We start from the raw sequence: 144179 nt of genomic DNA on the forward strand, positions 1-144179 counted from the left end.
GACCTATCACATATCCGCCTGGTGGCAGATTTAAACATCCACGTGGTTTTAAACAACATCCATGCGAACATCCACGTGGTTTAATCACCGACCTGCATGCAAATTACAAATAGACGTGGAGACCTATCACATATCCGCCTGGTGGCAGATTTAAACATCCACGTGGTTTTAAACAACATCCATGCGAACATCCACGTGGTTTAATCACCGACCTGCATGCAAATTACAAATAGACGTGGAGATCTATCACATATCCGCCTGGTGGCAGATTTAAACATCCACGTGGTTTTAAACAACATCCATGCGAACATCCACGTGGTTTAATCACCGACCTGTATGCAAATTACAGATGGCCGTGGAGACCTATCACATAGCCGCCTGGTGGCAGATTTAAACATCCACGTAGTTTTAAACAACATCCATGCGAACATCCACGTGGTTTAATCACCGACCTGCATGCAAATTACAAATAGACGTGGAGACCTATCACATATCCGCCTGGTGGCAGATTTAAACATCCACGTGGTTTTAAACAACATCCATGCGAATATCCACGTGGTTTAATCACCGACCTGCATGCAAATTACAAATAGACGTGGAGACCTATCACATATCCGCCTGGTGGCAGATTTAAACATCCACGTAGTTTTAAACAACATCCATGCGAACATCCACGTGGTTTAATCACCGACCTGCATGCAAATTACAAATAGACGTGGAGATCTATCACATATCCGCCTGGTGGCAGATTTAAACATCCACGTGGTTTTAAACAACATCCATGCGAATATCCACGTGGTTTAATCACCGACCTGCATGCAAATTACAAATAGACGTGGAGACCTATCACATATCCGCCTGGTGGCAGATTTAAACATCCACGTGGTTTTAAACAACATCCATGCGAACATCCACGTGGTTTAATCACCGACCTGCATGCAAATTACAAATAGACGTGGAGACCTATCACATATCCGCCTGGTGGCAGATTTAAACATCCACGTGGTTTTAAACAACATCCATGCGAACATCCACGTGGTTTAATCACCAACCTGTATGCAAATTACAGATGGACGTGGAGACCTATCACATATCCGCCTGGTGGCAGATTTAAACATCCACGTAGTTTTAAACAACATCCATGCGAACATCCACGTGGTTTAATCACCAACCTGTATGCAAATTACAAATAGACGTGGAGACCTATCACATATCTGCCTGGTGGCAGATTTAAACATCCACGTGGTTTTAAACAACATCCATGCGAACATCCACGTGGTTTAATCACCAACCTGTATGCAAATTACAAATAGACGTGGAGACCTATCACATATCTGCCTGGTGGCAGATTTAAACATCGACGTGGTTTTAAACAACATCCATGCGAACATCCACGTGGTTTAATCACTGACCTGCATGCAAATTACAAATAGACGTGGAGACCTATCACATATCCGCCTGGTGGCAGATTTAAACATCCACGTGGTTTTAAACAACATCCATGCGAATATCCACGTGGTTTAATCACTGACCTGCATGCAAACTACAAATAGACGTGGAGACCTATCACATATCCGCCTGGTGGCAGATTTAAACATCCACGTGGTTTTAAACAACATCCATGCGAACATCCACGTGGTTTAATCACCGACCTGCATGCAAACTACAAATAGACGTGGAGACCTATCACATATCCGCCTGGTGGCAGATTTAAACATCGACGTGGTTTTAAACATCCATGCGAATATCCACGTGGTTTAATCACCAACCTGCATGCAAACTACAAATAGACGTGGAGACCTATCACATATCCGCCTGGTGGCAGATTTAAACATCGACGTAGTTTTAAACAACATCCATGCGAATATCCACGTGGTTTAATCACCAACCTGCATGCAAATTACAGATGGACGTGGAGACCTATCACATATCCGCCTGGTGGCAGATTTAAACATCCACGTGGTTTTAAACAACATCCATGCAAACATCCACGTGGTTTAATCACCAACCTGCATGCAAATCACAGATGGACGTGGAGACCTATCACATATCCGCCTGGTGGCAGATTTAAACATTCACGTGGTTTTAAACAACATCCATGCAAACATCCACGTGGTTTAATCACCAACCTGCATGCAAATTACAAATAGACGTGGAGACCTATCACATATCCGCCTAGTGGCAGATTTAAACATCCACGTGGTTTTAAACAACATCCATGCGAACATCCACGTGGTTTAATCACCAACCTGCATGCAAACTACAAATAGACGTGGAGACCTATCACATATCCGCCTGGTGGCAGATTTAAACATCGACGTAGTTTTAAACAACATCCATGCGAATATCCACGTGGTTTAATCACCAACCTGCATGCAAATTACAGATGGACGTGGAGACCTATCACATATCTGCCTGGTGGCAGATTTAAACATCCACGTGGTTTTAAACAACATCCATGCGAATATCCACGTGGTTTAATCACCAACCTGCATGCAAATTACAAATAGACGTGGAGATCTATCACATATCCGCCTGGTGGCAGATTTAAACATCCACGTGGTTTTAAACAACATCCATGCGAACATCCACGTGGTTTAATCACCAACCTGCATGCAAATTACAAATAGACGTGGAGACCTATCACATATCCGCCTGGTGGCAGATTTAAACATTCACGTGGTTTTAAACAACATCCATGCAAACATCCACGTGGTTTAATCACCAACCTGTATGCAAATTACAGATGGACGTGGAGACCTATCACATATCCGCCTGGTGGCAGATTTAAACATCCACGTAGTTTTAAACAACATCCATGCGAACATCCACGTGGTTTAATCACCAACCTGTATGCAAATTACAAATAGACGTGGAGACCTATCACATATCTGCCTGGTGGCAGATTTAAACATCCACGTGGTTTTAAACAACATCCATGCGAACATCCACGTGGTTTAATCACCAACCTGTATGCAAATTACAAATAGACGTGGAGACCTATCACATATCTGCCTGGTGGCAGATTTAAACATCGACGTAGTTTTAAACAACATCCATGCGAACATCCACGGGGTTTAATCACCAACCTGCATGCAAATTACAAATAGACGTGGAGACCTATCACATATCTGCCTGGTGGCAGATTTAAACATCCACGTGGTTTTAAACAACATCCATGCGAACATCCACGTGGTTTAATCACCAACCTGTATGCAAATTACAAATAGATGTGGAGACCTATCACATATCTGCCTAGTGGCAGATTTAAACATCCACGTGGTTTTAAACAACATCCATGCGAACATCCACGTGGTTTAATCACCAACCTGCATGCAAATTACAAATAGACGTGGAGACCTATCACATATCTGCCTGGTGGCAGATTTAAACATCCACGTGGTTTTAAACAACATCCATGCGAATATCCACGTGGTTTAATCACCAACCTGCATGCAAATTACAAATAGACGTGGAGACCTATCACGTATCCGCCTGGTGGCAGATTTAAACATCCACGTGGTTTTAAACAACATCCATGCGAATATCCACGTGGTTTAATCACCAACCTGCATGCAAACTACAAATAGACGTGGAGACCTATCACATATCCGCCTGGTGGCAGATTTAAACATCCACGTGGTTTTAAACAACATCCATGCGAATATCCACGTGGTTTAATCACCGACCTGCATGCAAACTACAAATAGACGTGGAGACCTATCACGTATCCGCCTGGTGGCAGATTTAAACATCGACGTAGTTTTAAACAACATCCATGCGAATATCCACGTGGTTTAATCACCAACCTGTATGCAAATTACAAATAGACGTGGAGACCTATCACGTATCCGCCTGGTGGCAGATTTAAACATCCACGTGGTTTTAAACAACATCCATGCGAATATCCACGTGGTTTAATCACCAACCTGCATGCAAACTACAAATAGACGTGGAGACCTATCACATATCCGCCTGGTGGCAGATTTAAACATCCACGTGGTTTTAAACAACATCCATGCGAACATCCACGTGGTTTAATCACCAACCTGCATGCAAACTACAAATAGACGTGGAGACCTATCACATATCTGCCTGGTGGCAGATTTAAACATCGACGTAGTTTTAAATAACATCCATGCGAACATCCACGTGGTTTAATCACCGACCTGTATGCAAATCACAGATGGCCGTGGGGACCTATCACATATCTGCCTAGTGGCAGATTTAAACATCCACGTAGTTTTAAACAACATCCATGCGAACATCCACGTGGTTTAATCACCAACCTGCATGCAAACTACAAATAGACGTGGAGACCTATCACATATCTGCCTGGTGGCAGATTTAAACATCGACGTAGTTTTAAACAACATCCATGCGAACATCCACGTGGTTTAATCACCAACCTGTATGCAAATTACAAATAGATGTGGAGACCTATCACATATCCGCCTGGTGGCAGATTTAAACATCGACGTAGTTTTAAACAACATCCATGCGAACATCCACGTGGTTTAATCACCAACCTGCATGCAAACTACAAATAGACGTGGAGACCTATCACATATCTGCCTGGTGGCAGATTTAAACATCCACGTAGTTTTAAACAACATCCATGCGAACATCCACGTGGTTTAATCACCAACCTGCATGCAAACTACAAATAGACGTGGAGACCTATCACATATCTGCCTGGTGGCAGATTTAAACATCGACGTAGTTTTAAACAACATCCATGCGAACATCCACGTGGTTTAATCACCAACCTGTATGCAAATTACAAATAGACGTGGAGACCTATCACATATCTGCCTGGTGGCAGATTTAAACATCGACGTAGTTTTAAATAACATCCATGCGAACATCCACGTGGTTTAATCACCGACCTGTATGCAAATCACAGATGGCCGTGGGGACCTATCACATATCTGCCTAGTGGCAGATTTAAACATCCACGTAGTTTTAAACAACATCCATGCGAACATCCACGTGGTTTAATCACCAACCTGCATGCAAACTACAAATAGACGTGGAGACCTATCACATATCTGCCTAGTGGCAGATTTAAACATCCACGTAGTTTTAAACAACATCCATGCGAACATCCACGTGGTTTAATCACCAACCTGCATGCAAACTACAAATAGACGTGGAGACCTATCACATATCTGCCTGGTGGCAGATTTAAACATCGACGTAGTTTTAAACAACATCCATGCGAACATCCACGTGGTTTAATCACCGACCTGTATGCAAACCACAGATGGCCGTGGGGACCTATCACATATCTGCCTGGTGGCAGATTTAAACATCCATGTAGTTTTAAACAACATCCATGCGAATATCCACGTGGTTTAATCACCGACCTGTATGCAAATCACAGATGGCCGTGGGGACCTATCACTTGACATGCGAACATACAATATCCGCCTGACAAGTTCATGCATGTGATGAGAATTCTGCAACTGTACATCTTGGAACCCTTCTCTTTGCCACAAATGTCTTTTCTCTACACCATTTTTCTTCTTTTGAGGATATTAAAAATTTGGCATATGTTGACCTCAAAAATAGATGGTGGTTGAATTCAGTGACCATATATATAAATCCTCTTCTAATTTTAAGTCAATTGGATGAAAATTGAGGATTTTAGAAATTTGGCCTATGTTGACCTTTTGGCCTATGTTGACCTTTTGGCCTATGTTCACCTAAAATATAATTTGTGGTTGAATTCAGTGACTAGATATGCAAGTCCTCTTCAAATTTCAAGTCAATTTGATGAAAATTTAGGATTTTAGAAATTTGGCCCATGTTGACCTTTTGGCTGATGTTGACCTCAAGTATACTTGGTGGTTGAATTCAGTGACCAGATATGCAAGTCCTCTTCAAATTTCAAGTCAATTGGATGAAAATTGAGGATTTTAGAAATTTGGCCTATGTTGACCTTTTGGTCTGTGTTCACCTAAAATATAATTTGTGGTTGAATTCATTGACCAGATATGCAAGTCCTCTTCAAATTTCAAGTCAATCGGATGGAAATTGAGCATTTTAGAAATTTGGCCTATGTTGACCTTTTTGCCGATGTTGACCTCAATAATACTTGGTGGTTGAATTCAGTGACCAGATATGCAAGTCCTCTTCAAATTTCAAGTCAATCGGATGGAAATTGAGGATTTTTAAATTTAGCAAAGTTGGTGACCTTTGGCCTATGTTGACCTTTTGACCTATTGACCCCAAAAACAATAGGCTTCTTGCTTTTGACCAACTCTACCATTTCGTTAAGTTTCGTGAAGATTGGTTGAAAATTGTGACCTGTAGGCCGGTGACAAACAAACAAACAGACAGACAGACAGAACCACAAACACAACCGACCAATATACTTGAAAAATCTTCGATTTTGCAAGTAATAACTATTTTGGTTGGCAACTCTCTTCCTCCCCCAACCCCATAAACCTCCTAAGACCCCAATTTTTCTAATGCCTTGAACAAACATTGGTACATCATTGGTGATGAAGGTTGTGGTGAAGTTTCATCAAAATTGTGTCTGTAGTTTCAGAGAAGAAAACAAATACCTATTTTGGGGGGGACAAACCTGGACCCACTTTGACCCCCCCGTAGACCTCCTTAGACTTTGACGTTTTTAGTGCCGTGAACAAACATTGATACATCACAGGTGATGAAAGTTGTGGTCAAGTTTCATCGAAATAGTGCGTGTAGTTATAGAGGAAAAAGCAAATTCCTATTTTGGGGGGCAAACCTGGATCCACTTTGAGCCTGGTAACCCCCCTTAGATCCCGAATTTTTAAATGCAGTGAACAAACTTTAGTCACAACACAACAAATACGGAGGATGGACGGAATGACGAATTTCGTCCCAGGTGAGCTAAAATAGAGGAATGTGAAAAAGTATCCATCTCACCCTCTCTCTGTTCTATTCACCCTCTCTTTTGCTCAAGGTCATCTGCCAGCATCTTGGAAATCAGCAAACATTACCGCTTTACACAAAAAAGGTGCAAAAACAGATCCCAGCAACTACAGACCAATCAGCCTGCTCCCAATTATCAGCAAAGTCATGGAATCCATCATTGCTTCGGATATCAAATCCTTCCTCTTCTCCAATGGCTTGATCTCTGATCATCAATTTGGATTCAGACCAGGTCATTCTACTCTGGACATGTTGCCTCTGCTGTCTCAACAATGGATGGAGGTCCTCAATGCCAAACAGGTATCAGAGCTGTCTCACTTGACATATCACGTGCCTTCGATACGGTCTGGCACCCAGATCTGCTCACCAAACTCTCCTCCTATGATATCCATGGAAATCTCGACTCATGGTTTGCGGACTTCCTCTCTGGTCGTAGGCAACGTGTGGCCCTGAATGGATTTCTCTCATCTCCCCTTCCTGGTCTGGCTGGAGTTCCCCAAGGGTTCTGGGCCCTGTGCTATGTCTGGTCTTCATCAATGATCTCTCCGACTCTCTGGAAAATCCTCTCTATATCTTTGCTGATGACTCCACTCTCTGCCGCTCCATTCCTCATCCCTCAGATCGGCAGTCTGCAGCCGACTCTCTCTCTGCAGACCTGGACAAAATCACAGACTGGTCAAACAAGTGGAACATGTCTTTCAATCCTGACAAATCTCACACTCTTACAATGTCTCTCCGAAAAGACCGACTGGACAACCCTCCCATCCACTTTCTGAATAATACTCTCCAAGAAGCTCTGTCGCTCAAGCTTTTGGGTCTCACTATCTGCCATGATCTTTCTTGGGAAAACCACATTTCCAAGCTGGCCTCCAAAGCTAGTCGCCGACTGGGCATCCTCCGTCGTGCGAAGTCCTTCCTTGGCACACCTGAGCTCCTCACCACATACAAGGCTTTCATCCGCAGCTCAATGGAATACTGTTACCCCCTCTGGGCCGGTGCTTCTGCCTCACACCTAGCTCGTCTTCACGCTGTTGAAACCAAAGCTTTCAGAATCATTGGAATCTCCTGCGATGAAGCTAACTCCGAGGGCCTTTCACTCACCGCAGGCAGGTGGTCTTTCTGTCTTTCTGTCTTCTACCGACTCCTCTCCGGCCTTGCTCCCCCAGCTCTCTCTGTGCTCTGTCCCCGCAATATTCCTTCAGGTCGCACAAGATCTGCCTGCAACCCTCTTATGGTTAAACGGCCAAAATCAAGACTCTCTGCTAACCTTCACTCTTTCATTCCCCTTTTCTCCGGCCTCTGGAACAAACTCCCCCACTACCTTCAATCCCACTCCTCCCTCCAGGTCTTTAAAACAGCTGTTCACCACCATCTCTTATCTTTCCCCCATCCAAAACCTTGATCTTTTCTACCCCCGCTAATTCACCCCAGATACACTTTTTTTGAAATTCCATCTTCTTTCCTGGAAGTCCTTGCAGTGTTCATGTGTTTTATACCTCTCCCACCTCCCCCCACGCCGTCCCCCACCTCCCCCCAAGCCCTCCCCCTCCCACATTTCTCCCGATGTCCCTGCTCTCAAATGTTGTGTTTGTGCCCTTCCCCCTCTCTCCCCATCTTGTCTAACGCTCCCCTTATTTTTGTGTTTTATGTGTCGGTTTGACTTTTTGTGTGATTAATGTTATTTTTTTTCACGAGCCTTGATCTTGTATACAAAAAAGTAAATTAAAAAACCCCCCATGAACTCCCTCAAAACCGTCCATACTCCTTCCCACATTTCTATTTAGGTCTCCTCCTACCACAACAACTTCACCTCTCACGTTTTCCATCAGCTTCTCTATCGCACACCAGAACTTGTCCTTCTCTTCATCGCTCCGACCAACCTGCGGAGCATATCCCGAGATGACAATGTCCTATAACCGAAAATAATAACGTGTTAATTAAGTTTTTTCATTTAATACACATACAACTAGAACGCCACTCAGTAGCGCGCATACTCCCGCCGTGGGTCAAGTTGGAGCCCTATCTTCCAATGGTAAAAAATTCCTGGATCCGGAATAATATCCTGAGCTTCACCAAAAACTAATCAATTCTTCCTTATCCCAAGGGCAATCATCCCACCAACTTTCATCCAAATCCATTCAGAACTTTTCCAGATATCTTGTTCACAAACACACGAACACACACACACACACAGACGGACACGATCGAATGCATTACTCCCTGGCGGGAGTAATAATCATTTATATTAATATTATACACATATACATAGATACACACATATACATAGATACACACACACACACACACACACACACACGCACACGCACACGCACACACACACACATATGCATTACCACACATTAATAAAAAAACTCACCAACATGGTTAAGTGTTGAATCTATTTCATACATTTGAAAATATATCTCATTAAAGCAGCCATTATGTGTCAACTCTAATTCAAAATCATCCCATTCCAACTCGAGGTCTGGATAGTTGTTCATTGCTGCGTGTAATATTAAAGGCTTGAGAGAAAATGGCTTGGTGCGTGCAAAGAAATGATGCAATCTTGAGTCAGACGAGCCCACTTCCTGTACTTCCTGTTTTATAAGTGCATTCCTGTATTAGAGATAATTTCACCACATCAAAGTAACATTTCAACTAGGTTGACATAAAAATGGATTAATATTCAATTTTCAAGCAGTGTTTAAAAACAACGTCAATTAAAAAAAAAAAATACTAATTGGAAACATGTCACCTCATATCAACCACTGATCTCTACATTAACTGGATTGGAGGCTCGACGCCAAATCAACGCTAATCGGTCCATTCGCTGTGAAGTCACCGGAAGTAGATTCGTCGCCATATTGGTTCCCCCAGAAAATCTGCGTCCGTTCATTGTCTTTATCAAAACACAATGCCTGCTATATTTTACTAGTACCCGACTGCAAAGCCGCAATGAGCCGGCGAAGCCAAAGCCTCTTGCCACTATTTTACCCATCACGATGGCATCAGTAGGTTAGGTAGTTGGTAGTAGGTAGGTGTAGTAGGTACCGTACCTGGTAAGACTTGGTAAAAGAGAAGCGCAGACAGTCCTCCCCAATACCTACATACAATAAATGTCACAAGAAGCTTAAGGAAGTAACGATACGATGTGCTAACTTAGGGCCTATTTTTAAAAAATTTAACTGGGCTTAATATACGTTTTCACAGTATGTGTGTAGTCTTCTAACGTCAGTCGCTGTCAGGACTGGTTCTCTCTGGCCACTGCGGCTTCCTCCACCAGAAGAAGTTAGCTTGCCGTAAGATCAGTGCCGACAGATCAGACGATAGCGCCGTTTCAACGGCAATGTGTGAGTGTGTGACTGTCGTTAATCAAACCGTGTCGATGGCACTGATTGGCTGACCTAAGCTGATCGCTGATTGGTCAGCTCACAAAATTTCGCAAATTCAGACCTAAAATGACACCATTTGCATTCTGGATGATATTAAAATTGATAAAATTTACTTCTTGATTAATTTGGTGAATTCCGTCTCAACTTCAGATATTTCCGGCCGTGAAAAACTATGCCCTACGGCCGCCAGATTTCTAAAAAATAATTCTTCGTCAATTTTAGAATATTTGACGCCGTTTTCACCCACCGAAACGCGCAATAAGCTTTTTTGAAATAATTTTTGAAATGCTCGAATCTCATTGGTTCCGGTGTTTGGTGACGATTTTGGTTGAAGATAACGAGGTTGGTCTTAAAGTATTTTAATTACACATTAGAGGTGCATCAGATTGTGAATCAAACAAAGACGGGTGAAACAAACTCCTATTGAACTTTTTTCAATTTGTTATGCATACTTCCGCATGCGCAAGATGGAGGCCTCCATTGAGCGATTTGGTGCGTCAAAGCTTCGAAATTCTCAAGCCAAGGGATCCAGCATAATCTGGTTTTCCACATAATACGTACGCATTTATTCACAACACCGGCTTCGCCGGCTATAAAAGAATTTAATCGAAATTTCAACAAAACATTCGATTCAAATTGACTTTAGACAGCGAGTTGCTGTGAGGAAAGATGCCGTCCTGTAGGCTACAGCGTATGGATGTACGACGTAGCTACAAATTCAGTCAAGACCATCTGGAACTTTTCTTCGCAGCGGTACGTTCATGTGGAGGATTTAACAACAATCCTACGGCTCGTCAATTTCAGTCGACCTCCAAGTGTCTCCTTATGCGACATCATGTAAAAAATGGTACTGGAAGCTGTTTTCTCTCAGATCATCACACTGACATTCTTCCAGTTCAGAACATTACACAATCGACAATCAAGATTGCACGTAAATATGACATCATCGACAGACAACCATCACAAGATGACCATGACTACACTGACACGCCAAACTTCGAAACAGTTTCACAATACAAAGAGGCGGCTGTGAGCTACATCACTGGCTATGTAGTTCGCATGATGAAGAAGAGAATCGACTGCATGTCTTGTGCGATAGCACTTACTACTTCAGATGGTAGTTGCCATAATTTATTGAGGATGAAAGACCATGGGGCCTCCAGACAGCATCATCAAGCGTCATTGCTACATGCTTGGAAACAGAGAAATGTTTTCAACGACTACTGAAGCCGACAAATGGGAATCTTCCTCAAGGACCCGGAATTTCAGCTGCAGTATCCATGGCTGTTATGAGCAATACTGTTCATATGGACTTATTTCCTGAACTGCACTCACACCAGTTTGAAACTGCAGTGGAAGATAATCATATTGTTATGTCTGGGAGTAAAGCAATATCTAGAGCCAGGCAGATCTGTATAGGTAGGTATTCGACTGTCGTGATAGGGAATCTATCTGTAATAAGTTCTTCATGTTTAGGCGTTTGTCGGGTTAAGATGTATGATTGTGGATCTACCAGGAGATTCGAGTGTTAAGTAGATAGGGATTAAAGATAACGCCCCTGTGAGTCTCACCTATGAGTCAAACCTTTGTTCATTATGGCACTGCAAACCACATAAACATTAGTTAGGTCCCTAGCGCAGCATTAAATAATTCCTTTCCCTGACAATGACTTCGGAACAAACGGACAGGAAACCAGGCCAAAAACCCCGCCACAATTGGCCGCCACCATTTACACCTCTGCAAGGCCTACCAACCTCGAATAGCACGTGCTATGAAGAAGAAGCAGGAGTAGAGAGAGTAGCAGTGACACAGAGGGCATGACCTGGACGAGCCGGCGAGTCGTGGGAGGCTCTTATTGGCAGAGCAGTGCGCCAATGTGACGTCATCGGCCGGAGATATTATCGAGGGTCAGACGCCATTTTCGGCAGTGCAGTTCGGAGGTGCGCTGAACCGAGTTGAGTTGAGGCGAGTCCGGAGTGAGAGTTGATACGAGTGCAGTTCGGAGGTGCGCTGAACCGAACTGAGTTGAGTTGAGTGGAGTCCGGAGTGAGAGTTGATATGAGTGAGGTTCGGAGGTGTGCTGAACCGAGTTGATTTGAGTGGAGTCCGGAGTGAGAGTTGATACGAGTGCAGTTCGGAGGTGTGCTGAACCGAGTTGAGCTGAGTGGAGTCCCGAGTGAGAGTTGATACGAGTGCAGTTCATACGAGCAGTTGACGAGTGCCATAATCAAGTTCAGGCAGTTCAGATCGGAGATCCTGAAGACGAGTTCAGGGCGCAAGTGGAGCTTGCTGTCCTGCTTTTGGGGCCTCGTGTGCGAACGGAGTGGGTGTTGGCTCGGGCCTTTGCGTTGCTGTGGTGCTCGGAGGCGGTCGGAGAAGGCCTGGTGGCGGCCGAGCGGGGCCGTTACAATAAGACGACAGAGACAGATAAGCCCGAGCTCCGCGTACACTGTACACGACGTGACGTGTTTCTTTTGTAATTCATAATCCCCCGTTTTGTATTTGAGGTCTGGAGTGCGGGATCCCGATTTAGAATAGCTTATTACCTGCGCGTATTTTCCTGTCCTTGCTTTTCATTTAATAAATCGTTGTATTATTTTCTGTATATACCTGAACGCAGTTTCCTGGTCGATTTTAATAGCTAAGGCTGCGGGGCTCTCGTCGTTCCACTCCATCCTGCGCGCTTTGATTTGGAATCTGCTATTGAGTTTTCGCCTCGGGAGTTTAAAGCCTCGTAATCGGCCTCCGCAACTCTGATGATAATCGCAGTTGTGTGACATTTGGTGTCAGAAGTGTCGGATTCGAATCAGTCGGACAAATTTTTTTGTCCGCGGCGAGACATCGACACGGTCGGGCGTACATTGTACGCCCAACGTTCGAACGCAAAATTTTTATCGGCGAGGCGGAGAAATTTAATACTAATAGTCAATTGGGCATACGGAGCGCGATATCGTGTCTTCGTCAAATTTAAATTGTGTTTTTGGAATTAAAATAAATACATGCGTGGGAAACAATCTTCCGGAAGGCGGATGTCGGAGATTGACGAAATGGAGGTGCGTAGCGAGGCTTCCGTCAGCGTAGGGAGTGAGCCGGAAATAGGGGAACTAGATGTTGAGGTGAGCCTTGGAACCTCCCCCGTCCCAAGCACCAACTTATCCCCCTCCCCTACCGGGGAGCCGGGAACAAGTGGGACGGCCCCGATACCCGAGCAGCGATGGGATCGACTCTTTAGAGTGTTGGAGGAGCACAGTAAGCAAATTCGGGGAATAAATGGAAAAATTGGTGGGTTGGAAAATAAAATGGATGCTCAGAGTAATAAAATTGATGGGCTGGAAAACAGAATGAGTAAGGAGATGGGAGAAATGAGGGCCGATAGTGAGCGAATGGAAAATAAAATGGAGTCGCAGGGGAATGAATGTAGGGAAGGAATGAAGGGAATGAGACAGTTTGAAGGAACAAACGAGTAAATTGAAGGAAGGACGAACGAATGGAGCCGACGGAGCACAGGAGAAGCCAAAGGTGGCAAAAATTGAATCTGAACGAGGGGAAGGCAAATTGGGAATTGCACCGGGAATGGCAAATGAAGAGGCTAATGGGGAATGCCTACAGGTAAACGGGGAGTGCTCACAGGTGAGTGTGGAGTGCCAAAATTGTAATGGGGAATGTTTCCCATCTAGTCCAAGCCATTTAGCATTTGACGGGGAAAAAACTGCAACTCTACCGATCTCATTAGTATTGATTACCCTCAAGGTACCTTTATAACATACTAAAAGTATAAAGGTCTAAAAATATGGGGTCAAATAATGCAATCAAGTTTTCTCCATTTAGCCCCATGTTAAAAGACGTACATATGCCGCATGCTATGATTATTGTCGCTCTCTGAACTTCTATTGCTTATTTTATACACTGGACCTAATCACTAGCACGATATAATAAATAAAGGATATCATACTGTACAATATTGTATATATAAGTGAAGTTTTTACTGTTTTAGTGTCTTATTTAACCACACCCCGTTTTACAAAGACTGCTCACTCCACAGCAAGCGACGGTACATCATTATTTGTTTGTGAACCATATATATCTTAGTTTTTAATCCCATCAATGACATGTATTTAGTATGTTTAGGTCTATTGGCAATAACATACAGTAATAGTATATTCAACTTTTCTATATTTGCAGGTAATCCAACCCTGAAGAATGGCGGCCAATTCGTGTGTGTTCTGCAATGAATCCACCAACAACGATAATCCAGTAGTGACACTTCGTGAAAAGGGAAGTCGGACTATTAATGTTGTTAGTGACCAGCGCAGTGACCCAATACAGACTGTTCCAGGTCAAGTTGTTCATCAAGAATGCCGACGTGTATACTGCAATCCAATAAAGGTAGCACAGAGTATCAGAGATACACACAGACCAGGCCCAAGTGTATCGCTCCGATCAGCAGAGGAAGCCTTCAACTTCAAAGCAGATTGCCTCTTCTGTGGTACAAAGGTGAACTTTGATAACAGGAAACAACAAGGAGATGTCCACTCTATCACATTTACAGAATGTAAAGATAGTCTTCTGCAAAAGTGCTCAACAAGGAACGATGCATGGGCCGATACTGTTCGGGCTCGACTGCTCATTGTGTGTGACCTTCCAGCGGCAGATGCCGTGTATCACCAGGTATGCAGTTCAAATTTCCGGACAGGGAAACTGATCCCTCTGAATTTTGTACATAATGAAACAGTACAGAAGAAACAGAAATTGGGTAGACGATACAAATCACCACACGAAGGCGGTCGTCCTGCTCTGGATGACAGATGTCAGGCATTTATAGAGGTGACTGAATTCCTTGAGGAAAATGACGACGAACAAAACACAATCTCTGATCTGGTGGACAAAATGGCCGAGTATCTTGCTGACTCAAATGCCGAGTTCTATTCTCAAAGATATATGAAAGACAGACTGATTGAACACTTTGGCGACAGAGTCATTGTCACAACAGTTAATGGCAAATCGAATGTTGCAACGATGAGGCAAACAGCTGACAGTGTACTTTTGGAGTTTCATGCAAACCAGTCTAAGGATCCTATGATTCAGAAGAAAATAATCCTGGAAGCTGCCGCTAAATTCATACTGGATGACATAAAGCAAGTGGAAACAGGGAATGAAACATACCCAACATCGGAAGACTTTGAGTTCAAAGACGCCAGCCTCAACTTTCTTCCTGATACTCTGAAGATTTTTCTTGGAAAGATCTTGAAGGCAAAAGATGTAGAGCTGAAGATAGCTTCAATTGGTCAGGCTATAATGCAAGCTGCTCGACCACGTGTCCTGATTGCTCCACTGCAAATTGCACTAGGGGTGCAGCTGCAGCACCATTTCGCCTCTCGTTTCCTTATTGATTCACTGCATGCACATGGGTACTGCAGCTCATACAAGGAAGTCACACGTTTCAACCAAAATGCAGCTGTATACCAGGCTACGGACATACCCAACCACAAGGGAGAATTTGTTCAATATGCAGCTGACAACGTCGACCACAACATTAGAACCTTAGACGGACACAACACCTTCCATGGCATGGGGATAATAGCCATGATTACCCCTGGAACAACACAAGGACATCCGATTCCTAGAGCTCAGGTCACTGCCAGCGACATAGAAACAACTGGAAGAATCCAGATACAGTACCATAGAGCTGACGACCAGGCACTTGCAACCTTGACTTATGGGAGCGTGCCTATCATGAGAGCCCATGATCCCACAGCCAACCTTGATGTACTGTGGAAGACGTCACTGCTGTTCAAGATACCAAGACCTGCATGGTCCGGGATTATGCAACTCTTACATCGTGGTGTCCAGCATTCAAAATCGTCTGTCCTGTTTCTCCCAATGATTGATTTGAGCTCGAGCGACACTACATGCATCTACTCCACTCTCAACTACATTGCGCAACATGCTAAACAACATGATGTACCTACCATCATCACCTTTGATCAGCCACTATGGTGGAAGGCATTGTCGATCATTCTCTCAGAGCCAGATGGAAGCCCCATGCGACGTATTGTGGTAAGGCTAGGTGCCTTTCATATGGAAATGAGCTTCCTTGGCAGCATAGGGCACCTCATGGGTGGTTCTGGGTTGAAGGAGCTGCTAGAACTCATATACGCACCAAATGCAGTGGATCACATCCTAACAGGAAAAGCAATTTCCAGGGCTGTACGGGCACACATCCTCCTGGATGCTGTCCTGAATGCACTCCTCCTGTCTGATCCTCTTGGTAGTAAATGATGATTAGGTAGTGGACTGTTGTTATAGACTGTTACATGCAGATGAATTAGTTAATTGTGGACATTTTTTTACTTTTAAGCGAATCCTTGACTTCCGACAGTGTTTTATGAGTCAGTTGAAGGAGCTGGGGCTCCCACGTCGATCGGAAAAATGGACGCGACAAAAAGCTGGAATTCATCCGAGTTGCTTTAATCAAACCAAACACTCAGGCACTCTGAAAAGCCCGTTTATCGGGCAGCAATATATATACATATTATCCCGGAGCGTTTGCCCAGGAAAGGCGAGAGGGGGCGTGGCCCAGCGTCCTGGCTGTGGCCTGGCAAGTTGAGGGCGAGCCTGCCCAGGCATGCCCGGGCATGCCCGGGCGTCCCGACCGAGGCCTGGCAAGTTGAGCGCGGGCCTGCCCGGGTGTCCTGGACGAGCCCGGCATGGTGATCGCTCCGCGTCCTTGATAGGTGCAAGGCGATTGTGAAAACCCAGCGGTAGCCGCTACACACGTCCCCCCAGAATCGACTTGCACCGGCAGGGTCAATTTGAGGGGGGTCCTGATGACCCCGCCGAAGCGACCCCTGGCGGGTCGTGGGAGGGGGTCCGGTGTGGTGGTGGGCGGTCGAGTGGGGGGCACCATGGACGGGGGGCGGCCTCGCCACGGCGGAAGGGCCACCCGTGGTGGGTGGTCGACGTCCACGTGCGCCGGCTTGAGGCGGTCCACCGCAATCCGGTCCGACCTGCCGCCGATGTCGATGACGAATGACTTGTCGTCCCGCCGCAGCACCCGGAAGGGCCCGTCGTACGGCGGCCGGAGTGGCCCCCGATGTGCATCGTGATGCACAAAAACATACTCCGCTGTGCGAAGTGCTGGGCGGACGTAGGACTGGGGGTCACCGTGGTGGGATGTTGGCACGGGGGCAAACTGTCGGGCGGCCTCCTGGAGGTCCGAGTGCTGGTGAGCTGCGGACCAGGGACTGGTAGCGTCGGGCACGAATTCGCCCGGGACGCGTTGCGCCTGGCCATAGACAAGCTCGGCGGTGGATGCCTGGAGGTCCTCCTTGGGGGCCGTGCGGAGGCCCAAAAGGACCCACGGCAGCCGGTCGGCCCAACCGCCGTCTTGAAGGCCGGCCATGAGCGCGGCCTTCATGGAGCGGTGGAATCGCTCGCACAACCCGTTTGCTTGGGGGTGGTAGGCCGTAGTACGGTGGAGCTTGACCCCCAGGTTGCGGGCGACTGCGCCCCACAGCTCGGAGGTGAACTGTGGTCCGCGGTCTGACGAGATGTCCGCCGGTGCGCCGAAGCGGGCGACCCAGGTGGCGATGAAAGCCTGCGCCACGTCGGCGGTGGTGGTGGAGACGAGGGGAACGGCCTCTGGCCACCTGGTGGTCCTGTCCACCATGGTGAGCAGGTGTGTGAACCCCCGTGACGGGGGGAGCGGGCCCACCAGATCTACGTTGACGTGGTCGAAATGTCGTTCGGGCACGGTGAAAGGTGCCAGCGGGGCCTGGGTGTGTCGGTGGACCTTGGCCCGTTGGCAGGCCGTGCAGGTGCTGGTCCAATCGCGGACATCCCGACGAAGGCCGTGCCAGACGAATCGCGCCGACACCAGCTTCTGGGAAGCTTTCCGGCCTGGGTGGTAAAGGCCGTGGAGGGAGGCGAAGATGCGGCGTTGCCAGGTGACGGGCACGATGGGGCGAGGCTGGCCTTGGGAGACGTCGCAGAGCAGGACAGTGTCCGTGAAGGGGATGTCGGCCAGGCGGAGGCCCGTGTCCGCCGCCCGGAGGGCTTGCACCGTGGTGTCGGTGGTTTGGTCCGCCGCCATAAGCACAAAGTCCACGCCCAGGTGGACCGCGTTCGCGCTGGCCCGGGAAAGACAGTCGGCCACGGCGTTGTTTTTGCCGGCGACGTGCCAGATGTCCGTGGTAAACTCCGACACGGCGGAGAGGTGGCGCTGTTGGCGGGCCGACCACGGCTCCGTGACCTTGGCCATTGCGTAAACCAACGGCTTGTGGTCGACGAACGCCGTGAAAGGTCGGCCCTCCAGGAGGTGGCGGAAATGGCGGACGGCCAGGTGTAGACCGAGGAGCTCCCGGTCAAACGTGCTGTATTTGAGCTCGTTCGGCCGGAGCTGCCGGCTGAAAAAGTGAGTGGCTGCCAAACCCCGTTCACCCATTGCTCATGTACGGCGCCCACCGCGTAGTCGGAGGCATCCGTGGTGAGGGCGATGGGAGCGTTGAGCACCGGGTGAGCGAGCAGTGTTGCGTCGGCGAGGGCCCACTTTGAGCTTTGGAAGGCCGCATCCATTGCTGCGGACCAGGCGATGTCGTGCTTGGCCGGCTTGCCCCGGAGGGCTTCGTAGAGGGGCCGCATGAGTTGAGCAGCGCGGGGCACGAAGCGGTGATAAAAATTCACCATTCCCAGGAATTCCTGCAGGGCCTTTATGGTGCGGGGACGCGGGAACGTGGTGATGGCCTCGACCTTGGTTGGCAGCGGCACGGCCCCGTTCTTGGTGATGTGGTGGCCCAAAAAATCAACGGCCGTCGTGCCGAAGTGGCATTTGGCCGGGTTGACGATGAGGCCGTGCTCGCTGAGGCGCCCGAACAGTGTTCGGAGGTGGAGGAGGTGCTCGGCCCGGGACGTGCTGGCGACGAGGATGTCGTCCAGGTAAACGAAAAGGAACGGCAGGTCACGCAGCACGCCGTCCATCAAGCGCTGGAATGCCTGAGCCGCGTTCTTGAGACCAAACGGCATCCGCAAGAATTCAAATAAGCCGAACGGCGTGATGACTGCCATTTTAGGGACGTCGGCCGCCCTGACAGGTACCTGGTGATATCCCCGTATGAGATCAATTTTCGAAAAAATGACCCGTCCCGCCAGACGGGCGGAGAAGTCTTGGATATGCGGGATCGGGTACCTGTCGGGGGTGGTAGCGTCATTGAGACGGCGGTAGTCGCCACACGGGCGCCATCCACCCCCCGGCTTTGGCACGATGTGCAGTGGCGAGGCCCACGCGCTATCGGAGCACCGCACGATGCCGAGGTGCCCCAACGCGTCGAATTCGGCCTTCGCCATGGCGAGCTTGGCTGGGTCGAGGCGGCGGGCCCTGGCGTAGACCGGCGGGCCTGTGGTTGGTATGTGGTGCTCGATCCCATGCCGTACTGCGACGGCCGAAAACGTCGGCCGCGTGAGGGCCGGGAACTCCGTGAGCAGGCGAGCAAACTCGTTCGCCGCCGGGACGGCGCATGCCAGCTCGGTCGGCGCGGAGCTGCTCAATGTGCATACCAGGGAGCTGAAGGTTTCGGCGTTGATTAAACGACGCCGTTGGACGTCCACCAGCAGTCCGTGTGCGTAGAGGAAGTTGGCGCCTAGCAGAGCCATGGGCACGTTTGCGGTTACAAACGTCCAAGCAAAGCGTTGGCCGCCGAAGCAGAGGGTGACGTTGCGCGGGCCGAAGGTGCGGATGGTCGATCCGTTGGCCGCAACCAAGGAGGGGCCGCAAACCGCGGATTGCCTGTCCTGGTCAGAGGCGGGTATGACGCTCAGTTGGGCGCCGGTGTCGCACAGGAAGCGCCGTCCGGACGCTTTATCCGTGATGAACAGTAAGTTGCCCGTGTGGCCGGCGCTCATGGCTGGTAATGAACGCCGGCCCGGCCGTTTCCCGGCCTGCCGAAGGTGCACGGGGGTCGGCATGTCCGGGCCTTCTGTCCGAACCTGGCATGATAGTAACACCACGCTTGGTCAGGTGGAGGCCCCGGTCGTCGTGCTGGAGGTGGTCGGCTCGGTGTAGCGGCCGCCAATTGCGTCGGCAGTTCGGTCGTCGACCGTGCCGGGTGCTCGGGCGCCATGGGTGTTGCGTCGGACGGCGGTGGGTCCCATGTCGCCGCTGCGATGCGCTGTCCTGCGGCGGAGATCTTGTCGGCTTCTCTGGCAAGGGCCCGGGGATCTGTGATCGTCGTGCTTGCCAGGGCGAGGCGTACCGGGTTAGGCAGCTGATGGAGGAACAGCTCCCGGAACAGGAATGCCGGAGAGTGCTCGCCGAGCAGTGAAAGCATGTAGTCCATTCGCTCGGAAGGGCGCGTGTCGCCGAGCTCGGGCAGGTCGAGCAGGCGCCGTGCGCGTTCCGCCGATGGGAGGGCGAAAGTGTCGAGGAGAAGCTTCTTAATCGCGCCGTATTTGTCAGCGGCTGGCGGGCTCTCGAGGAGGCTCAGGGCGCGGGCCGCGGTGGCCGAACCGAGCGCTGCTACCACATGGTGGAAGCGGGTGTCGTCGGCCATGATGCCTCGCAGGGCGAACAGGGAATCTGCCTGTGCGAACCAAACCGCTGCGTGAGCCTCCCAGAAGGTAGGCAGTTTAAGGGCGACTGCCGTGTCCATGTCGGTAGGTCACCAATGAAGGAGCTGGGGCTCCCACGTCGATCGGAAGAATGGACGCGACAAAAAGCTGGAATTCATCCGAGTTGCTTTAATCAAACCAAACACTCAAGCACTCTGAAAAGCCCGTTTATCGGGCAGAAATATATATACATATTATCCCGGAGCGTTTGCCCAGGAAAGGCGAGAGGGGGCGTGGCCCAGCGTCCTGGCTGCGGCCTGGCAAGTTGAGCGCGGGCCTGCCCGGCGTCCTGGACGAGCCCGGCATGGTGATCGCTCCGCGTCCTTGATAGGTGCAAGGCGATTGTGAAAACCCAGCGGTAGCCGCTACACAGTATTATTAGTTTCTCTATATGTGATTTTATTATGAGTTTGTGATTTTAATCAACAAAATGTGCCATAATTCTGAAACAGTCATGACAAGTGATTCATGTATTTGCATATCAGTGATCAGTATTTAGCTATTGGGAATTTTGTTTACGTGCTTATTTTTTTGTTCCGTACGGGCCGTACTGGGGCTGTAACATGCTGTAATTCCTGATATTAAAAGTATAATTATATACCATGTGCTCGGAATGTATCGCAAAATGTGAACAAATCGTACCGCAAAAGGAAGAAAAGGGGGGTCCATGTACCAGTGATTTTGACAGACACCCCATATTTTTAGAGCTTTAGACTTTTGATATGTTATCTGGTATATATTACTGCATACAATTTCGCACTGATATGTAGTGTTGCTGTTTTTTCCTATCTGGCCCCATATTTGGGCTAAATGGCTTGGACTAATCTGGCCTGGTTGTTTGTCGGGACCGGGTGGATGTCACAATACCCCCAACAAGGGGATGAATTGGAATCCTTGCAGCACCAGGGCGGTGGTGCGGAGCAAGAGGGGGTAGAGTTTTTGGGGGTCCATGCAATAGAGCCGGACCGGGTATTTATTGGGGATATTGATCAAAGCCTGGCGGGGCCAAAAATGATTTGTGGAAATGATGATGATGATGAGTATGATTTGACACAGCGACTGGGGACCTGGGACAGTCCCATGGAGGTAAAGGTTGACCAGGCCCAAAGGAGTCTGGGTAATGAGGTGAGTTGGTCCGAGGAGGTGGTTGGAATGACCGAGGGGACGCTCACCGAACACTACGATTTGGCAACGGAGGCTCCAAAATTGGACAACCAGTTGGGGGAGTGTGTTGGCTGCGGGCTGGATTCGGACATTGGAGGATCGGGAGATAGAGCCTCTGGAGATTTGTTCCCCTTAGGGAATTTGGATCAAGTGCAGGGAGGGGCAGAACAAGCGGTGGTAGAGGTTGTTACCTGCAGCTGCGGTTTGGCACAGGTGGTGAGAAATTTTAAAAGAAAAAAGAAAATTACATTTAAATGGGAAATTGATTTGGAGCAGCCTTGGTTGGAGTTGATCCCCGGGCTGCGGAATTTGGACATGGAGAGGTCGATGGTGATGGCTTCGGGCAAAAGTTGCCCCTTTCAAAATTTGGTTATGCCAGCCAGCTGGGGGGCTGTGCTGGCGAGATTTGGACATGGGGTCCAACCATGGGTGACATGGTACAACCTGGGTCCCACGGGGGGTCTGGCGGAGTGTGGCGTCCCTTGTCCGTCGGGGCGCCGTCCGAGCTGCTGGCTCGGGCTGACAGGGTCACCAGACCCTGGTGGGAGTTTAGACCTTCAGTGGGTCCGAGGTGGTCTCTCAAGCCTGGGATGGCATATATTGAGGACCACTAGGGGGAGGTGTTGTGGGTCGCGCTTTGGTGGTGGCACCGCGGACGGCCAGCTTGGGCCTGATGTAGTGACCACCCGGGCATGTGACCTGGCACCCTCTTCCTGAGATTCTGGGACAGCCAGCATGTGGTGACCTGGCATGGTGGTTGGTCTATGGACGCGGGTCGAACCGAATGGACAGGAATGAGAGCCTGCCGGACAACCATTGGGGCATCTGTGGAACGTGATGGTGTGAGGGTGACCTTCCACAGATGCTCCGTTATGATTTCTGGACTCTCGGGTTGGGAAGAGAGCCATGGGGTTGTTGAATTTGAGATGTGTAACGAGCCGAGCATATGGGCCATGCTCGGCTGGCATGTGTAATGTGTATGGCAAAGCATCTTTCTTTGTTGAGGTTAGTGAAATGTGGAAAAATGTTTGGCATGGGTAATCTGTGGGTTAGATGCAAATTTAAGGGTGAATTTTGTGAAGAGAAATGGTGGACACCATAATGACGCCATTATTGATCCAGGTGTGTTAGACCAAAGTGTTGGAGACTGTGATAAAATTAATAGGGTAGCAAGACACAGCTTTCAACTGGTTGCGGGGGCAACTGTGCTGATATTTGGGACGTGGGGTTGTAGGGATGTAGTTGTGTGGTCTGATGGTCAACGTGGTGCTATGGGTGTCCGAGGGGTGTGGACCATGTCTTCTGCGTGGGTCTCCTGGTGGAGCATGGCTGTTGACTGGACTTTGGTGTGGTCAAGTGTGGGTGAGCACTGGGAGGCTGCGGTTCTGTGGATTGGGGGACGAGAGGGCGGCGTAGGTGACGTGAGGGGAATGCCACGCACTGCGACCGTCTCCCCCGGGCCGAGGTTGTGTGTGCGGTTGTGTGTTTTTGGCAGCAAGTGCTCACCACATTGGCCAGCTGGGGCTGGTGCAGCCGTGTTCCTCGCAGGGGGGCCGAAGGATGGATGGTGGATCGCACCCTTGTGGACACCCATGGGCCATGTTGGCATTTTGACTGCTCACCTTGTCCCGATGACCCTTGCACGGTAGAGGTGCAGAGCTGTCGTGGCCTCTGGTAGTTGTGTAGTGATGATCACCGTTGGATGCGGATCCACATACCTGCCAGTGTAGTGGGGACAAAAAGAGAAATTTGGAGAGATTTGGTAGGCCCGATGTGAAATTTTGGGATTGTGAAGGGTGGATTGCACTTTGGACCTGACCAACCGGTAGTTACCTGCACATCAAAGTAGAGGTAAGGCCTTGATGAGTACTGTCCCAGGCTTCAGGACTTGCTTGTGGAAATTTTGGGGACATGTAATTTGGAGCTGGGAGGCGGGTGAGAGTGATGACATGGCCGGTGAGGGGATGGAATGGGGGCCACACAGTGTCTTGTGGGTGGCGTATGTTTTAGTGTTGTGGTTATGTGTTTTGATGTGGTCGTGAGAGTGGAAACTGGAGAGTCACTGATGATTATTGGAGGAAATGAGTAAGGGGTGATTATTGTGCTTTTGGAAATGTGTATTGGTGTATTGGTGAAATGTGAACTGGGGGATTTCACATGTGGCAGGCCATGGCAAAACTTTTGTAACATCTTTTGTACACCATCTATGGAATTGTGCTGAATTGTGCTGAGTTGTGTGGAGAATTGAATGGCAGCGGGGTAGGAAGTGTGTTTTGGGGTCTTGTGGATGGGGAAGGTGTGTGTGTCCGCAGGTACAGATCAAGCTCTGAGGAGCGATGCCTGCGCCCCCCCCCCCCCCCCCTCTGCGGCAATTACCCCTGGCAACCGGTGGTAACTGGAAATTGGAGCTCGTCGGTGGAGTGTCTGGTTGGGCGCCGCGGGGTGAGGAAGTCCCCCGGTGACCCGTGTTGCTGTGCTGAAGCAGGAGGCCGCGGAGGAGCCTGGTGTGCGTGGAGACCCTCACCGGCGAGGTAACGGCGGAAAGGGGCTGTTGGGCTGTCACGGGGCCAAGAGGTAAAGGGGGGGGAGGCAATGAACTTGTAAGTCGGTTGACTTGTTTTTGGGACTGCGGGCACCACAGCCTGAAGCGCCCCCACCATCTTTTTGTGCGGTACCTCCCCTCTGCCTAGTTGAGGAATGCACACACATGATATGACATCCATGCCATGGTCCTGCAAGGGGGTGTATTGAAGTAAGTGCTTTGTTGATTTTTGAAATGTAGTGATGATTTATGGAATGAGAATGAGTGGTTAAGGGGTTTGTGTTGAATGAATGTGGGCGAAATCCACCCAGCCATGTCACTCACCTGTAATGTCTGGACAGGGACCGCGGAAATTTAGGGGCGCATTGGGGATGGCCCCGCAGGTAAGGTTGTGTCTTGTGGCATCCACCGGGGGATGCGGTCTGTAGACCGGGATATGTAAAAATGTTTTGTAGAGTTTTTGGAATTTTCTGGTTAAGGTTAAGTTTTGTGGTTAAGTTAGTGTTGCATGTTGTTTGTTTCCTCCCTCCGCAGGAACAATGAAGACACATCATTGTAAATACATGACTGCATGATTGTTAAGGTTTTTAGCATGTTAAGGAAGTGTAGGTAGGTAGTCCGACTCACTTACCACAGCCCTTCCTGATTTATTTCATAGGTTAATTAAGTGTGTGACAGTAGTGGTGTTAAGGCTGGAATGGTAGCGCCTGCAGTGAACCTTGCAGGAGCTACGGTTCCAGGGGGAGGGGGGGGGGGGCTGTGCTATGTCTGGGGGTAAAGCAATATCTAGAGCCAGGTAGATCTGTATAGGTAGGTATTCGACTGTCGCGATAGGGAATCTAACTGTAATAAGTTCTTCATGTTTAGGCGTTTGTCGGGATAAGATGTATGATTGTGGATCTACCAGGAGATTCGAGTGTTAAGTAGTTAGGGATTAAAGATAACGCCCCTGTGAGTCTCACCTAGTAGTCAAACTTTTGTCCATTATGGCACTGCAAACCACAAACATTATGCAACATTAAATAATTCCTTTCCATGACAATGACTTCGGAACAAACGGACAGGAAACCAGGCCTAAAACCCCGCCACAATTGGCCGCTACCATTTACACCTCCGCAAGGCCTACCAACCTTGCATAGCACGTGCTATGAAGAAGAAGCAGGAGTAGAGAGAGTAGCAGTGAGGCAGAGGGCGTGACCTGGATGAGCCGGCGAGTCGTGGGAGGCTCTTATTGGCAGAGCAGTGCGCCAATGTGACGTCATCGCCCGGAGATATTATCGAGGGTCGGACGCCATTTTCGGCAGTTCAGTTCGGAGGTGCGCTGAACAGAGTTGAGTTGAGTGGAGTCCGGAGTGAGAGTTGATAGTTCGTACGAGCAGTTGACGAGTGCCATAATCAAGTTCAGGCAGTTCAGATCGGAGATCCTATAGACGAGTTCAGGGCGCAAGGGGAGCTTGCTGTCCTGCTTTTGGGGCCTCGTGTGCGAACGGAGTGGGCGTTGGCTCGGGCCTTTGCGTTGCTGTGGTGCTCGGAGGCGGTCGGAGAAGGCCTGGTGGCGGCCGAGCGGGGCCGTGTTACAAGGAGATGACAGAGACAGATAAGCCCGAGCTCCGCGTACACTGTACATGACGTGACATGTTTCTTTTGTAATTCATAATCCCCCGTTTTGTATTGGAGGTCTGGAGTGCGGGATCCCGATTTAGAATAGCTTATTACCGGCGCGTATTTTCCTGTCCTTGCTTTTCATTTAATAAATCGTTGTATTATTTTCTGTATATACCTGAACGCAGTTTCCTGGTTGATTTTAATAGCCAAGGCTGCGGGGCTCTCGTCGTTCCCCTCCATCCTCCGCGCTTTGATTTGGAATCCGCTATTGAGTTTTCGCCTCGGGAGTTTAAAGCCTCAATCGGCCTCCGCAACTCTGATGATAAATCGCAGTTGCGTGACAATATTCACAACCTCGTGAAGATAGCAGCTTCTTGTTATTGTCGAATCAAACTCTTTCATCTTGGGAAAAAGGAGACGGAAGCCATCACCGGAGAGAAAGTCAGGAAGCAGATGTCCAAACTGATTTTGTTCAAGCACCAGTGAGATTATAGAACACACATGATACAGTATACACATGTTGCTATTTTATATTCTGTAATTATAATATATCATAATTTGGCAATATCCTGACATGTCTTGGAGGAGAATAACAAAAATATTTACTATGACCATCATGTTTCTCTGCCCAGAAGTATAACTCAGAAGTTTGTTTTCACTATACTCTTCTGATTCTGATTCTTTGATAAATGGATGCAATTTTTTTTCAATGGCACTCATTTCAGTAAGAATATTGTGCCATGTGGAATGAAAAAACAAAACAAAACAAAACCAACACTTGACCACAAATATGGTACGTATACAAGTATTCACATACCAATTTATTTTGCAGATCCATGTTATATTATCAGCCATGAAAAAGTAAACGCAGTCCTATTTCCTATTCTTTAAATTTTTAAAGAATATTTAATTACTATTAATATGTAATATTAATATTATTTCATATTTAATTTATTTTATTTAATTATATTTAATATTTAATATTCTTATTTATTATTAGAATATCTAATTTATTTAATATTTAATTAGAGGGAATTTAAAATTTAATAATTATCAGCATATTTCCTACGAAAATTCCACCTTCCCACTTTATTTTATTCCATTCCGAATTGATTTTAATCCGTTCCAGGGTTGAAAAAGCATTATTTCAGGATTGATGAAATGCCATCGTTCGCTGCTTATGGTTATAAAAACCGCAGCGGTCGATTTGAATGAAGAAGAGGAATCACATTAAATCGGCAAATGACATTCGTTTTGGGGAATCGTGGGGGAGCAAAGATGGCGGACAAATGGCTTCAAAAAATGAGCTTCCCTTCCTATCCAGTTAGTATTGAGATCAGAGATATCAACTCAACAGCGCCATCTGGTGGATGTGACAAAGCACTTCAGTATATAATTGGGAAAATTGAAAATTGGGGAAATTATATAATTGGAAATTATATAATTGAAAAAATTGGAAATTGAATTGAAAATAAAAATTTTTGGAAAATTGAAAATTTGAAAATTAAATAATTTTTTTGGGGAAAATTAAAAAATGAACCATGCTGAACCATAGTGGACCATGTTGAACCATATTGGACCATGTTGAACCATCGTTGGGCACTGAGCCAGAAACAACAATACCATGACTCGTACAAGGAAGCAGTCTATATACAAGGAAGAGAAAATGACCAACAAATGACTCGTACACGGACGTTTATTTATTCAAATGAGAGCACAGAAAAGGGTGTCGTGGAAAGGAATCAATGTAACACCCAGCCAAGACTAGACTATCAGGGACGCCACTTCGTGGTGGTTGTAGCCCCCAAATCGAGCCGGGGACCAAATGTTCCCCATTCTTCCCTGCTGCTGGAATCGTCAGAGCAGCGCGGTCACGGTCCGAAATGACAATCTGGTCAAAGCAGTCACAGCCAGACCCTTTCACTCGTCTCTTTCTCGTTCTCCATCTTGTCTCTTTCTCTTATCTTTCTCTCGAACCCTATTGTGGCCCTGACTTCATCAAGGTGGGTTACACCATCCTGGATGTGGGGGTTTCTGGGTCGCTCCTACAAGATCGATCATGTGTCTGACGTGGGCTTGTTCGAGAGAATTTTCCAGGGCTATACAACAACAACAACAACAACAACTGCAAAGACTTAGACAAACGGATTTTTTCACTGAAGTCCTCCTATTTACACCAATGAGAGGATAACTAGATTGCCAAAAGAATAAAATTGGCAATTGTAAAATACACCAAGATTTAACAACAAAACTAAGCTGTTGTTTGGCAAAAAAAATGAAAAGACTGAATAGTTTTGCCTTGGGTAGGTGGGCCTGTGTTTTTAAATCTGAAACCAATTGCAGCCATTTTGTGTTTTAATATAACCTGATTTTATGTAGATTTATAATTTTAAAGAAATGTTTTCAGGTAAGACAAATCCACACAAGGTATAATGTACAAATTGGTCTGTAATCACAACCGCTGGCTTTTTCTCCTGGGTGACGGAAGCACCAGACGTGTTTGAAACACCGGAGCTGTTGGAAGCACCGGAAGTGTCGGAAGCACCGGAAGTGTTGGATTGAGGGAGCTGTACTGGCTCTCCATAACTTCAGACGCTTTTCCTGTCATATAGAACGGTTCCGTGGGCTTTGGTGAAAGCGAGTATGTCTGGTCTGTCTACGGGAGAGAATATGAGAATACATCAGCTGAAAATGCATGATTGTTCTGAAGTGTCAGTGTTGATCCCTGAATGAATCCTAATAATCACCAAGGTGACATGTATGTATCTTGTAGGAACCTGGTCCCGTGTTGAGGCAGAAAAAACGACTACGGACAACAAATTGTTCCTTTATCATTTGGAAGAGTTACCATATCCGAGATCTGATTAATCTTGAATATCGTTTGACAATAAAGTTCTGACCAAGGTCATGTTGTGAGAGGTCAACTTACATCACCCTGGGGTTTGCAATGGTCTGTGGAATCTGAGGACGGAAAATAGAAAGGAGGTTTCAGTTCTCCAACAGCAAATGTTTACATTCTGTATCAGTGACACGATATAACTCATCTCTAGAAACTAAAACCGGAAAAGGAAGAACGCACCCAGGATAGTGAAGCGTTTCAAATTGTAACAATTGCTAACTTGCCTCGTTGTAATTGGATGATCTTCACCACAAGGTAGATGCAGAAGAAGAAGAAAAATGCCATGATACCAGAGACGCACACAAAAGCAATGAAGTAGGGTTGTGGATAGTCCTGCGTATTGGTTGACCTTGTACTGGGAGGGATAGTTGAATAGATGGAGGACGTTGTTCCGTCTGAAGATAAAGACTTTGAATCATCTTGGCCTGAAAATACAAATGGCACCAAAATAGAAATTGAAATGAGGTGGAAACTTTCAATCCTAGTGTAAAGGATGATTAGCTTGATCTGTGACCCACCTGTTGTTACGTGCACCTGGAATCTGCTCGATATGTTCTCTTTTCCTGATTCCAGTTTAATGTTGCATTCGTACATTCCAGCATCTTCTGCAGCCACGTGATGCATCACCAAGGAGAAGGTTCTGGTTTGTTTCCTGCAGCATCTCACCACCTGTCCCACTGTCACCCCAAGTACCCAAACCAAGTACCCAAAGAATATCCCTGAATTCCCCCATAATGTCCCACTCCGTCCATGCTCTCTCCGGCCTAGCGGGTTCACTCCGAAACACCACCACGCTGACTCCAGCTTGCCAGCGCCATCGGCGGCGGCACAGGGCAGCACTACGGAAGAGTTCTCCGTCACATTCTTCTGTATTACTGGAATCTCCTTTGCGGAACAATCTGTGAGAGAAGAAAAGAGAATGATTATATCAAGCCTTCTTTTCCTCTGGCTGCTTGGATGCTCATTTTCTGGGGACACCGCTATGCTGCTGATGCAATGTCCCCTTGCCAGCCAGCTGGTACTCATTTTGCCAACTTCAGAAGAATGAGTGGCTGAATTTACCTGCCTGGGGTTAATTCAACAGAATGACAGGGACTTGAACTAAAGACCGTAGGATCTTAAGCCAGCCAGCCACCTTAATCTGTTGTTGATGCTTCCTGAACTGCACACCATATAAATCTCATACAATCAGAAGAATGCCCATAACTGTACAGTCCTTATGGGCTTCCTGTGAGGCTGTTTTCTTTCCAAAAGGTCCTATGGGAATCTGACAAGATGTCCTATAAAATGTAAAGAATTCTGAAGGATTCATATAATATGGAACATTGTAGTTTTGCTTGTTGCACATGCCGGCCATGTTGTGGTCTGTGTTGGCAGATAATGGTATTAAAATGGACGTTTTATCATTGGGAAGATGTTTTATTCCATGGTGGTACTTCTGTTTTTAACAAGAAATGGCAAAGGAAGAAAATATGTTTTTGTTTGATATAATCTAATGGACTGTACACTCTTGTTTATATTGTATGTTTTGTGTTTAATTTGAGTGTTTAAGCTCTAGATTACATTGTTTTGTGTTCAATTTAACAGTTAACACTTATTATGCATTTTTTATAGTTAATTGTTATATGTTCTGTGTGTAAGCTCTTATACGAGCCTCAACAGATATACCAAAAAAAATACACTTGTAATTACCCCCACACGCGAGGCGAAAACGGGGTTAAGCAATTGGTTCGTGTCGGTCCATCTCTCCGTCCGTCTACTAATGTCAGGTTGTGATGGAAGAGCAACCTGTTTTAATTGAACGTTTTATTTTGAACACGAATCGGAAAATGACCCTGTAGTTTAGCAGTACTTTGCCCCAGAATTCGGCCCGATCACACATGTACACAGAAAGGAATGAGGTAATATTTTTACTCTGTCTGCCTGGTAGCCAAGCAAAATTGAAAATCATTCCAAACGGGAAACGTACTGTTTTAAGGACGTCATCATGGACACAAACAACAGGCACGTAAAACTAATAGAACATATTAGATATAGGGTGATGTAATAGATGCTGTGTAAAACGGCGGTATACGAATGGAAAATAATGTATTTATACATTTAAAATCATTATTTTATTCGCCCTCGTTGGACTCAGTCCGAAACGGAGGCTTATGGATTGGGTCTAGTCCGTTTGTCCGTCCGTGCATGCGTGTGTCCGCAACCATATCTCGGACATGTACGTACCGATTTTGTCCATACTTCGCATAAAGACAATACATGATGGCATGCACGTGCTTCTCACTTTATTTTTCGATCACATCAAAGATGGCCGACTGGTAGTATGGCGGCCATTTTAATTTAAAAAACAACAACCCAGTATTGAACACGTCCTCAATCATTTCTTGGAAATGCATTTACAGATATTGTTAAAACTTGGCAAACAGATAATGAACAATGGGTTACATATCCATCGTTACATATCCAATGGGTTACAGGGCCTTCTCCATCGCTGCTCCCACCCTCTGGAACTCACTACCTCACACCATCAGAGACTCCTCCTCACTCACCACATTCAAAACATCACTAAAGACCCACCTGTTCAACGCTGCATTCAACATTCAACCCACAGCATTTAACCCCTGACTATCTCTTCTCCTTCTCCCTCCTTTTGCTTTAAATATTTCCCTATTGATTCTTGTCTTGTCTTTTTGATTCTTGTCTTATATATATGCCGTATATCGCTGCTGTTTGTTTTCTTGATTCTTGTCTTTTTGCAATTGTTGTTTTCATGTATTGTTATGCATTATGTTTTCCACTCTGTCAAAGCGCCTTTGGGCTTCTGGAAAAGCGCTATACAAAATAAATGAATTATTATTATTATTATTACATATGCACATCGTTTTGTCGAGGTATATCCAAGATGGCCACCGGGCGACCATTTTGTTACTTAAACCTGTCCCCAACTATTTCTCGGCCATGCAAGGACCGATTTTGTTCAAATTTGGCGCAAAAACAATGCACGAGAGTATACATATGCAGAAGATTTTGTTTTGCAATTCGACCAAAGATGGCCCACTGCCGGCTTTTAACTCCATACATCAAAATTAATAAAAACACAGGGGCTATGACTTTTTTTGTCTTTTTTTCTCCTTGTTTAATTTGAAGTATATAGCGGAACACTGCGTGTGTTAACGTGTTATGTGAACTCTTTAGTTTATGGTTTTTGCGTCCAGTTGTCTGTCCTACTCTCTGTGTGCCTGTCCATCTGTGATAGGTTTTCATTGCCACGATAACTTAAGAACAGCTGAAGGGAACTAAGTCAAACTTGGTTCAAGTATGTATAATGATGCAAAGAGGAACTGATTAGATTATGGGATCAAGAGGTCAAAGGTCCCGTCAGGTAAAACTTCTGTGACTGTGCGAACTTGTGAACAAGTGATGGGATTTTGACCACACTCGGTAGAACTATATAATATGATGCAAAGGTGAACTGATTAGATATTGGTGTCAAAGGACAACGGTCAGACGTCATGTCAGGTAAAAATGGGATACTTTAGAACAGCTGAAAGGACTCATATCAAAGTTGGTACAAGTAGGTATATATTATACACTATAATATTCTGCTTAGGTGAGTCTGTCTATGTCCGTCTGTGGGTGTTGCCTCTCCCGTTAAGGGAGTGGTTCCACCCATTCTAGGAGGGGCTTCAAAAACACATTTCTACCATTTTGTTTTCCTTGCATATATCTGTGGTTCCAGAGGCTTCTGATGTCCATTTTAAGACTGAATCAACGCATCTTCTATCATAAGTTACTTTTTGAAGAAACAGGTACATTTTGATTACAATTCATGTAAAGGATACAATGCAATGCATGTTTAGTTTGGAGTGATCGTGGCAGCTGTCTATTATACACCGCCCAAAAAGATGTTTTCACAATGCAAAGGAAATAAAATCATGAAGTCTTTAATAAAAAAAACTTTTGGTTTTCGCACGAGTTTTCAAGTGTGAATTGTGTGCAAGTACAAGAAAAATAAACAAACTGTATTTCATGTGTGCATGGACATGCAATACACATATGTGAAATAAATACATAAACACAGGGGAAATTGCCGAGATATATGTTTTAGTTCTTATTTTATAAGTTGTATGTACACGTAGACTATAAAGAAGTTTTTTTGAAATCTGTAATTGAAAAAATGTAATTTTGTATTCTGCAACAAAAAGAGAAATTTTGGTGTTCACCGGACAGAAGGGTGTAATCTAATTCCCGCATACACCACCCAGAATACTTTTTCCAGGGACTTTTCCATTTGAGCTGTATTCTTTATACAATGGTCACAATAAAATGTTTCATTCTTTAGACGTACTTACAATACAAAAGTTGTAATTCTTTGGAACTCTGCAAGTGGGGGGAGGGGCAGAGCTTCATTTACGTGTCACCTCTTACTCTTACTCTTACTCTTGGTAACTTACACGTTACGTTTGTAACTGCCATTTCCAATATGAATAAAAGAATGAGGGAACAGTACGGGACCGCCAATGAATGTCGTGATCCGCTCCCCCACTCCCCTGTGTGTGATCCTCTCCTCCTCCCTCCTGTGTGTGATCCTCTCCTCCTCCCTCCTGTGTGTGATCCTCTCCTCCTCCCTCCTGGGTGTGATCCTCTCCCCTCTCCCATGTTTGTGATCCCCTTCCCCTCTCCCATGTGCGATTCTCTGCTCCTCTCCCCTGTGTGATGCTCTCCCCCTCTCCCCTGTGTGATCCTCTGCCCCTCTCCCCTGTGTGATCCTCTCCCCTCTCCCCTCTCCCCTGTGTGCGATCCTCTCCCCGGTGTGTGATCCTCTCCTCCTCCACCCTGTGTGTGATCCTCTCCCCAGTGTGTGATCCTCTCCGCCTCCACCGTGTGTGATCCGCTTTTCTTCCCCCCTCTGTGTGATGCTCTCCTCCTCCCCCCCTGTGTTTGATCCTCTTCCATGTTTGTGATCCCCTTCCCCTCTCCCCTGTGTGATGCTCTCCCCCACTCCCATGTACGATCCTCTGCCCCTCTCCCCTGTGTGATCATCTCCCCTCTCCCCTGTGTGTGATCCTCTCCCCTGTGTGTGATCCTCTCCCCTGTGTGTGATCCTCTCCCCTGTGTGTGATCCTCTCCCCTGTGTGTGATCCTCTCCCCTGTGTGTGATCCTCTCCCCTGTGTGTGATCCTCTCCCCTCTGTGTGATCCTCTCCCCTCTGTGTGATCCTCTCCCCTCTGTGTGATGCTCTCCTCCTCCCCCCTGTGTTTGATGCTATGCCCCTCCCCCCCTCTCCCCTGTGTGATTATCTCCCCCTCTCCCCTGTGTGATCATCTCCTCCTCTCCGCTGTGTGATTCTCTCCCCCTCTCCCCTGTATGATCGTGATCCTCTCCCTGTGTGATCATCTCTTCAGTGTGATTATCTCCCGCTTTCCCCTGTCTGATCATCTCCTCCTCTCCCCCTTTTTTTTTTTTTTTTTTTTAATACAAGATCGAGGCCCATGAATGAGCTAACATTAATCACACAAAAAGTCAAACCGACACATAAAACATATAATAATGGGAGCGGTAGACAAGGTGGGGAGAGAGGGGGAAGGACACAAACACAACATTTGAGAGCAGGGACATCGAGAGATCTGTGGGAGGGAGAGAGCTTGGGGGGAGGTGGGAGAGGTATAAAACACATGGACACTCCAGGGACTTCCAGGAAAGAAGTTGGAATTTCAAAAAAGTGTATCTGGGGTGAATTAGCGGTGGTAGAAAATATCAAAGTTTTTGGATAGGGGAAGATAAGAGATGGTTGTGAACAGCTGTTTTAAAGACCTGGAGGGAGGAGTGGGATTGAAGAGAGTGGGGAAGTTTGTTCCATAGGCAGGAGAAAAGAGGAATGAAAGAGTGAAGGTGAGCAGAGAGTCTTGATTTTGGTAGTTTAACCATAAGAAGGTCGCTGGCAGATCTTGTGTGACCTGTAGGAATATTTGGGGGGCAGAGCACAGAGAGAGCTGGGGGAGCAAGGCCGGAGAGGAGTCGGTAGAAGACAGAAAGACCACCAACCTGCCTGCGGTGAGTGAGTGAAAGGCCCTCGGAGTTAGCTTCATCGTGGGAGATTCCAATGATTCTGAAGGCTTTGGTTTCAACAGCGTGAAGCCGAGTTAGGTGTGAGGCAGGATCACCGGCTCGGAGGGGAGAACAGTATTCCATTGAGCTGCGGATGAAAGCCTTGTATGTGTTGAGAAGCTCAGGTGTGCCAAGGAAGGACTTCACACGATGGAGGATGCCCAGTCGGCGACTGGCTTTGGAGGCCAGCTTGGAAATGTGGTTTTCCCAGGAAAGATCATGGCAGATAGTGAGACCGAAAAGCTTGAGCGACAGACCTTCTTGGAGAGGATTGTTGAGAAAGGAGATGGGAGGGTTGTCCAGTAAGTCTTTTCGGAGAGACATAGTGAGAGTGTGAGATTTGTCAGGATTGAAAGACATGTTCCACTTGTTTGACCAGTCTGTGATTTTGTCCAGGTCTGCAGAGAGTGAGGAGGCTGCAGATTGCCGATCTGAGGGATGAGGAATGGAGTGGCAGAGAGTGGAGTCATCAGCAAATAGATAGAGAGGATTTTCCAGAGAGTCGGAGAGATCATTGATGAAGACCAGAAAAAGCACAGGGCCCAGAACAACGCCTTGGGGAACTCCAGCCTGAACAGGAAGGGGAGATGAGAGAAATCCATTCATGGCCACGCGTTGACTACGACCAGAGAGGAAGTCCACAAGCCATCCGTGGAGATTTCGATGGAATACCATAGGAGCAGAGTTTGGTGAGCATATCTGGGTGCCAGACCGTATCGAAGGCACGTGATATGTCAAGGGAGACAGCTCTGATTTCCTGTTTGCCATTGAGGACCTCCATCCATTGTTGAGACAGCAGAAGCAGCATGTCCAGAGTAAAATTACCTGGTCTGAATCCAAATTGATGACCGGAGATCAAGCCATTGGAGAAGAGGAAGGATTTGATATCTGAAGCAATGATGGATTCCATGACTTTGCTGATAATTGGGAGCAGGCTGATTGGTCTATAGTTGCAAGGATCTGGTTTGGCACCTTTTTTGTGTAAAGCGGTAATGTTTGCTGATTTCCAAGATGATGGCAGATGACCTTGAGCAAAAGAGAAGGTGAAGAGAACAGAGAGAGGGTGAGAAAGAGCGGCAGAGCAGGATTTTAGGATCTGTGGGCTGATGCCGTCTGGTCCAGATGCAGATTCAGAGTCGTGGGTGACAAAAACTTCTCCACCTTGTCAGGAGAGAAGGACACAGCGTCCAGGAGCAGTTGGGTTCGACTGAGTAAGGTGGGAACAGAGAGGAATGGGTTTGGGACACAAGATTTTGAAGGAAACACAGAGTTGAGGCATTCGGCTTTGTCACGTGTGGTGTCAACTGTGTAGCCATTTGAGGTAAGGGAGGGGATTGAAGGGGAACAAACACCAGAAACGGATTTGTGATTATCTCCTGTGTGATTATCTCCCTTTCTGCCCTGTGTGATTATCTCCCCCTCTCCCCTGTGTGATCATCTCCCCCTCTCCCCTGTGTGATCCTCTCCATATTGTAAACAAATTGTGTAGATTACATAATTTCTGGATCTGATGAATTGCCAGTGACCATTTTGTAAAACTGAATGTGCAGCATCTAACTCAACATGTCCAAGTGTCACACACGTCCACGTCCGTGGGATTCCCATCGGTGGCCCACTAGTAACGATGTAATAATGTTGGTGTAGGCATATCTGGTCGATGTCGAAGAGTGCCCTGCTGTTTTATGCCTCTTCGTCGACAGAAGTTATCTGTTAATATCATCTGTTAATAATATCAGCAGAATGGCTGAATTTATTTAATTCAAACTTGGTACGGGTATGTATAATGATGTAAAGAATAACTGATTATATTTTTGGGGTAAAGGTCAAAGGTCAATGGTCAAGTCTCTAATATGTCTATCACTTGAGAACCGCTGAAGTGACCTAATTCAAACTTGGTACAGATATGTATAATGATGTAAAGACTATCTGATTATATTTTGGGGTCAATAGGTCAAAGGTCAAAGTGTGTAAGGTGTCTATAACTTGAGAATGGCGAAAGGGATGTAATTCAAACTTGGTACAGATGTGTATAATGATGTAAAGATTAACTGATTAGATTTTAGGGTCCCGAGGTCAAAGGCCAAATGTCAGAGGTCATGTCAGGTAAAAATGTGAGAACTTGTGAACAGCTCAAGGGATTTAAATTTAAACATGGTATCAGTGTGCATAATGATGTAAACATGAACCGATTAAATTTTGGGGTCAAGAGGTCAAAGGTCATGTCAGATAAAAATGTCATAACTTGAGAACAGCTGAATGGATTAAAATCAAACTTGGTACAAGTATTATAATGATGTAATAATGTGGGTGGAGGCATATCGGTTGATATCGTGACATCGAAGACTGTCGTTCTAGTTTCTTTTGTTTTTAATTTTACAGCATGTTAAGGTCGTTATTTTTATCATGTTTTTATAATGTGTAAACACCGTTGTTTTTATCGTTTTGTTTTAAATTTGACATGTTAACACCATTTTTTAAATCATGTTTTTTAAATTTCATAACATGTTAACACCAATGTTTTTATAATGTTTGTTTTTAATTTTACGTGCTAACAGCATTGTTTTTATGTTTTGTTTTATATTTTACATGTTAACAGCATTGTTATCACGTTTTTATTTTATTTTACATGTTAACACCATTGTTTTTATCGTTTTGTTTTTAATTTTACATGTTAACAGCATTGGTATCATGTTTTGTTTTTAATTTTACAACGTGTCAACACCATTGTTTTATCGTGTTTTGTTTTCATTTTACAACGTGTTAACAGCATTGTTTTTTTTAATCATGTTTTGTTTTTAATTTTATAACGTGGTAACACCATTGTTTTTATCATGTTTTGTTTTTAATTGTACATGTTAACAGCATTGTTTTTATGTTTTGTTTTTAATTTTACAATGTGTAAACACCATTGTTTTTGTCATGTTTTGTTTTTAATTTAATAACATGTTAACACCATTTTTAAAATCATGTTTTGTTTTTTATTTTACAATGTGTAAACACCATTGTTTTTGTCATGTTTTGTTTTTAATTTAATAACATGTTAACACCATTTTTAAAATCATGTTTTGTTTTTTATTTTACAATGTGTTAACACCATTGTTTTATCATGGTTTGTTTTTAATTTTACAATGTGTTAAAACCATTTTTTATCATGTTTTGTTTTAAATTTTACAATGTGTTAACACCATTGTTTTTAGCATGTTTTGTTTTATTTTTATAACGTGTTAACACCATTGTTGTTTATCATTTTTGTTTTATCATTAATGGTTTTAAGGTTTAAGGGGTTGAAAGAGACTTAAGGGGTGTAAAGGTTTAAAGTGTATAAAAAGTTGGAAGCTTGAAGGGATCTCAAGGTGTCTAAAGTATTGAAAAGATCTTAAAGGTAAAAGTGGTCTTAAGGGTCTTGGGGGTATTCAGGATATTGTGGTCTAAAGGGTCTTATGGGTCTTCAGGGTATTTTGTGGCTTTTGGGTCTTTGGATCTTTTGGATATTTTGGGTCTTCTGGCACTTTAGGGGTCTCAGTGTATTTTGTGTCTTTTGTGTCTTGGGTATTTTCGGGGTCTTTTGGCTATTTTGGGTATTTAGGCTCTTTGGGGTCGTTTGGGTATTCGTGGTCTTTTGGGTCTTTTAGGTCTTTGTGGTCTTTTTTGTCTTCAGGGTGTTTTGGGTCTTTAAGGGTCTTTTTCATATTTTGGGTCTATTGGGACTTTAACCCTTTGAGTATGGATTATGGACTTTGAGTATGGACTTTAACCCTTCCAGTGCCGCAACCCACGAAAAAGTTTTGTGTAAGGATGACGTTACTACACGTCATCGACTATACCTATAAATATATCGTCAGTATGTGGTTGCATTCCCGCACCAAAATGCCAAATTAATCCCGTACCGGAGGTATTTTTATCAAAAAAAATCCCGTACTCAAAGGGTTAAAGGTATTTTGTTTTGGGTATTTTGGGTCTTTGTGGTATTTTATGTCTTTAAGGATCTTCAGAATCTTTTGGGTCTACTCGTGTTTTGGGTATTTGGGGTCTTTTGCGCCTTTTGGGGTCTTCAGGTTATTTTGGTCCTTTTGGGTATTTTGGTCCTTTTGGGTATTTTGGATCGTCAGATTATTTTGTGTCTTTGGGGCCTTTGAGGTCTTTTGAGTCCTGTGGGTATTTAAGGTCTTTAAGGGTCTTTGAGGTATTTGTTTTTTTTTTGAGCCTTTGGGTCTTTGGGGTCTCTTTGGTCTTTAAGGTTATTTTGGGTCTTCATGGTCTTTTGGGTCTTTGGGATCTTTTGAGTCTTCAGAGTGTTTTGGGTCTTTGGGGTTTTTTGGTCTTTAGGGTATTTGGAGTCTTTTAAACCTTTGTGGTCTTTTGGGGTTTTGTGATATTAAGGTTCTTGGGGGACGTAAACGGTATTTAAAGGTCTAAGGGATCTGAGAAGTCGAAAGGGTTGTAAGTTATATTCCAACAGTATGTAATTAATATAAGTACATAATTAATAGACAAGATGCAACTGGCGTTCAAACAGTACGTAATTAATAGACATATTATCATACGGCCCGAAGGACCGTGGTTTTCGCTTTTATATATTTAGAAAATGAGTGTTGACATTTGCTGTGAGCCCTTGCGACTACGCAGCTGGAGACGTTTTATATTTTTTGTATACAAGATAGAGGCTCGTGTAAGACCTAAGATAAAACATAAACGGACACACAAAACATATAATAAAGGGAGCGGGAGACGAGATGGGGAGAGAGAGGGAAGCACCCAAGGTAGAGAACAGAGCACAATAAAACAACGGTAGAGAATAGGGACATTGGGAGATCTGTGGAATGGAGAGGGCTGGAAGGGTGGTGGGAGGGGGGGGGGGGGGGGGCGGATACACGGTATAAAACAAAATAATTTCAGGAATTAAGTCGGTGATTGAAAGAGGTGGATTTGGGGTGTATTATCGGGGGTAGAAAAGATAAAGGTTTTGGATGAAGCTAAGAGATTGTGGTGGACAGCTGTCTTAAAGACCTGATCTGTTTTGTTGTTTTGCAATCGTGCGCTGTCTGTGTTTGTGTGCTTGTGTGTGTGTGTGTGTGTGTGTGTATGTGTGTGTATGTGTGTATGTGTACATGCGTGTATGTATGCGTGCGTGTGTGTGTGTGTGTGTGTGTGTGTGTGTGTGTGTGTGTGTGTGTGTGTGTGTGTGTGTGTGTCTATGTGTGTGACTGTGTGACTGTGTGTGTGTGTGTGTGTGTGTGTGTGTGTGTGTGTGTGTGTGTGTGTGTGTGTGTGTGTGTGCACGCGACATGTCTTGCACACACAAAATATGTGCAACATGTTACACACAAGACATGTGCACACAACACACCACCACAACAAGTCACACACAACATGGGTGTATACAATACAACATGTGCACAATATGTATATATGTATGTAACGCATAAAAATAATGTGTGTGAAGGAACTGCGCTCCAACGCGAGTCGAAAGAATTGACGCGACCAAAGACGGAATTCGTCCGAGTTGCTTTATTGAAACAAAACAGCTCAGGTATTCTGACAAAAGCCCGTTTTTCGGGCAACAATATATATACACATTTATGTCGGGACGTTTGCCCGGCAAAAGCTATACCGGGCATGCCCGGGTATCAAGGGCGAGCCTTGGAAAGGCGAGTCTGGACCTGCCCGGGCGTGTTTGGCTGCGGCCTGGCAAGTCGAGGCTGGGCGTGCCCGGGCGAGCACTGGAAAGGCGATAGCGGGCATGCCCGGACGCTCTGGGCGAGCCCTGGAAAGGCGATAGCGGGCATGCCCGGACGCTCTGGGCGTGCCCTGGAAAGGCGATAGCGGGCATGCCCGGACGCTCTGGGCGAGCCCTGGAAAGGCGATAGCGGGCATGCCCGTACGCTCTGGGCGAGCCCTGGAAAGGCGAGAGCGGGCATGCCCGGGAAAGACGAGACCGGGCGTGCCCGGGAGGTTCGGGCGTGCCCGGGAACAGTGAGTCCGGGCATGCCCGGGAGAGGCGCGTCTGGCCGTGTTCTGGCCGGTGCAAGGCGATTATGTACATCCAGCGGTAACCGCTACATGTACATACAATATACAGCATATGATGTCAAGCAAAACAAAACAAAACATCCCAAACCAAAACCAAAATCCAAAGCAAAGCCAAACATATTGTTGCGAATATGGAATTTGGCCTCCATATCCGCTTGTAAATATTCCCCTATTTTCTCCAATACTCCCCAACTTTCCCCAGTCCCCCATTCCCTAGTCCCATTGCATGTAAATAACAATCAGTAGAGCCGACCTTCCCCTTATTCCCCCATTAAATGTCGTGCCCAGGTCCACCGCACCACACGTAGACAACTTTCGGACATCTTCCTAGTTATTCTTAATCTATGTCAGTTAAGGCCTCGTTTCCATTAATTATGACTCTTCGTTGCACCAGAATGTGATTATATGGCACCAGTAGTGAGTTTAGGACCTTCCCATACCTCCTCCCATCTTCTTCCCCAAACAACAACAATAACAACAACTACAACAACAATTACAACAACAACAGAGGAGATGGCGGCGGAGCGGGGGAGGATGCGTCCTCACACCGGCTCGATTAGCTCCAGACCATGCGCTCCACGGGGTTACCCCGAAGGGGCTGGCTGTCAGCTCCTCGTCAGGGGCGGAGCCAGTAACCCCCCCCGCACGCACCCAATGAGAAGCAACGTGCCGATTCCACGAGGCGGAGCTAACGAGCCGAGGGCGTGTCACTCCCCGCCGGATATACGCAGCCGCTTGCCGGATGTGACGTCAGATGCGCCCCCAGCTTGAGACGACAAGACGCCACCTCGAGCGCTGAGAGACCTCCTGCATCTTTTGGGCCGCGCCATCCTGTCCCTGAGCACAAGGTGCACCTTGTGCTGGCCATCGAATACCCGCTTTCCTTGTCATCAATCCCCGTGTGAGTCAGTTTTTGTCCTGTTTCTCTGTGGTCTGTCGGGAATAATATAAGGTTGTGTCTAAGTGCCTGTCTTCCTATGATGTACCTCTCGTCCCTGTAATCTAACCTTCCGCCTTAATATAACCTCCTCCGGAGGTCTTGAGAACTGAACCCCTGGTGTCGTATTGTGTCATTATAACCCAGCCGGGTGTCTTCTCTTTCCTATTGAGCCAGCGTAGCGCGGCTTCGTCGACGTTCGAGTACAATCGGGTAATTTGTGCGGACACGGCGGCCATTCCGCTCGGCCCACCTTAACATCAAAGTCGTGTCTGTAACAATTGGTGTCAGGAGTGGGATTCGAGGCCCGACCAAATTTTGAAAAAAAAAAAACGAATAGAGGAAAAAAAAAAATTTGGTCAAAATTTGGAGCGGCCGAAATTTGTTTTGTTTTACGAAACTCGAATTTTGCAAGTCGCGCTATGGCGGATCAAGACGGCTGGGGTCCGGTAGGGGAGAGTGAGGTAGGGTCGATCCAGGACCAAAATGAGGGACAGGAGGAGAGCGAAGCAGTGAGGGCGGCAGGTTCGCAAAATAGCGCCGTCACGCACGAAGAAGCGGGCGCGCAAAATGGCGCCTCGCTGATCACCGCGCCAGCGACCGTGGCAGCGCCCCCGATGGATTGGGGCCTTTTTTTCATACAAATGAAGGCCCTTATGGCCCAGAATAGCGAGAAAATGAGGGAGGAAACGAGGGCTAATAATGAGCGATTGGGTGAGCGATTGGAGGGCCAAATGGGGGTAATGAGGGACGAAGCGAGGGGTACCAGTGAGAAGTTAGACAATAATTTTGAGGAGTTAGACAAGAAAATTGAGAAGTTAGACAATAATTTTGAGGAGTTAGACAAGAAAATTGGGAAGTTAGACAATAATTTTGAGGAGTTAGACAACGGGATAAAAGAAGTAAAGAATGGGTTAACGGGGGTAGAAAACAGAATGGGCGCTCAAGAGAATCAGATAGAGGGAGTGAAACATGGGTTAACGGGGGTAGAAAACAGAATGGCCGCTCAAGAGAATCAAATGGAAGGGATGCAAAAAGGGTTAGAGGGGTTAGAAAACAGTATGGAAGGCAAATTGAGGGACATGAGGGACCAAGCGGAAAGGGAAGTTAAACAAATGGAGCAGCAGATAGAGGGGGTCAGAATGGGGGTAGAAACCAAACTGGATGCTCACAGGGAGGAAATGGAGCAGATGAGGGTGGCATCTGGGCAGGAGATGCAAGTGATGGGAGAGGAGATCAGAAGAGGAGTGAGTGAGGAGGTCGGAGGAGTGCGCGAGGAGGTGAGGCACTGTAAGGAGCGCATGGAGAAAGAGGTGAGAAAGGGGACTGTAAAATTGCAAGGTGGTATAGAGGAGTTGACGCTGGGAGTAGAACAACTGACAGTGGGACAAAAGGAGTTGGGGGACCAGGTAAAGAAGAACACAGCGGTAATAGAGGGTTTAAAATCGACACAGAAGGAGATGAAAAAGGACGTAGGGGTAATTAAAAAAGAGTGCCAGACGGTACATGAGGACCTGACGAGGAAAATGGACAAGGTGGTAGAGGTAATGGAGGTTAAAGAGCGGGAGGTGCGGGAGCACATAGAAAAAAATAAAGTGGAGTTAGAGGAAGAACTTAAAGGGGCGCACGAAGAGATGAAGGAGATGAAGCAAAAATTAGAAGAAGTGGAAGAAGGGGTGAGCGAAATTAAGAAGCGACGGAGAGAGGATAAGAAAGAGATAAAGGAGGAAGTAAAAGAATTGGTCCAAAGTCTGTGTTCGGATCGTGATGATGTGCTCATTAACCGGATGAGGGATTCGCAGGTGATGGAGGAGAAGCGAAGAGAAAGAGGACCCGGTGTAAGTGGTGACCAATATGGTCGTGCGTATGATGCGCCAGGTGATTTAATAAGCTTGGGGGTCGAGATAGACCCGGATGTTCGTGAGAGGCCAAGAGTGAGGTGTATGGCTGGTCCGGAGGGTATGGAACGAGAGGTGCGAGGTGTGGGTGAGCAAGGTTGTGGTGGTATGGAATGGGTAGCGGGTTGCGGAGGTGTGACCCATGCATCGACACCAACAGGGGTAGTTGTTGGAGGGACCGGGGAGGCACGAGAGCCCCTTGGGGGTAATGTACTGTGGGGGCCCGGCCGGTTCGGCCCCGCGCTGACCCCGCAAGGGGCGACGCACGGGGTCCGGCCGGCGGGCAACGACTCGCATACGAGGTGGTCCCACAAGGTCCCACTCGCGCCGTATGACGGCAAGAGTGATCTACGCGCGTACCTGGCGCAGTTCGACTGTGTGTGTAAGGGTAACGGTTGGGGTGAGGACGAAGGTGGAGTACACCTGGTGGCCGCATTGCGCGGCGCGGCGGCGGAGGTGCTGACGGCATTACCAGCGGGTGCTCTCACCCTGCCAGCCCTCCGCGACGCCCTAATTAATCGATTTGGAATAGAACAGCAGAGCGAGCTTGTTAAAGCTCAGCTCGCGCTGCGAAAGCGCAAGCCCCAGGAAGCCATCGGGGAACTTGCCCACGACATTCGCCGCGCAGTGGGGATCGCACATGCTAGCATGGCAGCGGATTCCCGGGAAAGCCTGGCGCTGGACCATTTTATCCAGGCCCTCCCGGATATTGAGCTCCGGCAACAGCTCGCCATGTGGCGCCCGCAGACTCTGAGCCAGGCGGCTGACGCTGCGGCCCGTTGGGAAGCAGCGAGGCCCCTGGCCCGGGGGGGCGAGCGTCTCGCAATGGCGGTCCGCCAGATGGGACCCCCGATGGAGGGCGGACCCCTTAGGGGGCCCGCCCCCGACGTGGGTCCTGACCTGGCGGGCATGGTCCGGAGGCTGGTGGACCAGCGCCTGGCAGGACCTGGACCATGGCAGGCGGCCCCGGAGGTGGCCCGCGGTGGACCACGAGCGGGTAATCCAATTCGGACCTACAGGGGGGGGAATTTGGAATTCCGGAGGCAAGCACCTTACCAGGTGAGGTGCTATACCTGCAACCGCCTGGGTCACCTGGCGCGGCACTGTCGAAACGCGCGCCGGGATGATCCCCGGCAGTTGAGGTCCTCAACTCCGCCCAGGGGGGAGCGGGTTAGCCGACCCCAGACACCCCCCCGCCAGACCCCGGGAAACTAGAAGGTGTCGGGCACGTAGGGCGGTGTTCGGCAGCAGAGGATGGAGGAGAGCCCTCATTGACGCGACAGGTCATTTATTGTGGCCAAATTGGAACCGGTAGCCTGACAATTAGATGCAAAATTGCCGGCGTGGGGGTAGACGCCGTAGTGGACACAGGAGCTAGCGCCACGATCATCAGCCCTGTGGTCCTTGATTCGAGTGCAGGTGGCTGGGATAAGATCCAGCGCCTGCAAAATTATAGTTTGCAGCTTGCTACCGGGGTAACGGCCCCGATCATAGGGCGTGGTTCTGTGACCCTCAAGTTAGGGTCGGTAAGGAGGGAGATAGATGTTTGGGTGGCGGAGGTGTGCGACCCATGTTTAATAGGGTTGGACCTGTTGACTGCCAGCGGTTGTAAAATCGACTTGTGCCGGGGGATCCTGCAGGTGGGAGTAGAAGAGCTGCCGTTAGGGGGAGTGAGCACGGCCGAGAGAGCGGAGCTGGAGGCTTCCGAGGCCGTGACCATCCCCCCAAGGGCCGAGGCGATAGTGCCGGCCCGGTGGGCAGCTCGCCCAACATGGCAGGAGTCCTGCGGCCTGGTCGAACCGGTGGCAGCGCAGTCCATACCGGGTTTAATCGTGGGCCGCACCCTTGTAAAAACGGACGGACCGGTAGTGGCCGTCCGAGTAGTAAATGTGAGTACAGAACCACGCACTATAGTAAGGGGCACGAGGGTAGCTGGCTGCACCCCAGTTGAGGAAGTCGCGACAGTGAGGGGCGAGAACGTCCAGCCGAGCCGACCCCGGGGGGAGCCTTCAATAACAAGTAGGAATTGGCCCGATCCCATTTGCGAGATGGTAAATCGTAGTAGCGTAGAGTTGGGAGGTACCCAGAGGGAGGCCTTACACAAACTGGTTGGGTCCCATTTGGACCTCTTCTCCCTGTCCACCGAGGATATTGGACGTACGGGCCTGGTGAAACATCAGATCCACACCGGTGAGGCCCGGCCTATTCGTCAGGCCGCCCGACGGCTCCCTTGGAGCAAGAGGGCGGAAGCTGACGAGCAGGTTGCAAAAATGCTCGACGCAGGTGTGATCGAGCCCTCGGGAAGTCCTTGGATGTCACCTGTTGTGCTGGTCAAAAAGAAGGATGGGACCACGCGGTTCTGCGTGGACTATCGCCAGCTAAACAACGTGACACTCAAGGACTCATATCCCCTGCCAAGGATTGATGACACCCTCGATGCCGTTGCGGGCTCAAATTGGTTCACAACTTTGGACCTCAAGAGTGGGTATTGGCAGGTGGAGATGGATAGGGCAGGGAAGGAGAAAACGGCATTTTCCACAGGTAAGGGACTGTATCAGTTTACTGTGATGCCGTTTGGTTTGTGTAACGCCCCCGCCACCTTTGAGAGATTGATGGAGCATGTACTAGGCGGCATGCCATGGCAATCATGCCTGGTGTACCTGGATGACGTCCTGGTACATGCCCAAACGTTCCCCCAGGCACTAGCTAATTTGGACCAGGTGTTCGGGTGCCTCAGACAGGCAGGGTTGAAGCTGAACCCGAGTAAGTGCACTTTGTTTGCAAGAGAGGTGGCCTATCTAGGTCACGTGATTGGCCGCGAGGGGGTAAAAACAGACCCAGACAAAATTAAAGCGGTAGAGGAGTGGCCCGCACCACGTACCATCAAAGAGGTGCGGGGATTTTTGGGACTCTGCTCCTACTACCGGCGCTTTGTGGCGAAATTTGCGGAGTTGGCCCGTCCCCTCCACCGGCTTATGGAGAAGGGGACGCGATTTAATTGGACACGGGAGTGCCACGAGGCCTTCCAAAAATTGAAGGGGTGTCTAACATCCGCACCCCTTCTAGCTTACCCCACTAGTGACGGGACATTTACCCTGGACACGGATGCGAGCCAGGAAGGATTGGGCGCAGTTTTGTCTCAGACACAGGAGGGCGTGGAGAGAGTGATTGGTTATTATAGTCGGGCCTTAAGTAGGCCCGAGAGAAATTATTGCGTCACTCGCAAAGAGTTATTGGCTATGCTGGCTGCCATGAACCATTTCCACCCGTACTTGTACGGGCGGAAATTTTTGGTTAGAACTGACCATTCCTCCTTGCAATGGCTCCTTCGGTTCAAGGAACCGGAGGGCCAAATTGCAAGGTGGTTGGAAAAGTTGCAGCAGTACGATTTTGATGTGGCCCATAGGGCCGGGAAGGCCCATGGTAATGCGGACGCACTCTCTCGGCGTCCTTGTCTGGGGGAAAACTGTAAATTTTGTGCGAGACACGAGGAGAGGGAGCAATTGGGCGATTCCGCCCCGATTCTCGTCGTCCGGGCAACCCGGGTGAGAGGGCCAATTTTGCCACTAACCGCGGACGAGGAATTTGGAGAGTTGGCTTGGAGCACGGCCCAGCAGGAGGATCCTGTTCTGGGGCCGGTGTTCCAATGGGTCAAATTGGGGCAAAGACCAAAGGGGGAAGAGGTCACCCCCCTCGGGGCGCAGACAAAGGCATATTGGGCTCAGTGGCAGACCCTGGAATTGAAAGGCAACATCTTGTATCGCAAGTGGGTGGAGGTTCCCTCTGATCGAACTTCCTGGCTGGTGATAGTCCCTGACAAATTCAAGAACGTCATATTGCAACAGGTGCATGGTACCCGCTCCGGCGGCCATTTGGGCAGGACAAAGACAATATCTCGGGTCCGCCGGAGGTTCTATTGGGTGAATATGGGGCGCGACATACAGGACTGGTGTCGGAGATGCGACGCCTGTTCTGCCAAAAAGGGACCAGCACGGAGGATGAGGGCCCCCCTTCAATTACATCAGGTGGGGGCCCCCCTTGAGCGGGTGGCTATGGATATTCTAGGACCGCTGCCCCGCACCCGCCAAGGTAATAAGTATATCCTCGTTGTAATGGACTATTTCACCAAGTGGCCGGAGGCCTACGCCCTCCCCAACCAAGAAGCAGGGGTGGTAGCGCAGGCCTTCGTGGAAGGATTTGTGTGCCGGCATGGGATTCCACAGGAGTTGCACACCGACCAGGGACGAAATTTTGAGAGCAAATTGCTAAAAGATGTGTGCAGTCTCCTGTCAATTCGGAAAACCAGAACAACGCCTTTAAGACCTCAATCTGACGGGATGGTGGAAAGATTCAATCGAACTCTAATCCAACAACTGGCACTGTTCACCACCACCCGTCAGGATGACTGGGACGAACATCTCCCTTACTTGCTCATGGCCTACCGAACCAGCCAGCACGGGGCCACCGCATGCAGTCCAGCGTTGCTTATGTATGGGCGGGAGTTACGGGCTCCCGCCGACTTGCTATGCGGTCCCGTGCCAGACACAGTGGTTAACCCGCCGAGGGAGGGGTACGCACGTCACCTAGAGGAAGGCATGGAGCTAGTCCATGCCTTCGCCCGCCGCCAACTCCATCTGGCGGGGGAAAAGATGAAGCGCAGGTACGACGACCGGAGCCAGGGGAGTCAATACGCTCCGGGGATGAAGATTTGGTTCTTTAATCCCCGGAGGCGGAAGGGAAGGTGCCCAAAACTCACCTCCCCCTGGCAAGGCCCAGGAGTCGTCCTGTCGCAAATCTGTGACGTGGTCTTTAAGATCAAAATGGGGCCACGAGCCCTCCCTCGGATCGTCCACGCCGACCGGATAAGACCTTACACCGGCGAGCAGGCGCCCCCGTGGATCGCCTCGGCTTTAGATGCCGAGGCGGGACCCAGTACCTCTGAATAAGGGGGGCTTATTAGTGCCAGAGGACTGGGGGATTGAGGAGCGATAGGCCCGGTGGGAGAGGGTGGCATCCCTGCCACCTTTCCCATGTGGGGGGGCAAAGGAGCAATAGCTTATGGGGTGTATGGCAGTGAAAACTAGCCCGGGTGGGTTAGGATATTGTGTGTAGGGATCTAGAAGATGACATTAGGTGACGTTAAGATTAGTTAGTGACTGATACCTGTAGTGGGGACGCAGGTAGATTAGTGTGGATGATAATGACGTGGGAGCGCAATAGTTTAAAGGGACGACTGGGAAGCGCAAGTTTCAGAAGGGAGTAGTTAGCTGAGATGATGCCGTGTTTGTGAGAATTGAACAGGTGTGATTGCACAGGTGTGCAACTGGACAGGTGTGTGGAGCCGTGTATGAGTAGTGAGTGTGTGGATCAGCGCGAATGCGCTTGGGGAGAGAAGGGTGCAGGTGGCACCAGGTGTGAGAGCACAGGGTGCAAGTACAGGTGTGTGGAGAGAGTTGGAGTAAGTGGTATGGAGTGGTGTGCGTGGTGCGAAGGTGTGGATGGGGGAAGAGTAGACCCCTTTCACGAGTACCCGGGGCGGGTAGTGTAAGTGTTAGGTAGAGGGTACAGGTAAATTGTGGTTGGATATTGGCATTTGTGGTGCGGTTGCAGAATGGTGTTGTGAATGGGTGCATTAGTGTTGTGGAAATGGCTGGGCGTGTAGCCTGTTAGTGTGTGTAGTTGGTTGGGCACTCCACCACTGTGAGGATGTCGGCCAGGTGAGGCCGCAGGTGGGCTCTGGGAGCCGGTAGTTGTGAGTGGGTGCCTGAGGATCCCGGGTGTGGATCGGGCAGCCCAGTGCCAGAGAGGGCACGGAGTGGGGAGAGAGCCAGAGGGCCTTCCCCTGGTAGTTAGGTTAGGGTAAGGAGCAGGTAAGCTCGGAGGCAACTGCAGTGGTGGAGGTGTGCAGGTGGGTAGACCCACTGGGAGAGGTACACGTCGCAGCCCAGAAATTGTACGAGGGCACCGGGAGATGAATCGGGGGAGTGAGACCCCAAATTGAAAAGCACCACAGTTTGGCCAATGGGAATTGGTTTTTAGAACCCATAGTGTAAGAGGGCCAATGGTTTGGCCGGAGAAAGACCCCGGGTAGTGTAAAGTTGTTAAAGTCATTTAGGAAATAGTTAGGATTGATGAACCTGTCGCACCATACGCAGCCACTTACCTGTGGTGATGATGATGACTCCACACCTGTGTTTTCTTTGTTTTGTGCAGGAAATGAGATTGCTGTGGATTTGTGAGACGCATCACGACGTGGATGAGACATTGGGGTGATTCCATCTCTCCCTCCCTAGGAGGGACTGATGATGAATTGGTAATGGCAAATTTTGATGTTGAGTTGAAAATGGCAAATTTTGATGAGAGTTGAAAATGGCAAATTTGATTGGTTAGGAGGGAGAGAAGACGAATTTGGTTTATGGGAGGAACGGGGAAGACAGTAGGGATGTTTGTCGATTTGTAAAGTAGATGTTTATGGGTAGTGTTGTGTTTTGTGGATACAGTAAGGGGTAAGGGAGGGGCCATGTAGGTTACCTGGTGGGGGGGGGCGTACGATAGGAACGTACCTGTCTCACCTGGTTCCCATGTGCCCCCAGTGTGCATCATCTTGTATTGCGTGCACTTTTGCGCCCTTACCACCTTACTCACTTGTCTGCTTCTTTTGTCTCCCACCTCCGAGGATCTGGCTTTGGGGTAGAGAGAGAGGAGAGAGAGGTGCTGGCTGCGCAGTTGTGGGCCTGCACTTTCGCTGTTTGCTGCCGGGATCGATACACCATATGGACCGCAATGTTTGTGGCCACCCACAATGGACCGCAGTTCGTTTGCGGCCAAGCACCACCCGGGGATGGACCTATGGGTCAACGTGGCACCTATGCCATACAGGTGAACCACTTTTAGTTACCACCAAGTGCACCACAAGAAGAGCAAGAGACACCTGCAGGGTTAGGGGTTGTCGAATTTATTTTTATACCAATGAACAATGGTGACTGCACCGGATGGTGCTGACTGTGTGGTGGGGTGGTGCTTTTGATGCTGGGAAAGGGTGCTCTGCACGTTATTAAAGGCCGTCGGCCACAGAGCACTCGTGGGTTGGTGTATCGATGTTGGCAAGCGCGCTCTCTCTCTATGCATAACATCTGCATGTGTCCCTCCAAAAACAGGTCCTGGATCGTAGTGTAAATAGCAGCGTAGTCTTGTAAATAATGCTCCCTACCGGCTGTATGTTTAGTTTGAGAATTCTTTCCGGATTCGGTTATTAGACGGGTCAATATACAACCAGAACAGCCGTACCCCAAAAAAATTGCAAATTTTAGTTTTATTGCATTTCCTTATATTTTAAGACTTACTTAGGAACATATCAAAAGTTGGACAGAAATGGACCATGGGAAAGTAAAAAATTTTGACATGATAAAAATGTCACAAAACCATGCACGATTCACTACGTCGAAAACGCTGAGATACGCCTCTGAGATAGTGAATGCTCTTCCTGCTGATAACCCAATCCATAATGCAGTGCTACTGCTTGGGAGCTTCCACACATTAATGAATTTGTTGGGTGCCATTGGAAGTTTGATGGATGGAAGTGGACTGAAAGAGATCCTGGAAACAGTGTATGGTCAAAATGCTGTTGTGCACATGCTGAGTGGGAAGGCGGTGCAACGTGCTTTTCGTGGCCATTTGCTTGTGGATCAGTGTCTTACACGTCAGGTTGTTGGCAAGATTGTGGAAGTTGACCCTGGGTTTCAAGAACAAGTGGCAGAACTGGAGCGACTGTACATTTCCCTGGAGACTGTCGAAAGTGACACTATAGAGTCTGTGTTGCAATCAGAGTGCATTCATTTCATTGACAATAGATTGAATCAGGAAAGGAATAAACTTGCAAAGGACTCGAAAACCAGTGCACTTTGGATCAACTACCAGCGTATGTTGGGAATTGCAAGGGCACTTGTGGCAGCTGATCGGACGGGGTCCTGGGAGATGCATCTCCAAGCCATATCAGCTTGCTTGCCGATATTTGCAGCTGCTGGCCATCCCAATTACCTGAAGTCAGCTCGACTCTATCTCGAGAAGATGCTTGCGTTAGAGGATGGCAACCCTGAGGTTCATCAGAAGTTCCAATCTGGTTATCATGTAATCCGGCACAGTGACCAATACTGGGCTGGCCTAGGCTCTGATCTTGTGATAGAACAGACATTAATGCGCTCACTGAAAAGCCAAGGGGGGCTGACTCGAGGAAGTGGGATGTCAGAGCACCAGAGAGCAGTTTGGACTCTGTCTTCAACCATATCGTCCTCCTACAACCTTGCTATGCAAGAACTGACCTCGAGTAGCTACTCAACAAGTGAACAACATAAGGAGTTGACAACATCCAGGGTGAGTCGAGATGAAGCTGATCGTGGCAAAGTTGCCGAAAAACTGGACAGCTTCACACCATTTTCTGATGACAAGTCATTGCGCAATATCATCACAGGGGTTACTGCAAATGAGGATGTCAATGTTCATGACCTATTCAAAGTAGGTAGTGACATTGTCAAGAAGATGGATGATCACCCAGCTTACTCCTATTCACACAAAAGGAGTTCTAAAGCCAAGACACTTGCATTCAGCAGGGCAGTCAAAGTTGCTGAGGACCGCACAATAGATCCAGCGTTACTATTCCAGAGGTTCTTAGTGGTGTCACAGACGGGAGATCTCCAGATAGGTGAAGTGATGAAATATGAACTCTGCCCATACCCAATGTCTCTTTTTGAGGCAAAAAACATCCTGCGCCAGCCAGATAAACCACAGTTGGCGGAGGCAATAAGGAATTATGCTACAACCAAATCTGACAATGCTGTCAACCAGACAGTTCCAGGAACAGATCACTATGTTCTTGACGGGGGATCACTTATTCACCGCTTAAAGTGGACAGAGGGATTCACCTACAGTTCCATTGCAGATGAATATGCCTCATTTACAGTACGACACTATGGCAAAGCTACTGTTGTGTTTGATGGTTATGAGGCTGGGCCAAGCACAAAGGACTGTTCTCATCAACGTCGGAATAGAAACAAGAATGCCACCAAGGTTAACATTACGGAGTCAACAAAATTTGTTGGGAAAAAGGAGGACTTTCTGTCGAATGAGTCAAACAAGCAGGCAATGATACTGTTGATTATAGAGGTGTTGCACAAGGAAGGCTGTGAGGTGATCCAAGCAGAGGGAGATGCTGATGTTGAGATTGCAAAAGCGGCCGTCGCAAATGCGGCTTCCAGATCTACAACCCTCATTGGAGAAGATACAGATCTCCTTCTCCTCCTGCTCTTCTATATGGTGGAGACAAACTGCATTGAACTCTATTTCCGTTCTGACAAGGCAAAATCAAATGTCTACAATATCAAAGTCCTTCAGCAGATACTTGGAAATGCAGCCTGCAGAGATATATTGTTCCTTCATGCATTAACTGGCTGTGACGCAACGTCTCGTGTCTTTGGGATTGGAAAGAAGTCAGGGTTTCAAAGAATCATCAAGAAAGAAAAGGAACTGATAGACAGCTCAAAGGTGTTCTGTAAACCACAGCAGAGTCAGGATGTTATTGAAACTGCAGGCTGCAGAGCAATGGTGGCATTGTTTAAAGCAAATCAGAACGACTCATTGGCATCGATCAGATACAACATTCTCTGCAAAAAGGTTGCAAGGGCTAAGGCATTTGTCACTCCTGAAAGACTGCCACCCACATCCGCTGCCTGCAAGTTTCATTCTCTGCGGACCTATTACCAGGTAATGGAATGGATGGGCCTTTGTTGTGGAATGGAGCCAACGGAGTGGGGATGGAAGGTAGAAGGAGGAAAACTTGTTCCAGTGATGACAGACAAAAGCCCTGCTCCAGACATACTACTTCAGATGATTCACTGCAACTGTTCAGGGGGGTGCAAAACACTAAGGTGTTCATGTAGGAAGCATGGATTAGAGTGCACCAGTGCATGTGGACATTGCCAGGACAGCAACTGTGACAATATGAGTGTTGAACCAGACATAGAGGAGGAGGAGGAGGACGATGAAACTGGAATCTAAGACTAGAAGGCATATGGTACTTCCACATGTGTCAAAATTGTCCAATTTTTTATATGTTGCTTTCCATGTCATAGACTGGCAGAAACAATCAAAGAACATATATTTGTGCAAATATTTACTTTAAATTGCGAATGGTCTCAGGATTAGCACTGCATAAACTACCAGCAACGATCATAATACAAATATTGGTGCAAAATTAACTTTAAATTGTTAGTGGTCTGATGATTATCAGTCAATTTTTTTACGTTTTATCTGCCGGCAGCCATCTTGTTTTCTGACGTCACTGAGGGGCTTTCCCATGCGTCAAAATTGTCCAACTTTTAATATGTTGTCTTCCACTTCATAAACTACTAGAAATAAGCATAAAACAAAAATTTGCAATTTTTTTTGGGGTCAGGCAGTATATTGACCCGTCTATATCCTGTGGGTGTGTTTCTGTGAGGAGAAGGGTGCAACGTCGCAGGGGGACATATTTACTCATTTGTGAATATCTGTAAAACTGTCGCACTCAGGGTAGAGTTAATAGTAGAGGGAACTACATTGCGTGCCACACTAAAGTAGGTAAAAATTTATCGGGTCGGGACGCCCCGAGGGTAGAGAAGGGTGCAATGTTGCGAATATGGAATTTGGCCTCCATATCCGCTTGTAAATATTCCCCTATTTTCTCCAATACTCCCCAACTTTCCCCAGTCCCCCATTCCCTAGTCCCATTGCATGTAAATAACAATCAGTAGAGCCGACCTTCCCCTTATTCCCCCATTAAATGTCGTGCCCAGGTCCACCGCACCACACGTAGACAACTTTCGGACATCTTCCTAGTTATTCTTAATCTATGTCAGTTAAGGCCTCGTTTCCATTAATTATGACTCTTCGTTGCACCAGAATGTGATTATATGGCACCAGTAGTGAGTTTAGGACCTTCCCATACCTCCTCCCATCTTCTTCCCCAAACAACAACAATAACAACAACTACAACAACAATTACAACAACAACAGAGGAGATGGCGGCGGAGCGGGGGAGGATGCGTCCTCACACCGGCTCGATTAGCTCCAGACCATGCGCTCCACGGGGTTACCCCGAAGGGGCTGGCTGTCAGCTCCTCGTCAGGGGCGGAGCCAGTAACCCCCCCCGCACGCACCCAATGAGAAGCAACGTGCCGATTCCACGAGGCGGAGCTAACGAGCCGAGGGCGTGTCACTCCCCGCCGGATATACGCAGCCGCTTGCCGGATGTGACGTCAGATGCGCCCCCAGCTTGAGACGACAAGACGCCACCTCGAGCGCTGAGAGACCTCCTGCATCTTTTGGGCCGCGCCATCCTGTCCCTGAGCACAAGGTGCACCTTGTGCTGGCCATCGAATACCCGCTTTCCTTGTCATCAATCCCCGTGTGAGTCAGTTTTTGTCCTGTTTCTCTGTGGTCTGTCGGGAATAATATAAGGTTGTGTCTAAGTGCCTGTCTTCCTATGATGTACCTCTCGTCCCTGTAATCTAACCTTCCGCCTTAATATAACCTCCTCCGGAGGTCTTGAGAACTGAACCCCTGGTGTCGTATTGTGTCATTATAACCCAGCCGGGTGTCTTCTCTTTCCTATTGAGCCAGCGTAGCGCGGCTTCGTCGACGTTCGAGTACAATCGGGTAATTTGTGCGGACACGGCGGCCATTCCGCTCGGCCCACCTTAACATCAAAGTCGTGTCTGTAACAATATGTATAAACCATGATGGTGCATGTGTATGTTCAAATCACAATCCCATGCACTTGTGTGTGTGCGTGTGAGCATGCAAGCGTGCCTCATCACCACCGGTCCTCATTTTTCTCAAGCACCCCTACCACTGGGGTCCGCCAAATCTCAGGTTCCCCTTTCCACTCAGGTCCGCCAAATATCAGCCCCCCCTTCCACTCGGGATCACAAAATCTCAGGCACACCACCCTTTGCACGCATGCCTGTCCTCCTCGACTGGTTCGAGTCGGCAAAACCCATCAAGCCACAGGCGCCTCCCCCTCCCACCACCAAAGCCGCCCACAAGGCTGTTGTATCCGGCACGTTACTGGATCTCACGGAACTTGGTTCCCTGCAGGCAAAGCGTTGGGAGATCGTGCGTGTGTGTATTTATGTGTTGGTACATGGCTTAAAGAGAGTCACCACATCCTGGGCCCTCGCTCCCAGAATGATGAAGTCAGAGAAACCCAGCAAGCTGCATGGAGGGAGCTCGACTGGAGGAGTTCTGTCACAGCACCGCCCTCCCACCCAGCCGCATGGGTCCCACAAGTCCTATCAAGCTCCAAACCCAGGCCGCCCAAACACACTCAAACGGCACGACACAGACCACCATTTCGTCCCATCAAAGCTGCCATTCCAAGGTCAGTCTTTACTGTCTTCAAAACAGATTTATTCGACACAGCTCCTGGTCCTCTACATCCCAGACAAGAGGGAGGCGGCAAGTCATGCCGTCTCCCTCGCCACCGACATATTGTCTGTGTGTCTCTGTCTCTGTGTCTGTGTCTATTTCTTTGGTTATCATACTAAAATACGCCATTTGGTGTCTGTCTGTCTGTCTGATGAATTTTTGACCCCAATACATTCTGTCATTACTTGTCCAATCTCAACCAAACCTGAGAGGATGACTAAGGGTTACATAATGAAGGTTGGAGCGCATTCATTTGCCCCCACCCCAAGGGGGTTTTCTCCTCCGAGCGGGTTTTCTCCACCATTGCCGTCAATGGGTTGCATGTTGAGGTGTATAGCCGTATTAAGTTAGCTTTATCGTGGCACATGTCCAAAGAAGAAGATTTATCGTGGCGTTTTTCCAAAGACGCTTTGAATAACAAAATTAATGATAATCGCATATTATTAATGTTATTGTAGCAGTTCCCGCTGAATGTACACAATCGCCTTGCACCTGCCAGGACGCGGCCAGGGCACGATCGCCATGCCGGGCTCGTCCGGACGGGCCCAGACACGTCTCTCCTGGGCATGCCCGGAATCGCTGTTCCCGGGCACGCCCGAACCTCCCGGGCACGCCCGGTCTCGTCTTTCCCGGGCATGCCCGCTCTCGCCTTTCCAGGGCTCGCCCAGAGCGCCCAGGCACGCCCAGCCTCGACTTGCCAGGCCGCGTCCAGGACGCCCGGGCATGTCCAGACTCGCCTTTCCAGGGCTCGCCCAGAGCGTCCGGGCATGCCTGCTCTCGCCTTTCCAGGGCTCGCCCAGAGCGCTCGGGCACGCCCAGCCTCGACTTGCCAGGCCGCGTCCAAGACGCCCGGGCATGTCCAGACTCACCTTTCCAGGACTCGCCCTTGACACCCGGGCATGCCCGGTCTCGGTTTTCCCGGGCAAACGCCCCGGCATAAATGTGTATATATATTGCTGCCCGATAAACGGGCTTGTCAGAATACCTGAGCTGTTTTGTTTCAATAAAGCAACTCGGACGAATTCCGTCTTTGGTCGCGTCAATTCTTTCGACTCGCGTTGGAGCGCAGCTCCTTCACTGGTGACCTACCGACATGGACACGGCAGTGACACTTAAACTGCCTACCTTCTGGGAGGCTCACGCGGCTGTTTGGTTCGCCCAGGCGGACTCCCAGTTCGCCCTGCGAGGTATCACCGCGGACGACACCGCTTCCACCACATCGTGGCAGCGCTCGGTTCCGCCACCGCGGCCCGTGCCCTGAGCCTCCTTGAGCACCCGCCGGCTGCTGACAAGTATGACGCGCTGATGACGCTCCTCCTCGACGCTTTCGCCCTCTCACCGGCGGCACGCGCATGGCGCCTGCTCGACCTGCCCGAGCTCGGTGACACGCGCCCGTCCAAGCACATGGACTATATGCTCTCGTTGCTCGGTGAGCACTCTCCGGATTTTCTGTTCCGCGAGCTGTTCCTTCGCCAGCTGCCTCACCCGGTACGCCTCGCCCTGGCTGGCATGTCGATCACCGATCCCCGCGCCCTCGCCAGGGAAGCCGATAAGATCTCCTCGGCGGGCCAACACATCGGCGCGGCTATCTGGAGCCTGCCGCCGTCCGAGGCGACGCCCACGATGCCCGAGCGCCCTGCGCGGTTGGAGGCCGAACTGCCGGTGCAACTGGCGGCTGCCACGCCGCGCCGACCGCTTCCGACACGACGGCCGGGGCCTCCACCTGACCAGGCGTGGTGTTATTACCACGCCAGGTTCGGACACAAGGCTCGGACGTGCTGACCCCCGTGCACTTTCGGCAAGTCGGGAAACGGCCAGGCCAGCTTTATTTCCCAGCCATGAGCGCCGGCCACACGGGCAACTTGCTTTTTATTCGGGACAAAGCGTCCGGGTGGCGTTTCCTTTGTGACACTGGCGCCCAACTGAGCGTCATACCCGCCTCCGAGCAGGACAGGCGGGACGCCGTTTGCGGCCCCTCTTTGGTCGCTGCTAATGGCTCGGCCATACGCACTTTCGGCCCGCGCGACGTCACCCTCTGCTTCGGCAGCCAGCGCTTTCAGTGGCCCTTTGTGACCGCCTGCGTCCCCATGGCTTTGCTGGGCGCCGACTTCCTCTGCGCGCACGGGCTGCTGGTCGACGTCAAACGACGTCGCCTTGTCAACGCCGAGACCTTCAGCTCCCTGGCGTGCACGATGAGCAGCTCCGTGCCGACCGAACTGGCGTGCGCCCTCCCGACGGCGAACGAGTTCGCTCGCCTGCTCGCGGAATTCCCGGCCCTAACGCGGCCGACATTTTCGGCCGTCGCAGTGCGGCATGGGATCGAGCAACACATACCCACTACGGGCCCGCCGGTCTATGCCAGTGCCCGCCGCCTCGACCCGGCCAAGCTCGCCGTGGCAAAGGCCGAGTTCGACGCGTTGGAGCACCTCGGCATCGTGCGGCGCTCCAATAGTGCGTGGGCCTCACCACTGCACATCGTGCCAAAGCCGGGGGGCGGATGGCGCCCGTGTGGCGACTACCGCCGCCTCAACGACGCTACCACCCCCGACAGGTACCCGATCCCGCACATCCAGGACTTTTCCGCCCGTTTGGCGGGACGGGTCATATTTTCCAAAATTGACCTGATACGGGGATACCACCAGGTACCTGTCCGGGCGGCCGACGTCCCGAAGAGGGCCGTCATCACGCCGGTCGGCCTGTTCGAATTTTTGAGGATGCCGTTTGGCCTCAAGAACGCGGCCCAGGCGTTCCAGCGCTTAATGGATGGCATGCTGCGCGACCTGCCATTTCTTTTCGTCTATCTGGACGACATCCTCGTCGCCAGCACATCCCGCGCCGAGCACCTCCTCCACCTTCGAACACTGTTCGGTCGCCTCAGCGAGCATGGCTTAATTGTCAACCCGGCCAAATGCCACTTCGGCACGGTGACTTGACTTTTTGGGCCACCGCATCACCAAGACCGGGGCCGTGCCGCTGCCGACCAAGGTCGAGGCCATCACCACGTTCCCGCGTCCCCGTTCCATCAAGGCCCTACAAGAGTTCCTCGGCATGGTGAATTTTTATCACCGATTCGTGCCCCGCGCTGCTCAGCTCATGCGGCCCCTTTACGAGGCCCTCCGGGGCAAGCCGGCCAAGCATGACATCGTTTGGTCCGCGGCCATGGACGCGGCCTTCGCGAGCACAAAATGGGCCCTCGCCGACGCAACGCTGCTGGCTCACCCGGTGCTCAACGCGCCCATCGCCCTCACTACGGACGCCTCCAACTACGTGGTGGGCGCCGTCCATGAACAATGGGTGGACGGGGTTTGGCAGCCACTCGCTTTTTTCAGCCGGCAACTCTGGCCGAACGAGTTGAAATACAGCACGTTCGACTGCGAGCTGCTCGGTCTATTCCTGGCCGTTCGCCATTTCCGACACCTCCTGGAGGGCCGCCCGTTCACGGCTTTCGTCGACCACAAGCCGTTGGTCTACGCAATGGCCAAAGTCACGGAGCCGTGGTCGGCCTGCCAGCAGCGCCACCTCTCCGCCGTGTCAGAATTCACCACGGACATCCGGCACGTCGCCGGCAAAGACAACGCCGTGGCCGACTGTCTTTCTCGGGCCAGCGCGAACGCGGTCCACCTCGGCGTGGACTTCGCGCTCATGGTGGCCGACCAGACCACCGACACCTCGGTGCAGGCCCTCCGGGCGGCGGACACAGGCCTCCGCCTGGCCGACATCCCCTTCGCGGGCACCGTCCTGCTCTGTGACGTCTCCCAGGGCCAGCCTCGCCCCATCGTGCCCGTTTCCTGGCAGCGCTGCATCTTCGCCTCCATCCACGGCCTTTCTCACCCGGGCCGGAAAGCTTCTCAGAAGCTGGTGTCGGCGCGTTTCGTCTGGCACGGCCTTCGACGGAACGTCCGCGACTGGGCCAACGCCTGCACGGCCTGCCAGCAGGCCAAGGTCCACTGCCACATCCAGGCCCCGCTAGCACCTTTCACCGTGCCTGCACGGCGTTTCGACCACGTCCACGTGGACCTGGTGGGTCCCCTGCCCCCATCGCGGGGGTTCACCCACCTGCTCACCATGGTGGACAGGACCACCAGGTGGCCGGAGGCCGTGCCCCTCACCTCCACCACCACCGCCGACGTGGCACAGGCGTTCATCGTCACCTGGGCCGCGCGCTTCGGCGGACATCTCGTCCGACCGCGGCCCACAGTTCACGTCCGAACTTTGGGGCACGGTCGCCCGCTCGTTGGGGGTCACGCTGCACCGCACCACGGCCTACCACCCCCAAGCCAATGGGTTGTGCGAGCGGTTTCACCGCTCCATGAAGGCCGCACTCATGGCCGGCCTTCAGGACGATGGTTGGACCGACCGGCTGCCGTGGGTCCTTTTGTGCCTCCACACGGCCCCCAAGGAGGACCTCCGGGCATCCGCCGCCGAGCTCGTCTACGGCCAACCGCTCCGCGTCCCGGGCGAGTTCGTGCCCGACGCTACCAGTCCCTGGTCCGCCGCACACCAGCGCTCGGACCTCCAGGAGGCCGCCCGACGATTTGCCCCCGTGCCAACGTCCCGCCACGGTGGCCCCCAGTCCTACACCCCCCCCGGCGCTTCGCACAGCGGAGTACGTCTTTGTGCGTCATGACGCGCACCGGGGGCCACTCCGGCCGCCGTGCGATGGGCCCTTCCGGGTCCTGCGACGGGGCGACAAGTCCTTCGTCGTCGACGTCGGCGGCCGGTCGGACCGGATCTCTGTGGACCACCTCAAACCGGCGCACGTGGACGTCGACCGACCACCACGGTTGGCCCTTCCTCCGCGGCGAGGCCGCCCCCCGTCCACAGTTCCCCCCGCTCGACCACCCACCACCAGATCAGACCCCCCGGGTCATCCGGACCCCCCTTAAATTGACCGGTGCAGGTCGATTCTGGAGGGGCGTGTGTAGCGGTTCCCGCTGAATGTACACAATCGCCTTGCACCTGCCAGGACGCGGCCAGGGCGCAATCGCCATGCCGGGCTCGTCCGGACGGGCCCAGACGCGCCTCTCCTGGGCATGCCCGGAATCGCTGTTCCCGGGCATGCCCGAACCTCCCGGGCACGCCCGGTCTCGTCTTTCCCGGGCATGCCCGCTCTCGCCTTTCCAGGGCTCGCCCAGAGCACCCGGGCACACCCAGCCTCGACTTGCCAGGCCGCGTCCAGGACGCCCGGGCATGTCCAGACTCGCCTTTCCAGGGCTCGCCCAGAGCGTCCGGGCATGCCTGCTCTCGCCTTTCCAGGGCTCGCCCAGAGCGCTCGGGCACGCCCAGCCTCGACTTGCCAGGCCACGTCCAGGACGCCCGGGCATGTCCAGACTCGCCTTTCCAGGACTCGCCCTTGACACCCGGGCATGCCCGGTCTCGGTTTTCCCGGGCAAACGCCCCGGCATAAATGTGTATATATATTGCTGCCCGATAAACGGGCTTGTCAGAATACCTGAGCTGTTTTGTTTCAATAAAGCAACTCGGACGAATTCCGTCTTTGGTCGCGTCAATTCTTTCGACTCGCGTTGGAGCGCAGCTCCTTCATTATTACAAAACAATATTAATACTAATAATGTCCCAATTCCCCAAGGCGTTTTTCCTGCAGTAATGTGTATAAATAGCTTATAGTTATAATGGCGTTTCCGTGGGAGCAACAGCTTCTACAGGAAGTCAAAATATTATAAGCCACAAGCACGTATGATTAGCTTTTTAAACAGTCACTAATGCTCTTTATAACACTAAATGAAGAAATTTGGAGGAATCCCGACATCCGTGAAGTAAGGTTTACTTGCAGAACTGAGCGAAGAGCTACTGTACTCTATATAACCCACAAATATTGGGTTAATATCATGGACCTTTCTGCCACGACAGTGGCATTTTTCGTAGCGAACTTTTGAAACTCGCTCCTGCAGTTTGATACACAACTGAAAGGGAGGAAGACCGGGGTGTGCTCATTTACCAAGCAGCTAGCTTGCGCTTTCCAAGCCAGCCGTTCCTTAACAGTTTTGAATGCAATGTTTGCTCGAATGCTTAAACCACTCGGCGATCTCTCCACAAGAAACTTGGAAAATGAACACACACCCAATGTTCTTGAGACCCGACCATAGATCGACTGTAATCTATATACCTCAAAGAGGAATTACCTTCTTGCTGCTCCCGTAGTGTGCGGGTGTACTAGTTATCTCCAAATGCGGGTTTAAGAAGGTGGAACGGAGTCCTCCCAGGTCGCAAAGTGTCCACCTCCGTTTCAGTAAGGGATCATGATTCATGAACCAGTTTGTGTAGTTCTCTTATTCTCAAAGTTTTGTGCCAAGGGCTCTTTTGAGGATCGTCACCAAGCCTCGGACAGCTTCCAATTGCAGTTTGTTTGTTGTAATATTAGCAGGGATTGTTTTTAAGATCTCTGTAAGGTTCTTTTTTCTCATTCCAGTTGCCCCAATAATCACCGGTACAATTTTGGCACTCTTCAGCTTCCAGGATAGTTTCATTTAGATTTTGATGGCTTAGTATTCGGTCATTTTTTTTATTTCTATGTTGTTTTGGCCAAAATCGCTGGGGACTGACACCTCAATTAGCAATACCTTCTTTTCTTTTTTGTACCTCAGAACTACAGTCATGTGAAAAAGTAAGTACACCCCATGTAAAGTTTTGACTTTTTCAACATATTTCAACATCCAGCTATTTGATCTTCATTTCAACAATATTGATAGATAAAGGTGATATAATATAACAAATTTCATGAAACATTTACATTTTGTAGTCCATTGTATAACTTAAAAAAACATAAATGCAAATTTCACATGTGGAAAAAGTAAGTACACCCCTACATTTTATCACTACTTCAAATACCTAAAATTTGAATCAGGTGCACCAACTCAGATGCAAATGATTAGAACATCGTTAGAGGATCTTGGAGGAACCTGTCTTATTTAAACCTCAGACATTTAATTTGGTTTGCTCTTTGTTGTTGAAGTGTGCGGCGTCACTATGCCGAGATCAAAAGAGCTCTCTGAGGCCTTCAGAAAGAAGGTTATAGATGCCTACGAGTCTGGGAAGGGATTTAAAAAGATCTCCCAACAATTTGAAATCAATCATTCGACTTTTCTGGAATCTTCTCCACTTGTAGATGATCTACCGAACAACTGCCAACTTGTTCAGGCCAGGCCGCCCCAGCAAGTTCAGCCCGAGAGCAGACCGCAAGATGCTGAAAGAAGTCTCAAAGAACCCCAGAATGTCATCACGGGACATACAGGTAGCTCTCGCCACTGTTGATGTCAAAGTGCACGAGTCTACCATGAGAAAGAGGCTGCAAAAATTTGATCGACATGGAAGGTGTGCCAGGAGGAAACCTTTGCTGTCCAGAAAGAACATCAGGGCAAGACTTAAGTTTGCCAATGAACACCTAGGCAAAGACCAGCACTTCTGGAACAATGTGCTCTGGACAGATGAGTCAAAGGTAGAGCTATTTGGCCACAGTACCACAAGACAAGTTTGGCGAAAACCAAAGGCAGCATTTGACCACAAGAAAATAATACCAACTGTAGAGCATGGTGGTGGAAATATTATGGTTTGGGGCAGCTTTGCTGCATCAGGGCCTGGGCAGCTCACCATCATAGAATCCACTATGAATTCTTCATTGTACCAGAGGGTGCTTGAGGATAATGTGAGGCCATCTGTCGAAAAGTTGAAGCTCAACCGAAGGTGGACCTTGCAACATGACAATGACCCCAAACATACCAGTAAATCCACCAAGGAATGGCTGAAAATAAAGAAATGGCAGTTTCTGGAATGGCCAAGTGAAAGCCCGGATCTAAATCCCATCGATATGTTGTGGGGGGATTTGAAACGAGTTGTGCATGCAAGAAACCCCTCAAACATCGCACAGCTGAAAGAATTCTGCATGGAGGAGTGGGCAAACATTTCTCCCAGTCGATGTCAGAGACTGGTAGACAGTTATAAGAAACGTCTACTTGAGGTTGTTTCTGCCAAAGGGGGCAATACCACTTATTAGTCAGGTTCACTATGTTTTTTCGTTCAAAATTTTGGTAGATTATCAAAACTATACATTTCTGGAATACTCAGGGCATGAGGAATCCAAAAATTAATGTTTGCATTTGCGTGGACACCTTTGCGAAAATGACCCTCAGGACAGTGATGAAGATCTGTAAAAGCATATTCCTGAACGGTGTAGACCTAGTAGATCCTGTGTATAGGACTTATAGTTCAATCTGATACTAACAAGGCGAGTTTATTGCTTTATAAACCCATACCTATAACTTCAAAGGACTTACAATATCATGTATTATGTAATACAGTTATATCACAAATATAAAGACAATGGTTTTCAATTACCTTTGTTTGTTGCTTTTCTATAATCCTGAGCACTATTTCGAGGCCTTTATTGGAGTCCTTAACCCAGAAAACATAGGATTAGCATATTTAATTAAGTTTCTAGGTTGACTAGAAGCCGAGATAGCGCAAAATATGTATTTTATGGCGGCCATTTTGAAATTCCAAAATGGCGGCCATGCAGGTGTCTGTACAAATGCCAACATTGATTTTCGCATTCTCCATGCTCTGATGATTCCAAAAATGTACAGGTTTGCTAATCTCCCAAAACTTTGAACGAAATTATATTTGTTAACATAGTGAATATGAAAAAATGAATGATCGTTTTAAGGCCATTTTTCCCCGCTAGAGCGGGGGTTAGCCTTGCGGGCCCCATGACAATCATGGTTCCCTGTTTGAGGCAATGTTTTTTATGGCCGGATGCCCTTCCTGACGCCAACCTTTGGTCGCCTCTTATGATGCGCAGGGATACGGTGTACCTATTCTAAACCGGGGTACACACCGTTATAGTCAGTGAACCTGACTATATTAGAGCCAAGGGTGTACTTACTTTTTCCACATGCGAAATTTGCATTTATGTTTATTTAAATTATACAATGGCCTACAAAATGTAAATGTTTCATGATATTTGTTATATTATATCACCTTTATCTGTCAACATTGTTGAAATGAAGATCAAATAACTGTATGTTGAAATATGTTAAAAAGTCAAAACTTTACATGGGGTGTACTTACTTTTTCACGTGACTGTATATATATATATATATATATATATATATATATATATATATATATATATATATATATATATATATATCTATCTATCTATCTATCTATCTATCTATCTATCTATCTATCTATCTATCTATCTATCTATATATATATATATATATATATATATATATATCTATCTATATATATATATATATATATATATATATATCTATATATATATATATATTGTTGCGAATATGGAATTTGGCCTCCATATCCGCTTGTAAATATTCCCCTATTTTCTCCAATACTCCCCAACTTTCCCCGATCCCCCATTCCCTAGTCCCATTGCATGTAAATAACAATCAGTAGAGCCGACCTTCCCCTTATTCCCCCATTAAATGTCGTGCCCAGGTCCACCGCACCACACGTAGACAACTTTCGGACATCTTCCTAGTTATTCTTAATCTATGTCAGTTAAGGCCTCGTTTCCATTAATTATGACTCTTCGTTGCACCAGAATGTGATTATATGGCATCAGTAGTGAGTTTAGGACCTTTCCCATACCTCCTCCCATCTTCTTCCCCAAACAACAACAATAACAACAACTACAACAACAATTACAACAACAACAGAGGGGATGGCGGAGGAGCGGGGGAGGATGCGTCCTCACACCGGCTCGATTAGCTCCAGACCATGCGCTCCACGGGGTTACCCCGAAGGGGCTGGCTGTCAGCTCCTCGTCAGGGGCGGAGCCAGTAACCCCCCCCGCACGCACCCAATGAGAAGCAACGTGCCGATTCCACGAGGCGGAGCTAACGAGCCGAGGGCGTGTCACTCCCCGCCGGATATACGCGGCCCCGCGCCGGATGTGACGTGAGATGCGCCTCAGCTTGGAGAGAGAAGCCACCGCCACCCCCAGCGCGACGATACCTCCCCGCATCTTTGGACCGGACCGGACCGTACTGGACCCTGCTTTGAGCCAAGAGTGCACCTTGAGCCATCGATACCCGCTGTCCTTTTCATCAACCCCCGTGTGAGTCAGCCTTGTCCCGTTTGTCTGTAGTCTGTCCGGGGTTAATATAAGAGTGTGTCTAAGTGCCTGTCTTTCTGTGATTATAACTCTAGCCCCTGTAATCTGACCTTTCCGTACGAATATAATCTCCTCCGGAGGTCTTGAGAACTGAACCCTTGGTGTCGTATTGTGTTATTGTAATCCAGCCGGGTGTCTTCTTTTTCTTATTGAGCCAGCGTAACGCGACTAGTCAACGTTCGGGCACAATCGGGTAACTTGTGCAGACGTGGTCATACCATAAAACCGCTCGGTAAATAACATCCAAGCCACGTCTGTAACAATTGGTGTCGAGGAGTGGAATTCGAACCCGGGACTAAATTAGTTAGGCCCAAATTTTGGGAGGGAAAATCGATTCGGAGCGCGTTTCCCGCGCGAAATTATAACGGCGAAATTTCAATTTGTTTTACGAAAATAAAAAAATAAAAACCGAATTTTGAAAGTCGCGCTATGGCGGATCAAGACAGCTGGGGTCCGGTAAAGGAGAGTGAGGTAGGGTCGATCCAGGACCAAAATGAGGGACAGGAGGAGAGCGAAGCAGTGAGGGCGGCAGGTTCGCAAAATAGCGCCGTCACGCACGAAGAAGCGGGCGCGCAAAATGGCGCCTCGCTGGTCACCGTGCCCGCGACCGAAGTTGCGCCGCTGGGAAGATTGGAACTTTTTTTTATACAAATGACGGCCCTTGTGGAAAAGAATAGTGAGCGATTGGAAAACCAATTGGGGGTAATGAGGGACGAAGCGAGGGCTCGGAGTGAGCAATTGGGGGTAATGAGGGACGAAGCGAGGGCTCGGAGTGAGCAATTGGGGGTAATGAGGGACGAAGCGAGGGGTACCAGTGAGAAGTTAGACAATAATTTTGAGGAGTTAGACAAGAAAATTGAGAAGTTAGACAATAATTTTGAGGAGTTAGACAAGAAAATTGGGAAGTTAGACAATAATTTTGAGGAGTTAGACAACGGGATAAAAGAAGTAAAGAATGGGTTAACGGGGGTAGAAAACAGAATGGCCGCTCAAGAGAATCAAATGGAAGGGATGAAAAAAGGGTTAGAGGGGTTAGAAAACAGTATGGAAGGCAAATTGAGGGACATGAGGGACCAAGCGGAAAGGGAAGTTAACCAAATGGGGCAGCAGATAGAGGGGGTCAGAATGGGGGTAGAAACCAAACTGGATGCTCACAGGGAGGAAATGGAGCAGATGAGGGTGGCATCTGGGCAGGAGATGCAAGTGATGGGAGAGGAGATCAGAAGAGGAGTGAGTGAGGAGGTCGGAGGAGTGCGCGAGGAGGTGAGGCACTGTAAAGAGCACATGGAGAAGGAGGTGAGAAAGGGGACTGTAAAGTTACAAGGGGGCATAGAGGACCTGACGCAGGAGGTGGAGCAGCTGACGGTGGGACAGACGGAGTTAGTGGAGCAGGTTCAAAGGAACACTGCGGTATTAGGAGGGTTAAAAGCGACACAAAACGACATAAAAAACGACTTGATAGCGACAAAGAGGGAATGTCAGATGGTACGTGAGGGACTGACAACGAGGTTGGACGAGGTGATAGAGGTAATGGAGACGAAGGACCGGCAGGTGAGGACGCACCTGGAAACGGTCAAGGTAGCCTTAGAGGATGAGCTTGAGGAGACGTACCGGGGAATAAAAGAGGTGAAGCACAAATTAGAAGAAGTGGAAGAAGGGATGAGCGAAATTAAGAAGCGACGGAGAGGGGATAAGAAAGAGATAAAAGAGGAGATAAAAGAATTGGTCCAAAGTCTGTGTTTGGATCGTGATGATGTGCTCATTAACCGGATGAGGGATTCGCAGGTGATGGAGGAGAAGCGAAGAGGAAGAGGACCCGGTGTAAGTGGTGACCAATATGGTCGTGCGTATGATGCGCCAGGGGATTTAAGGAGCTTGGGGGTCGAGATGGACCCGGGTGTTCGTGAGAGGCCGTTGGTGAAGTGTGCGACAGGTCTGGTGTGCGAAAGAGGAGGTGTGCAAGAAAGTCCGACTCTGGGGTGTGTGAGGAAAAAGTGCGTGCCAAGGAGTGAGTGTGCTGGCGAGAGTGAGTCGGACGTAGCGTGTGTGCGAGGGAGCACATGGAAGCGCGGTGTGGTGAGTGTTACAGAGGATGTAACGGGAGAGTGTGCGCGAGAAAGGTGTGTGACGGACAGGTGCATGAGGAAAGAGTGTGCTGTCAAGAGTAAGGGTGAGTGCGCTGTCAAGAATGGAGGTGAGAGTAGTGAGAGTGACAAGGAGAGTGAGCTGGTTGTGACAGGTGAGCGAGGGTGTACACCTGGGATGGAAGGATGCACACCTGGAATGGTAGAGCGTGAGTGGGAATGCACGCTGGAGTTGGTGGTGAGGCACGTGGTTGGGTGTGCGAATGAGGGCACACCTGTGATTGTCACAGAGGAGGTGACCGAGGAGGGGGCGCGAAGAGGTGTTTTGGTGAGGTGTGCGACCAACGAATGTGTGCCAAAGTGTTCGGTGGTCAGGTGTGTGACCAAGGCTGTGAGTGGAATGAGAGTACCTGGGTGTGTAAGGAAAGGTACGAGGAGCATGGGCACGGCTGGATGTGTGAGCAAGGAACGGGCTGCGGGGTGTAAGCGTCCAGGTGAAGCATCGACGTTACACGGGTTAGAGGTTAGAGCGACTTTTAGCCGAAGCGGGCCCTCGGTGCGTGCCGGGCCTCGCTTTGAACGGCCGCGTCCGGGCTCCACTAGGCGGAGCGGGCAGCTCGATAGGAAGGGTCGTCATGGCGACCACTTTCTATTGAGACGTGCCGGCAGGTCGAGATCGGGACATTGGATGGCTCCACGCCGAGGTGATGCGTGGGATCTCGGCACGGGTAAGCCCCCGTCCCTGCACCGAGTGCCGGACGCATCCAGCCGCTGGCACAAAACAACCAGCATCCATTGCTTGGCTTTACGAAGCCGGGCTTTGGACAGGGATTGGCGCACCGAGAGGTATTAGTGAGTAGACTGGGTGATGAGGTTAGTGTTTTGGACCCAAAATTAGAGAAAAGCAAAATTTGATGATTGGCAAGGGATTGGCAGTAGTGATTGGCAGATGATGGGCAGTGATTGGCAAATTTTTAATTTGTTGAAATTTGATGTGCAAAATTGGTAGTGAGAGACCCCCGATGTGGGGGGATGGCAAATCCACCATCCTTCCCATATAGGGGGGGCAAAGGAGCAATAGCTTATGGGGTGTATGGCAGTGAAAACTAGCCCGGGTGGGTTAGGTTATATTGATAGGGATCTAGAGAAGATGACCTTAGGTGACGTTAAGTTTAGTTAGTGACTGATACCTGTAGTGGGGACGCAGGTAGATTAGTATGGATGATAATGACGAGGGAGCGCAATAGTTTAAAGGGACGACTGGGAAGCGCAAGTTTCAGAAGGGAGTAGTTAGATGAGATGATGCCGCGTGTGTGTGAGAATTGAACAGGTGTGATTGCACAGGTGTGCAACTGGACAGGTGTGTGGAGCAGTGAGTGAGTAGTGAGTGTGTGGATCAGCGCGAATGCGCTTGGGGAGAGAAGGGTGCAGGCGGCACCAAGAATGAGAGCACAGGTGTGCAAGTACAGGTGTGTGGAGAGAGTTGGAGTAAGTGGTACGGAGTGGTGTGCATGGTGCGAAGGTGTGAATGGGGGAAGAGTGGACCCCCATCACGGATACCCGGGGCGGGTAGTGTAAGTGTTAGGTAGAGGGTACAGGTAAATTGTGGTTGGATATTGGCATTTGTGGTGCGGTTGCAGAATGGTATTGTGGATGGGTGCATTAGTGTTGTGGAAATGGCTGGGCGTGTAGCCTGTTAGTGTGTGTAGTTGGTTGGGCACTCCACCACTGTGAGGATGTCGGCCAGGTGAGGCCGCAGGTGGGCTCTGGGAGCCGGTAGAGTTGTGGATGGGGCCCGAGGATCCGGAGGATGGACCCGGGTAGCCCAGTGCCAGAGAGGGCACCGAGTGGGGAGAGTGCCAGAGGGCCTTCCCCAGGTAGTTAGGTTAGGGCAAGGAGCAGGTAAGCTCGGAGGCAACTGCAGTGGTGGAGGTGTGCAGGTGGGTAGACCCACTGGGAGAGGTACACGCCACAGCCCAGAAATTGTGCGAGGGCACCGGGAGATGAATCGGGGGAGTGAGACCCCAAATTGAAAAGCACCACAGTCTGGCCAATGGGAATTGGTTTTTAGAACCCATAGTGTAAGAGGGCCAATGGTTTGGCCGGAGAAAGACCCCGGGTAGTGTAAAGTTGTTAAAGTCATTTAGGAAATAGTTAGGATTGATGAACCTGTCGCACCATACGCAGCCACTTACCTGTGGTGATGATGATGACTCCACACCTGTGTTTTCTTTGTTCTGTGTGCAGGAAATGAGATTGCTGTGGATTTGTGAGACGCATCACGACGTGGATGAGACATTGGGGTGATTCCATCTCTCCCTCCTTAGGAGGGACTGATGATGAGTTGGAGATGGCAAATTATGATGTTGAGTTGGAGATGGCAAATTTTGATGAGAGTTGAAAATGGCAAATTTGATTGGTTAGGAGGGAGAGAAGACGAATTTGGTTTATGGGAGGAACGGGGAAGACAGTGGGGATGTTTGTCGATTTGTAAAGTAGATGTTTATGGGTAGTGTTGTGTTTTGTGGATGCAGTAAGGGGTAAGGGAGGGGCCATGTAGGTTACCTGGTGGGGGGGGGGGGGGGCGTACGATAGGAACGTACCTGTCTCACCTGGTTCCCATGTGCCCCCAGTGTGCATCACCTTACATTGCGTGCATTTTTGCGCCCTTACCACCTTACTCACTTGTTTCTTCTTTTGTCTCCCACCTCCGAGGATCTGGCTTTGGGGTAGAGAGAGAGGAGAGAGCGGTGCTGGCTGCGCAGTTGTGGGCCTGCACTTTCGCTGTTTGCTGCCGGGATCGATACACCATATGGACCGCAATGTTTGTGGCCACCCACAATGGACCGCAGTTCGTTTGCGGCCAAGCACCACCCGGGGATGGACCTATGGGTCAACGTGGCACCTATGCCATACAGGTGAACCACTTTTAGTTACCACCAAGTGCACCACAAGAAGAGCAAGAGACACCTGCAGGGTTAGGGGTTGTCGAGTTTATTTTTATTCCAATGAACAATGGTGACTGCACCGATTGGCGGTGGGGTGGTGCTTTTGATGCTGGAAAAGGGTGCTCTGCACGTTATTAAAGGCCGTCGGCCACAGAGCACTCGTGGGTTGGTGTATCGATGTTGGCAAGCGCGCTCTCTCTCTATGCATAACATCTGCATGTGTTCCTCCAAAAACAGGTCCTGGATCGTAGTGTAAATAGCAGCGTAGTCTTGTAAATAATGCTCCCTACCGGCTGTATGTTTAGTTTGCGAATTCTTTCCGGATTCGGTTATCCTGTGGGTGTGTTTCTGTGAGGAGAAGGGTGCAACGTCGCAGGGGGACATATTTACTCATTTGTGAATATCTGTAAAACTGTCGCACTCAGGGTAGAGTTAATAGTAGAGGGAACTACATTGCGTGCCACACTAAAGTAGGTAAAAATTTATCGGGTCGGGACGCCCCGAGGGTAGAGAAGGGTGCAATGTTGCGAATATGGAATTTGGCCTCCATATCCGCTTGTAAATATTCCCCTATTTTCTCCAATACTCCCCAACTTTCCCCGATCCCCCATTCCCTAGTCCCATTGCATGTAAATAACAATCAGTAGAGCCGACCTTCCCCTTATTCCCCCATTAAATGTCGTGCCCAGGTCCACCGCACCACACGTAGACAACTTTCGGACATCTTCCTAGTTATTCTTAATCTATGTCAGTTAAGGCCTCGTTTCCATTAATTATGACTCTTCGTTGCACCAGAATGTGATTATATGGCATCAGTAGTGAGTTTAGGACCTTTCCCATACCTCCTCCCATCTTCTTCCCCAAACAACAACAATAACAACAACTACAACAACAATTACAACAACAACAGAGGGGATGGCGGAGGAGCGGGGGAGGATGCGTCCTCACACCGGCTCGATTAGCTCCAGACCATGCGCTCCACGGGGTTACCCCGAAGGGGCTGGCTGTCAGCTCCTCGTCAGGGGCGGAGCCAGTAACCCCCCCCGCACGCACCCAATGAGAAGCAACGTGCCGATTCCACGAGGCGGAGCTAACGAGCCGAGGGCGTGTCACTCCCCGCCGGATATACGCGGCCCCGCGCCGGATGTGACGTGAGATGCGCCTCAGCTTGGAGAGAGAAGCCACCGCCACCCCCAGCGCGACGATACCTCCCCGCATCTTTGGACCGGACCGGACCGTACTGGACCCTGCTTTGAGCCAAGAGTGCACCTTGAGCCATCGATACCCGCTGTCCTTTTCATCAACCCCCGTGTGAGTCAGCCTTGTCCCGTTTGTCTGTAGTCTGTCCGGGGTTAATATAAGAGTGTGTCTAAGTGCCTGTCTTTCTGTGATTATAACTCTAGCCCCTGTAATCTGACCTTTCCGTACGAATATAATCTCCTCCGGAGGTCTTGAGAACTGAACCCTTGGTGTCTTCTTTTTCTTATTGAGCCAGCGTAACGCGACTAGTCAACGTTCGGGCACAATCGGGTAACTTGTGCAGACGTGGTCATACCATAAAACCGCTCGGTAAATAACATCCAAGCCACGTCTGTAACAATATATATCTATCTATATATATATATATATATATCTATATATATCTATATATATATATATATATATATATATATATATATATATATATATATATATATCTATATATATATATATATATATATATATATATATATCTATATATATATATATATATATATATATATATATATATATATATATATATATATATTGTTGCGAATATGGAATTTGACCTCCATATCCGCTTGTAAATATTCCCCTATCTTCTCCGATACTCCCCAACTCTCCCCTTACCCCATTCCCTAGTCCCATTGTCTGTAAACAACACCCATTAGAGCCGATCTTCCCCTTCATTCCCCCATTAAATGTCGTGCCCAGGTCCCCCGCACCACACGTAGACAATTATAGGACATCTTGCTAGTTATTCTTAATCTATGTCAGTTAAGGACTTGTTTCCATTAATTATGACTCTTCGTTGCACCAGAATGTGATGATATGGCACCAGTAGGAGTTTAGGACCTTCCCATACCTCCCCGCATCTCTTCCCATCATCTCAAGCTCCAACAACAACCACAACAACAGCGGCTTTGCGTCCTCACTCCGGCTCGGTTGGCCGCCATTGAACATGTGCTCGACGGGGTTACCCAGAAGGGGGCTCCCTGTCGGCCCCTCGTCAAGGGCGGAGCCGGTAACCCCCGCACCCAATGAGAAGCCATGGGCCGATGCCATATGGGGCGGAGCTAACGAGCGAGGGCGTGACTCCCCGCCGGATATACGCGGCCCCGCGCCGGACGTGACGTCAGATGCGCCCCGAGCTTGGAAGGACAAGACGCCACCCTCCCGAGCGCTGAGCGACCTCCCCGGCATCTCCACCAAAGTCGCGACCCACGAGCGCTGAGCGACCTCCCCGCATCTGCTGGACACCACCGTACGTGATTCTGTCCCTGAGCCAGGTGCACCTGAGCCATCGACTGCCGCTTTCCTTGCCATCAAATCCCGTGTGAGTCAGCGTTGTCCCGTTTATCTGTGGTCTGTCTAGGGTTAATATAAGGTTGTGTCTAAGTGCCCACCTTCCTATGTTTCCCTCTTGTCCCTGTAATCTAACCTTTTCCGCCTTAATATAACCTCCTCCGGAGGTCTTGAGAACTGAACCCCTGGTGTCGTATTGTGTGATTGTAACCCAGCCGGGTGTCTTCTCTTTCCTATTGAGCCAGCGTAGCGCGATTAGTTAACATTCGGGCACAATCGGGTAACTTGTACGGATACGGCGGCCATCCCGCTCGGCCCACCATACCATCAAAGTCGTATCTGTAACAATATATATATATATATATATATATATATATATATATATATATATATATATATATATATATATATATATATATATATATATATATATATATATATATATATATATGTGTTCATACATATATTGTCACGCGTATGTCCCTTAGTTAAGACCGTCGGATCACGGATAGCCGAAATGAGCTTTAACTCCGAGGTGATGACAATTGCAGATTTGACTATGCAAGCGCGGGAGGAAGAAGGGGAAGAGGAAGAAGCGGGAATTTACCTGACGTAATCCGAGCAGTCTTCAACCCTGCAAATTAATCTCACACAAACACGGGATTTGGAATAAAAGGGAAAATAATAGAAGGGTTTATTCAAAATAAATATCGGGAAAAGGAAACGCGGTGATAAAAACTAAATCCTAAATCGGGATTCCGCACACCTCACTTCACATACAAGCACAGGGGAATGACTGAAGCAAAGAAACTGTTGTGTGTGCGTTTGTGGATGTGAGCTTATCTGTCTCTGGATGTGTAACGTCCGTCATCCAAAAGGCCTCGATGCGCCCCCGTTCGCGCGCTGCGAGGCCCACGTCCGCCGGTGCGCGGCAGGCCTCGCATACCCGCGCAAAGTGAGCGAGCGGGCGTGAAACCCGCCTCTGCAGCGGTGCAATGTCCTCCTCGGGCACAGCACCCAACGTTCGTGGTGAGCGAGTCGCAGATGAAGGGACCAAACGTGTAGGGCGAGGGTGGAAGAAAGGTCTGAGAAGGCAGAAGCCAAAGCGAGAAGGCCAAGGGAAGAAGAGAAGGGGCAATTGTCGATCTCCGAACACTTGCTTTCACATCCAGCACACGAGAGAGAAAATGTCGGCTTCTCGACACTTTTAGCAAAACCCTTTGGCCAATCAGCTCGCTCCTCCTGGTGGTGGGTGTGGCCTCAGCCTGCCTGATCGATGTTCCATCGCCATGGTGGCATACTGCGCAGCTGCTGCCTGCTTGTCTCTCTGGTCAGTTTTATTGTAAGGGAGGGGATTTAATTAATGTGCTGCACTAAGGGCCTATCTAAGTGTCTACGGGAGTGCGTTTCCATAAGGGACACTCGGATGCTCACAGAGGGAACGACACCCAACGGAGTTAGCATCTTACTATAATTCACCAAATGGCCGTCCATCCATCTGTCTGTCTGTCTGTCTGTCTGTTCGAAAGTACCTTAAAAACTGCTGAACCGATCACAAAGATATTTTGGCTGGGTAATCCTGGGATCTCCAGGAGTAAAATAGGCTATTTAGTTTTCCCAATTTCAGCTTTAGTCTCCAGCATTCTCAGGTTTGGACTCCCACATAACATTTGCGTTCACATAACATTCATTGTTCTCATTGTGACGATGTTGTTTTCCCTGGTCCCGCACAAACGGCTGCACCGATTGCTGCACGGATCGAACTCGGTGACCTCGGACAAAGACCTTTTATAAGGACATGGGAATTCTAACCCATTTCAACTGAAGGAAACACGTATCGGGAGTACATATGACACAGCGATTGTGAACACGATTATTTTTTATCTCCACATGAGAGAATTCCACATAGCTATTTGGGCGGTGAATATGCTAACAGATCGCTGTCTCCATTGATCTTGCCAAGGCCATAACAGCTTTCGGCTCAAAATCCTTTTAACTGTTGATTTGGAAGATTTTACAATGAATGAAACACGTATTTTGTCCCTACTATACTGGCATCACGACATCAAATCACATCACAACACGTATCGAAATATCGGGAGGACTAACTGCACACATCTTCAGTATCAAGCTTATATCTGTCATGGCGGATCTGAAGAGCGGAATGCTTGGAGAAGTGGTGGGCTATTTCGGCATGAAGGAGGGTCAAAAACGTGGACTCCCACACTGCCACATCCTGCTGATACTTGCTCCCACATGACGTTATTTTCCCGGGTGCCGCACAAACGTCTGCACTGATCGAGATTTCACGGATGTTTATATAAATGGTTTAAAAGAAAAAAAGCCTTCAATTTCTGATATTTAGCCTTTCATTTGGGCCTCCCAATTGAAGCCCCGACCATAGGGTGGGTACCATTGCTGGTATTCCCTAATTCTAGTTACCAATCCCCGCCCCCTCATGGCGGGGGACACAGATACGCACTTACTCCAACATACAGGCTAAACACAGAACTTATTACAGGGGAGGTTCCCTATCACGACAGCCGGACACCTACCTATACAGATCTACATGGATCTAGATATTCCTCTACCCCAAATTCATAACACAGCCCCCCCCTGAAACCGTAGCCCCTGCAAGGTTCACTGCAGGCGCTACCATTCCAGTCTTAACACTTACCGTCTCACACTTAATTAGCCTATGAAATAAATCAGGAGGGCTGTGGGAAGTCAGCCAGAGCTACCTACCTGTTCTCCTTAACATGCTAATCCCCTTAACAATCATGCATACATGTTCAATCATTTTAATTCGTCGCTCCTGTGGTGGGAGGAAACAGAAACACGCAAAACCTACTTAACCACAAACTTAACTTGCAAAATTCAAAACTCTAATATAACATTTGTACAACCCCTTCCTACAGACCGCGTCCCCTGGTGGATGCCACAAGATGCAACCTTACATGTGGGGCCATCCCAATCCCAATGCACCCCTAAGTTTCCACGGGCCCTGTCCTGGTGTTACAGGTGAGTGACATGCCTCGGTGGATTTCGCCCACATTCATACAATACAAACCCTTAACCACTCATACACATTCCATAAATGATTATGGCACCAAAAATCGATACACGTACTTATTTCACCCCCCTGCAGGACCATGGCATAGGTGTCATATTCATGGGTGTGCATTTCTCTCAACTAGGCAGAGGGGAGGTACCACACAATCAAGATGGTGGGGGCGCTTCAGGCTGTGGTGCCCGCAGTCCCAAAAACAAGTCACTCGACTTACAAATTCATTGCCCCCCACCCCTTTACCTCTTGGCAAGTGACAGTCAAATAGCCCTTTCCGCTGTTACCCTGCCGGTGGGGGTATCCACACACCAGGCTCCGTGGCCTCCTGCTTCAGCACAGCTACACGGGTCGCCGGGAGTCTCTCTTACCCCAAGGCACCCAAACAGACCCTCCATCGACAGGCTCCAATTTCCAGTCACTACTGGCTGCCAGGGGTAATTGCCGCAGAGGGGGGTCGCAGTCATCGCTCCTCCTCGAGCTTGATCTGTACCTGCGGACACGCACACCTTCCCCACCCACAAAATCCCCAAAACACATTTCCTTCCCCGCTGCCATTCAATTTTCCAACACATTTCAATGAGAAGATTGTACAAAAGAGTTGCCATGGCCTGCCATTATGTGAAATCCCCGTTCACATTTAAATAACATATTTCCATTTCCAACACAATAATCACCACTCGTTCTCAGTTTCCCTTTTCCATGACCACATAAAAACATCAAACCTCTACACATAAACAAACGCCACCCTCAAGACACTGTGTGGCACACATTCAATCCCCCTCACCGACCATGTCATCATTCTCACCCGCCCTCAACTCCAAATTACATATCGCCATTTTAACTAAGCAAGTCCCGAAGCCTGGGGCAGTACGCATCCCAGCACTTACCTCAAGTGCAGGTAGTTGCAGGTTGGTCAGGTCCAAAAGTGCCATCAACCCTCAAAATCCCAAAATTTCTCATTGGACCAATCAAATTTCACCAAATTTCACTTTTGTCCCTACTATACTGGCAGATATGTGGATCCACATCCAACGGTGAACTGTACTAAACAACGACATGTGGCTATGACAGATCCGCACCTCTACCGTGCAAGTGTCATCGGGACAAGGTGAGCAGTCAAAACGCCAACATGGACCATGAGTGTCCACAAGGGGTGCGACCCACCATCCATCCTTCGGCACCCCTGCGAGGAACACAGCTGCTCCAGCCCCAGCTGGCCAGTGTGGTGAGCACCTGCTGCCAACAAACACAACCATACCCACAACCTCGGCCCTGGGGGAGACGGGCGCAGTGCATGGCATGCACCCTCACGTCACCTACGCCACCCTCATCCCCCAGTCCACACAACTGCAGCCCCCAGTGTCCACCCACACTTGACCACGCTAAGGTCCAGCAGACAGCCATGCTCCACCAGGTGACTCCTCCAGAAGACTCCTCCAGAAGACTCCTCCAGAAGACTCCTCCAGAAGACATGGTCCACACAACTCGGACACGCACAGCACCACGTTGACACCCCAGACCACCCAACTCCATCCCCATAACCCCGCGTCCCAAATATTGGCGCAATCGCCCCCGCAACCAGTTGAAAGCTGTGTCCTGCTAACCTGTGTCCTGCTAACCTGTCAATTTTTTATCAGAGCCTCCAACACTTTGGTCTAAACACACCTGGATCAATAATGGTGTCACAGCTGTCAGTATCCACCATGACATTTCACAAAACCCACCCTTAAATTTGCATATAACACCGAGATTACCCGTGCCAAATATTCTTCAAATATTCTTCACATTTTACTAATCTCACCAAAGAAGGATGCTTTGCCATGCACATGCCAGCCGAGCATGGCCCATATGCTCGGCACGTGACACATTCCCGATTCATCAATCCCATGGCTCTCTTCCCAAACCGAGAGTCCACAAATCATAACGAGACATCTGTGGAGGATCATTCTCACCATCATTTTCCACAGATGCCCCAATGGTTGTCCGGTGGGCTATAATCCATCCCTTTCCATGCGGATTAACCCGCATCCATAGACCAGCACAGCATGGCAGGTCACCACATGCTGGCTGTCCCAGAGTCTCAGGGAGAGGGTGTCAGGCCGCATGCCCGGGCGGTCACCGCATCAGGCCCATGTTGGCCGTCCGTGATGCCACCACCAAAGCACGACCCACAACACCTCCCCCTAGTGGTCCTCATAATACGCCATCCTAGGTCTGAGAAACCACCTCGGATCCCCGTCTCCCCCCACCTCCCAAGAGGAATTAACCCCCACTAGGGTCCGGTGACCCTTCCGTCCCGAGCCACATGCTCGGGCGGCGCCCCACTGGACAAGGGATGCCACACTCGACCAGACCCCCTGTGGGGCCCAGGTCGTACCACGACACCTGTGGCTGGACCCCACGTCCAAATCTCGCCAGCCCAGCCCCCCAGCTGATTGGCATCCCCAAATTTTGAAAAGGCACAACTTTTGCCTGAGGCCATCCCCAATGACCTCTCCGGGTCCATATTCCACAGCCCGGGGACCAACTCCCTCCAAGGCTGTGCCAAGTCAAATTCCAATTTAAATCTAAATTTATTTTTCCTTTTAAAAAATTTCATCCCCACTGCCAAACAACTCCTGTCTCAGTTTGTTCTGCCCCTCCTTGCAGCTGTTCCACATGTCTACCAGGACCAAATTCTCCGAGGCTCTATCTCCCAATCCCCCAAGGTCCAAATCCAGCTCGGAGCCAACACACTCCCCCCCCCCTGCTGGGTATCCAGTTTCGGAGCATCTTGTGCCCAATTGTTATTCAAGGTGAGGGTCCCCTCAGTCACTTCAACCTCCTCCATGGACCGACTCACCACAACCCCCAAACTCCTTTGGGCCTGGTCAAACTTGTCTTCCATGGGACTGTCCCAGGTCCCCAACCACTGGGTCAAATCATATACATCATCCCCATCATCAATCAGTTCTGGCCCCGACAGGCCTGTATCATTACACACCCGGTCCGGTTCCATTACTCAGACCCCCCCCCCCCCCCCCTATTGTTACCTCCTCTTGCTTTGACCTATCGCCCTGGCACAGCAAGGATTCAAATCCATCCCCCGGTTGGGGTGTTGACATCCACCCGGCCCCGACAGCCTTCCAGGTCTCCATTTGCTTTATCAATTCGGTTATTTGTGGCACTAATTCTATCCTCCAACTTTTCCTTCATTCGGACAGCCTGGGTCATGCCCTCCTCTATTTTTGACATTATTTCTTCCCATTGAAGTTCAATTTCCACCCCCCACGAATGTTTCCATCTCCCCCATTTTCGTTTCTACTTTAACCTCAAATTCCCCCAGTATCCGTAATTTGGTTTTGCACTCTCCCTTCTATGCCATCAATTCGTTCCCCCAGCTGCTGTGCCATTTCCCTAATTTTTCCTTCCAATTGTTCATTCCTTTCCTTTATTTCATTTCCTTGTTCATTCATTTGCTCATTCATCCCCTCCATTTTCCCCTCCAATCCATCAATTTTATTTTTCATTCCTTCAATTTGTTCTTTCAATCCCTCCTTTAATCCATCAATTTTCCACTCCAATTCTTCCTTCAATCCATCAATTTTATCACTCTGGGCATTCATTTTATCATTCAATCCCCTATCTTTCCTTCCAACCAATCACTCATTGTGTCCATTTTATTACTCTGAGCATTCATTTTATTTTCCAATCGCTCACTCTGAGCATCCATTTTCCCCCTCAATTCATCCTTCATTAACTTCATGTTGTTATTCATTTTCTCACTACTATCGTTTAATTCCCTCATAAATTTCATTAAGGCAGGGTCGGGTATCGCGGCCGTCCCTACGGCGGAGGAAGCTCCATCACTATGCTCCACCCCATCTATAATTGGCTCACTTCCAAGGCTCCGCGCATCTTCCATTATTCTTCTATATCGCTCATAGAAAGGTCAATTTATGACAAACAACCACCTGACCCACAACAAATTGCAACAAAAGGTTTCTCAGTGGTTTTCATCCCTACTGGGTATACTGATCAACAGAAAAAAAGTCTACCAAACTCTGACCTCCGGAAATGGGTTAAAACTGGGTCATTTCAAAGATGGCCACAGCCGGGCTTCAAAATCACTAAAACAGCTATAACTTCTTCAATAATTCTGATAGAAACATAATTGTTGGTTCTAGTCCATGGTTTTAAGGGGTGAGCAATCCACTGGTGTCATTTAATTTCAGATCTGGGCAGTATTTAACCATGTTAACCTGCAATCCAAGATGGCGGCAAAAAAGGAAGGGCGTAAAATCAATAAATTGTCCGTATATAATCAAATCTCTGTTAGGCAATCACCCAACCTTTAACAAATTCTAACAACGGGGTTTTCAGTCTTCTCCTACCGGTAATTCTATGTGATGTACTCCATGTCAGGGGAATATTTTATTAAAATCTGCCCCTCGAAAGTTAAAATCTGCCCTCGAAAGTTTAAAGTCGGTCACATTGCAGATGGTCAAGATTGCCAAGGCAGACTCTTATGGACTACCAAACTGCTACTGGTCTGTTCCTCAGAGCTCATTGTAGAACAGTAAATCTGTTTTTATTCTACCCCAGGATTTTATGGGCCAAGGAGGTCACTTGTGCAAAAACGGAATTTCCATTGAGCTTGCTGAATCCATAAATCCAAGATGGCAGCCGATTGATATGTTGACTTTTCTTTGATCTCTACTAGTTCAGATTACCATTTTCCGTAACTCAAGCCAATTATTTTTCATCCATCAATAACAGGAGCAGAGATGGAAAACGACATGTAATCCATCCACGATGACCTCGTTTCTTTGAGGGTTATTGATATAAACTTTGTTTTCATTCCAGGATGTCATATGTTCATCATCGATTGAGTGGTTGTGTCACTGGCTCTGATCTAATTAAGTATCCCCTTCTTCGAATGCTCTTTTCCTGAATGTTTCGTTTTATATCTTACTCAGGTTTGAAGAATGAGTGCTCCTGAGATTTACGAAGATGGGTGTCCAATTTGCAAGGAGAGGCTTGAGAATGGAAGTGACGTTGTGCAAATTCATCAGAAGGGCGCTGATGGCATCAATGCAGCCAGTGTTCAGAGAGGTGACAACGTTGATGTGGCGGCTGGATGCAAGGTACACACGGACTGTCGTAAACGGTACATACATCAACATGACATCCTGAATCAACAGAAGAAACAAGCACCATCCAAACCCTCCATGAAGCGAAGTTCACGTGTGTTGACAGGGCCTTTCAACAGCAAATCTGACTGCTTGTTCTGTGGGACCACAGTGCACCTTGGAAGTTTTGACTACAGTCATGTGAAGACCGACGACACCTGACACCACACCTTCAGCACACCTTCAGACTGAAAGGTATGTGCTTGATGGAGGATCCTTGCTGCACAACCTCAAGTGGAAGAAGGGAGATACGTATGGCAAAATAGCCAGAGCATATGCGGACTTCACAACAAAGCACTATGGGGCAGCAACTATTGTCTTTGATGGCTATGGTGCAGGTCCTTCGATAAAGGATAACACTCAGCAGAGACGGGGACAAACCAACAGCTATCCGACTGTGGACTTCACCAGAGAAACCGAATTTGACGGAAAGAGAGATGAATTCCTATCCATCGGCAGTAACAAGCAACAACTGATCACCTTAATAGGTGATCAGCTGAAGGGAGTGGGCTGCACAGTTATTCAGGCAGAAGGGGACGCTGATGTGGACATTGCAAAGACAGCAGTAAACAGCACAATTCTGCATTCCACCACACTAATCGGAGAGGACACGGATTTGTTGATGCTTCTGCTCCATTACTGTATGGCAGATGGGAAACCACTATATTTCAGATCAGAAAACCAGTCAAGAAGCAATCTGAAAGTATACGACATCAATCGGATGAAGCATCTTCTCGGGAATAAGTTGTGCACCCAACTATTATTCCTGCACGCCTTCACAGGATGTGATTCAACGTCTCGTGTGTATGGCGTTGGGAAGAAATCAGTCTTTCAGAAACTCGCGAAAGATGATCACGTCCTCGAGTTGTGTGCAGATACATTCACTTCGAGAGGCGTGAGCCTCGCTGAAATAGAGAACCTTGGCAGCCAAGCGATGAGCGTTATATTTGGTGGGGAGAGCACATGTTCTCTGGCAGCCATGCGTTACAACATATTCACCAAGAAGGTCGCTGCTGCTAAGTCTTTCGTTACACCTGAACGTCTTCCCCCAACGGAATCTGCCACCAAGTTTCATTGTCTCCGAGTGTACTACCAGGTCATGGTTTGGATGGGGATGGAGAGTGACCTCGATCCTCTGGACTGTGGCTGGGGACTTGAAAACAATCGATTCGTACCCATCATGACTGCCATGAATGCTGCACCAGACACTCTTCTGAAGATGATACACTGCAACTGCACCACAGCTTGTGGTACGCCCCGTTGCAGCTGCAGAAAGAATGGGCTTCCATGTACGTCTGCATGTGGATCGTGCCAAGTGACGTGTTGTGACAATCCGCTAAATCAAGTCTCTGAGGAACTAGAGGACAGTGATGAGGACTGAACTGAGGCAGTGTAATGGACATAACATTCTTGGATGAAAACGTAACCTAAACTGTCATTATGTAATGTCCACGAATAAATATATCAGTGACACCTGGTGTTCAGTCATTTTGGTACTGACGGGCATTTTTTGACATAAAGATGAAGTTTTGCAGGATTAATATTGAGCATCTTGCAACTGTCAATCTGTCATGATACACATGAAAAATACAACCTATACAGCAAAGATTATAAAATTAGGATTTACAAATAACAAAATTCAGAAATGAAATACAACTGAAAAAAAAGTAGATGAGACGGTACCTCAGTGGTATTGGACTGAGCATCCGATCACCAGGTAGCAGATTTGTATCCAGGCCTGCTCAGGATTGGGTTTCAAAGATATTTATCTATCACACCCCGCTCTGCTCACCAAACTCTCCTCCTTTGGTATCCATGGAAATCTCCACGCATGGCTGGCGGACTTCCTCTCTAGTCGTAGTCAACGTGTGGCCTTGAATGGGTTTCTCTCATCTCCTCTTCCTGTTCAGGCTGGAGTTCCCCAAGGCAGTGTTCTGGGCCCTGTGCTTTTTCTGGTCTTCATCAATGATCTCTCTGACTCTCTTGAAAATCCTCTCCATCTCTTTGCTGATGACTCTACTCTCTGTTGCTCCATTCCTCATCCCTCAGATCGGCAGTCTGCAGCCTCCTCACTCTCTGCAGACCTGGACAAAATCACAGACTGGGCAAACAAGTGGAACATGTCTTTCAATCCTGACAAATCTCACACTCTTACGATGTCTCTCCAAAAAGACCGACTGGACAAACCTCCCATCCACTTTCTGAATAATCCTCTCCAAGAAGTTCTGTCACTCAGGCTTTTGGGTCTCACTATCTGCCATGATCTTTCCTGGGAAAACCACATTTCAAATCTGGCCTCCAAAGCCAGTCGCCGACTGGGCATCCTCCATCGTGCAAAGTCCTTCCTTGGCACACCTGAGCTCCTCACCACATACAAGGCTTTCATCCACAGCTAAATGGAATACTGCTCTCCCCTCTGGGCTGGAGCTCCTGCCTCACACCTAGCTCATCTTCACGCTGTTGAAACCAAAGCGTTCAGAATCATTGGAATCTCCCGCGAAGAAGCTAACTCCAAGGGCCTTTCACTCACTCACCGCAGGCAGGTTGGTGGTCTTTCCATCTTCTTCCGACTCCTCTCTGGCCTTGCCCCCCCAGCTCTCTCTGGGCTCTGTCCCCCAAATATTCCTACAGGTCACACAAGATCTGCCTGCAACCCTCTTATGGTTAAACTGCCAAAATCAAGACTCTCTGCTCACCTTCACTCCTTCATTCCTCTTTTCTCCCGCCTCTGGAACAAACTCGCTCACTCTCTTCAATCCCACTCCACCCTCCAGGTCTTTAAAACAGCTGTTCACCACCATCTCTTATCTTCCCCCATCCAAAACCTTGATCTTTGCTACCCCCGCTAATTTCACCTCAAATCCACTTTTTTGAAATACCAACTTCTGGAAGTCCTTGGTGTCCTTGTGTTTTATACTTCTCCCACACCCCCCCCCCCCTTCCTACACCTCCTCTCCCCAAGCTCTCCCTCCCACACATCTCCCTGCTCTCAAATGTTGTGTTTGTGTGCTTCCCCTTCTCTCCCCATCTTGTCTTCCGCTCCCTCTTTTTATATATTTTGTCTGTCTGATTTGTTTGTGAAATAAATGTTAGTTCTTTCACGAGCCTCGATTCTGTATACAAAAAAAAATAAAAAAAATAAAAAAAATTAGACCCAGCATTCTCTCGGACCCAGCATTCTCTCGGTCTAGTTTATCATATGAGAGATGCACAAAAGTGACCCAACCATATCATTCATACATCATTGCCTTTCGAGATAGGGGATATATTATATAATGGACAATTTATTGATTTTTTGGTCTTGACTTTTTGCCGCCATCTTGGATTTAAGGTTAAATACTGCCCAGATCTGAAATTAAATGACACCAGTGGATTGTTCACCCCTTAAAACCATGGACTAGAACCAACAATTATGGTTCTATCAGAATTATTGAAGAAGTTATAGCTGTTTTAGTGATTTTGAAGCCCTGCGGCAGCCATCTTTGAAATGACCCAGTTTTAACCCATTTCCGGAGGTCAGATTTTGGTAGACTTTTTTTCTGTTGATCAGATCAGGTCAGATTTCTGTTGTAATTCGGAAGTAAGGGGCAAAACGCTCACTTCTCAGGGGCAACACGCCCACAGTAAGCGTTTTGCCCCAACCTGGTGGGCGTTTTACCTCTGGCATGGGGCAAAGTAGGGATGAAAACCACTGAGAAACCTTTTGTTGCAATTTGTTGTGGGTCAGGTGGTATATCAACTTGCCTGCACCCCCTCCTCCATCGAGAGAGGGTCGCTTTCCCTTGCGGATTTTACCTCAGGAATCGATTTAAATTTAATGACGCGCCGTTCGCGTCTCGCACACCAATCGACTATTCCAATTTATCGCCTCCGACTACAACAAATTTTTCTCCAAATTCTCCACACTCCTTGACACCAAATTTATAATCGGGTTCAATCCCACTCCTTGACAACAGTTGTCGCGCGATTGCCCCTTGGTTAAGACCGTGGGATCGCAAACAGCCTGAACGAGCTTTAACTCCGAGGCGACGATCAATTGCGGATTTGACTACTATGCAAGCATGGGAAGAAGGTGAAGAGGAAGAAGCGGGAATTTAGCTGACGCAATCCGAGCAGTCTTCAACCCTGCAAATTAATCTCACACGAACACGGGATTTGGAATAAAGGGAACATAATAGAAGGGTTTATTCAAAAACAATATCGGGACAAGGAAACGCGGCGATAAAAACAAAAATCCTAAATCGGGATTCCATACACCTCACTTCACATACAGGCACAGGGGAATGAATTAAGCAAAGAACCCGTTGTGTGTGCATTTGTGGATGCGAGCTTATCCGTCTCTGGATGTGTAAGTAACGTCCGTCGTCCAACGTGGCTCCGGTTGGCGCGAAGAAAGGCCTCGATGAGCCCCGTTCATGCGCTGCTCGGCCCACGTCACCGGTGCGTGGCAGGCCTCGTGTCCCCGCGCGAAGCGAGCGAGCGGGCGTGCAACCCGCCTCCTCAGCCGTGCAACGTCCTCCTCGGGTTCGGCATGGCCCTCCCATGCCACCCAACGTTTGTGGTGAGCGAGTTGCAGATGAAGGTACCAAATGAGCAGGACGAGGGCAGAAGGAAGGTCTGAGAAGGCAGAAGCCAAAGCGAGAAGGCCAAGGGAAGAAGAGAAGGTGGCAACTGTCGATCTCCGACCACTTGCTTTCATATCCAGCACACGGGAGAGAAAAGAAAATATCGGCTTCTCTCCACTTTTATCAAAAACCCTTCCGCCAATCAGCTCGCTCCTCCTGTTGGTGGGCGTGGCCTCAGCCTGCCTGATCGATGTTGCATCGCCATGGTGGCGTACTGTGCGGCTGCTGCCTGCTTGTCTTTCCGGTCAGTTTTATTGTAAGGGAGGGGATTTAATTAATGTGATGCACTAAGGGCCTATCTAAGTGTCTATGGAGTGCGTTGCCATAAGGGACACTGGGATGATCACAGAGGGAACGACACACAATGGATTTACTATATTCCCTAATTATAGTTACCAATCCCGGCCCCTCGTGGCTGGGACACAAATACGCACTTATTCCGATATACGAGCTAAACACAGAACTTATTACAGGTGAGGTTCCCTATCATGATAGCCAGACACCTACCTATGCAGATCTACCTGGATCTAGATGTTGCTCTACCCCAAATTCATAACAATATATATAGGTGCATAATGTATATATATAGATATATATGTAATATATATATATATATATATATATATATATATATATATATATATATATATATATATATAATATATTATATACATATTATATATTATATATATATATATATATATATTATATATATATAATATATATATATTATATATATATATATAATATTATATATATATATATATATTGTGGTGCTGTGCACACACGATTCGTTTGCCAAGAAGGTAGGCCACCACGCATTGTACAAACTGAAATGCTTTATTAACAGCTCGCACGTAAGCACTGGGCGGGCTCGACTATCGAGCCCGCATATATGTCCCCGAGGCCACGCCTTGCCCCCGGGCGTGGCCGGTCGGTCCGAAAGGCGGGGCATGTCCTCAGTTCCACCCTGCGCCTCGTGACGCCTTTGCCCTGGGCGTGGCCCGAGCTGCGCTTCCCATGCCTGGACGCTCACGCCACCCCACTGGTGCGCGGAATTATTGCCCACTGACAATGTGTCCGCCACACGCACCCCCCCCAGAATTCCCACGCACCTGAAGGGTGAGCTTGCGGGGAAGCCGGATGACCCGGCCGAAACGCCCTCTGGCGATGCATGCAGGGCTGGGGGGTAGCGGGGAAGGCGGGGGCCGGGGGGTGCCGGGGGTCTGCCCACTGGGGGGCGGGCCTCGGCACGGAGGCAGAGCTGCTGGCGGGGGGTGGTCCCAGGTCGAGGTGGGCCGGCTTGAGGCGGTCCACGGAGATACGAATCTAGAGCACCGCCGATGTCCACGGTGAAATGTTTGACCCCGGTGTCTAGCACGCGGAAGGGCCCGTCATATGGGGGGCCGCAGCGGTGCCCAGTGGGCGTCGTGCCGGAAGAAAACGTACTCCGCCGTGCGAAGCCTCCGGGGCGACGTGGGAGGACGGGCAACTGTGGTGTGCCGTCGGCACCGGGGCGAACCCTCCTGGCGGTATCCTGCAGGGTGGAGCGCTGTTGCGCCGCGGACCAACGAGCCGTGGAGTCCGGGGATAAATTCGCCCGGTACCCGCAGTGGTTGTCCCGAAGACCAGCTCCGCCGAGGACGTGCGCAGGTCGTCCTTGGGCGCCGTCCTGAGGCCCAGCAGGACCCAGGGAGGCCGGTCGGCCCAGCTGCCGTCGCGGAGGGCTGGCCCGGAGTGCGGCCCTTCATGGAGCAATGAAAGCGCTCGCACAGGCCGTTGGCCTGGGGGTGGTAGGCCGTGGTGCGGTGCCAGCTTGACGCCGAGCCCTTGCGCCACCCGCTCCCCAGAGCTCCGAGGTGAACTGGGGGGCCCGTGGTCGGACAAGATGTCCGAGGGGGCACCCGAACCGGGCAGCCCACATGGCGATGAAGGCTTGCGTGACGTCAGCCGCAGCCGTCGCCGACAATGGCACGGCCCCCGGCCACCGAGTGGTGCGGTCCCACCATGTTGAGGAGGTGGGTGAAACCCCGCGAGGGGGGCAGAGGTCCCCACCAAGTCGACGTGGACGTGGTCGAACCGCCGCTCGGGGCACTGTAAATGGGGCCAACGGGGGCCTGGGTGTGGCGGTGGACCTTTGCGCGCTGGCACGCGAGGCAGAGGCACGTCCTGGCCCAGTCGCGGATGCTCTTCCTGAGGCCATGCCAGACGAACTTTGCCGTGATGAGCTTCTGGGAGGCCTTCGTGCCCGGGTGGGACAGGCCGTGGATGGCGTCAAAAAACCGGGCACTGCCAACCAGCGGGCACGATGGGGGCGAGGCCGGCCGAGGGAGACGTCGCACAAGAGGGCAGTGCCAGCGACGTCAAACGGCACCTCATTGACTTGGAGGCCCGTGACGGCGGTCCGCAAGGCCTGGACATCGGGGTCGGCGGTCTGGTCCTCCGCCATCCGGGCATAGTCGATCCCGAGGTGGACCGCATGTGCGACGGACCGGGAAAGGCAATCCGCCACCGGGTTGTCCTTACCCGCGACATGACGGATGTCCGTCGTGTACTCGGACACGGCAGAGAGGTGACGTTGCTGCCGGGCCGACCATGGCTCGGCGACCTTGGCCATCGCGAAAACAAGGGGCTTGTGATCGACGAAAGCCGTGAACGGGCGGCCCTCGAGAAGATGGCGGAAGTGTTGGACCGCCAGGTGGAGCCAGAGCAGCTCGCGGTCAAAGGTGCTGTAGCGGCGTTCGTGCGGGCGAAGCTGCCGGCTAAAAAACACCAGTGGCTGCCAAGCACCACGCACCCACTGCTCGTGCACCGCGCCCACCACGTAGTCCGACGCGTCGGTGGTGAGGGCGATTGGCACATCGGCGCCGGGTGCGCCAGCATGGTGGCGTTGGCCAAGGCCAGCTTTGCACCTGCAAACGCCGCGGCCATCGGCTCTGTCCAGGCGATGTCACCTTTGCCTGGCTTCCCCCGGAGGGCCTTGTGCAGGGGGCGCAGGAGCTGGGTGACGTGGGGCACGAAGCGGTGGTAAAAATTCACCATGCCCAGGAATTCCTGGAGTCCCTTGATCGTGCGGGGGCACGGGAAACTCCTGACCGCCTCCACCTTGGCCGGTAAAGGGATGGCCCCGTGCCTGGTGATGCGGTGCCCCAAGAAGTCGATGGCGGTGACGCCGAAACGGCACTTCGCGGGGTTGATTATCAGGCCATGCTGGCCCAGGCGTTCGAAGAGCATGCGGAGGTGGAGCAGGTGCTCCTCTCGGGATGCGCTCGCGACTAGGATGTCGTCCAGGTAGACGTAGATGAAAGGTAAGTCGTGCAAGACGCTGTGCATGAGCCGCTGGAATGCGTGGGCCACATTTTTTCAACCCAAAAGGCATCCGCAGGAACTCAAAGAGGCCAAAAGGGGTGATGATGGCTGTCTTTGGTACATCGTCCGGTTGTACGGGGACCTGGTGATAGACCCGGATGAGGTCCAACTTGGAGAAAACGGTCGTGCTTGCCAACCAGCGGAAAAGTCCTGAATATGCGGGACCGGGTAGCGGTCGGGGGTGGTGGCGTCGTTGAGCCGGCGGTAGTCACCGCATGGCCGCCATCCGCTGCCGGGCTTGGGCACAATGTGCAGAGGAGAGGCCCATGTGCTGTTGGAGCGCCGTACGATGCCCAGCCACTCCAGCGTGGCGAACACCGCTTTCGCCACGGCGAGCTTCGTGGGGTCGAGGCGGCGTGCCCGGGCATAGACCGGTGGTCCGACGGTGGGGATATGGTGCTCCACCCCGTGTTTGACGGCCACCGCTGAAAAGGTGGGCCGCGTGAGTGCCGGGAAACTGGCGAGGAGGCGGGTAAACTCGTCCGCTGCCGGAAGCGTACAGACTAACCTTGCCGGGACGGAACTGCTCAGCAAGCCGCTTGGTAAGTCGCTCGGTGAGCCACTCAGCGAGCTGCTCAACGAGCCCCTCAGTGAACAAGCAAGCGAGCTGAAGGTTTCGGCCTGGACGAGACGTCGACGCTTAACGTCCACCAACAGCCCATTCGCACAAAGGAAGTCTGCACCGAGCAGGGCCATTGGCACGCTGGTGGTGACGAAAGACCATTGGAAGCGCTGCCCTCCGAACCACAGTGAGAGGCAACGTTTCCCGAATGTGTGGATGGGTGTTCCGTTGGCGGCGAGCAAGGCGGGGCCCTGGCCCGCAGCTTGCTTGTCGGACGCAGAGGCAGGGAGAACGCTTACCTGCGCTCCCGTGTTGCACAGAAAACGATGACCAGATGAGGTGTCTGTGATGAACAGGAGGCTGCCGGAATGGCCGACGCTCATGGCCGCAAGTGAGCGCCGGCCCAGTCGTTTCCCGACCCGTCGAAAGAACAGGGCCGGCGGCACGTTCTAGCCTTGTGGCCGAACCTGGCGTGATAGTAGCACCAGGTTTGCGGTGGTGGCTGCCGCGTCGGCCGTGCCGGCGGCGGTGGTGGTGGCGGCGGCGGTAGTGGGCGGGACGTAGCAGCGGCCACGAGGGAAGCAGGGGGCGCTGTAGCCTGCGCACCGGGATCCACTATGGCAGCACCGTACACCGACCGCGTGTCGCAGGCCACGAATAATTTGTCGGCCTCTCCGGCCAAGGTGCGGGGTTCGGTTAATTTCGAACCAGCCAGCACGAGCCGCACCTGCACAGGTAGCTGGCGGAGGAAAAGCGCACGGAACAGGAAATCCGGGCACTGGTCTCGAAGAAGGGACAGCATAAAATCCATCTGAACGGACGGTTGTGTGTCGCCAAGGGCGGGAAGGTCCAGGAGGCGGTCGGCGCGTTCGACCTACGTGAGCCCGAACGTGGCGAGGAGGAGACGTTTGAGCGCCGCGTACTTGTGTTCGCCCGGCGGGCGCCGAAGGATGGACACGACGTGGGCGGCAGTGCCGGGCCCGAGGGCGGCGACCACGTGGTAGTACATGGTCTCGTCCGCCGTGATGCCCCGGAGTTGGAATTGAGCTTCGGCTTGCACAAACCAGATGTCGGCTTGCACTTCCCAGAACTCCGGGAGTTTGACGGCGACAGCGTTGGTAGCCATGGCGCGTTCAGGGGTCAGCTACGGCTGAACCAGTCGGGGTCACCAGTGTGGTGCTGTGCACACACGATTCGTTTGCCAAGAAGGTAGGCCACCACGCGTTGTACAAACTGAAATGCTTTATTAACAGCTCGCAGGTAAGCACTGTGCGGGCTCGACTATCGAGCCCGCATATATGTCCCGAGGCCATGCCTTGCCCCCGGGCGTGGCCGGTCGGCTGAAAGGCGGGGCATGTCCTCAGTTCCACCCTGCGCCTCGTGACGCCTTCGCCCCGGGCGTGGCCCGAGCTGCGCTTCCACGCCCGGACGCTCGCGCCACCCACTGGTGCGCGGAATTATTGCCCACTGACAGTGTCCGCCACAATATATATATTTGGGAATTTTTTGGGGAATTTTTTTTTTTCAACTTCAATTGTTTATAAAATGTGCTATCACGTATATTACAAATACATTTGTGCAAAATAATTGTTTGAATTATGCTTGGTTTAAACCATGACAAAACGGCAACTGTCATTTGTCTATATATCTACAGTCATAGTCTATATATATATATCTATATATAGTCAATATATCTATATATCTACAGTCATTTATCTATACATCTACACATCTGGGCAGTGTCTGTGTTGTCACTTAACGACTCCCTCAAACTTTTTTTTCCGTGGTTGTGAAGTGTTTTTAATAACGTTGTGGTGGTTTTGAATCACGTGGTGGTGAGGTATTTGGAATTATGCGGTGGTGAGGTGTTTTTAAATGACGTGGTCATGAGGTGTTTTTAAATGACATTGTGGTGAGGTGTTTTTAAATCGCATGGTGGTGAGGTGTTTTGATTTACATGGTGGTGAGGTATTTATAATTACGTGGTGGTGAGGTGTTTTTAATTATGTAGTGGTAAGGTGTTTTGAATTACGTGGTGGTGAGGTGTTTTGAATTACTTGGTGGTGAGGTGTTTTTAAATGACGTGGTGGTGATGTGTTTTTAATTTCGTGGCTGAGGTGTTTTTTACGTGTTTTATGGCTGTGAGGTGTTTTTAATTTTGTGGTGGTGAGGTGTTCTCATTACGTGTTTTATGGCTGAGAGGTGTTTTTATTATGTGTTTTATGGCTGTGAGGTGTTTTTATTACATGTTTTTTGGCTGTGAGGTGTTTTTAATTTTGTGGTGGTGTGTTTTTATTACGTGTTTTATGGCTGTGATGTGTTTTTATTATGTGTTTTATGGCTGTGAGGTGTTTTTAATTTCGTGGTGGTGTGTTTTTATTACGTGTTTTATGGCTGTGAGGTGTTTTTATTGTGTTTTATGGCTGTGAGGCGTTTTTAATTTCGTGGTGGTGTGTTTTTATTACGTGTTTTATGGCTGTGAGGTGTTTTTATTGCGTGTTTGATGGCTGTGAGGTGTTTTTAATTTCGTGGTGGTGTGTTTTTATTGCGTGTTTTATGGCTGTGAGGTGTTTTTATTGCGTGTTTGATGGCTGTGAGGTGTTTTTAATTTTGTGGTGGTGTGTTTTTATTACGTGTTTTATGGCTGTGAGGTGTTTTTATTATGTGTTTTATGGCTGTGAGGTGTTTTTAATTTCGTGGTGGTGTGTTTTTATTACGTGTTTTATGGCTGTGAGGTGTTTTTAATTTTGGGGTGGTGAGGTGTTTTTATTACGTGTTTTATGGCTGTGAGGTGTTTTTAATTTTGTGATAGTGTGTTTTTATTACGTGTTTTATGGCTGTGATGTGTTTTTATTATGTGTTTTATGGCTGTGAGGTGTTTTTAATTTCGTGGTGGTGTGTTTTTATTACGTGTTTTATGGCTGTGAGGTGTTTTTATTATGTGTTTTATGGCTGTGATGTGTTTTTATTATGTGTTTTTATGGCTGTGAGGCGTTTTTAATTTCGTGGTGGTGTGTTTTTATTACGTGTTTTATGGCTGTGATGTGTTTTTATTGCGTGTTTGATGGCTGTGAGGTGTTTTTAATTTTGGGGTGGTGAGGTGTTTTTATTACGTGTTTTATGGCTGTGAGGTGTTTTTAATTTTGTGATAGTGTGTTTTTATTACGTGTTTTATGGCTGTGATGTGTTTTTATTATGTGTTTTATGGCTGTGAGGTGTTTTTAATTTCGTGGTGGTGTGTTTTTATTACGTGTTTTATGGCTGTGAGGTGTTTTTATTATGTGTTTTATGGCTGTGATGTGTTTTTATTATGTGTTTTTATGGCTGTGAGGCGTTTTTAATTTCGTGGTGGTGTGTTTTTATTACGTGTTTTATGGCTGTGATGTGTTTTTATTATGTGTTTTATGGCTGTGAGGCGTTTTTAATTTCGTGGTGGTGTGTTTTTATTGCGTGTTTTATGGCTGTGAGGTGTTTTTATTGCGTGTTTGATGGCTGTGAGGTGTTTTTAATTTTGTGGTGGTGTGTTTTTATTACGTGTTTTATGGCTGTGAGGTGTTTTTATTACGTGTTTTATGGCTGTGAGGTGTTTTTATTATGTGTTTTATGGCTGTGATGTGTTTTTATTACGTGGTGGTGAGGTGTTTTTATTACGTGTTTTATGGCTGTGAGGTGTTTTTATTACGTGTTTTATGGCTGTGAGGTGTTTTTATTATGTGTTTTATGGCTGTGAGGTGTTTTTATTACGTGGTGGTGAGGTGTTTTTATTACGTGTTTTATGGCTGTGAGGTGTTTTTATTACGTGGTGGTGAGGTGTTTTTATTACGTGTTTTATGGCTGTGAGGTGTTTTTATTTCGTGGTGGTGAGGTGTTTTTATTACGTGTTTGATGGCTGTGAAGTGTTTTCAATTTCGTGGTGGTGAGGTGTTTTTAATTTTGTGGTGGTGAGGTATTTTTATTACGTGTTTAATGGCTGTGAGGTGTTTTTAAATACTTGGTGGTGAGGTGTTTTTATTACGTGTTTTATGGCTGTGAGGTGTTTTTATTACGTGTTTTATGGCTGTGAGGTGTTTTTATTACGTGTTTTATGGTGTGAGGTATTTTCATTACGTGTTTTATGGCTGTGAGGTGTTTTAAAATACTTGGTGGTGAGGTGTTTTGAATTACTTGGTGGTAAGGTGTAATCGTCCCAAATTTCCAGTCTGCACCTACCCCTTCCCTATGTATGTGCAGAGGGGTTCTTTCTTGAAAAAAAAACATTCAACCTGAATCTTCAACCTAAATTGCCTATAAAAATGTAATATCACAAACGCAACCAATACATTTGTGCAAAGTAATTGAAGACCATAGAATTATAACCAGGCTAAGTCACATTTTATTTTAGACGCGTCGCAAGACGCTGGCCATAGAGTGCCCTCTGCTGTTGTTCTTGTTCTTCTTCCTCTTCTTCTTCTTCTTCTTCTTCTTGTTCTTGTTGTTCTTGCAGAGAAGACAAAACCTCAAAGCTCCACCCATTCTGGGAACCATAGCTCCACCCATTGTGGGAGAGGCTTCATATAAACAAATATACACCATTTTATTAACTCGCATAGCTTTGAGGCCTGTTTTGTAGGCCCGTGGTGTCTTCCTCTCTCACACAGTTTTATTTCAAATCAAATTCGATATATCATTTCATTTTTCACAGTCGCTAACATAGTTTTAGACTCGGTTGAAAAAAAACGGGAAGAAAATCCGATGAAAGTTGCCCTTTATAGAACGAAATGAATTCTCAAAGGCCTGTAACTTCAAGTCCATTGAGATATATTTTCTTACAATCACGGCATGGTCAGTCATACACCGCCCGAAATAACAGACGGGAAAATGCCGAGATATATTAAAAATTCGTCCATTTGATGACAATCGTCACGATGAAATATTTAATTTATACGTCGTCACAATAATGTGGAGAGAGGAGCACAGCTTCGTTCACGTGTCGCCACACACGGGAAATTGCCGAGATATATCTATCTATAATTCCAGTAATCTCTGTGTGTATGTTTGTATGTTTGTATGTTTGTATGTTTGTATGTCTGTATGTCTGTGACCGCTGTTTCTCGACAACCACGGGTCCGATATACTTTAAACTTGCTAGGTATATTGCTGGGGACCCGAGGATGTGCCTTTTCAAGGTTTCATATTAATCGGAGAAGTAGTTACCGAGCTATGTCCAAAAAACGATTCAACCAATCAGAGAGCAGCGAGCTATCACGTGTGCCGAACGTGGCGAACAGACTCTGCCTCGGACGGCACATTTGAGAGCGTATTCATTTATTTCACGTTGGCAAACTGTGTTGCCGCTATGTTGGCGTTAAACTATGTTTTAAAACGAATTAAAACTAATTTGCGATTCATCGTAACTGCGATATGCGACCTTCCGGACAGTCAAATGAGGACGTCACTTCCGGACTTACGTAGCGGCTAGCGGGCGCCATTTGGAGGAGCTGGGAGGACTCAGTCGTGATAGAGTGAGCCAGAGTGAGTATATCAAGACAAGAACAAGATCTAGAAGGAGGTATGTACGGTGCGATTCATATAATATATTGTTTAGTTATCGTCGATGAGGAATTTGGGGGCCCGATTAACTGCAGCGCCATCCGAGCTGCGGCGTCGGGACGATACATTCATTGTACGGTCACATCACGCACTTACGGGCACGCCCATGGGCCCATGGGCACGCCCATGCATGCATGGGCGAAGACATTTTTTTTTTTTTTTTTTTGGCAAGGAACGGGCACCCACGGGCACGGGCACGTCCTATATATATAGTACGGGCATGCCCTAGTATATTTTAAATCGCGGCATGGTCAGTCATACACCGCCTGAAATAACAGACGGGAAAATGCCGAGATATCTATCTATAATTCCAGTAATCTCTGTGTGTTTGTTTGTACGTTTGTACGTTTGTACGTTTGTCTGTGACCGCTGTTTCTCGACAACCACGGGTCCGATATACTTTTAACTTGCCAGGTATATTGCTGGGGACCCGAGGATGTGCCTTTTCAAGGTTTGAAATTAATCGGACAAGTACTTACCGAGCTATGGCGATTTAGCCGTTCGCCGTTCGCTTTGGCGTTGCGAATGGACCAAACCATTGCATGTAAATAGAGGGGGGGGGGGTTCTGTGGTCGTTGCGAATGGACCAAACCATTCATGTAAATAGAGGGGGGGGGGGGGGGGTTCTGTGGTCGTTACTGCCACGTGGTTTCAAAGTTTTTTTTTGTTGTTGTTGTTTGCACGCATGTTTTTTTGCACCCACGTACGGGCACGCCCTAGGATGTTTACACACACACACCCCTACACAAATTTTTTTTTTTTTTTTTTTGGCAAGGAACGGGCACCCACGTACGGGCACGTCCTAGCTTATATATAGTACGGGCATGCCCTAGTATTAAAAATTCGTCCATTTGATGACAATCGTCACGATGAAATATTTAATTTATACGTCGTCACAATAATGTGGAGAGAGGAGCATAGCTTCGTTCACGTGTCGCCACACACGGGAAATTGCCGAGATATATATATTTTAAATCGCGGCATGGTCAGTCATACACCGCCTGAAATAACAGACGGGAAAATGCTGAGATATATTAAAAATTCGTCGCCACACACGGGAAATTGCCGAGATATATTTTCACTTTGCACAAAAATAACATCAAGTAATCGAATCAATAGGAATGTCCTGTGCCTATAACATCGACGTTATAGGCACAGCTGCATCTAGGCATTGTGTAACATCGACGCGGCTTTTGTTTTAATTAAAACTTTTTGTACTTGTTTTTCCCTGTTTTTCACGTTTTTCAAAATATTTTTCACGTTTTTCTCGAAATGACTAAAATGTGACTTAGCCTGGTTATAATTCTATGGTCTTCAATTGTTTGTATTATGATTGGTGTAAATCATGACAACACAGCAACTCAGGTACAGTCATTAGCATCAGCTAAAATAAGCCCGTTCCTCAGTAACGACGTGCGAGCCGAGCCAAGCTAATATATATGTGTGTGTGTGTGTGTGTGTGTGTGTGTGTGTGTGTGTGTGTGTGTGTGTGTGTGTGTGTGTGTGTGTGTGTGTGTGTGTGTGTGTGTGTGTGTGTGTGTTGGGGTTAGACCGTTTGAAGTCTTGTATGTTTTCCGTGATCGTTCAGGTTGGAGGGATGAAATTTTCTGCAGTGTATTTACGGATAATGCGCGATGCGACAATGTAAAAATAAATCCAACATGGCCACTATTATGATGTCAGAGTGACGATAACTTGCAAAAATTCACACTCGTCATTTTTCATCTCACAAATAAAGGTAGAAATGATAGAAAAACGTTGTTGATGAGATAATGTACTTTATAACTATTTATTGTTATTTCACACTAAGTATGTGACGTGCATGTTCGGCGAGGTGCAGAGAGTGAGTGTGTGGGTGTTAGATTCGGGGTGTGAGATGTGAAAGTCAGTTAGCGCTGAAAAGAACAGTTGGTGCTTTTGTTGCTTCCTCTTGCATTCAAAGGGGACGAGGTATAAGTAGAGACAGTAAGGTGAAATTTTTGTGCGAGTTAGTGTGTTTAATGACCACATCCAAGACCTGTTGCTATAATCGGCCCTTCTGCTTTGCAGTGGACGTCGTCCATGCTGAATTTCCCTCCTGGCTCCAGCTTTCCCTCCAGGCAACGGCTTTCCCGCCAGGCTCCAGCTTTCTCTCTAGGCTCCAGCTTTCTCTCCAGACTCCAGTTATCTCTCCAGGCTCCAGCCTTCTCTCCAGGCTCCAGCTTTCTCTCCAGGCTCCAGCTTTCTCTCCAGGCTCCAGCTTACTCTCTAGGCTCCAGCTTTCTCTCTAGGCTCCAGCTTTCTCTCTAGGCTCCAGTTTTCTCTGTAGGCTCCAGCTTTCTCTCCAGGCTCCAGCTTTCTCTCCAGGCTCCAGCTTTCTCTCTCGGCTCCAGTTTTCACTCCAGACTCCAGCTTGCTCGTTCTCCCAGCTCTCAGACACAGCACTGTTCTGAACTCCAGCAGAGACATTTATAGCCAACAATGTCCTGTTCTACATGTATGCTCGCCTTTTGATGTGATCGCTGGTGGCTCTTTATATATGGCGTCAATAATGGCGGCATTCAACGACATAGTAGCAGCACAACATCTCCACCATGGAACCGCCTTTAGCGGCCATTTTCCCCCAAAGAGCAGAGGTTGGCTTTTTTTCGGCACCGTGGTGCCCTTTTTGAAGCAATGTTTTACAGCCTGATTCCCTTCCTGCCGCCAACCCTGTTGGTCGCCTCTTGTGACCCACAGGGAATTACCTGCAAGCTGGTACTCAATTTGCCCACCTCCGAAGGATGGCAGGCTGAGTCAACCCACCTGGCGTTAATTCAGCGATCGACTGGGATTCGAACCCAGGATCCTAAGATCCGAAGCCGGCAACTTAACCGCTAAGCCAACACCGGGCTAGAAGAGCTCCACTAAAGCGCGGCGTTACGCGCGCTGCTTGCGAGCAAGGAGGAAGCGGACAAGCGGTAACTTATAAGCGTCTTTATTTCAGGAGCTCACTGTAACACTGGCGCGCTCCGGGCTGCGCGCCCGGTGTATATCATGAGGCCACGCCTACCCCTCGGGCGTGGCCACCGCCCACTTGGTGCGCGGAATGATGTCACCACGCCAGTGGGCTTTTGTGTCCGCCACACGCGCCCCCCCAGAATTCCCGCGCACCTGGAGGGCCAGTTTGCGGGGCAGACGAATGACCCGGCCGAAGCGCCCCCTGGCGATTGGCGGCGTCCGGGGTGCAGGGATGCCAGGTGGGATGCCCCTGGCTGCCCCTGGGATGTGTGCAGGATCGGGGGGCGGCGTGGCGGCGGGGCTGGGCGGTGCCGGGGGTCCGCCCGCAGGGGGGCGGCCCCGACGTAGGGGTCGGGCCACTGGCGGTGGATGGTCCACGTCGAGGTGGGCCGGCTTGAGGCGGTCTACCGAAACGCGGTCAGGAGTACCGCCGATGTCCAGGGTGAAGTGCTTCGCCCCGGTCTCCAGCACGCGGAAAGGCCCGTCGTACGGGGGCCGCAGTGGTGTCCGGTGGGCATCGTGGCGGACGAAGACGTACTCCGCCGTGCGAAGCTCCGGGGCGACGTGCGTCGGTGGGTGCCCGTGGCATGCCGTTGGCACCGGGGCGAACCTCTGGGCGGTCTCTTGCAGAGCGGAGCGCTGCTGTGCCGCGGACCATGGTGCCGTGGAGTCGGGGAGGAACTCGCCCGGCACCCGCAGCGGTTGCCCGAAGACCAACTCCGCCGCGAATGCGCGCAGGTCCTCCTTGGGCGCCGTCCGGAGGCCCAGCAGGACCCAGGGGAGCCTGTCGACCCAGCCGCCGTCGCGGAGGGTGGCCCGGAGCGCGGCCTTCAATGAGCGGTGAAATCGCTCACACAGGCCGTTAGCCTGGGGGTGGTAGGCCGTGGTTCGGTGCAGCCGGACCCTGAGCCCCTGCGCGACCGCCCCCCAGAGTTCCGAGGTGAACTGGGGGCCGCGGTCGGACGAGATGTCTGAGGGGGCGCCGAACCGGGCGACCCAGGTGGCGATGAAAGCCTGCGCGACATCGGCCGCCATTGTCGACGCCAAGGGCACGGCCTCCGGCCACCGGGTGGTGCGGTCCACCATGGTGAGGATGTAGGTGAAACCCCGCAAGGGGGGCAGAGGTCCCACCAGGTCCACGTGGACGTGGTCAAACCGGCGTTCCGGCACCGTGAACGGGGCCAACGGGGCCTGGGTGTGCCGGTGCACCTTGGCGCGCTGGCACACGAGGCACGTCCTGGCCCAGCCGCGGACGGCCTTCCGGAGGCCATGCCAGACGAACTTGTCGGCGATCAGCCTTTGGGAGGCCCTCGCGCCCGGGTGGGACAGGCCGTGGATGGCGTCAAACACCTGGCGCTGCCAGCCCGCGGGCACGATGGGGCGAGGACGCCCGAGGGAGACGTCGCACAAGAGGGCCGCGCCCGCGCCGTCGAACGGCACCTCGGTGACGCGGAGGCCCGTGACGGCGGTCCGCAAGGCCTGGACGTCGGGGTCAGCGGCCTGGTCCGCTGCCATCCGGGCATAGTCGACGCCGAGGTGGACTGCGTGGGCGACGGCCCGTGAAAGGCAATCCGCCACCGGGTTGTCCTTCCCCGCGACGTGCTGGATGTCCGTCGTGTACTTGGACACGGCCGAGAGGTGACGCTGCTGCCGGGCCGACCACGGCTCGGTGACCTTGCCCATCGCGAAGATCAGCGGCTTGTGGTCGACGAAGGCAGTGAACGCACGGCCCTCGAGCAGATGGCGGAAGTGCCTGACTGCCAAGTGAAGCCCGAGCAACTCGCGGTCGAAGGTACTGTAACGGCGTTCGGGCGGGCGAAGCTGCTGGCTAAAGAATGCCAGCGGTTGCCAAGCTCCACGCACCCATTGCTCGTGCACCGCGCCCACCGCGTAGTCCGAGGCATCGGTGGTGAGGGCGATCGGTGCATCGGGCGCCGGGTGCGCGAGCATGGTGGCGTTAGCCAAGGCGAGCTTCGCGCCCGTGAACACCGTGTCCATCTACTCGGTCCAGGTAACGTCGCCTTTGCCCGGCTTACCTCGGAGAGCTTCGTGCAGGGGGCGCAGGAGCTGGGTGATACGGGGCAGGAACCGATGTTAAAAGTTCACCATGCCCAGGAACTCCTGCAGTCCTCTGATCGTGCGGGGGCGCGGAAACCCCTTCACCGCCTCCACCTTGGCCGGCAGGGGGACGGCTCCGTGCCTGGTGACACGGTGCCCCAGAAAATCGATTATGGCGGGGCCGAACCGGCACTTTGCGGGGTTCACAATCGGGCCATGCTGGCCCAGGCGTTCGAAGAGCGTGCGGAAGTGGCGTAGGTGCTCTTCGCGGGATGCGCTGGCGACGAGGATATCATCCAGGTAGACGTAGACAAAATCCAAGTCGCGCAGGACGCTGTCCATCAGTCGCTGGAACGCCTGAGCCGCATTCTTCAGACCGAAGGGCATGCGCAGGAACTCGAAGAGTCCGAATGGCGTGATGACCGCCATCTTCGGGACGTCCTCCGGCCTGACGGGGACCTGATGGTAGCCGCGTATGAGGTCCACCTTCGAGAAGAAGGACATGCCCGCCAAACGGGCAGAAAAGTCCTGAATGTGGGGGACGGGGTAGCGGTCGGGAGTCGTGGCGTCATTGAGACGGCGATAGTCCCCGCACGGTCGCCATCCCCCGCCGGGCTTCGGCACGATGTGCAGCGGCGACGCCCAAGCACTCTCTGAGCGCCGAATGATGCCGAGTCGCTCCAGGGTAGCGAACGCCGCTTTTGCCACCGCCAGCTTCGTCGGCTCGAGACGGCGTGCCCAGGCTTAGACCGGTGGCCCGACGGTGGGGATGTGATGGGCCACCCCTTGCTTGACGGCCCCCGCCGAGAAGGTGGGCCGCGTGAGGGCCGGGAAGCCGGCGAGGAGGCGGGTGAATGCGTCCGCTGCCGGAAGCGTACAGACCAACGTGGCCGGAACCAAACCGTTCGGCAAGCCGCTCGTTGAGCTGCTCGACGAGCTGGGCAACGCACAGGCGAGCGAGCTGAACGTCTCGGCCTGGACAAGACGTCTGCGCTTGACGTCGACCAGGAGCCCATTAGCGCACAGGAAGTCCGCGCCAAGCAGTGCCATGGGCACGTCGGCGGTGACGAACGTCCATCGGAAAACCTGCCCTCCGAACCGCAGAGAGAGGCAGCGTTTTCCGTACGTACGGATGGGCGTCCCGTTCGCGGCAAGCAGCGTGGGGCCCCCACCCGCGGCGTGCTTGTCTGACGTGCCGGCGGGAACGACACTCACCTGCGCTCCCGTGTCGCACAGGTAACGGCGCCCAGAGAAGGTGTCCGTTATGAACAGCAGGCTGCTCGAACGGCCGGCGCTCATCGCCACTATTGAGTGCCGGCCCGGGCGTTTCCCGACCTGTTGAAGGAGCATGGCGGATGACACTGCCGAGCTTCGTGGCCGAACTTGGCGTGGAACCAGCACCAGGTGGTGGAGCTGGAGGAGCGCGGCTGGCTCCGCCAGGCCGGTGGAGTTGGCGGGTTTCCCCGCGGTGGCGGTTTTCGCCGCGGCGGTGGGCGGGGCGTGGCGGCGGTCACGAGGTGCGTATCAGCATGCTGCGTATGCTGTATAAGCTGATGCTGTGGATCAGCAGCATCAGCAGCATCAGCAGCATCAGCCTCGAGGGCCGTGACGGCCACGCCGACTCTCGCCTGCGTGTCCGAAGCGGCGAAGTACCTGTCCGCCTCGGCTGCCAATGCTCGGGGTTCCGTTAGCCCGGTCCCGGCCAACGCGAGGCGAACCTGCGCTGGAAGTTGGCGACGGAAAAGCGCCCGGAATAGAGAACCGGGGGCTTCGTCGCCCAACAGTGACAGCATATGGTCCATTCGGACCGACGGGCACGTGTCACCGAGCTCGGGGAGATCCAGGAGGCGGTCGGCCCGTGCGTCGTCCGTGAGGCCGAACGTGGCTAGGAGTAGCCGCTTGAGTGCCTCGTACTTGTGGCCGTCCGGTGGGTGGCGAAGGACGGACACAACTCGAGCGGCCGTGCCGGGCCCAAGGGAGGCGACGACGTGGCAATAGCGCGTGTCATCGCCGGTGAGGCACCGAAGCTGAAATTGGGCTTCGGCCTGGACGAACCAGACTTCGGCCTGAGCCTCCCAAAATTCGGGAAGTTTGATGAAGTTGGCCATGGCAATGGCGTCGCGTGTGGAAGGATCGCTCCGGCAGATCCAACATCGAGGGGGTCACCAGTAAAGCGCGGCGTTACGCGCGCTGCTTGTGAGCAAGGAGGAAGCGGACAAGCGGTAACTTATAAGCGTCTTTATTTCAGGAGCTCACTGTAACACTGGCGCGCTCCGGGCTGCGCGCCCGGTGTATATCATGAGGCCACGCCTACCCCTCGGGCGTGGCCACCGCCCACTTGGTGCGCGGAATGATGTCACCACGCCAGTGGGCTTTTGTGTCCGCCACACCACCATGATTATGAGATATTGTATGTTGCATGAGGCACTGCTTTCACGTCCTCAACCGCCTCGACCATTGTCTAAGAGCTCAATACCCCATCGACCCGTGCTCAATGAAAACATCTCCAGTGATGGTGGCATTCACCGACATAGTAGCTCGCAATTCTACGCACTCACCATTCTAGGCACTCGCTTTTCTCCTGATGGACATGGAAGTGGAAGAGCAACTTGCAACCGTCAGGAACTGTTTGAGCATCCAAACGAGATTCGTGCTGAAGAATACTGTGGAATTGACTGGCTGCTTCAGTATCGGGTAGAAATGGTCGATGAAGTGATCACCGCCGTCCAGACATACTTGCGGGCACAGGGTCATCAGTATCACGATTTGGTGGAGTTTTACGAGTGCAAGCAGGTGGAAGGTGAGACTTTTGACTCATTCCTATGTGCACTCCGGGGAATCGCAGTGAACTGTGACCTTGACAAGATAACTGTCGATCGCCATTTCATCGTTCGGATTATCACCCAGGATTCCCATCCGGACATCTGTCAGAAACTGTTTGCAATGCCGGACCTCGACCTTAAAACAACAATTGCTGGCAAGAGGAAGCAGGTAAAAAGGCTGACGTGATGTTTCTGGGACTCACGGGACGAACTCGAAATCTGTTGTCAGGACCACCCCAATTCAGCAAGCCAGCGGTGTATCGACCTACACGTGACAGCCGTCATTGTGACACGTGTGGTGGCAATCCACACTTCGACTTGGCCAAGTGCCCTGCAAAAGGCAAGAAGTGTCAGGAATGCGGTATTTTTGGACATTTTGAAAAAGTTTGCCGAAAATCCAAACCACGGGGACAACAACGTCCAAATCAGGCATTCGTCATGTGGTGCTGGTAGCAGGTACCACACAGGTTAGCCTGGACAGCACACTGCGTATTCAGATCACCGGCTTAGATTTTGATGACGACCCATCAGACAAGTGACTTTTCTACCCGATACTGGAGCAGAAGTCACTGTTATTGGTCTTACGCATCTGACACTGCCGGATATCGACATGGATAATCTGGGCGATGTACCTGGTGATGTGAGAGTTACAGGTGCAGACGGCGTCTCGATTCAGTGCCTGGATACAATCCACACGATCTTTCACACACATGGCGTGTCAACTTTGGAGACGATGTACATGTGCAATGGCGTGCAGATGGCATGTTTAGCTTATTAGTGGCTACAAGACCTACATTGGTGTTTGTGCAAGAAGCAGACAACCAGTACAACCACGCATTCTGTACGGGTCCTGGACGTCAACCCAGATACTGATACATCACTGGAGCTATGGAACTAGGTCACAGCAGATCTCGTGGCTGAATCCAGCAGGGTTCGATGTCCCATGCCCCACAACAGATGACCGATGGTGCACCGATGATGATTAATCTCCACAACGATGTGGTGCCATTCCAGCTACGAAAGGCACGGCCAATCCCACTCGACTGGAGAGACCAGGTAAAATCCGATTTGGATAACATGTACAACAAAGGCATCATTTCACCGATGGGCAGTGAACCATCAGGGTGGTGCCATCCCCTTGTCATCACACCCAAGGCTAATGGGAAGATTCGGATGTGGGTCCGTTTCCATAATCTTAACCGTAAAGTCGAGCGATCCATGCACCCTATGACAACACCAACAGAAGAAATATCATCTCCGCTTCCAGATTCTTCGGAATGGCTGACGTGACTCACGGTTACTTGGAACCCACCCCTCCCCCTAGAAAAGAGCCAGTTCACTGCACTCATCATCACACCATCAGGTAGATACAAATACCTATGGCCCCCATGGGATTAAATGGGTAGACCATTAAATTAAATGGAGAGTGGTGACAAATATTGCTACCATGGCAATATCACCCTGGACGGTCTATGCAACACTGTCAAAGTGGTCGACGACATCATGATGTTTGAACATTTGTTTTCTGAACACGTACATCAGGTACGACGGTTCTTGATGCGTGTCGCATGCGTGGGATCACATTGAATCCTGAGAAATTGCAGATTGCTCAGGCCCAGGTGAAGATCTTCGGATGTGTTGCCGGATGGAATGGTATTGCTTCAGATCCTAATAAGCTGACTGAGCTCCCTAATTTCCCTACTCCAACCAACATGACAGATCTTCGCTCATTTCTTGGCATAGTTCACTGGCTGGACGATTTTTCAGCAGACAATGCCAGTGCATCAGAACCACAACGTGGACTGCTCAAGAATGGAGCTGTTTTCGATTGGACTGCTGAGCATGACAAGGCATTCAACGACATGAAAAACATTATCGTGTCACCATGGATCATGGCCCATTTTGATCCAAAGTTACCCACTGTGCTTAAAACGGATGCAACACGGTTACATGTTCTCGGTTTTACTCTGTTGCAGTTACATGATGAGCGTCATAGATTGGTCCAGTGTGGATCACGTCACCTTTCAGACACGAAATCCAGGTATGCAATTATTGAACTCGAAGCATTGGGCTTGGACTACATCAAAATGTAAGCAATACCTCATGGGACTTTCGTCGTTCAACCTTGCTGTGGACTATAGACCCCTGGTGCCGATCTTCAACTCATATACGATGGATGCTATTGAGAACCCTCGCCTGGAATACAGTGGGAAAACGGACACCGTACAACTTCACCACCACTTGGCGGAGAGGCACAGAGCACGTGCTTCCGGACGCACTTTCACGTCATCCAGTGGATGAACCATAACCTCAGGATCTCTTAGCATAATTGGAGTTTTCCATTCCTCACATTGTCGCCTCTGCTACATGACAAATTGACGGTCGTCCATCTGGGCATCCCTTTCGAGATCCCATCCTTGAGAAGCTTTGGAAAGTTGCTCACCACAAAACGTCATTTAGTCATTGGAGTCATTGACCCTCGTGTTGAGAAATTCTGCAGTATTTGCAACGATCTATCAGTGGACAACGGTCTCGTGCTGTTCAGAGCCCGCATCATTGTGCCCGTTGAGACGTAGTCAATCGTTGGAACGCTTTACACCACGGAATTGAACATATGAAGACGCGGTCCTGTCAGCTCGTGTACTGGCCGAACATAAATAACGACATTGTCCACATCACCTGTTCTTGCACCAAATACCAGGAGAGGCTTCACAGCAAGGGGAACCTCTGATGAGGAATCCATCTACCCGTGTGTTTGAGGATGTATTCGTTGATTTCTTCACACACACTGACCTTGATTACCTTGTGTACACCGACCTTTTGTCGGGCCGGCCTCATGTATACCTGTTTAACACACATGCCCCGACACGGTTGCTAATTTGCGCTTCACGCAGTTTCTTTGTAGAGCTCGATGTTCCTGTGAGTTTGCGCACTGATGCTGCTCCACAATTCTGTTCATGGAAATCGGCCCAATTTATTTGACGGTTGGGGTGTAACCCATCACCCATCATCACCATATTGGCCAAGTTCAAAACAGGTATGCAGAGGAGGCCGTGGAAGATATAAAAACGTCAATTCCCAAGACGGCCAAAAATAATAATACTGACGATGATGAGTTCTGTCTTGGATTGCTGGAGTGGCGTAACACTCGTGTCGGATGCCGTTCACCTGCCCAATTTTTATTTGGTAAACCTACATGTACTGCTGTACCTGGTCACCACCATGCATTTGCACCTGAGTGGCAGACAGCAGCGGATGAAGCCGAACAGCAGCATCAACAATCCGTCGACAGGTTAAGTGGCATCATGACAAACATGCGAAGTGTTTGAAACCTCGTTATTGGTTCACAGGTAATTGTTCAAAATCCCATCAATAGAAATTGGGATTCTGCCGGGAAAGTAGTTGGAAAGGGGGGTTATCTCATCAAAACTGCTTCTGGTTCAGTTATGTAGAGGAACCGACATTCCCTACGCATGTATTACCCTCCTGCTTATGTGAACCAAGACAATGGTCAACCTAAAAAGTAAACAGATGTTACCCCACTACTGATAATTGGTGGGAGATAAAGGAAAAACGCTGTGTAGATTCGATCTGTGAAATTGTACTCCACCTTCCAATTACCTATGATGTGACGTGTACCCTGGTGAAAGGGAGGTGTGATGTGGACCTGACTATTGTGATGTGGAACTGAGTATGGACCCAACTATGGTTAGAATAACGGGCTATTCTGTGATGGAAGAGGGCAAGCTGTGATTCTTCTTCTTCTTTTTCCACTCGCTCTCTGTTTCCACATGTACCGCACTATGGAGTGGAAATAAACGACCTCTGGTTTATATATCTTGCCACGAGTTATGAACATAACAGTCTCTAAACCTGCGTGCTTTCAAGGGCAAAACAAGCAAACTCTGCCAGTATTTTGGCGGGCCAAAAAAAGGCATGGGTTTGTAACAGCTGCCATCTTGAAAGATTGGTTCCACAACTGTACCGTTCCTCGGGTAGAGAGGTAGAAAGCTGGCAGTAAATAATCTCTCCTTCAAGGTCCTCCCGCTAGTAGAAAACGCCCTGGCCACCCCGAGGTGCTGATGGTGGCCCATTCCAATGTCGTAGTCATCTTCCTGTCACCCATCACCACCTCCCTGAGCCAACCATTCAACCAAGGGGTGATTTCAAGGTTTAAAACATACTACACCCACCGCACCTTCCATCGCATCTTAGATGCTATGGAGCCCGATTCTGAAATGAATGGCAGGAAATGCTGGAAGTATTTCAACATAGCACACTGTATTAGCACCATCAAGGACTCTCTGGACAAAGTCAAAGCCTCTGGCACCATCAACGCTTCTTGGCAAAATCTATGGCCACAGGCAGTCAATGACTTCAGAGGCTTTCCCGATACCACAGAAGAGAAGTGGACAATTGCTGGGTTAGGAGTTGGACGCCATCATCGAGGGAGAGGGCAGTGAAGATGCGCAAGAGGTAGCGATGCCCAACCTGACTGTCATGTTCCTGACCAAGGTGCTGCAGGATATGAGGTCAGTCGCTGACAGGTTGCAAGATGCTGACCCAGTGATGGGGCGGTACATGTACTCCGGTTCAAGAGAGGGTTGGATAATGTTTGGCAGCCATACAAAGAGCTGCACAGAAAGGTGCAGCACTCAGCGAAACAGATATTGATCACCCATTTTTTTCACTCCAGCACTTCAACACATCCCCTTCGATGCACAAATCATCAGAACCCTCAACTGCATCCTCTTCAGCGTCCTCACCTGCATACCCTTCGATGCACAAATCATCAGAACCCTCAACTGCATCCTCTTCAGCGTCCTCACCTGCATACCCTTTGATGCACAAATCATCATAACCCTCAACTGCGTCCTCTTCAGTGCCCTCACCTGCACAACCTTCAGTGCATGACTCATCAGAACCCTCAACAGCATCCTCTTCAGCGTCCTCACCTGCATACCCTTCAGTGCATGAATCATCAGAGTCCTCATCTGCATCCTCTTCAGCGTCCTCACCTGCATACCCTTCAGTGCATGACTCATCAGAACCCTCAACTGCGTCCTCTTCAGCATCCTCACCTGCATACCCTTCAGTGCATGAATCATCAGAACCCTCAACTGCATCCTCTTCAGCGTCCTCACCTGCATACCCTTCAGTGCATGACTCATCAGAACCCTCAACTGCGTCCTCTTCAGCGTCCTTACTGCATACCCTTCAGTGCATGACTCATCAGAACCCTCAACTGCATCCTCTTCAGCACCCTAACCTGCATACCCTTCAGTGCATGACTCATCAGAACCCTCAACAGCGCCCTCTTCAGCGCCCTCACCTGTACACCCTTCAGTGCATGAATCATCAGAACCCTCAACAGCGTCCTCTTCAGCGCCCTAACCTGCATACCCTTCAGTGCATGACTCATCAAAACCCTCAACTGCGTCCTCTCCAGCATCCTCACCTGCATACCCTTCAGTGCATGACTCATCAGAACCCTCAACTGCGTCCTCTTCAGCGTCCTTACTGCATACCCTTCAGTGCATGACTCATCAGAACCCTCAACTGCATCCTCTTCAGCACCCTAACCTGCATACCCTTCAGTGCATGACTCATCAGAACCCTCAACAGCATCCTCTTCAGCGCCCTCACCTGTACACCCTTCAGTTTATGACTCATCACAACCCTCAACAGCGTCCTCTTCAGCGTCCTCACCTGCATACCCTTCAGTGCATGACTCATCAAACCCTCAACTGCGTCCTCTCCAGCATCCTCACCTGCATACCCTTCAGTGCATGACTCATCAGAACCCTCAACTGCGTCCTGTTCAGAGGTGTTCACCAAGTTCACTGTATTCTAAATGATAATAATAATAATAATCATCATCAAAAGACACATTGAAAATGTATCTTAAAAAAAAATTGGAAACAGTACCAGCTATTGTTGTTGTTTTTTTCAAATTTGTAAGCATTTTAATGAAAGTGTAATCATGTGCATTCGTGTTCGTAAAATTTTAAAGTTTTCCCTTGTAAATCACCTATGCCGGAAACCCTTCCCCCCTTTTTCCATTTAAACAATGCCCCGACATTCGCGGATAAGACATTTGCGGCATTTTTCAGAAACGTATCCCCCGCGAATGTCAGGGTCTTGTGTACTTTGTAGATAACTATACCAGTTTCTCCATGTGTTGATATGCATTACCCCAGGGTCTCCAAAATCCGTCACTACCTTAAGGGCAAACGTTTCAATTTTTTTCTGATGTAGTGTTATTGTCGTGTTATTGTATAATATAATTTGTCTTTGTCCAGCCTGAGGTTTATGTACAATCTCCATGAAGAGCCTTCAATCAATGTAAAATCCATTAATAAAAAATACCAAATAGTGAAGATTAACTACCAGATCAAAGCAAAGTCCATGTTACCCTGAACATGATGTGAATGTGAAGTTTCTGATTTATTTGTTTAATGGCCATGCTCATTGTATGCTTACCAATACACCTCACAGACAGCACAACGCCAAGGAGGATGTGATGGAACATCACTGAGGATTTGTCCCTGTACAGAAAACATCAGGCATTCGACGAGCAAGGAAGATACATTATATAGAATCATATTTTATTCACAATAAGTGTTATTGTGACGACATTTAAAAGGATATTTTGTCCATATCTCGACTCATGGACAAGTGAGCGTATGCAGGGTATGAAGGTAGTAAACTGATAGCGAGACAACGTTTAGTCGCAACAACCAAAAAAGCAAGGTGTAGTTGAAGCAATGTCTTCAGTGTTGGTTAATCTTGCTATAATTCATCAAATGTCCATTCGTCTGTCTGTCTGTCTGTTCGAAGGTACCGTAAAAACTGCTTAACCGATCTCAACGATATTTTGGGTGGATAATCCTGGGATCTCCAGGAGTAAAATAGGGTATTTAGTTTTCCCAATTTCAGCTTTAGTCTCCAGCATTCTCAGGTTTGGACTCACGCATAACATTCGCGTTCGCATAACATTCATTGTTCTCATTGTGACGATGTTGTTTTCCCGGGTGCCACACAAACGGCTGCACCAATCGCTGCACGGACTCGATCGGACTCGGTGACCTCGGACAAAGACCTTTTATAAGGACACGGGTTGAATCCCTGCTCGAGAGAATTCTAACCCATTTCAACTGAAGGAAACACGTATCGGGAGTACATACGGCATAGCGATTGTGAACACGATTAGTTTAATCTCCACATGAGAGAATTCCACATAGCTATTTGGGCGGTGAATATGCTAACAGATCGCTGTCTCCATCGATCTTGCTAAGGCCGTAACAGCTATCGGCTCAAAATCCTTTTAACTGTTGATTTGGAAGTTTTTACAATGAAGGAAACACGTATCTGGAGTACATATGACATCGGGAGGACTAACTGCACGCGTCTTCAGTATCAAGCTTAAATCTGTCATGGCGGATCTGAAGAGCGGAATGCTTGGAGAAGTGGTGAGCTACTTCGGCAAGAAGGAGGATCAGAAACGTGGACTCCCACACTGCCACATCCTGCTGATACTTGCTCCCGCATGAGGTTATTTTCCCGGGTGCCGCACAAACCTCTGCACCGATCGAGATTTAACGGATGTTTATATAAATCGTTTAAAAGAAAAAAAAGCCTTCAATTTCTGATATTTAGCCTTTTCATTTGTCCTCCCAATTGAAGCCCCGCCCATAGGGCGGGTACCGTTGTTAGTAATTATTAATTCAAGTACACCTTGCTATGTAGATAGGGGGCACCTCCGGGACACAAAGGTGATCCCGGGGGAGGAGGTTGTTTCACAGCACCACTTGGTTGTCTGCGACATAAGGGTGAAAGGTGTGAGGAGAGGTCAGCGGGTGAAGTACCAACCGAGAATGAAGGTGTGGAGGTTGAAAGAGGTGACAGTGAGGGAGGCATTAAAAGAGAGGCTGAGTATGGTAGAGGATGATGTGGTTGAGCTTGAAAGTGGTTGGATGTCAATGAAAGATAGTCTGTTGGTAGCCGTTGGTGAGGTATGTGGATGGACTAAAGGACCACTGAGGCACTCGGAAACATGGTGGTGGGATGATGAAGTTGGAAAGAGGATTGACGAGAAGACAAAGAAGTTCAAGGATTGGCAGAAGGTGAAAGGTACGGGGGCAGAAAAGGCAGAACATGAAAGTTATAAGGCAGCCAAGAAGGCTGCAAAGAAAGAGGTAGCATAGGCGCAGGAGGCATGTAGGGTCAGAGAGTGGTATTCAGGATTGCAAAGTAGACAGCGAAAGAGAGGTGTGATGTGATGGGGGTGAGTTGCTTAAAGGATGAAGTGGGACAAATCGTTGTGGACCCAGATGGAATTAAAGAAAGATGGAAGAGACATATGGAAATGCTGTTGAATGCAGAGAATGAATGGGACGGCAACATCGAGAGTAACCCAGTTTTATGACCAGCAGAGAAGATAACTGAGAAGGAAGTTGAGGAAGCAATAAAAGCAATGAAGAGTAGAAAAGCAGGAGGGCTGACGGCAGTTGTGGGAGATATGTTGAAGGCAGCAGTAAGTTGGGGTGTGAAGAGAATGACAGAGATCTGTAATCTGGTGGTGAAAGAAGGCCGCATTCCAGTGGATTGGGAACTGATTACCCTCATCCTTCTTTACAAGGGGAAAGGTGACCCTCTGGACTGTGGCTCGTATCGAGCGATAAAGTTATTGGAGCATGGAATGAAGGTATTGGAAAGGGTGTTGGAGAGGAGGATAAGGAAGAAAGTGAAGATCGACGAAATGCAGTTTGGATTTATGCCAGGAAGAGGAACGACAGACGCACTTTTTATTGTGAGGCAGTTGCAGGAGATGTACATGGAGAAGAGGAAGAAGTTGTTTATTGGGTTTGTTGATCTGGAGAAAGCGTTTTATAGGGTTCCACGCGAAGTAGTGACATGTGCATTGAGGAAGTTAGGAGTGGAGGAATGGTTGATTAGAGTAGTGATTGCAATTTCTGAGAGAGCGCGCACAGCTGCAAGGACGAAGGACGGGAACAGTGGTGAGTTTGAGGTGAAGGTGGGAGTGCATCAGGTTTCGGTACTAAGCCCACTACTATTTGTAGCTGTGATGGATGTGCTGGCTCGGAATGTAAAGGAGGGTTTACCGTGGGAGTTTTTTTATGCAGATGATCTGGTGTTGATTGGGGAGAGTATGGATGAACAGAAGGAGAAGATGAACAAGTGGAAGGAATGTATGGAGACAAAAGGTCTGAAGGTGAATATCGGAAAAAACGAAGGTGATGGCAAGTGGTAAAGCATGTGGTGAGATGGAAAGAACTGGGAAGTGGCCATGGTGGCCATGGTGTGCAGGAAGGGTGTCGGAGTGAACTCCATTCAATGTACAATGTGCGCTGAGTGGGTTCATCAAAAATGTAGTGGTCTGAGAGGGTCATTAACCAGGGTGGCAGCTACATTCAAGTGTAAGGTGTGCACAGAGGTAGCTGCAGATGGAGGAAATGTTGAGTTTGGATCTTGGAGACGGCGTGAAGCTGGAAGGTGTGAAAACATTTTGCTACCTCGGAGACACGCTGAATGGAGAAGGTGGATCAGACTCGGCAACGGTTGCTGGAGTGAGATGTGCGTGGAAGAAGTTTCGGGAACTGAGAGGCGTGCTGATGAGGAGGGGCGTGTCGTTGAAGCTGAAGGGAATGGTGTATGCTGCATGTGTGAGAAGTGTTATTATTTATGGGAGTGAGGCATGGGTAATGAACGTAGAGCAGCAACGAAGGCTGGAAAGGGTGGAAATGCGAATGGTTCGTTGGATGTGTGGAGTATCGTTGAGAGAGGAAGACAAATGATAAATTGTAAAAGATGATGGGAATAGAGCCTGTGATTGATGCTGTGAAGAGAAACAGGTTGAGATGGTTTGGTCATGTGTTGAGGAAGGATGAAAGTGCCTGGTTGAGAAGAGTGATGGAAATGAATGTAGAAGGAAGTAGAGGACGGGGAAGACCGAGAAAGACTTGGCTGAAGATGGTGGAAGAAGAAATGCGGGCAAGGGGGTTAACAAGGGGAGATGCAGAAAATAGGGCAAAATGAAGAAGATTGTCATGGGGACCGTAAGGCTAACCCCCGCTCTAGCAGGGAAAATGGCCTTAAAATGCCTGTTGCCGTTGTGTTGTACAATGTACACCTTGCTATGTGGGAAGTAAGGGAAATAATGAAAAGGAAAAGGGGAGAGAGAGGAGGGGAGGAAACACTGCTACCTGCAAGTAAGAGGGTTATGTTAGTTAGGATTAATAAGGGTTTATTGTTAGTGAGGAGGGATGGGATTTATGATTTTAAAATTAACAAAATGTTTGTTGAAGTTGTTAAAATCAGAAGCAAAAAGTGGACACAATAAGCAAAACAACAAACAAACAATAAATATGTCGTTCGTAGCACAATACTTCCGAAATCCCTAAAACAAGTTCTTGGCTTTTGGCCTATGTTGACCTAAAATATTTGGTGGTTGAATTCAGTGATCTGATATGCAAATCCTCTTCAAATTTCAAGTGAACCGGATGAAAATTGAGGATTTTAGAAATTTGACAAAGTTGTTGACATTTGGCCTATTTTGACCTCAAAATCAATAGGCTTCTTCCTTATGACCAAATCTAACATTTGGTGAAGTAAAGATCGGTTTAAAATTATGACCTGTAAGCAGTTGATATACAGACAGACAGTCAGACAGAATAAGGCACAAAACCAAGCAATATACTTGAAAAATCTTCGATTTCCGCAATTAACAAGAAAAGATAAGAGAGACGATGGAGTGGTGGGGTAAGGTAGAGGAACCTACAAGTAGGACGGTTGAGGTAGGAATTGGGTTAATGGGGTTAGCAAAAACACTGTTAGAAATGGAATTTGTAACTAAAACTACTAAGCATAGTTGATCAAAATGGAAACTTCAAGTGAGATCCTCAATCGATGTTTTGTGAAACACAACGTTACAGGAGTCACACGTTACCTGTAATTGTATTAATGAAAATGAGTACCTGTAATCCCATGTTACAACCCGAACCCGATTGCAGGTACTCGTGTTTTATATGTTACTCTTAGGATTACATATGGTGGAGGAAAGTAGAAATATCAGACAACACGGACACAGCAAATAGAGCAAAAGTGACAACTCAACACAAGGAAGTGAAGATCGTCAGCAGAACCTTGTAAGGCCCTTCCATGTTTGCCATTTTTAAAAACCAGACATACTCGTCGTTATACTTCCTAATACCACGTTCCATTACCAATTTCCATTATGGAGTAAAACAGTGATATTATGGAGTAAACATTCCGATATATCCGATAAAAAATTAAGATCTGGATACAAAAGTCAAATTTCTTTTTAACCCTGTCTTTAGGAAGGAAAACGCACCTTCCACAACTTAAACCACGTCCACAACTGGCTATAAACCCAAAGAAAAAGAAAGTAAGTTAGCAGGTGTCATGTGTTCTCCTTGCTATGTCCGTTCATCCAGAAACTTCCATTTTTTTTACACCATGTGATCAAAATTCACTTGCTGGAGGTCCTTGACATTTTTATGGATTTGGTGGCCAATGCCATTTTGAGAGAGATAAATTGATGCGTTTCATTTGCCTCAAAATGTATCCCCCACTGGGAAGCACAAATAAATTAAAATAATATATAATTTATTAGATTACCTGACTAAGTTTACCAAAACAACAAATTCAGGTTATATTCATCAGTTCCGAACGAAAGTATCAATTTTCAGACACAACCTGTTCTTCCTCAATGACCGGTGTTGTTTAAACTAGAAAGGTGAATATTGATAAGATATCAATATATTTAGACCTATAAATTTGAATCCCTATTCTGTACAAGGGAGAGAATTTGAAAAATGTACAGGTATGATTTATAATTTGTCGAGCCTCTTGGGTTGATGTGGGAGTAAGAACTCGGGAGGGTGTTGGCAGGACCCATCTCCATCTTCAAGCACTATTTAGACCACTATGTTGAATTGTTGAATTGCAAAAGTATTTAAAAATAAATAATAAAAGTTTTATTATTAAAAAGCAGGGTTTCCCAGGTAATTTGGAAATTGTCTTCCATATCAATCAGCTTTTAAACATTTAGACAAACGACTTTCTTTTTCACCACACTTGATATTTTCCTCTTCTGACCTTTAATTTGTTTATTTTTTAAATCGAATTTGGATTTCTACGTTTGTTTTGTTAAATTTTCTCTCCAAACATACAAGTAGATTTTAAATTAGCACCTTTAAATAAACGAGAAGTTTCGCGATTTATCTGGTGTTGCACTTACGTACATGAAGAATGAATGGTCCCGTGGAGAATTAATACTTTTAGAATCACTGACCCTATGCACCGGCACGAATGAAAATGTGAAAATGTTCTTTTCTACTTATGACGGAGCAAAATCGTGCAAATATAATTGAACGAAAAACTATTTCAAAGGAAACGGTGTTCGGTTTTCAACAAAAAATACTCTTGTTCAGTTGAAGTGCAGAAACTAGACCATTGAAGTTTGTTATATATCGATATAAAAATCACCTTATTCTGTTAGTTTGTTTGTGTCTGTTTTTCCGACAATTTTCTCTGAAACTACTTGAACAGGGACCATAAAACTCACACCATTATCCACGCGAAGCAAAAAGCGGGGTCAAGCAATATGTCTGTCCGTCGAATTGTATTAATGACGGATAATTGTATTAATCGTATTAATCTGTAACTTACAAAAAGCAAATTAATTAACTCTTAATCGATTAATTGATTAATCAATAAATCAAAATTAGCCTTCACAGCCAAATCACTTTGTCATTGTCATGTCCAAATATCAGCTTCCGACCTCAAAAGGTGCCTGAGATGTTGCACAGATGAGAAAGAAAATAAATAAGTTCTTAATTAATCGATAATAATTATGTAATTGATCAAATAATTAATCAATCAAAAAACAAAAAACACAGTTTTTGCAAAAGCACTTACTCATTACTGTGCCGAAATTTCTGCTTCCGAGCTCAAACGAACGGCTAAGATATCGCCCGGAAAACCAAGAAAGCAAGAAAACAAACAACCAGAGTGAAAACTGATTACTCCCTTTCAGCGTGCGTCATTGCCGAGCCCCCTTCGGTGCCCAGCAATGACGTTATGCAGCACCTGGAGATGGCATAGGAAAGGAGCGGTGAACAATAAGTAGGTGAATGTGTGGTTATTGGTGAATATGTCGGTGAATGTGTGGTTATTGGTGAATAAGTCGGTGAATGTGTGGTTATTGGTGAATAAGTAGGTGAATGTGTGGTTCATGGTGAATAAGTAGGTGAATGTGTGGTTATTGGTGAATAAGTAGGTGAATGTGTGGTTATTGGTGAATAAGTAGGTGAATGTGTGGGTCATGGTGAATAAGAAGGTGAATGTGTGGTTCTTGGTGAATAAGTAGGTGAATGTGTGGTTCATGGTGAATAAGTAGGTGAATGTGTGGTTATTGGTGAATAAGTAGGTGAATGTGTGGTTATTGGTGAATAAGTCGGTGAATGTGTGGTTATTGGTGAATAAGTAGGTGAATGTGTGGTTATTGGTGAATAAGTAGGTGAATGTTTGGTTCATGTTGAGTATTCATGAAGAATAAAATCAAACGGACGAACCTGAGATATGAACATGACATTCACCTCGCACCACAATCATTTTTAACGTAGAGCAAACTATGACGTCATACAATTATAACAAGTAACGGTACTCGAACCGGTAACAAAACCATCCTCAGATGACAAGGTAAATGCAGACAGGTAAGAGCTTACCTTCGGATTGGAACCTTTTCATGGTGCACGTCTACCCTCTTGTTTCATGTGAAGACCTTTTAGGGGACGGAGGGCGTTGGGGGAACGGACATGGAATGTATTGTGGTTATACACAGGTAGTCACCACAAACCTGTTTGGGAATGGAAACAACCTCCATCACCACAATTGGGCTCTGTTATCGGCGATAAGACTTTACACTCGTCACACCATGTTTACCATTCTTGTTACAGCAGCACGTACCATGGAATGTTTATTTCATTAATTTCTTATTTTACAACTTCAAAGTCAATGGTGAAGGAAATCTTAAATGTGTAATAGAAACAGGTAAAGGTGATTAATAGATGATTAAAATGAAGATCAGTATCCAATGTTGAGGAATCATTTCATTTTTAACGCCATTTTTTTCGCTGTTTCCGCTCCTTCGTTTTTGTTCTGCTTTTTCCATTTAGTGCGGTATAAATTGACATGAAAATAGCCGAACCCGGATATTTTCGATAATAACCGTTTTTGGTGCTAAGTGCTTTTATATGATTGTCGAGTATCTGCAGAAATGAATTATCATACATTGACAGATGGGGACCCTTGTTTTTTATTCGGTCAAAGTATATGATCTGTTACAAAAGTGTAAATAATGAGTTTTCCAAGTTTAGATGATAATGATTCACAAATACAGATTATAAAATAATAGAATAGACTAGAACTGCACTCAGTGGAGAGCATACCCCCACCTGGTTGGCCATATCACTTAATGGTGAAGAATCACTTAAAAATTCTACTAGCTGGATCTGGATCAGAATCTTCACCAAAATTGAATCAATTCTTCCTTGTCACAAACACAACGTCCAAATCCGTCCGTAACTTTTTGAGATATCTCGCTATGTATCGTTTTTGGCCCTATCTCTCAATAGCGAAGAATCACTTGTAAAAATTAAATAATTCTCATATCCGAATCCATATTCAGATATTCACCAAAATCGAATTGTATCTTCCTTGTCACACACACAACATGTCCACAAACTATCGTCCAAATCAGTCCATAACTTTTTGAGATATCCTGCTCCGTATCGTTTTTGGCCTGATCTCATAATGATGAAGCATCACTTAAAAAAATTATACCAACCGGATCCGAATCCGCATTTTCACCAAAATCCAATCAGTTCCTCCTTGTCAAATACGCTACCTCTGACAAATTTCGTCTGAATCCGTCTCCAACTTTTTGAGATATCTTGTTCACAATCAAACAAACAAACAAGAACAGTTACATTCAAAGTACACCCATTGCCCAAATGAGAAAGAAAATAAATAAATGATTACTAATGAAAATAAATCAATAATAATCATGAAAGAATTAAATAATTTATCAATTGGCTAATAGAATACCGAAACAACCACCGTTTCATCCAAATCAAGATCTTTTAAAATAATTAATTAATGAAGTCATTAATCGAATAATTAAGTAATTAATTGATTAATTGATTCATGAATAAATCAAAATTAGCCTTTAATTAATCGATTAATTGATTAATCAATAAATCCAAACCGCCCCCATGCCAAATAAATACATATCCTCCAATGTGGCTTTGCAGGGGTGCCTTCGGTGCCCGGCAATACTACCGTGCAGCTCATAGAGACTGTATTGGGAGGGAGAGGTGTACAATAATTGATTGATTAATTGCACAATTAAAATCAATAAATAATAATTACAAAACATTTCTTTATCAATTGGCTAAAAGCATACCTAAACCACCAGTGCTTCATCCAAAACTGTAATTTTTTGAAAAATAATTTCAGAAGTCATTAATCGAAAAAAAAAAATTGATTTATTAATCAATAAATAATTAATCGATTAATTGATTAATCAATAAATCAAAAATATGCTTTACAGCCACCTCACTTGTTCACTATCATGTCCAATTATTAGCTTCCTAGCTCAAAAGCTGCCTGAGATATTGCCCAGATGAGAAAGAAAACAAATAAATGATTAATAATGAAAAGAAATAAATAATAATCATAAAATAATTAAAGAATTAATCAATTTGCTAATAGAATACCGAAACAACCACCGTTTCATCCGAATCTGTAACTTTAAAAATAATTAATTAATGAAGTCATTAATCGAATAATTAAGTAACTAATTGTTTAATTGATTCATCAATACATCAAAATTAGCCTTTAATTAATCAATTAATTGATTAATCAATAAATCAAAACTGCCCCCATGCCAAATAAATACATATCCCTCCAACGCGGCATTGCCAGGGTGCCTTCGGTGCCCGTCAACACCGCCGTGCAGCTCATAGTAGTCAAGGAGCCCAGAAGGTTTATTCAAGTGAAAAGCACCGGAATGTTTGACCTCATGGGCTGATGGGGTTATCCACCGACATCACAAAAATGCATTGCTGCCGGGACTGACCCGTGGCTTTCCCCCGAAATCACTCAATTAGTGAAGCCATTCCCGAAAAACCTATTTTGCTCAATATCTGGAGAACTGTGCATGATAATATCACGAATAAGGTGTCTATACCTATGTTTACATGGTCAATCATTACACTGACACCCGCATTATTGCTAGAAAATGTATAGTTTTCGAGGTAAATGTTTAGTTCACCCGCTCATTAAGCGACGCCATTACCGAACAACGATATATGGAAAACTTGCAAATGTGCAGTTCACATAATAACTTGATGTCCTCTTGGCATTACAAGTCTTCTCTATCACTTTCGTCACTCTCATCACTGTCCTCACTCCAAGCGTCGAAGGGGTTATATAAGCCCCACCCTTGAACCTTCGCGAACCTCCCAGATCGTTCTCTCTCCGCTCGCTCAAGCCAAACCCCTTCGTGCTGGGTTGGTTGAGCAGGGCCGACTCACTCCTCCTTTCCATCACGAGGTGCGGAGACACGCCTTTCTTCTTCCAACCGACCGCGTGCTCAATGGAGTCCATTTGCGGTGAAAACCATCCAAACCTGAAACTTTGCAGATGGGACCTACTCTTATTTAATTCGGTGCAATGGAGAGTCAAACTATTGGGAAACACAGCCTTAAACTACATAGAATAAGGGAATAACTATTTAATAGGATATATGGTGCCCTGCGTGTATGTTTATGGAATTAACTACGAGGACGACCTTCGACCTTTCTTTACTTACGGAGGGTGACATTTCCACACAACCAACCATAATTCTCACATTCGTTACACTTTCTCAAATTCGTTACAATATGTTACTTCGTCCCTACCTATACGTGTCTGAAGTTCAGAGAAAGCAATGTCATCTTTAGATCACATTTTCTGAGTTAGCATATAATAATAATAATAATAATAATAATAATAATACATTTATTTTATATAGCGCTTTTCAAGAAGCCCAAAGACGCTTTGACAGAGTACAAAAAAACAAGTGCAAAAAGTCAAAAATCAACAGATAAATAATCAAAGCAAAAGGCAGGAGCAGGAGAAGAGATAGTCAGGGGTTAAATGCTGTGGGTTAAATGTTGAATGCAGTGTTGAACAGGTGGGTCTTGAGTGATGTTTTGAATGTGGTGAGTGAGGAGGAGTCTCTGATGGTGTGAGGTAGTGAGTTCCAGAGGGTGGGAGCAGCGATGGAGAAGGCCCTGTCCCCCCAGGATCTGAATTTGGTCTGCATGGGGGGGGGCCGGGGGGGCGAGGGGGCCAGGAGGTTGGTACCAGCAGAGCGGAGGTTGCGGGTGGGAGTGTGTCTGGAGAGGAGGTCATTCAGGTAGGATGGGGCCAGGTTATGGAGGGCTTTGTAGGTCAAGAGGAGGATTTTGTACTGGATTCTCTGGGGGATGGGGAGCCAGTGAAGCTTGTAAAGGACTGGGGTGATGTGGTCACGGGTCCGGGAATGGGTGAGTAGACGGGCAGCGGAGTTCTGAATTTATTGGAGTTTATTGATGATTATTGAGGGTGAACCAAAGAGGAGGCTGTTGCAGTAGTGCAGACGGGAGGTGATGAAGGCGTGGATGAGGGTTTCTGCAGCCGTGGAGGAGAGGGATTGACGGAGACGGGCAATGTTTTTCAGGTGAAAGAAGGCTGTCTTTGTGATCTGTTTAGTGTATTTGTCGAAGGAGAGGGTTTGGTCAAAGATGATGCCAAGATTCCGGTTGTGAGGGGGGGGGGGGGGGTGGATACTGGGAAACCGTCGATGTTGAGGGCAAAGTTATGGGTGGATTTGGTGAGCGTTTTTGGGCCAATGATGATTATTTCAGATTTATCATAGTTTAGTTTGAGGAAGTTGATTTGAAGCCAGGATTTTATTTCAGTGATGCAGTTTGTCAGGATAGAGTGGGTGGCGGTGGATATGGACTTGGTGGAGATGAAAAGCTGGATGTCATCGGCGAAGCAGTGGAATTGGAGACCATGACGGCGGATTAAGTGACCAAGGGGGGACAGGTTCAGGATGAAGAGGAGGGGCCCAATAACTGAACCTTGGGGGACACCTTGGGGGAGGGGAGCAGTGAGGGATTTGCAGTTATTGATGGAAATGAACTGGCGTCTGTCGGAGAGGTATGATTTGATCCAAGAGAGGGCAGTGCCGGTAATGTTAAAGGTGGTTTCAAGTCGGGTGAGGAGGATGGTGTGATTTATGGTGTCAAAGGCGGCGCTGAGGTCGAGGAGGATGAGAATGTTGAGGTTGCCGGCGTCAGAGGAGAGGAGAAGGTCGTTGTTGATTTTGAGGAGAGCAGTTTCAGTACTGTGGTTGGAGCGGAATCCGGATTGGAATGTTTCATACAGGTTATTGGCAGAGAGGTGATGTTTAAGTTGAGTGGCTACAGCGCGTTCCAAAACTTTTGACAGAAAGGGTAGGTTGGAGATGGGTCTGAAGTTGTTTAGGGTGTCAGGGTTGAGTCCAGGTTTTTTCAGAATATACATTCTGATGTATCGTTTCCATGTATTCACAGCTGTAAAATTTGCACGTGCTCTGATTGTAGGTGTTTCAAATATTCGCTTGTCCTGAACAGGTGGTAGTTGTAATAAATCACCAGTTATTATTATGCTCAAACCTGCAAACGATCCATCTTGTTTTCCAAGAATCTGTTCCAACCTTTGATTTATCTTGAAAAACAAATTACTTCCCACCATACTTATTTCATCAAGAATTATTATCTTTACTTGCAAGAAGTCGTTTGCAAGCTTGGCCTCACTTGAAAAGTTCAGAAGTCGTTCAAAGTTTTCACCACCCATCATTTTCAACTTCCAATGGATTGTATCCCCTGATTTCAGGTGCTTGGCTGCAGCAGCTGTTGGTGACATGGCCAATAGGAGCTCCTTGTTTCATGTGTTTCGCCCACAGTGCTTGAATGAGTGTATTGATCAGGTACGTTTTTCCAGTCCTAGGATCACCACTGATGTATAAGCTGAACTGTTGGTCATCTGGCATCTCAATCAAGTCATCAAATATTTTACGTTGTTGCTGATTTTAAGAGTTGATGTTTTGTTTAGCTTTCGTCTTTCTTCAATATTGACTGATTTTCCATCATAAATCCTTGATGTCTTTTTCATAAAATCAAGAATTTCCTCATTTGTTGTTGTTTCTTCTTCAACATATTCACTTGGTTCCTCTACTTCATCATCGTCAGTCATATCAAAATTCTCAAGCTCAACCAAGAGGTCCTTATTTGATTCAAATTCCTTCCGCTTATTATCAACCTCTTCATGAACATCTCGGTATTTACTAACTATGCTGTTATAATCATGTATTTCAGCAACTTCATTTCGGAAAGGACAGAAAAGCATCATTAGTGCCTTCATGTAAGAACTCTCATCATCACTGCTAAGGAAGTATCTTCTGATAGCCCTTCTCTTTCGCTTTCTGAGTGTCCCCATGTTGTTCATTAAGACAAGAATGCCAGCATGTGATTCACATTTTTCATCCTCAACATCAGAATTATCATCTTCCGGAATATTGTCCAAGTTATTGTCTTTCTTGTTACCCCGATTATAAATGTCATAGTCACTTGTGAACTCTGCCAAGGTCAATTTGTCAAGTGATGCTGGCCTGTTTTCATAATACTAGGGCATGCCCGTACTATATATATATCTAAAAGTATATCCCCCCCCTCTATTTACATGCAATGGTTTGGTCCAAAGCGAACGGCTTGCGAGTACGGTGACAATCCCTCCCCTCTATTTACATGAAATGGTTTGGTCCAAAGCGAACGGTTTGCGAGTACGGTGACAATCCCCCCCCCCCTCTATTTACATGAAATGGTTTGGTCCAAAGCGAACGGCTTGCGAGTACGGTGACAATCCCCCCCCCCTCTATTTACATGAAATGGTTTGGTCCAAAGCTAACGGCTTGGCGCTTGCGGAGTTTGGTAAAGAAATCGCCATCGCGTGCACAAATGCGCAGGAAAGCGAATGAATCGCAAATTAGTTTTAATTAGTTTTAAAACATAGTTTAACGCCCGAGCGAGTTTAACGCAATCGCAAATCGCATCGCAAAGCGAAAGAATCGCAAATTAGTTTTAATTAGTTTTAAAACATAGTTTAACGCCAACATAGCGCCAACATAGTTTGCCGACGGGAAATAAATGAATACGCTCTCAAATGTGCCATCCGAGGCAGAGTCTGTTCGCCACGTTCGGCACACGTGATAGCTCGCTGCTCTCTGATTGGTTGAATCGTTTTTTGGGCATAGCTCGGTAACTACTTCTGCGATTAATTTAAAACCTTGAAAAGGCACATCCTCGGGTCCCCAGCAATATACCTGGCAAGTTTCAAGTATATCGGACCGGTAGTTGTCGAGAAACAGCGGTCACAGACAAACATACAAACAAACATACACACAGAGATTAGTGGAATTATAGATAGATTGCACGATATTTGGGTAGAATATGTCGTCATTGTCACCAAGATCTTCAATGTTTGCTTTTAGCAGGCCGTCTCTTTTAGCAGGTGGAGCAGTGTTTATAAACTTCTGTTTCCTTGAGAAGGCACAGATTTTGTATCCAAAAAGACGGTATATGAGTTCCTGGAGTGACACTTCTCTTGTATCATCAAGTACCTTCCCCAGCTTCTTAAGTTTCACATCTTTTGAGTCTCCACTTCGAGATGATTGCTCCTCAATTGCTTGAAGCAACTTGCTTTGTCCAGTCTCGGCTTTCAGTATATACCCACAGCAATACTCTGCAACACTGTAAGGATCACTAACAGCTTGAAAGTCCATATTTGCATTGTCTGTTTCTAATAGGCTTGGATTGAAGTTATTCATGAAAACATCTTGGCATGAGCGTTTGTAAAAAAACTTGTAACTTTCTTTTGGTAACAGTCGACCTTGGAGCCTCTAGGTAGACCTCATATGGCATGCCTAACCTATCCAACGTTTCAGGAAAACTCATGGCTAAGAACTTTGAGCGACATTCAGAACCATAATATGTTTTTCTCAAGATGTATTTCTTTATCTTGGTGGCATTGACTTTAGCTGTCTTTATATTTTCAACAGGTGTATCTTTGGAAAATGCCTCGAGCACTGTTGTCCTCATTATGGGATATTTGGGGAAACCAAAGCGACATACTGGTAAAAGGAGCTCCTCACCTTTCTCTTTTCCATCTAGTGCACCATGACCTTCTGTCTCTTTTATTGTTATTAATTTCCGACCTTTCTTCTCGCAGGTAAAAGTATGGTTATGTGTTTGGTATTTTGCTATTAGATTATTAATACCAGCGTTGTCTGATTTAGTTTCCTTAGTTGTCTTAATTATGCTGTCAATGAAGGTTAGGAAACTCTCTTTTGAGGACTCACTGTTCACATCAACAGCTGGTGGAGGATTACCTGCCTCATCAGCCAACCAGAGCACACAATGGGCATGCGCACTTCCTCTTTGCTGAAATTCAATTCTGTAAAAATAGTCAACTACCTTGTACTTTCCTAAGCTACTAGGTTTCTGTAATGCCTGCAAAAGTGTTCTAAACCTTGCATCGAAATGGTGGACAACATCTGCTGGGTATTTCTTGAGAAGCATATACTTCTGTTTTTTGCTCAAGCCTTCAACTTCCTGGGTTGCCACGTGTTTATTCTTTTCCTTTTCTAATAATGCCTTCATTAGTTCTATCCAGTTGAGCTCATTTGCACTCTTTGTGTAAAAGATATGAGGAGACCCCAATTGACGAAGCATGGCAAAAAGCTTTTTCTTATTCTCTTGGAAATAGGGTGCTGTACCTCTCACATTTTTAAAAGCCTTAAAGCCCAGGTCTGTTATTTCCATGTATGCCCTGTCCATGTCCTTGATAGATTGCTTTGTATATTTAGTTCTATCCATTTTGGTCTTTCTGGAGAATGTTACACGCGATCTCTTTATTTCAAGTGCTTCTTTGACGGGCTAAAATGGCTTAATCGGGCTAAAATGGCTTAATTGGGCTAAAATGGCTTAATCGGGCTAAAATGGCTTAATCGGGCTAAAATGGCTTAATCGGGCCAAAATGGCTTAATCGGGCTAAAATGGCTTAATCGGGCTAAAATGGATTAATCGGGCTAAAATGGATTAATTGGGCTAAAATGGATTAATCGGGCTAAAATGGCTTAATCGGGCTAAAATGGCTTAATCGGGCTAAAATGGCTTAATCGGGCTAAAACGGCTTAATCGGGCTAAAATGGATTAATCGGGCTAAAATGGCTTAATCGGGCTAAAATGGATTAATCGGGCTAAAATGGCTTAATTGGGCTAAAATGGATTAATCGGGCTAAAATGGCTTAATCGGGCTAAAATGGCTTAATCGGGCCAAAATGGCTTAATCGGGCTAAAATGGATTAATCGGGCTAAAATGGCTTAATCGGGCTATAATGGCTTAATCGGGCTAAAATGGCTTAATCGGGCTAAAATGGCTTAATCGGGCTAAAATGGCTTAATCTGGCTAAAATGGCTTAATCGGGCTAAAATGGCTAAAATGGCTTAATCGGGCTAAAATGGCTTAATCAGGCTAAAATGGCTTAATCAGGCTAAAATGGCTTATTCGGGCAAAAATGGCTTAATCAGGCTAAAATGGCTTAATCGGGCTAAAATGGCTTAATCGGGCTAAAATGGCTTAATCGGGCTAAAATGGCTTAATCGGGCTAAAATGGCTTAATCGGTCTAAAATGGCTTAATCGGGCTAAAATGGCTTAATCGGGCTAAAATGACTAAAATGGCTTAATCGGGCTAAAATGGCTTAATCGGGCTAAAATGGCTTAATCGGGCTAAAATGGCTAAAATGGCTTAATCGGGCTAAAATGGCTTAATCGGGCTAAAATGGCTTAATCAGGCTAAAATGGCTTAATCAGGCTAAAATGGCTTATTCGGGCAAAAATGGCTTAATCAGGCTAAAATGGCTTAATCGGGCTCAAATGGATTAATCGGGCTAAAATGGCTTAATCGGGCTCAAATGGCTTAATCGGGCTCAAATGGCTTAATCGGGCTCAAATGGCTTAATCGGGCTAAAATGGCTTAATCCGTCTCAAATGGCTTAATCGGGCTCAACTGGCTTAATCGGGCTCAAATGGCTTAATCGGGCTCAAATGGCTTAATCGGGCTAAAATGGCTTAATCGGGCTAAAATGACTAAAATGGCTTAATCGGGCTAAAATGGCTTAATCGGGCTAAAATGGCTTAATCGGGCTAAAATGGCTAAAATGGCTTAATCGGGCAAAATGGCTTAATCGGGCTAAAATGGCTTAATCAGGCTAAAATGGCTTAATCAGGCTAAAATGGCTTATTCGGGCAAAAATGGCTTAATCAGGCTAAAATGGCTTAATCGGGCTCAAATGGATTAATCGGGCTAAAATGGCTTAATCGGGCTCAAATGGCTTAATCGGGCTCAAATGGCTTAATCGGGCTCAAATGGCTTAATCGGGCTAAAATGGCTTAATCCGTCTCAAATGGCTTAATCGGGCTCAACTGGCTTAATCGGGCTCAAATGGCTTAATCGGGCTCAAATGGCTTAATCGGGCTAAAATGGCTAAAATGGCTTAATCAGGCTAAAATGGCCTAATCCGTCTCAAATGGCTTAATCGGGCTAAAATGGCTTAATCCGTCTCAAATGGCTTAATCGGGCTAAAATGGCTTAATCTGGCTAAAATGGCTTAATCAGGCTAAAATGGCTTAATCCGTCTCAAATGGCTTAATCGGGCTAAAATGGCTTAATCTGGCTAAAATGGCTTAATCAGGCTAAAATGGCTTAATCCGTCTCAAATGGCTTAATCAGGCTAAAATGGCTTAATCCGTCTCAAATGGCTTAATCGGGCTAAAATGGCTTAATCTGGCTAAAATGGCCTAATCGGGCTCAAATGGCTTAATCGGGCTCAAATGGCTTAATCAGGCTAAAATGGCTTAATCGGGCTAAAATGGCTTAATCGGGCTAAAATGGCTTAATCTGGCTAAAATGGCTTAATCGGGCTTAAATGGCTTAATCGGGCTCAAATGGCTTAATCGGGCTCAAATGGCTTAATCGGGCTAAAATGGCTTAATCGGGCTAAAATGGCTTATTCGGGCTGAAATGGCTTAATCGGGCGAAAATGGCTTAATCGGGCTTAAATGGCTTAATCGGGCTAAAATGGCTTAATCGGGCTAAAATGGCTTAATCGGGCTAAAATGGCTTAATCAGGCTAAAATGGCTTAATCAGGCTAAAATGGCTTATTCGGGCAAAAATGGCTTAATCAGGCTAAAATGGCTTAATCGGGCTAAAACGGCTTAATCGGGCTAAAATGGCTTAATCGGGCTAAAATGGCTTAATCGGGTTAAAATGGCTTAATCGGGCTAAAATGGCTTAATCGGGCTAAAATGGCTTAATCGGGCTAAAATGGCTTAATCGGGCTAAAATGGCTTAATCGGGCTAAAATGGCTTAATCGGGCTAAAATGGCTTAATCGGGCTAAAATGGCTTAATCGGGCTCAAATGGCTTAATCGGGCTCAAATGGCTTAATCGGGCTCAAATGGCTTAATCGGGCTCAAATGGCTTAATCGGGCTCAAATGGCTTAATCGGGCTAAAATGGCTTAATCGGGCTAAAATGGCTTAATCGGGCTAAAATGGCTTAATCGGGCTAAAATGGCTTAATCGGGCTAAAATGGCTTAATCGGGCTAAAATGGCTTAATCGGGCTAAAATGGCTTAATCGGGCTAAAATGGCTTAATCGGGCTAAAATGGCTTAATCGGGCTCAAATGGCTTAATCGGGCTCAAATGGCTTAATCGGGCTCAAATGGCTTAATCGGGCTAAAATGGCTTAATCGGGCTAAAATGGCTTAATCGGGCTAAAATGGCTTAATCGGGCTAAAATGGCTTAATCGGGCTAAAATGGCTTAATCGGGCTAAAATGGCTTAATCGGGCTAAAATGGCTTAATCGGGCTAAAATGGCTTAATCGGGCTAAAATGGCTTAATCGGGCTAAAATGGCTTAATCGGGCTCAAATGGCTTAATCGGGCTCAAATGGCTTAATCGGGCTCAAATGGCTTAATCGGGCTAAAATGGCTTAATCGGGCTAAAATGGCTTAATCGGGCTAAAATGGCTTAATCGGGCTAAAATGGCTTAATCGGGCTAAAATGGCTTAATCTGGCTAAAATGGCTTAATCAGGCTAAAATGGCTTAATCCGTCTCAAATGGCTTAATCAGGCTAAAATGGCTTAATCCGTCTCAAATGGCTTAATCGGGCTAAAATGGCTTAATCTGGCTAAAATGGCCTAATCGGGCTCAAATGGCTTAATCGGGCTCAAATGGCTTAATCAGGCTAAAATGGCTTAATCGGGCTAAAATGGCTTAATCAGGCTAAAATGGCTTAATCGGGCTAAAATGGCTTAATCGGGCTAAAATGGCTTAATCTGGCTAAAATGGCTTAATCGGGCTTAAATGCTTAATCGGGCTCAAATGGCTTAATCGGGCTCAAATGGCTTAATCGGGCTAAAATGGCTTAATCGGGCTAAAATGGCTTATTCGGGCTGAAATGGCTTAATCGGGCGAAAATGGCTTAATCGGGCTTAAATGGCTTAATCGGGCTAAAATGGCTTAATCGGGCTAAAATGGCTTAATCGGGCTAAAATGGCTTAATCGGGCTAAAATGGCTTAATCAGGCTAAAATGGCTTATTCGGGCAAAAATGGCTTAATCAGGCTAAAATGGCTTAATCGGGCTAAAATGGCTTAATCGGGCTAAAATGGCTTAATCGGGCTAAAATGGCTAATCGGGCTCAAATGGCTTAATCGGGCTCAAATGGCTTAATCGGGCTCAAATGGCTTAATCGGGCTAAAATGGCTTAATCGGGCTAAAATGGCTTAATCGGGCTAAAATGGCTTAATCGGACTAAAATGGCTTAATCGGGCTAAAATGGCTTAATCGGGCTAAAATGGCTTAATCGGCTAAAATGGCTTAATCGGGCTCAAATGGCTTAATCGGGCTCAAATGGCTTAATCGGGCTCAAATGGCTTAATCGGGCTAAAATGGCTTAATCCGTCTCAATGGCTTAATCGGGCTCAACTGGCTTAATCGGGCTCAAATGGCTTAATCGGGCTCAAATGGCTTAATCGGGCTAAAATGGCTAAAATGGCTTAATCAGGCTAAAATGGCCTAATCCGTCTCAAATGGCTTAATCGGGCTAAAATGGCTTAATCCGTCTCAAATGGCTTAATCGGGCTAAAATGGCTTAATCTGGCTAAAATGGCTTAATCAGGCTAAAATGGCTTAATCCGTCTCAAATGGCTTAATCGGGCTAAAATGGCTTAATCTGGCTAAAATGGCTTAATCAGGCTAAAATGGCTTAATCCGTCTCAAATGGCTTAATCAGGCTAAAATGGCTTAATCCGTCTCAAATGGCTTAATCGGGCTAAAATGGCTTAATCTGGCTAAAATGGCCTAATCGGGCTCAAATGGCTTAATCGGGCTCAAATGGCTTAATCAGGCTAAAATGGCTTAATCGGGCTAAAATGGCTTAATCGGGCTAAAATGGCTTAATCTGGCTAAAATGGCTTAATCGGGCTTAAATGGCTTAATCGGGCTCAAATGGCTTAATCGGGCTCAAATGGCTTAATCGGGCTAAAATGGCTTAATCGGGCTAAAATGGCTTATTCGGGCTGAAATGGCTTAATCGGGCGAAAATGGCTTAATCGGGCTTAAATGGCTTAATCGGGCTAAAATGGCTTAATCGGGCTAAAATGGCTTAATCGGGCTAAAATGGCTTAATCGGGCTAAAATGGCTTAATCAGGCTAAAATGGCTTATTCGGGCAAAAATGGCTTAATCAGGCTAAAATGGCTTAATCGGGCTAAAATGGCTTAATCGGGCTAAAATGGCTTAATCGGGCTAAAATGGCTTAATCGGGTTAAAATGGCTTAATCGGGCTAAAATGGCTTAATCGGGCTAAAATGGCTTAATCGGGCTAAAATGGCTTAATCGGGCTAAAATGGCTTAATCGGGCTAAAATGGCTTAATCGGGCTAAAATGGCTTAATCGGACTAAAATGGCTTAATCGGGCTAAAATGGCTTAATCGGGCTCAAATGGCTTAATCGGGCTAAAATGACTAAAATGGCTTAATCGGGCAAAATGGCTTAATCAGGCTAAAATGGCATAATCGGGCTCAAATGGCTTAATCGGGCTCAAATGGCTTAATCGGGCTCAAATGGCTTAATCAGGCTAAAATGGCTTAATCGGGCTAAAATGGCTTAATCGGGCTAAAATGGCTAAAATGGCTTAATCGGGCTAAAATGGCTTAATCGGGCTAAAATGGCTTAATCGGGCTAAAATGCTTAATCGGGCTAAATTGGCTTAATCGGGCTAAAATGGCTTAATCGGGCTAAAATGGCTTAATCCGGCTCAAATGGCTTAATCGGGCTAAAATGGCTTAATCCGTCTCAAATGGCTTAATCGGGCTCAACTGGCTTAATCGGGCTCAAATGGCTTAATCGGGCTCAAATGGCTTAATCGGGCTAAAATGGCTAAAATGGCTTAATCAGGCTAAAATGGCCTAATCCGTCTCAAATGGCTTAATCGGGCTAAAATGGCTTAATCCGTCTCAAATGGCTTAATCGGGCTAAAATGGCTTAATCTGGCTAAAATGGCTTAATCAGGCTAAAATGGCTTAATCCGTCTCAAATGGCTTAATCGGGCTAAAATGGCTTAATCTGGCTAAAATGGCTTAATCAGGCTAAAATGGCTTAATCCGTCTCAAATGGCTTAATCAGGCTAAAATGGCTTAATCCGTCTCAAATGGCTTAATCGGGCTAAAATGGCTTAATCTGGCTAAAATGGCCTAATCGGGCTCAAATGGCTTAATCGGGCTCAAATGGCTTAATCAGGCTAAAATGGCTTAATCGGGCTAAAATGGCTTAATCGGGCTAAAATGGCTTAATCTGGCTAAAATGGCTTAATCGGGCTTAAATGGCTTAATCGGGCTCAAATGGCTTAATCGGGCTCAAATGGCTTAATCGGGCTAAAATGGCTTAATCGGGCTAAAATGGCTTATTCGGGCTGAAATGGCTTAATCGGGCGAAAATGGCTTAATCGGGCTTAAATGGCTTAATCGGGCTAAAATGGCTTAATCGGGCTAAAATGGCTTAATCGGGCTAAAATGGCTTAATCGGGCTAAAATGGCTTAATCAGGCTAAAATGGCTTATTCGGGCAAAAATGGCTTAATCAGGCTAAAATGGCTTAATCGGGCTAAAATGGCTTAATCGGGCTAAAATGGCTTAATCGGGCTAAAATGGCTTAATCGGGTTAAAATGGCTTAATCGGGCTAAAATGGCTTAATCGGGCTAAAATGGCTTAATCGGGCTAAAATGGCTTAATCGGGCTAAAATGGCTTAATCGGGCTAAAATGGCTTAATCGGGCTAAAATGGCTTAATCGGGCTAAAATGGCTTAATCGGGCTAAAATGGCTTAATCGGGCTCAAATGGCTTAATCGGGCTCAAATGGCTTAATCGGGCTCAAATGGCTTAATCGGGCTAAAATGGCTTAATCGGGCTAAAATGGCTTAATCGGGCTAAAATGGCTTAATCGGGCTAAAATGGCTTAATCGGGCTAAAATGGCTTAATCGGGCTAAAATGGCTTAATCGGGCTAAAATGGCTTAATCGGGCTCAAATGGCTTAATCGGGCTCAAATGGCTTAATCGGGCTCAAATGGCTTAATCGGGCTAAAATGGCTTAATCGGGCTAAAATGGCTTAATCGGGCTAAAATGGCTTAATCGGGCTCAAATGGCTTAATCGGGCTAAAATGGCTTAATCGGGCTAAAATGGCTTAATCGGGCTCAAATGGCTTAATCGGGCTAAAATGACTAAAATGGCTTAATCGGGCAAAAATGGCTTAATCAGGCTAAAATGGCATAATCGGGCTCAAATGGCTTAATCGGGCTAAAATGGCTTAATCGGGCTAAAATGGCTTAATCGGGCTCAAATGGCTTAATCGGGCTAAAATGACTAAAATGGCTTAATCGGGCAAAAATGGCTTAATCAGGCTAAAATGGCATAATCGGGCTCAAATGGCTTAATCGGGCTAAAATGGCATAATCGGGCTCAAATGGCTTAATCGGGCTAAAATGGCTTAATCGGGCTAAAATGGCTTAATCTGGCTAAAATGGCTTATTCGGGCTGAAATGGCTTAATCGGGCTAAAATGGCTTAATCGGGCTTAAATGGCTTAATCGGGCTAAAATGGCTTAATCGGGCGAAAATGGCTTAATCGGGCAAAAATGGCTTAATCAGGCTAAAATGGCTTAATCGGGCTAAAATGGCTTAATGGGGCTAAAATGGCTTAATCGGGCTAAAATGGCTAAAATGGCTTAATCGGGCTAAAATGGCTTAATCGGGCTCAAATGGCTTAATCGGGCTCAAATGGCTTAATCAGGCTAAAATGGCTTAATCGGGCTAAAATGGCTTAATCGGGCTAAAATGGCTAAAATGGCTTAATCGGGCTAAAATGGCTTAATCGGGCTAAAATGGCTTAATCGGGCTAAAATGGCTTAATCGGGCTAAATTGGCTTAATCGGGCTAAAATGACTAAAATGGCTTAATCGGACTAAAATGGCTTAATCGGCCTAAAATGGCTTAATCGGGCTAAAATGGCTTAATCGGGCTAAAATGGCTTAATCGGGCTAAAATGGCTTAATCGGGCTAAAATGGCTTAATCGGGCTAAAATGGCCTAATCGGGCTAAAATGGCTAAAATGGCTTAATCGGGCTAAAATGGCTTAATCGGGCTAAAATGGCTTAATCGGGCTAAAATGGCTAAAATGGCTTAATCGGGCTAAAATGGCTTAATCGGGCTAAAATGGCTTAATCGGGCTAAAATGGCTTAATCGGGCTAAAATGGCTTATTCGGGCAAAAATGGCTTAATCGGGCTAAAATGGCTTAATCGGGCTAAAATGGCTTAATCGGGCTAAAATGGCTTAATCGGGCTAAAATGGCTTAATCGGGCTAAAATGGCTTAATCGGGCTAAAATGACTAAAATGGCTTAATCGGGCTAAAATGGCTTAATCGGGCTAAAATGGCTAAAATGGCTTAATCGGGCTAAAATGGCTTAATCGGGCTAAAATGGCTTAATCAGGCTAAAATGGCTTATTCGGGCAAAAATGGCTTAATCAGGCTAAAATGGCTTAATCGGGCTCAAATGGCTTAATCGGGCTAAAATGGCTTAATCGGGCTCAAATGGCTTAATCGGGCTAAAATGGCTTAATCCGTCTCAAATAAACGCCAAATAATTGGCGTTTTCCGGTCTTGCTGGCGATGGTTCGTTTTTTCGCAGCTCTCCACGCTCTCCATTGAAATCGAAGTGAAGTAATTGTTCCAATTTGTATTTTCGTTATAACTGTATTTCTTTTATGGTGTATGTACGTATATTGTCCCGTCAAAGATTTTCGGTGCAAATCTTTCATACCTGTATTGAAAATCGTGTTAATTCGTGTCGTCTTGAGGTCTTGTACAGTGTACACTGTACAACCTTGAGGCTTTGTTTTTCTCTCAGCGCCTGTCGTTTGTGATCCAATAACTTTCGTTCTCTGTTTTCGCAGTCTTTCCACCCCAAAGCCTACTTCCTTATGTAAATCTCAACTAAAAAAAACAAAAAAAAAAGACATTACCTTCTCTGTGCTCATTCGTTTATTCATTCTTATTCGTTCGTTCGTTCTTCGACCACGTGTTTCTCCCCCATTTCCCCAGATAGATTGTCAAATTTCAACTCGTTATTTTATCGTCCATGCGATATTGTTTGATTATAGTTAGTTTTGGTTTGAATTTCCTGTAACTCGTATTTAATTAATCGTGTTCTGCTCCTCGTGTGTGGCCTTGTAGTTGTACCCCCGTCGGTGTTTTATTAACTTAAGCGTGTTTTGCTTCGCTCTTGGTTTTTTCCCTTCTACCCCGAACATAATACTGTCTAACGTTCTAAATCCCCACCCCCCCCCCCCCCCCCAAAAAACAAAAAAAACAAAAACATTTCTTTTCTTTTCTCCACGTGTACTGTTGTCTCATCCTGTATTTTCTGTCCAGGTGTGCTGTTCGCCCCACCCCCATTATCTCCTTGCCATCCACCGTTTGCCCTGTTCACGTGACTCGTGGTGGTCCCTCTCGGCTCTCCCCTGCATATAAGATTGTTCATAGTTCTGTTTAAATATTATTTAAATATGTTTAACCTTTCCCCTTCTGTGTTTTATTCAGTGGTATATTACAACACGCTGTTTTTCTTCCTATTTAAAAGGCTTTTCTCAATTTCCTCTCCAACTCATTCCACTTCAAAAAAAAGAAATTCAATATCTTATACGTCTCCCTCACTACATGGTCTAAATTCACATTCATTCCATCCCTCCTCCATCGTTCTGAATCGGATTGCTAACTTGAAAATCACAACAAACCCAATTTGTTATCAATGTTCGTCTTTCATTAATCATCCACTTTCTAAACTCCCCTCTTGCCCCTCCCATCCAAATCCCCCACTTGCACCTACACTCTGAAACTTCCCCCTTGCCCCTCCACTCTTAAACTCCCCCCTTGCCCCTCCACTCCTGAACTCCCCCCTTGCCCTTCCTCTCCTAAACTTCCCCTTTGCCCCTCCCCTCCTAATCCCCCCCCTTGCCCCTCCACTCCTGATCTCCCCCCTTTCCCCTTCCCTCCAAAACTCCCCCCTTGCCCCTCCCCTCCTAAACTCCCCCCTCACTCCTCCCCTTCAAAACTCCCCCCAATCCCTCCCTTTCAATTCTCCCCCCATACCATTCCTCTCCAATTCTCTCTCCTCCCCCCTCCTCCTCCAAGCTGCCTCCTCCCCACTTCGTCTCCCTTCTATCTCATACCTCCACCCCCCCAAACCTTCTACTTTCCTCTGCCCCCCCTCAAACAACCCCTCACTGTGCCGCATCCCTTCACCATCAAACCTTTCATCCTCCTCATCCTTCCCTTTCTTAGTGGTTTTGTGTTAGCAACACTAACACAAGTGCGAAAAGTGGTTTTTCAACACTATCACAAGTGCAAAAAGTGTTTTTTCCACACTAATACAAGTGCAAAAGTGGTTTCCTGCAAGAACACAAGTGCGAAAAGTGGTTTTTCAACACTAACACATGTGCGAAAAGTGGTTTTTCAACACTAACACAAGTGCGAAAAGTGGTTTTTCCACACTAATGCAAGTGCAAAAGTGGTTTCCTGCACCAACACAAGTGCGAAAAGTGGTTTTTCAACACAAACACAAGTGCGAAAAGTGGTTTTTCAACACTATGACAAGTGCAAAAAGTGTTTTTTCCACACTAATACAAGTGCAAAAGTGGTTTCCTGCACCAACACAAGTGCGAAAAGTAGTTTTTCAACACTAACACAAGTGCGAAAAGTGGTTTTTCAACACTAACACAAGTGCGAAAAGTGTTTTTTCCACACTAATACAAGTGCAAAAGTGGTTTCCTGCACCAACACAAGTGCGAAAAGTGGTTTTTCAACACAAACACAAGTGTGAAAAGTGGTTTTTCAACACTAACACAAGTGCGAAAAGTGGTTTTCAACACTAACACAAGTGCGAAAAGTGGTTTTTCCACGCTAATACAAGTGCAAAAGTGGTTTCCTGCACCAACACAAGTGCGAAAAGTGGCTTTTCAACACAAACACAGGTGCGAAAAGTGGTTTTTCAACACTATCACAAGTGCAAAAAGTGTTTTTTCCACACTAATACAAGTGCAAAAGTGGTTTCCTGCACCAACACAAGTGCGAAAAGTGGTTTTTCAACACTAACACAAGTGCGAAAAGTGGTTTTTCAACACTAACACAAGTGCGAAAAGTGGTTTTTCCACACTAATACAAGTGCAAAAGTGGTTTCCTGCACCAACACAAGTGCGAAAAGTGGTTTTCAACTCTAACACAAGTGCGAAAAGTGGTTTATCAACACTAACACAAGTGCGAAAAGTGGTTTTTCAACACTAACACCAGTGTGAAAAGTGGTTTTTCCACACTAATACAGGTGCAAAAGTGGTTTCCTGGAGCAACATAAGTGCGAAAAGTGGTTTTTCAACACTAACACAAGGGCGAAAAGTGGTTTTTCAACACTATAACAAGTGCAAAAAGTGTTTTTTCCACACTAATACAAGTGCAAAAGTGGTTTCCTGCACCAACACAAGTGCGAAAAGTGGTTTTTCAACACTAACACAAGTGCGAAAAGTGGTTTTTCAACACTAACACAAGTGCGAAAAGTGGTTTTTCAACACTAATACAAGTGCAAAAGTGGTTTCCTGCACCTACACTAGTGCGAAATGTGGTTTTTCAACACTAACACAAGTGCGAAAAGTGGTTTTTCAGCACTAACACAAGTGCGAAAAGTGTTTTTTCCACACTAATACAAGTGCAAAAGTGGTTTCCTGCACCTACACAAGTGCGAAATGTGGTTTTTCAACACTAACACAAGTGTGAAAAGTGGTTTTTCAGCACTAACACAAGTGCGAAAAGTGGTTTTTCAACACTAACAAAAGTGCGAAAAGTGGTTTCCTGCACCAACACAAGTGCGAAAAGTAGTTTTCAACACTAACACAAATGCGAAAAGTGGTTTTTCAGCACTAACACAAGTGCGAAAAGTGGTTTTTCCACACTAATACAAGTGCAAAAGTGGTTTCCTGCACCAACACAAGTGCGAAAAGTAGTTTTCAACACTAACACAAATGCGAAAAGTGGTTTTTCAACACTATCACAAGTGCAAAAAGTGTTTTTTCCACACTAATACGAGTGCAAAAGTGGTTTCCTGCACCAACACAAGTGTGAAAAGTGGTTTTTCAACACTAACACAAGTGCGAAAAGTGGTTTTTCAACACTAACACAAGTGCGAAAAGTGGTTTTTCCACACTAATACAAGTGCAAAAGTGGTTTCCTGCACCAACCCAAGTGCGAAAAGTGGTTTTTCAACACTAACACAAGTGCAAAAAGTGTTTTTTCCACACTAATACAAGTGCAGAAGTGGTTTCCTGCACAAACACAAGTGCGAAAAGTGGTTTTTCAACACTAACACAAGTGCGAAAAGTGTTTTTTCCACACTAATACAAGTGCAAAAGTGGTTTCCTGCACCAACACAAGTGCGAAAAGTGGTTTTTCAACACTAACACAAGTGCGAAATGTGGTTTTTCAACACTAACACAAGTGCGAAAAGTGGTTTTTCAACACTAACACAAGTACGAAAAGTGGTTTTTCCACACTAATACAAGTGCAAAAGTGGTTTCCTGCACCAACACAAGTGCGAAAAGTGGTTTTTCAACACTAACACAAGTGCGAAAAGTGGTTTTTCAACACTATCACAAGTGCAAAAAGTGTTGTTTCTACACTAATACAAGTGCAAAAGTGGTTTCCTGCACCAACACAAGTGCGAAAAGTGGTTTTTCAACACTAACACAAGTGCGAAAAGTGGTTTTTCAACACTAACACAAGTGCGAAAAGTGGTTTTTCAACACTATCACAAGTGCAAAACGTGTTTTTTCCACACTAATACAAGTGCAAAAGTGGTTTCCTGCAACAACACAAGTGCGAAAAGTGGTTTTTCAACACTAACACATGTGCGAAAAGTGGTTTTTCAACACTAACACAAGTGCGAAAAGTGGTTTTTCCACACTAATACAAGTGCAAAAGTGGTTTCCTGCACCAACACAAGTGCGAAAAGTGGTTTTTCAACACAAACACAAGTGCGAAAAGTGGTTTTTCAACACTATCACAAGTGCAAAAAGTGTTTTTTCCACACTAATACAAGTGCAAAAGGGGTTTCCTGCACCAACACAAGTGCGAAAAGTAGTTTTTCAACACTAACACAAGTGCAAAAAGTGGTTTTTCAACACTAACACAAGTGCGAAAAGTATTTTTTCCACACTAATACAAGTGCAAAAGTGGTTTCCTGCACCAACACAAGGGCGAAAAGTGGTTTTTCAACACTAACACAAGTGCGAAATGTGGTTTTTCAACACTAACACAAGTGCGAAAAGTGGTTTTTCAACACTAACACAAGTACGAAAAGTGGTTTTTCCACACTAATACAAGTGCAAAAGTGCTTTCCTGCACCAACACAAATGTGAAAAGTGGTTTTTCAACACTAACACAAGTGCGAAAAGTGGTTTTTCAACACTATCACAAGTGCAAAAAGTGTTTTTTCCACACTAATACAAGTGCAAAAGTGGTTTCCTGCACCAACAAAAGTGCGAAAAGTGGTTTTTCAACACTAACACAAGTGCGAAAAGTGGTTTTTCAACACTAATACAAGTGTGAAAAGTGTTTTTTCCAAACTAATACAAGTGCAAAAGTGGTTTCCTGCACCAACACAAGTGCGAAAAGTGGTTTTTCAACACTAACACAAGTGCGAAAAGTGGTTTTTCAACACTAACACAAGTGCGAAAAGTGTTTTTTCCACACTAATACAAGTGCAAAAGTGGTTTCCTGCACCTACACAAGTGCGAAATGTGGTTTTTCAACACTAACACAAGTGCGAAAAGTGGTTTTTCAACACTAAAACAAGTGCGAAAAGTGGTTTTTCAACACTAACACAAGTGCGAAAAGTGGTTTTTCCACACTAATACAAGTGCAAAAGTGGTTTCCTGCACCAACACAAGTGCGAAAAGTGGTTTTTCAACACTAACACAAGTGCGAAAAGTGATTTTTCAACACTATCACAAGTGCAAAAAGTGTTTTTTCCACACTAATACAAGTGGAAAATTGGTTTCCTGCACCAACACAAGGGCGAAAAGTGGTTTTTCAACACTAACACATGTGCGAAAAGTGGTTTTTCAACACTAACACAAGTGCGAAAAGTGGTTTTTCCACACTAATACAAGTGCAAAAGTGGTTTCCTGCACCAACACAAGTGCGAAAAGTGGTTTTTCAACACTAACACAAGTGCAAAAAGTGTTTTTTCCACACTAATACAAGTGCAAAAGTGGTTTCCTGCACAAACACAAGTGCGAAAAGTGGTTTTTCAACACTAACACAAGTGCGAAAAGTGGTTTTTCAACACTAACACAAGTGCGAAAAGTGTTTTTTCCACACTAATACAAGTGCAAAAGTGGTTTCCTGCACCAACACAAGTGCGAAAAGTGGTTTTTCAACACTAACACAAGTGCGAAATGTGGTTTTTCAACACTAACACAAGTGCGAAAAGTGGTTTTTCAACACTAACACAAGTACGAAAAGTGGTTTTTCCACACTAATACAAGTGCAAAAGTGGTTTCCTGCACCAACACAAGTGCGAAAAGTGGTTTTTCAACACTAACACAAGTGCGAAAAGTGGTTTTTCAACACTATCACAAGTGCAAAAAGTGTTTTTTCCACACTAATACAAGTGCAAAAGTGGTTTCCTGCACCAACACAAGTGCGAAAAGTGGTTTTTCAACACTAACACAAGTGCGAAAAGTGGTTTTTCAACACTAACACAAGTGCGAAAAGTGGTTTTTCAACACTATCACAAGTGCAAAACGTGTTTTTTCCACACTAATACAAGTGCAAAAGTGGTTTCCTGCAACAACACAAGTGCGAAAAGTGGTTTTTCAACACTAACACATGTGCGAAAAGTGGTTTTTCAACACTAACACAAGTGCGAAAAGTGGTTTTTCCACACTAATACAACTGCAAAAGTGGTTTCCTGCACCAACACAAGTGCGAAAAGTGGTTTTTCAACACAAACACAAGTGCGAAAAGTGGTTTTTCAACACTATCACAAGTGCAAAAAGTGTTTTTTCCACACTAATACAAGTGCAAAAGGGGTTTCCTGCACCAACACAAGTGCGAAAAGTAGTTTTTCAACACTAACACAAGTGCAAAAAGTGGTTTTTCAACACTAACACAAGTGCGAAAAGTATTTTTTCCACACTAATACAAGTGCAAAAGTGGTTTCCTGCACCAACACAAGGGCGAAAAGTGGTTTTTCAACACTAACACAAGTGCGAAATGTGGTTTTTCAACACTAACACAAGTGCGAAAAGTGGTTTTTCAACACTAACACAAGTACGAAAAGTGGTTTTTCCACACTAATACAAGTGCAAAAGTGCTTTCCTGCACCAACACAAGTGTGAAAAGTGGTTTTTCAACACTAACACAAGTGCGAAAAGTGGTTTTTCAACACTATCACAAGTGCAAAAAGTGTTTTTTCCACACTAATACAAGTGCAAAAGTGGTTTCCTGCACCAACAAAAGTGCGAAAAGTGGTTTTTCAACACTAACACAAGTGCGAAAAGTGGTTTTTCAACACTAACACAAGTGTGAAAAGTGTTTTTTCCAAACTAATACAAGTGCAAAAGTGGTTTCCTGCACCAACACAAGTGCGAAAAGTGGTTTTTCAACACTAACACAAGTGCGAAAAGTGGTTTTTCAACACTAACACAAGTGCGAAAAGTGTTTTTTCCACACTAATACAAGTGCAAAAGTGGTTTCCTGCACCTACACAAGTGCGAAATGTGGTTTTTCAACACTAACACAAGTGCGAAAAGTGGTTTTTCAACACTAAAACAAGTGCGAAAAGTGGTTTTTCAACACTAACACAAGTGCGAAAAGTGGTTTTTCCACACTAATACAAGTGCAAAAGTGGTTTCCTGCACCAACACAAGTGCGAAAAGTGGTTTTTCAACACTAACACAAGTGCGAAAAGTGATTTTTCAACACTATCACAAGTGCAAAAAGTGTTTTTTCCACACTAATACAAGTGGAAAATTGGTTTCCTGCACCAACACAAGGGCGAAAAGTGGTTTTTCAACACTAACACATGTGCGAAAAGTGGTTTTTCAACACTAACACAAGTGCGAAAAGTGGTTTTTCCACACTAATACAAGTGCAAAAGTGGTTTCCTGCACCAACACAAGTGCGAAAAGTGGTTTTTCAACACAAACACAAGTGCGAAAAGTGGTTTTTCAACACTATCACAAGTGCAAAAAGTGTTTTTTCCACACTAATACAAGTGCAAAAGTGGTTTTTCAACACTATCACAAGTGCAAAAAGTGGTTTTTCCACACTAAAACAAGTGCAAAAGTGGTTTCCTGCACCAACACAAGTGCGAAAAGTAGTTTTCAACACTAACACATGTGCGAAAAGTGGTTTTTCAACACTAACACAAGTGCGAAAAGTGGTTTTTCCACACTAATACAAGTGCAAAAGTGGTTTCCTGCACCAACACAAGTGCGAAAAGTGGTTTTTCAACACAAACACAAGTGCGAAAAGTGGTTTTTCAACACTATCACAAGTGCAAAAAGTGTTTTTTCCACACTAATACAAGTGCAAAAGTGGTTTCCTGCACCAACACAAGTGCGAAAAGTAGTTTTTCAACACTAACACAAGTGCGAAAAGTGGTTTTTCAACACTAACACATTGGTAATGTGTTAGTAATTACCATTATGGTAATGGTAATTGGTAATTGGTAATGGTAACACATTGGTAATAATTGGTCCCTGAAACCAACCAATCATTTTTATGCAAATTGGTGCCGCCATTATCGAAAAATCTAGTTTCACTATATTTCAGGCAATATTGCAGATAACTGAACAAATAAGGTGTCTAGATCCATGTTTTGAAGGTCAAAGATCATAATAAAACTATTCTTAAAGTGATCACATGTGTCTGTGTCATGCTAGTATGCAAATTAGTGCCACCATTACAAAATAATCACATTTTTACCAATTAAGAGACTCCAATATTGCAGATAACTGAACAAATAACGTGTCTAGACAGATGTTGTGTTTTTAACCTGTGTTTATTTATTTTGTGGTACAAGGGTCAAACATCATAATCGAACTCTTCTCTTTCCCATTCCAGATAAACAGTCAGGTAAATGCTTCTCCACTATGAATCACTCATCATTGTTTTCAATGAAATCGTCAGAGTCCAACTCGTCCTTCCCTTCCTCGTCCTCCCCTTCCTCGTCCTCCTCCTCTTCCTGTTCATGCTCTCCAGTGTCCAGGAGATCAACTAGCGAGGTTGGTAGGGCAGGACCATACTGGTTTCAACACTCCTTCATCAGTCCTCATCCATCCTTGCCCCTCATCATAGGGTTTTGGCTTTTCCAGAATAGCTTCATCAGCTCGCTTGTACAAGGCGACACGGTGGTTCACACGTTGGACGTGCGGCTTCAGAGCAGAGTGGCATGGAGGAAGTCGAGCCAGGTCGACCTTAGACTTGGAAGTGAGTTTTTTGTCTTCCCCAACCATTTTGCGTAGCAACTTGGCACAGACGACGTCCACTGAAGACTCACGACTCTGTCCATACATCACACAGGTGAATTGCTCCAACTGCCTCAGCACCTCAGGCTTGAGAGTCCAGTAGTCACCGAGTTGACTAAACGCCTTGTGAAACCTGGGGTTCTTCTCCAGCTTTTTCAAGGGCCCCACCTTCCCCTTCCCTTGGAAGGACCACATGACTGGCAAATTCATCTGACCAACGCCAGATGATGGGTAGAGCTTTCAAACGGACACCCAGATCAA

General features: G+C 47.5%; 1 protein-coding gene across 1 annotated transcript; it reads right to left on the reverse strand.

The window, feature by feature from the left end:
- Positions 1-27911: 27911 nt before the first annotated feature.
- On the reverse strand, positions 27912-118353 carry LOC137433720 (uncharacterized). The gene is made up of 6 exons (XM_068125984.2): positions 118310-118353; positions 111021-111085; positions 29647-30027; positions 29353-29553; positions 29159-29190; positions 27912-28885 (listed from the first exon to the last, which is right to left on the reverse strand). The coding sequence occupies exons 2-6, from the start codon at positions 111067-111069 to the stop codon at positions 28682-28684; spliced, it is 867 nt and encodes a 288-aa protein (XP_067982085.2). The 5' UTR covers positions 111070-111085; positions 118310-118353; the 3' UTR covers positions 27912-28681.
- Positions 118354-144179: the final 25826 nt, after the last annotated feature.

Source organism: Myxine glutinosa, chromosome 10 (genome assembly GCF_964187855.1).
Source record: "Myxine glutinosa chromosome 10, kmMyxGlut1.1, whole genome shotgun sequence".
NCBI lineage: Eukaryota > Metazoa > Chordata > Myxini > Myxiniformes > Myxinidae > Myxine > Myxine glutinosa.

Coding starts and splice junctions, on each gene's coding strand:
- LOC137433720 (XM_068125984.2), bottom strand. CDS start 111,069: ATGTTCCATCACATCCTCCTTGGCGTTGTGCTGTCTGTGAGGTGTATT. Junction 29,191..29,352: donor GATCATCCAATTACAACGAG/GCAAGTTAGCAA, acceptor TTCCGTCCTCAG/ATTCCACAGACCATTGCAAA. Junction 28,886..29,158: donor ATTGCAAACCCCAGGGTGAT/GTAAGTTGACCT, acceptor TCTCTCCCGTAG/ACAGACCAGACATACTCGCT.